We start from the raw sequence: 126,849 nt of genomic DNA on the forward strand, positions 1-126,849 counted from the left end.
GACGTAGTCCATGTTTCCTGTGCCCACTAAAACCTTGAACCAGCCCTACCCCCCACAACTTTTGCCAAATCACCCCCAATTTCCAGTGCCCAACTATTATTATAAAGTTAATTTAGATTGACAAGCTTCAGAAAACAAGAATGGATGTTTTTGGCATTAAAATGGGCACTGTAGGTGTTTTCCTGGCCTCCACTCACTGCCGGCTATGCTTCCCCATTGACTTGCATTGGGTTTCGTGTTTCGGTCGATCCCCGACTTTTAGCGATAATCGGCCGACTTCACTCGACTCGACTCTGGACTAAGTCGGGTTTCACAAAACCCGACTCGATCTTAAAAAAATGAAAGTCGCTCAACCCTAGCCTGCACTACTTAAAGAAATGGAAAATGGATTTTACGGTATGACGCAGTGACGCACCCTGAGCTGGATACAACCGGCTATGGCTGCACACAGACTACAGGGCGAGCTGCAGTCACACGGAGACCGTGCAGACAGCCGTACACGGCGCTGCAAGGCCCAAAAACACTCCTCTACGTTATCCTATGTAGTGTTTTTCCACAATTTAGCTGGATACAGGTGGGAAGACACTAATAGGAATTTTTTGAAAAAATGTGCAGCAGCCTGCACTACTTGAAAAAAAAAAAAAAGAAAATAGAACAGTATGAGGCAGTGAACCACCCTCCCTGAACTGAATACAACCAGCTATGGCCTATGGCTGCACACAGACTAGAGAGTGGGCTGCACACACACACACACAGAGACCTTGCAGATCGCTGTGAAAACAGTGCTGCAAGGCAAAAGCAAGGTGATTAGTAGGTGAACACAGCGGTTGCTAAATTAGCCTTGGAAAAGAACAATGAAGCAAATCGCTATCTCAACTGGCCCTCAGTCAGCACACAGCGTCCTGTCACTAACTGAATTCACAGCAGAGTGAGCGCAAAATGGCGCCAGCGACTTTTAAACTGCAGCATGACATCATTTCAGCAGCCAATCACAGCCTTGCCAGTAGTTACATGCCCACCATGCTGAACAGGATGTGCCCACACTCAGAATCATTCCTCATTGGCTAAATTCGTGCAGTTTGAATCCTGGGAACTTCCGATTCCGGTATCCGATATGCGGCAAGTATCGGATCTCGGTATCGGAATTCCGATACCGCAAGTATCGGCCGATACCCGATACTTGCGGTATCGGAATGCTCAACACTATACAGCAGCCATAATGCCCTTTTCCATGCCGGACCTACCGGGAGCGGCCTGGCTCCCGCGATACTCTGGAGAGTCACATACATTAACTGACTTTAAAGAAGGGATCTGCAGCCTGCTTGAGTTTTATCCCCTGACAGAGCCTCAGAAAGTTCATATGATAACAGGCCAACTCTATGGAGCGGCTCTGAGGGAAGTGAAGTCCTGGCCCACCGCGGATAAGAAAACTGCGCAGCAGATCTTTGCAAAGCTTAAGACCACCTTTGACACCTGCACCGCTACAGAAATTAAATTGACGTTCTATGGGTGTAAGCAGAGACCGCAGGATAGCTTTCGGGACTATGCCCTCAATCTCCAGGAGGCACTGTGGGCCATCAAACAGAATGACCCAAACAGCATGCAGGATGAGGATAAACTCCTGAAAGAGCGGTTCATCGAGGGGCTCCTGTGCAGTCACCAAAGGGCCCAACTGCACTTCCTGGCCATGCAGAATCCAGACCTGACTTTCGCGCAATTCAAAGATAAAGCCATCCAGGCACTACAGGAGCGACAGCCCAGCCGTGCAGTACTTCCCAGGCGTCAAGCTCTCACGTACCACCAGGAGGTGGTGCCAGATGCCCCAATTGTCGCCGAGGCCAATGCCCAGATCCTGAAGGACGATTCCCTTGCAGGACTACGCCTCCAGATGCAGGAGCTGACCAAGAGCGTTGCTGCCCTAGCCCGGACCGTACAGTCCCTACAGGAGGCCCCCAAGGAGAAGATCCAGCTGGCTTCCAGACCGGAGGATGTCCCTTGTATGCGACAGAGGAGGATTCCGCCAACCAGAGGCAGGGACGACGATCGCTTTCATCTGGACGGACGACCTATCTGCCACCACTGCCACCAGGTGGGCCACCTTGCAAGGTACTGTCATTTAAACGAGCAACCCCTGGGGCAGAGGGCCAACCTCCAGGAGTAGGACGATCAGGCCAGCAAAATTGGAGAGCCAAATACATTGGAGGGCGACCAGTTCTTCCTATCATGATCGATGGTATCCCCATGAATGCTTTGCTGGACACCAGTTCTCAGGTGACGACTATGCCTTACGTACTTTATAAACGTTATTGGGAGGACACCGACATTACTCGTGGCCCCGATGATGATTTCACCATAATAGCCAGTAATGGTCAGCCATTGCCACAAGTGGGGTATAAAGAGGTCACCATCAAAATGGGGCGGGTAAAATTAGAGGCCCAAGGGATTGTAATTGTTGATATTGACCGCCGTGAATGTAATCCCATGATGACCATTGGTACTAATGTCATAGAAAATTGTCTTGCGGAAGTTATTGTCTTGTTACAGCAGGTAGCAGAAACAGCTGGCTACAGTGAACAACGCGCCCTGCAAAAAGAAATCAGGGCTCTGATGCAGAGACAGCAGGTGGAGCTGACTGGTGGTGAAATTGGTCGTGTCACAGTGAGTGATTCAAACCCCATTGCGATACCCCCCAGGAGTGAAATGTTAATATGGTGTCGGGCAGCCATAGGCCTCAGGGGTAAAGGCTATCAGGCCCTGGTAGAACCTGTATATTCAGATAATAGGCCTACCCTCCTGACAGCCCGAGGGGTGGTTGACGTCCACAAGGGGAGGGTGCCAGTATGTGTTCTTAACTGTGGGGAGGAGGAAGTCTATCTAACCAAATATGCCACACTGCCAAACTGTTTACTGTTAATAATAGTGTGATACAGGCACCCGGACCCTTGGTCCCGTCCAATCAGGCGGAGAACAACGGTTCTGCAGGGCAACTGAAAGATTGGTGTTGGGAATTGCACGTGGGCACTGACTCTACCCCATCTCACCAGAAACAGGGGGCTCACAGGGGGGTTCATGAGTACGAGCGGGTATTTAGCAAGCACCCCCTAGATTTTGGGCAGGTAAAAGGGATTCAACATCATATCCCCACAGGAGATCATCGACCCATAAAAGAGAGATACCGTCCTGTACCCCCTGTAAGAAGAAAGATAGCACAATGAGGATGTGTGTTGATTACAGGCAGCTAATTCGCATTACACATAAGGATGCATACCCACTGCCCAGTATAGAGGAGTCCCTGGCTGCTTTAAAATCTGCTAACTACTTTTCTACCTTGGATCTCACCAGTGGGTACTGGCAGGTTCCAATGGCAGAGGCGGACAAGGAGAAGATGGCCTTCACGACGCCGATGGGTCTCTGCGAATTCAACTACATGCCCTTTGGATTGTGCAATGCCCCGGGAACGTTCCAGAGGATGATGGAGTGCTGTCTAGGGCACAAGAACTTCAAAACCATGTTGCTATACCTGGACGACGTCATCGTCTTCTCCAAGACTTATGAGGACCATCTGAAGCACCTGGCCGAGGTGTTCGAAGCCCTGTCCAACTTTGGTCTAAAGGTAAAACCATCCAAATGCCATCTGCTAAAACCCAAGGTGCAGTACCTGGGCCATGTAGTGAGTGCCGACGGTGTGGCCCCAGACCCCGACAAAGTCACGGTGATCAAGGACTGGCCAAAGCCCAGCAACCTCCATGAAGTCCGTCAGTTCCTCGGGTTGGTAGGCTATTACAGGAGGTTTATCAAGGACTTCACCAAGAAGGCAGCACCATTGCAAGACCTGTTGGTGGGCCAGTCCAAGAAAACCAAGGGTAAGAATACCCCATTTGATTGGAACGAGGGACTGGAAGGATCGTTCACTTGTTTGAAGTTGGCGCTGACGGGAGAAGAGGTACTGGCCTACCCTAAATATGACCAACCGTTTGTGCTGTATACGGATGCCAGCAACGTAGGACTGGGAGCCGTGTTGTCCCAGGTCCAGAAAGGCAAGGAGAGGGTAATCGCTTATGCCAGCAGGAAACTTCGCCCCACTGAAAGGAACCCTGACAACTACAGTTCCTTTAAGCTGGAATTCCTCGCCATCGTTTGGGCAGTGACGGAGAGGTTCAAGCACTACCTGGCCTCAGCAAAATTCACCGTCTTCACGGATAATAATCCACTGACGCATTTGGACACAGCAAAACTCGGGACCTTGGAACAGCGGTGGATGGCTTGGCTGTCCAATTATGACTTCACCATCAAGTACCGGGCAGGACGCAAGAAAGCGAACGCCGATGCCTTGTCCCGGATGCCCAACTTGCCAGAAGCGGGGGAGGACCCGGAGGCACTTGAAGAGGTAGAGCTGCCCGCTTTCCATCGCCCCAAAGCCACTCAGTGTTCCTATCATGTGAAGAACAGGCACGAGAACAAACAGGATGCCACGCTTAATCCCCTGCCCCACCACGGATGGGCAGAGACCCAGGATGGTGACCCCGTGGTCTTCTTTTCCCAGTCCGGGAGTACTGGATTTAACGGGGGGGAGTGCAGTGCCCCAGAGTCTGGTCGTTGCAGTAACGTTGCTCATCCACCAGGGGGAGTGATGGTATGTCTGATTGCTCTAAAAGAGTTCACCTTGCAGGTATCACAGACACACAGTACACTTCACACTCCGGCTGCCAGGGGGAGCAAAAGGTCCTATCTACTAGGCCACTCCTCACACTTGGGTAAAACTGGGGGTTGGATAGGAAGTTAGGGAGAAAGTAGCTGGAGAGAGTTCGAGAGAGGACCTGTCAGGGGTGGGATCCTGACAGCGGCCTAGGACAGACAGAACTTTACGGAGCCGTGCCTGTGCCTTATAGCGGCAGACTCCTAAGAAAGGACACAAAGCAAAGCATATTGCGGAGAAGTGAGAAACGAGATCACAGCACAAAGCAGATAGAACCAGAAGGAATCGTGCCTCAAGATCAGCAACATCCTTCTGAGGCACGTAGCCGGCGGCCGGAACGCTGAGGAGGTAATAAAATCTACGCATTACTTTGAACCAGGGCAGGGCAGTTAACTTTAGGTTAGCTGTCTCACCTTTACACCTAACGAAGACAATGGAGGCAATTGTGGGAGAGGGGCGTCTCTAGGGTCCCTATAAAATAACTCCAGGCCTACCCCGTCATACGGGTGCGTCCTATCCATATCATCTGGGGGACGGAGAGAGAGAAAGAACAGAAACACACACGACAGTTGTGAGGACTATTGTTGTGAACTCTGTTTCCGGGCTCCCTCCTCTGGTCGTGAGTGGTACTGTGTGAGTTCTCTCTTTGGGCTCCTCCTGGTGGCTCTTTTTGTTATTTTGCAGGTTTTTGGCAGGATCAGCTGTCTCGTCATCTGCTAGTTAGGTTTCCTATTTAATCCACCTGGTCCTTCATTCCTTGCCTGTTGTCATTGTATTCAGTGCTATTCTGATTGCTCCTGTCTACATCAGTTATCAGTCTCTCCAAGAGAAGCTAAGTTTGGTTTGCTTATTTTTGCTCATCTGTGTTCAAGATGTTTCCTAGTATATGATGAGTTTTGTCCAGCTTGCTAATATGTGATTTCCCTGCTTGCTGGTGCTCTGGGGTGCTGAGTTGCTCCCCCCACATCGTTAGTTGGTGTGGGGGTTCTCGCATTCTCTGCGTGGATATTTTTGCATAGGGTTTTTTACTGACCACACAGATCCCTTGCTATTTTCTGCTATCTAGCGTTAGCGGGCCTCATTTGCTTAACCTGTTTCATCTCTGCATTTGTCTTTTCCTCTTAACTCACCGTTATTATTTGTGGGGGGCTTCTATATCTCTGGGGTTATTTCTCTGAGGCAATTGAGGTCTTTACTTTCTCTTTAGGGGTAGTCAGTTTCTCAGGCCGTGAAGAGACGTCTAGGATTTCAGGAAACGTTCCACGGCTGCCTATAGTGTGTGCGGTTAGAATCAGGTTTGCGGTTAGTCCAGTTTCCACATCCCCAGAGCTCGTCCTATTATCTTCTACTTAGCTGGTTAGATTTGTGATCCTAAGCCACTAGGATCATAACAGTACAACAGGCCCAAAGTGTTAAATGCATCGCAAAAGTGGGATAAGAGAAATCCTGAGTTCAATTTTTTTTTTTCTGCTCTGCAGTGTGTCCTGCTTCTCTCCTCCCCTTAATCTCTGGGTGGCTTTGAGTTCTGCTGCAGACATGGATATTCAGAGTCTGACTTCTAGTGTGGATCATCTTGCTGCAAGGGTGCAAAGCATTCAGGATTTTGTTGTTCACAGTCCTATGTCTGAGCCAAAAGTACCTATTCCTGAGTTTTTTTCTGGAGATAGATCTAGGTTTCTGAATTTTAAGAATAATTGTAAATTATTTCTTTCTTTGAGACCTCGTTCCTCTGGTGATTCCGCTCAGCAAGTTAGAATTGTTATCTCTCTGTTACGCGGTGACCCTCAAGATTGGGCCTTCTCCCTGGCGCCAGGAGATCCTGCATTGCTGAATGTGGATGCGTTTTTTCTGGCGCTTAGATTGCTTTATGAGGAACCTAATCTGGAGAACCAGACAGAAAAGGCCTTGCTGGCTCTCTCTCAGGGTCAGGATGAAGCTGAGGTGTATTGTCAAAAATTTCGGAAATAGTCAGTGCTTACTCAATGGAATGAGTGTGCCCTGGCTGCAAATTTCAGAGAAGGTCTTTCTGAAGCCATTAAGAATGTTATGGTGGAGTTACCCACGCCTGCGAGTCTGAATGAGTCAATGGCTTTGGCCATTCAGATTGATCGGCGTTTGCGGGAGCGCAAACATGCGCACCATCTGGCGGTGTTTTCTGAACAGAAACCTGAGTCTATGCAATGTGATAGGATTCTGACCAGAATTGAACGGCAAAATCATAGACGTCAGAATGGGTTGTGCTTTTACTGTGGTGATTCAGCTCATGTTATCTCAGCATGCTCTAGGCGCACAAAAAACTTTGCTAGATCTGTCACCATTGGTACTGTACAGCCTAAATTCATTTTGTCTGTTACTTTGATTTGCTCTCTGTCATCCTACTCAGTTATGGCTTTTGTAGATTCAGGTGCCGCCCTGAATCTGATGGATTTGTCATTTGCCAAGCGCTGTGGTTTTATCCTTGAGCCATTACAGTTCCCTATTCCATTGAAGGGAATTGATGCTACACCATTGGCCAAGAATAAACCTCAATACTGGACTCAAGTGACCATGTGTATGACTCCTGCACATCAGGAGGTGATTCGCTTTCTTGTGTTATATAATTTGCATGACGTTGTCGTGTTGGGTCTGCCATGGTTGCAGGCTCATAATCCAGTCCTGGATTGGAAAGCTATGTCTGTGTTGAGTTGGGGTTGCCAGGGAATTCATGGCGATGCTACCTTGGTATCAATTGCTTCCTCTACTCCTTCTGAAGTCCCTGAGTTTTTGTCGGACTACCAGGATGTATTTGATGAGCCCAAATCCAGTGCCCTACCTCCTCATAGGGATTGTGATTGTGCTATAAATTTGATTCCTGGTAGTAAGTTCCCTAAGGGACGACTGTTTAATTTGTCTGTACCAGAGCATGCCGCTATGCGGAGCTATGTAAAGGAGTCTTTGGAGAAGGGACATATTCGCCCCTCCTCGTCCCCTCTTGGTGCGGGATTCTTTTTTGTGGCCAAGAAGGATGGTTCGTTGAGACCCTGTATAGATTATCGCCTTCTAAATAAAATCATGGTCAATTTCCAGTATCCCTTGCCATTGTTGTCTGATCTGTTTGCTCGGATTAGGGGGTCTAGTTGGTTCACCAAGATAGATCTTCGCGGTGCGTATAATCTTGTGCGTATAAAACAGGGCGATGAATGGAAAACAGCATTTCATACGCCCGAAGGCCATTTTGAGTAATGGTGATGCCTTTTGGACTTTCTAATGCCCCTTCTGTGTTTCAGTCCTTCATGCACGATATCTTCCGAGAATATCTGGATAAATTTATGATTGTGTATCTGGATGATATTTTGGTCTTTTCAGATGATTGGGAATCCCATGTGAAGCAGGTCAGGATGGTATTTCAGGTCCTGCGTGCCAATGCCTTGTTTGTGAAGGGTTCCAAATGTCTCTTCGGAGTCCAGAAAGTTTCCTTTTTGGGCTTTATTTTTTCTCCTTCTTCTATTGAGATGGACCCAGTCAAGGTCCAGGCTATTCATGATTGGAATCAACCTACATCGGTTAAGAGTCTTCAGAAGTTCTTGGGTTTTGCTAATTTTTACCGTCGCTTCATTGCTAATTTTTCTGGTGTGGTTAAACCTTTGACGGATTTGACCAAGAAGGGTTCTGATGTGACTAACTGGTCTCCTGCGGCCGTTGAGGCCTTTCAGGAGCTGAAGCGCCGGTTTTCTTCGGCTCCAGTTTTATGTCAGCCAGATGTCTCTCTTCCCTTCCAGGTCGAGGTTGATGCTTCTGAAATTGGAGCAGGGGCTGTTTTGTCACAGAGAAGCTCTGATTGCTCTGTGATGAAGCCATGTGCCTTCTTTTCAAGAAAATTTTCGCCGGCTGAACGAAATTATGATGTTGGTAATCGGGAGTTGTTGGCAATGAAGTGGGCATTTGAGGAGTGGCGACACTGGCTAGAGGGAGCTAAGCATCGTGTGGTGGTCTTGACTGATCATAAAAATTTGATTTATCTTGAGTCGGCCAAAAGGTTGAATCCTAGACAGGCTCGTTGGTGGTTGTTTTTCTCACGTTTCGATTTCGTGGTCTCGTACCTTTCTGGTTCGAAGAACGTGAAGGCTGATGCTCTTTCTAGGAGTTTTGTGCCTGACTCCCCTGGAGTTTCTGAGCCAGTTGGTATCCTCAAAGAGGGGGTAATTTTGTCTGCCATTTCCCCAGATTTGCGACGGGTGTTACAGGAATTTCAGGCGGATAGACCTGACCGTTGTCCATCAGAGAGACTGTTTGTCCCAGATAGATGGACCAGCAGAGTTATTTCCGAGGTCCATTCTTCAGTGTTGGCGGGTCATCCTGGGATTTTTGGTACCAGAGATTTGGTGGCTAGATCCTTCTGGTGGCCTTCCTTGTCGCGGGATGTGCGTTCCTTTGTGCAGTCCTGTGGGATTTGTGCTCGGGCTAAGCCTTGCTGTTCTCGTGCCAGTGGTTTGCTTTTGCCTTTGCCGGTTCCTAAGAGGCCTTGGACGCATATTTCCATGGATTTTACTTCGGATCTTCCGGTCTCTCAGAGAATGTCTGTCATCTGGGTGGTTTGTGATCGTTTTTCTAAAATGGTCCATTTGGTGCCCTTGCCTAAGTTGCCTTCTTCCTCCGATTTGGTTCCGTTATTTTTTCAGAATGTGGTTCGTCTGCACAGCATCCCTGAAAACATTGTGTCTGACAGAGGATCCCAGTTTGTGTCCTGATTTTGGTGGTCCTTTTGTGGTAAGATGGGCATTGATTTGTCTTTTTCGTCAGCCTTCCATCCTCAGATGAATGGCCAAACCGAGCGAACTAACCAGACCTTGGAAACTTATTTGAGATGTTTTGTTTCTGCTGACCAGGATGATTGGGTGACTTTTTTGCCATTGGCCGAGTTTGCCCTTAATAATCGGGCTAGTTCGGCTACTTTGGTTTCGCCTTTTTTTTGTAATTCTGGTTTTCATCCTCGTTTTTCCTCGGGTCAGGTTGAGTCTTCTGACTGTCCTGGGGTGGATTCTGTGGTGGATAGGTTGCAGCAGATTTGGAACCATGTGGTGGACAATTTGATGTTGTCACAAGAGAAGGCTCAGCGCTTTGCTAACCGTCGTCGCTGTGTGGGTCCCCGACTTCGTGTGGGGGATTTGGTGTGGTTGTCTTCTCGTTATGTTCCTATGAAGGTTTCTTCTCCTAAGTTTAAACCTCGTTTTATCGGTCCTTATAAAATTTTGGAAATCCTCAACCCTGTGTCATTTCGCTTGGACCTCCCGGCATCGTTTACCATCCATAATGTGTTCCATAGGTCTTTGTTGCGGAGGTATGTGGTGCCTGTGGTTCCTTCTGTTGAGCCTCCTGCTCCGGTGCTGGTTGAGGGAGAATTGGAATACGTGGTGGAGAAGATCTTGGATTCTCGTATTTCAAGACGGAGGCTTCAGTATTTGGTTAAGTGGAAGGGCTATGGTCAGGAGGATAATTCCTGGGTTGTCGCCTCTGATGTTCATGCGGCCGATTTGGTTCGTGCCTTCCATGTGGCTCACCCTGATCGCCCTGGGGGTTCTGGTGAGGGTTCGGTGACCCCTCCTCAAGGGGGGGGGGTACTGTTGTGAACTCTGTTTCCGGGCTCCCTCCTGTGGTCGTGAGTGGTACTGTGTGAGTTCTCTCTTTGGGCTCCTCCTGGTGGCTCTTTTTGTTATTTTGCAGGTTTCTGGCAGGATCAGCTGTCTCATCATCTGCTAGTTAGGTTTCCTATTTAATCCACCTGGTCGTTCATTCCTTGCCTGTTGTCTTTGTATTCAGTGCTATTCTGATTGCTCCTGTCTACATCCGTTATCAGTCTCTCCAAGAGAAGCTAAGTTTGGTTTGCTTATTTTTGCTCATCTGTGTTCAAGATGTTTCCTAGTATATGATGAGTTTTGTCCAGCTTGCTAATATGTGATTTCCCTGCTTGCTGGTGCTCTGGGGTGCTGAGTTGCTCCCCCCACATCGTTAGTTGGTGTGGGGGTTCTCACATTCTCTGCGTGGATATTTTTGCATAGGGTTTTTTACTGACCGCACAGATCCCTTGCTATTTTCTGCTATCTAGCGTTAGCGGGCCTCATTTGCTTAACCTGTTTCATCTCTGTGTTTGTCTTTTCCTCTTAACTCACCGTTATTATTTGTGGGGGGCTTCTATATTTCTGGGGTTATTTCTCTGAGGCAAGTGAGGTCTTTACTTTCTCTTTAGGGGTAGTCAGTTTCTCAGGCCGTGAAGAGACTTCTAGGATTTCAGGAAACATTCCACGGCTGCCTATAGTGTGTGCGGTTAGGATCAGGTTTGCGGTTAGTCCAGTTACCACATCCCCAGAGCTCGTCCTATTATCTTCTACTTAGCTGGTTAGATTTGTGATCCTAAGCCACTAGGATCATAACAGACTATCCCGTGGTGCTCAGCAGGGAAGTACTACAACACCCAGGCGCTAATAGGTAGGCGCTGATTTCCACCTGCCAAGGGAACTCTGGATGTGCCTTCGGACCGGCCGGTCTCAGCCAGCCCTGTTAACAGTGCTCTGGATTGCGGATGCCGAAGCCTTCAGTAAAGAGGTAAAGAGACTGCAACCCTGTGTCCTCGTTATTTGCTGCGACCTACACCACCACCTACACCTTTTATTGGGCGCCCCTTAGCAGGACCACGGACTGGGTCGGGCCTCCGTGACATCCTCAGAACCGATAGACCCGGTGCCGAGTACCCCGCTGTCCTGCGTTTGGGGGCCTCTCCATATCCAAGTAGGATGAACAGGTGTCAACAGACAGCGAGGAGTGGAGTGAGGATCATCGCAGAGAATATCGGACAACTATTTTGAGCACCACTTGTAGTCAGCATGGTAAGTCACGTGGCTTGTGTGCACCTCATATGAATGTGTTGAATGACAATTTGAGTGCGGTTGGTGGGGTCAGTGAGATAGCGGTGTCTGTTTCTAGTGATGATGGTGGAGTGAGAGCTACTCATGTGGCAGTCGAATTTGTGAGGAAGTTTAGGTGTTTTCTTGCCCTGGCAGCTGTTAGAATTGCTCCAGTGGCAGCTGTTAGTGTCATTGCTCCCGTGGCTTCCACGACCACCGCTGTGGATTTAGGGCTTCTGGATGATTTAGGTAGGGGAGAAGTATATGTATGCTTTGATGATCAGGAGATTAGGGATAAGATATGGAAGGACAAATATGTGGAGATTATTGCCACTTGAGATATTTAATCTGGATAGTAGAAGCCAGCTGAATGTAAGAAAGGTGAATAAGAAAGGAGGCGCTATTGCCTCATTCCTCTGACTTTCTATAATTGGTTGCAGGTCTTTACCATTCTGGCCAGTGTTATTGGAGAGCAGGCACCTGAAAACTGCTCAGTTGTGTTTTGTTACTTAGAATCGATAGTGGTACAGTATAGCTGTGAAATGATGAGCAGTTTCGACAGAGGAAGACGGTGAGGCCTAGTCTGCATTAGGGCCACAAAGATATTAGCCTTTGGATGCGTTTATTGGCTGCTGTCCTTTCTAGGGAGTTCTGGGGGTGTTGCAGGTACAGCGACATCCTCGGCAAAGTTTAATGAGAAGAAGTGTTGTCTTGGGTCATCCTGCAAGTTCAAGCATGAATGCTAGGGATGTGGCGGATCCCACAGTCATGACAAGTGTTTTAAGAAGACAAAGAGAAAATCAAGTGAGTGTTCAGCAAAAAGGGAGGGCTCCCGAGAGATTTGATAGGATGCTTCTGTTTCTAAGTAGATATCCTGATGGTGAGGAGGCAAAATTGTTGACTGAGGGTTTTTTGTGCTATGTGGCCGAACAATTTGCGGCCCATGTGCATGGGGAAATAGTTAGGGATAAATTGCAGAAGGAAGTGGTGCTTTGCAGAATGGCTGGACCTTTTGCTACTCCCCCATTGCCCATTGCCTGTTTTATCTTGTTCCAAAAAGGGAGCATAATAAGTTTAGATTGATATACCATTTGTCGTATCCTGCTGGGGAGTTAATGATGCCATAAGCCCAGAGTTAGTGTCGGTTTCGTACGTGCATTTTGACAAGGCTGTGAAGTGGGTTTGCTGGCTCGATAGGGGTTGTTGATGGCGATGACTGACATTGAGTCCATATTACAGCTACTTTCTATGCACCTGGAGAGTTGCCGTTTGTCAGGTTGTTTTTGGAATGGTAAATTTTATGTGTTCTTGCGCTTATTTTGAAAAGTTAAGCTCTTTTATGGAATGGGTGGTGAAGGAGGAGTCCAAATTACATTCTGTTTTACATTATTTGGACTACTTTTTATGAATTGAAACAACAGGGTCCCCAGTATGTTTGTCGCTGCTCCGGATGTTAGAGAGGATAGCTCAGCGTTTCGGTATCCCTTTGGCACCCGAAAGGACTGAAGGCTCTTCGATGATGTTGAAGTTTTTGGGCATTGAGATATACTCTGTGAGGATGGAATGATGTTTACCAGCTGATAAGCTCATGGATTTAAAGGGGAGCATGTAAGAGGCTTTACAAGCTAGCAAACTTTGCCTCCGTCAGTTACAATCTGTGTTAGGGAAGCTGAGTTTTGCCTGCAGAATTTTACAGTTTTTACACAAAGAATCGCGCAAGCCACAGTAGGCAATTTACACTCTTTGCATCTTGTGCCGTTGAATTCAGGGCATAAGGCAGATCTGAAGGTTTGGGCTGATTCCTTACATTCATATAATGATCAGTCTTTGTGATCGGAGCCAGGTGTGCCTAACGTAGATTTGGTTCTTTATACAGATGCATCTGGAGCAAGGGGTTTCTGGGTTTACTTCAGAAGCAAATGGTGTTGGGGAATGGCCAGATGCTTTGAGGCTTCGAATCTGATTAGGAATCTGGCTCTGTTAGAAATCTTGCCTATTGTTGTGTCTTTGGAATTTTGGGGCACAGATCTTAGAAATAAGAAAGTGCGGTTCGTGTGTGATAACTTGTGCTGGGTGTACTGAACTCCATAGAAACCCCCACATGTACTTATGCTGGCTAACAGATGTAAATCATTCAGCTGCGGCAAGAAAAACTAAAACTCCGAGCATTAAAAATACTCGGAGGACCCCTGAGCATGCTTTAGAAATCTCGAGTAACGAGTATATTCGCTCATCACTAATAATAATCTTTAATAATAATCTTTATTTTTATATAGCGCTAACATATTCCGCAGCGCTTTACAGTTTGCACACATTATCATTGCTCTCCCCGATGGGACTCACAATCTAAATTCCCTATCAGCATGTCTTTGGAATGTGGGAAGAAACCGGAGAACCAAGAGGAAACCCACGCAAATACAGGGAGAACATAGTAAGTCCTTGCAGATGTTGTCCTTCGTGGGATTTGAACCCAGGACTCCAGCGCTGCAGTGCTATCCACTGAGCCACTGTGCTGCCCATCTACAGCATATTGATGATATACAGATGGCATCCTTGTGCTTTATATGGACCCATGGGCTTGTATCGGCCCTTGTTATCCTTGCTGCTGGTAAAAAACGGACATGTCTTCATGTGGTTTGCGCAGACACATGTGCAGCGGCATAGATTATAATAGGCACATGTGGTATCCATGAAAAATAAACAAAAATGAATGCCACATGAACCTGAGACACGGACATGTGGAGGAGGGCCTAATACAGCATTTGCTTACCTTTTCAATTTCCTCAAAAAAGGCATCAATGAAGTCCCTCCTGCTTGCAGGATCCCAGGTGTCCCGGTGTTTCTGGATGATTGCTCGTAAAAAGTCTAGGTAAGTGCGTTGCATAGTGAAAAGTTTCTGATGCGGCCCAGGCACCTTCATCAGCCAGGGGAAGATTTGGTAAAGCTAAAGGGAAACATTTTATGAGGATCTTACCCTTCATGAGATCCACTTGCAAAAGATTCAATAGAGTGGAGAGTTTAGTGCTTGATTAATACAAAAGGACATTTTATACAACAATATATCAATACAAAGGGAAGGAACCACAGAACAAAGATTAAGAATAGTGGGACAAGGGATTAAGGTTAAAATACCTTAAATAGTGAGGGTAAAGTGTAGCACTACAATCAAACGAGGACAAAAAAATAGCGCCATATTACAGTAAATGACTACAATTATTACAAAGAATATTAAAAATAACCAATAACCAAATACCACAGGATTTTTTTATATCAAAAATTAGATATGAATTTTGCACATACAAATAATAATAATGAAAAAATTAAAATTTATTTTTATTTTTGGATTATTATTATTATTTTTATGTGGGTGGAGGGAGACAGTGCCAGAACCCGCAGCAGCACATTGAACACATTGTGAGATCCTAAGGAAATAGGTATTCATTTTTTTAATTATGACCTTATTTTGATACTATTTTTTAGGCAATCAGCCACTTGGCATCTATCTATATGATTGTCTAAGGGGTACTTCCGTCTGTCTATCTGTAACGGAAATCCCGCGTCGCTGATTGGTCGCGGCCGGCCGTGACCAATCGGCGACGCGCACAGTCCGGCCGCGAATTCGCCCTTCCCTACTTCCGTCCAGTCAGTGCCGCCATAGTGGTTTAGCAGTCCGTTAAACAGACTGCGTTACACCGCGGCATAACGCTGTGTAACGCAGTCTGTTAACGCTGCTACTAACCCTGTGTGACAAACTTTTTACTAGTGATGCTGCCTATGCAGCATCAATAGTAAAAAGATCTAATGTTAAATATAATTAAAAAAAATTAAAAATCATTATATTCTCACCTTCCGGCGCCTTTCCCACTCCTCGCGACGATCCGGTCCCAAGAATCCATTGCGTCAATGACCGGAGATGACGTATGGTCTTGCGAGATGACGACGTAGCGGTCTCACGACACCGCTACATCATCACGTGGTATTGCCGCAATGCATTCTTGGGACCGGAGCATCGGTAAATCCTGGTCTGGATCCGGGGGACGATGGAAGGTGAGCATATAACAATTTTTTATTTTAATTGTTTTTTTTAACAGGGAGATGGTGCCCACATTGCTATATACTACGTGGGATGTGTTGTATACTACGTGGGCTGTGTTATATACTGCATGGGCTGTGTTTTATACTGCGTGGCCTGTGTTATATACTATGCCTCTGTGCTATATACTATGTTGGTTGTGTTATATACTATGTGGCCTGTGTTATATACTACGTGGCTGTGTTATATACTGCATGGGCTGTGTTATATACTATGTCTCTGTGCTTTATACTGCTTGGGATGTGCTATATACTACGTGGTCTGTGTTATATACTACGTGGCTGTGTTATATACTGCATGGGCTGTGTTATATACTACGTCTCTGTGCTATATACTACGTGGGCTGTGCTATATACTATGTGGCCTGTGTTATATACTACGTGGGCTGCTATATACTATGTGGGCTGTGCTATATACTACGTGGGCTGTGCTATATACTGTGTGGCCTGTGTTATATACTACATGGGCTATGTTATATACTACATGGCTGTGCTATATACTACGTAGCTGGGCAATATACTACGTGGCTGTGCTATATACTATGTGGGCTGTGTTATATACTATGTGGGCTGTGTTATATACTACGTGGCTGTGTTATATACTGCATGGTCTGTTGTATACTACATCTCTGTGCTATATACTATGTGGGCTGTGCTATATACTACATGGCCTGTGTTATATACTATGTGGGCTGTGCTATATACTACGTGGCTGTGTTTATACTGTATGGGCTGTGTTATATACTACGTCTCTGTGCTATATACTGCGTGGGATGTGCTTTATACTACATGGTCTGTGTTATATACTACATGGGCTGTGTTATATACTGCATGGGCTGTGTTATATACTTTGTCGCCTGTGTTATATACTTCGTCTCTGTGCTATATACTACGTGGGCTGTGCTATAAACTATGTGGCTGTGTTATATACTGCGTGGCCTGTGTTATATACTATGTCTATGTGCTATATACTACATGGGCTGTGCTATATACTACATGGCCTGTGTTATGTACTACGTGGGCTGTTATATACTATGTGGGCTGTGCTATATACTACGTGGGCTGTGCTATATACACATCAGACTCTCGCCCACCATCGAAACCTTCAAAAAGAATCTGAAGACCCACCTCTTCCGACAAGCCTACAACCTGCAGTAACCACCAATCGACCAAACCGCTGCATGACCAGCTCTACCCTCACCTACTGTATTCTCACCCATCCCTTGTAGATTGTGAGCCTTCGCGGGCAGGGTCCTCTCTCCTACTGTACCAGTTATGACTTGTATTGTTCAAGATTATTGTACTTGTTATTATGTATACCCCTCCTCACTTGTAAAGCGCCATGGAATAAATGGCGCTATAACAATAAATAATAATAATAATAATAATATACTACGTAGCTGGGCAATATACTACGTGGCTGTGCTATATACTATGTGGGCTGTGTTATATACTACATGGGCTGTTACTGTATATACTATGTGGGCTGTGCTATATACTAAGTGGGCTGTGCTATATACTATGTGGCCTGTGTTATATACTACGTGGGCTGTGTTATATACTACTTGGCTGTGCTATATACTACGTAGCTGGGCAATATACTACGTGGCTGTGCTATATACTATGTGGGCTTGAGAAAGCAGCCCCAAGTAGCCGCGAAACGTGCGTCGGGACCCTCCATGTGACCCCCCTTGTTCCCACTCATCTGCTGGTAAGCATTGCACCTTTTGCTAGTTACTTCCGCACTTTATATGAAAGATAGACAGGTGTTACTTTATCCTTAGTCACTTTATGGATGCATGCTGACCTCCAGGTGTCCACTTTTGGATGCACTGCTCCCTCAGGGTTATGGTCTTTGGACCTTTATGTTATTTTTTTAGGGACTCATGTGCAATGTGAGGTGGTGATAGGTGGGGATGGGGTATATAGCAATCTGCATTGTTTATGGCTCTTTATGTACTGTTGAGATGTTTTATCTTTTCTACGAATTAATAAAGGTATATGACTATTTTTACCGGATGTAATCAGTTTGCTCCTTTTTCTCCTATTTTTGTCTGATGTTTATTGGAGCTGAGGTTGTTTGAACAGGGGTTGCAGACAATTTGTGTTGCTACCCCTGTTTCTCAAATATGTATATGGGATTTCTGTTGCTACTATGTGGGCTGTGTTATATACTACGTGGGCTGTGTTATATACTACGTGGGCAGTGTTATATACTGCGTGGGCTGTGCTATATACTACTATACATATTCTAGAATACCCTATGCGTTAGAATCGTGGCACCATCTAGTATGCTATAAAAGCCTACTCAAGTAGGAATGGTATTGTCCTTAATAGGGTCATGCTACATAAAAATTGTGCATAATTGGGTTGTCTTCTGGCATGTCTTCCTTGACACAAGAGGCATCTTAGTATTTCATTGTCAGAAAATATATATTTTTTGGTAAATTAGTGAGAATTTTAACATATACTAATAAAACTAATATTTTAAATCATTCTCTTTGTAAATGGCTATCTTTGAATGTTCTGGCATTTATCTGCCTTTAGACTATACTAATTGATTTTGTTAAGTACACGTATGATATCACAATAATTGGACTTTTTTTTTATGTCTTTAAATGTTGGACACTTCTAGTTGAAATCTAACAGGAAATAATTGTGAAGGTGACTAGAGATGAGCGAATTTGTTCGAAAAACAAATTTGACACGAATATGGCACATTCGGATTTGTGATCGGAAACACGAACAAAACTTTATAAAATCGGGAAAAATTGGTAACATTTGATAAAAAGTGCAGGAATATATTTGTGTTGCCACAAAAGTATTTTCAGCACTTTGGCTATGATAATGGTGTGTCATGATCATGGGGAATGTGTTTGATGAAGGTAGGTCATTTGCAGAGCTCAGAGACGTAGCGTGCTAGTAAACAGTACTTTTTTTTCTAACTTTCTGTGTGCATATTATGGCTAGCCAATCATGAAGCAGGAAACATCCACATTGTCTTGACACAATTGCTTGTGTCATTGGCTGCTGAAATCACATGTCCTTCTCCATATAAAGTTCGGACATCTTGTTTTATCAGCATTTTGACGCTAACAGTGCAGCGAGGCTGCTCCTGACGCTGGCACTACTAGCAGAAAGATTTTAGCTAGTTAGCTAGGGGGTTGTTTCTTAGTCAGATAGTTTAGCTAGGTAGTGTCCTATGTGGCTTACAGCAATTTTTTTTTTGGCCATTACTGCAGTCCACAGACAAAGCCAAGCACAAGTCATACAAATGTGTTGTGCACTGTTTCTATTGTACTCCATGCATGCATATACTGTTCTAAATCTTATTTTTTCACTAGCAAAATGTGAAACAGCATGCTATGTCCCACCTTGTCATTTAATGTTGTGGTGACATTGTTCTGTGATTTGAGCTGTTGTGCACGAAAAAATACTTTTGGGGGGAGGTTGCTAGCCTGATTCACCATGCTATATCTCACCTTGTTATTTAGTAGTGGTGAAATTCCACAATCTGCATAGCTCATGCACATTAAAAAAAATATAATTTTTTTCTGTTGCTGAATGTGATACAGCCCGCCGTATTCCCTGTTATAATTTTATGCCAGTGATATGAAGCTGTCGGCAGACCTGCATTTTTTTTTTCTGTTGCTGAATGTGATACTGCCCACTGTATCCCATGTTGTCAGTTTGAGGAGGTGATATGAAGCTATTTACAGACCTCACGCACAAAAAATTATAATCTTTCTTTTCTGTTCCTTAACCCCTTCCCGACCTGTGACACAGCGTATGCGTCATGAAAGTCGATGCCAATCCGACCTGTGACGCATATGCTGCGTCACAGAATGATCGCATTCCTGCAGGTCGGGTGAAAGGGTTAACTCAAATTTCACCAGACCTACAGGAACAGGGGGAGTGATACTTTAGCCCGGGGTGGTGGCTTTGCCCCCCATGGCTACGATCGCTCTGATTGGCTCTTGAAAGTGAAACAGCCAATCAGAGCAATTTGTAATATTTCACCAATGAAACTTGGTGAAATATTACAATCCAGCCATGGCCGATGCTGCGATATCATCGGCCATGGCTGGAGACCCCAATCTGCCCCCGCCATAGACTGACAGTGGTGACCTGCTGCCACTGTCAGTCTTTTCTCCCCTCCATTATGTCCTCCGCTGCAATCATCTCCCCTCCTCTCACTCCATCCTGTCCGGCGCCCCCCCCGCTGTCCGATCCCACCCCCCGTACCTCCAGAGTCCCGGGGTCCCTCCCGGTGTCCATCCGGCTGGCAGATTCGTTCATTCATTTTGCTCACTGTGATAGATCCTATCGCAGTGATTAAAATAAAAAATAGTAAATAAACCCCCCCTTTATCACCCCCATAGGTAGGGAACATAATAAAATAAAGAAAATATATTCATTTTTATTTTTCCACTAGGGTTAGGGTTAGAATTAAGGTTAGGGTTGCAATTAGGGTTAGGGTTACAAATAGGGTTAGGGTTAGGGTTGCAATTAGGGTTAGGGTTAGAATTAGGATTAGAGTTGCAATTAGGGTTAGGGTTAGAATTAGTTTTAGGGTTAGAATTAAGGTTAGAATTAGGGTTAGGGCTAGATTAGAATTAGGCTATGTGCACATTTGGCTGCGGATCCACAGCGGATTGGCCACTGCAGATTCGTACCAGTTTTCCATAACGTTTACAGTACCACGTAAACCTATGGAAAACCAAATCCGCTGTGCCCATGGTGTGGAAAATACCACACGGAAATGCTGTTAAACCTGTTCTTCTATAGGAATCACCAGGTGAAATCCGCACAAAAAACACTGGAAACCTGCGGTAAATCCGCAGGTAAAACGCAGTGCATTTTACCTGCGGATTTTTCAAAAACGCACACAAATCCACAACATGGGCACATAGCCTAAGGGTACGGTTGTAATTAGAGTTAGGGTTGGAATTAGGGTTGGGGTTGGAATTAGGGTTAAGATTAGGGTTAGGGGTGTGTTGGGGTTAGGGTTAGGCTTGTGGATAGGGTTATGGTTAGGGTTGGGATTAGGGTTAGACGCTTGGACCGGTGAGAGCCGGGGCCGTCGGTGCTCACCACACATCTAGATTAGTTCCTTGGGAAGTCTAGTTCACAAAATGGGGTCACTTGTGGGGAGCTCCAATGTTTAGGCACATCAGGGGCTCTCCAAACATGATATGGTGTCCACTAACGATTGGAGCCAATTTTCCTTTCAAAAAGTCAAATGGCACTCCTTCACTTCTGAGCCCTGCTGTGCGCCCAAACAGTGGTTTACCCCCAGATATGAGGTATCGGTGTACTCAGGAGAAATTGCCCAACAAATTTTAGGATCCATTTTATCATGTTGCCCATGTGAAAATGAAAAAATTGAGGCTAAAATAATTTTTTTGTAAAAAAAAATACTTTTTATTTTTACAGATCAATTTGTGAAGCACCTGGGGGTTTAAAGTGCTCACTACACATCTAGATAAGTTCCTTGGGGGGGTCTAGTTTCCAAAATGGGGTCACTTGTGGGGAAGCTCCAATGTTTAGGCACACAGGGGCTCTCCAAACGCGACATGGTGTCCGCTAAAGATTGGAGCCAATTTTTCATTCAAAAAATCAAATGGCGCTCCTTCCCTTTCGAGTCCTGTCGTGTGCCCAAACAGTGGTTCCCCCCACATATGGGGAATCAGCGTACTCAGGACAAATTGGACAGCAACTCTCGGGGTCCACTTTCTCCTTTTACCCTTGGGAAAATAACAAAATTGTTGCTAAAAGATCATTTTTGTGACTAAAAAGTTAAATGTTCATTTTTTCCTTCCATGTTGATTCTGCTGCTGTGAAACAGCTGAAGGGTTAATAAACTTCTTGAATGTGGTTTTGAGCACCTTGAGGGGTGCAGATTTTAGATTGGTTTCACTTTTGGGTATTTTTAGCCATACAGTCCCCTCAAACTGACTTCAAATGTGAGGTGCTCCCTAAAAAAAATGGTTTTGTAAATTGTGTTGTAAAAATGAGAAATCGCTGGTAAAATTTTAACCCATATAACTTCCTAGCAAAAAAAAAAATTGTTTCCAAAATTGTGCTGATGTAAAGTAGACATGTGGGAAATGTAAGTTATTAACTATATTGTGTCACATAACTCTCTGGTTTAACAGAATACAAATTCAAAATTTTACAATTTTCAAAATTTCCACCAAATTTCCTATTTTTTCACAAATAAACGCAAAAATTATCGACCTAAATTTACTACTAACATGAAGCCCAATATGTCACGAAAAAACAATGAATCACTAGGATCCGCTGAAGCATTCCTGAGTTATTACCTCATAAAGGGACACTTGTTAGAATTGCCAAAAATGGCCATGTCATTACGATCAAAATAGGCTGGGTCATGAAGGTGTTAATGTGATACAGCCCACGATATCCAACCTTGTCATTTACTGGCATTGAACTTGTTCTGTGTGCAGAGCTGTTGCACATTAATTTTATTTTTTCACAAACGTGATGCAGGAGCTGAGATCTAAGTTTGAAATTGTTTTGAGCCTATCTTCTAGATTATATATATCTTTGGCAAACAATTTCTCACGGCAATGGTTTATGCCTAGCTTGAGACACACATCTGTTTCACCTGTCTTCTGACAAGCATCAAACACTCTCTGGTAATTGGTGTTGAGTAAATGCGTAATTGTTGTAGGCTGGATCCTGGATCTCGTACTTCCCAGAGCCGCCCTTTTATTGATTCTGTTGTATGTTCCCATTCCTGCCATCGTCATGGCCCTATTCCTGATCAGTTCATCTAATGACACGTCAGCCATATTTCTCTGGCAAACCTGCACCTTACCAGCAGCAACGGTAGGAAATAGGGCATTCCAGCGCCACAGATAATATTCTAGATTATACAGAAGGGAAGATTTCATTTGATATTGTTTGTAGCATATAGGCAATGTTTTACCGGCCTCATCCACAGGCCCCAAAAAATGTTGTCAGTTACTAATGTCATACAGTAGGGAACATCTCACTTTGAATTTTTTGGATCATATCTTATTTGTTATACAAGCCTCATCCATAATGAAACAGTTCTTTCTTCTGTGAGTAATATGATTCATCACATCATATTTCACTTTCTCATTTTGTGCAGCTGAAATTCAGCTGTGTGCAGAGGTGGAGCAGAGTAAAAAAATCTAATTTTTAGCTGCTAATAGTGTGCTCCTATCACACTATCTGAGGAGCATGATTGGGAAAAAGTGAAGTCATGGTGGAAGGGGGATTAGGCTTGGTGTTCGAGGTTTATGTGGGGTAGGTGTTAATGTTTCTGAAAGCACTAGTGAACCAACAATGTGACATCCTATCCAAAGACAACTGACAACTTCTGTTACTGGATGTTGTAGTTTTAAGTGTGCTGCATTGTTCTTGCATAATTGCAGTCTATGATATCTTTAGTGGGGCTTCTGTGCCTGTTGTTGCTGCTGCTGGAGTTTTAACATTAATTTGTGGAAATGTGAACAGTCCTGCTTGGGTGTCAATCCACTGTGTTGGGTGTAGTAGAAGACCTGTCGGTCCCTATTAAACTATTTCTGCTGTGGTAAAATTGCACCTTTGTTGGTGTCTGCCACTAATTTTTGGAAATGTGAACACTCCTGGTTGGGTATCCATCTGCTAGGTTGGGTGTAGTGGAAGACCTGTCGGTTCTTAATATACTATTTCTACGATGGTGAAATTGATGCCACTTTGGTGTTGTCTGCCAGACTCCTGGTTGGGTCTCCTTCATGTGTCCGTCAGACCTCCACTTCCTTGGAGTCAACCACTACTATGTTAGATTTTTCTGACAATAGTAGTCTACAAAAATTTATATTTTTGCCACCTGAGCGTGGCTGAGCATGAAACCAGGTTGAGCTGTTGCATGTGGTATCAGGGCTCCCAGCACAGCAGGTCTACTCCAATCCCTCACCCAACTCGTCTTACTTTGTCTTTCAATTGAAAGCTGTAAATGCTGGCCCAGACCCCGATACCTCATGCATGGTTTATTGCTGCAGTGCCATGCTACAATTTCTACTGTGGGTGAATTGAGGCCACTTTCCTGTTGTCTGTCCCTCATTTGATATGCTTTGGCAGTCTTTGGGGCTATTTGAAGGTGTTGTGCATGCGTTTGTTTTTTCCTATAATTGACTGTTTTGGCGTTCGGCTGCGGTCTGCGAATATTCAACTAATAAATCGGCGAATATTGCAAAATTGGCGATCGCAATCCGAACTGAACATTGAACTATTCCCTCATCTCTAGTGAGAAGTTAATGAATACCCTATTCGACAAATATGAATAAATATTTACCCGAGTGATGGGTTTTGTTTCCAGTTCAAACATTTCTTTAAGAAGATAAATCATTCTCTGAAATGACGAATCGCTGTATTCAAATCGATTTCCAAACATAATTGAGCAGATGACATTGCTAACGGCATTAGTAATCACCATAAAGGGGTTAAAGGGATGCCCTGAAAACAAACAATCAAAAAAGGAACAGTTCTACATTTCATTTGTACATCATTTCTCTTTTTTAGTAAATTAATTGATACTAATAGCTAAAATAAAAGTTTGACATTTTAGGTACCTTCATTGTCCTGAAATGCAGAGCAGATGTAGCCAGCTTCTTCTCGTATACGCTCCTCCATAGATTTCTTTCCCATGCCAAAGTTTCTCAAAGTGTATAGGGCAAATCGTCTTTGCTCCTTCCAATGTTGACCGTAGCCAGTAAATGCAATCCCTGGGGAAGAACATCTATATATCAGATGATGCTGCTGAGCTCTCAAGAGGAGCACGGCACATGCCCCTTATTGCAGTACATGATAGGAATGTGCTGAATTTAAATTGATAAAATAATAATCAAAATCATATGTAGATACCATCATAAAATCCAAGTGTGGGGGTGAGGTGTGAGATTGGCGGGATATATGGTTCAGGCGCTGGATTCTTCATGTTAATAAGTGTTAAAGCTGTTTTGGGGTATTTGTTCCTCATCATTGCAGAGCAAGGGTTCAAGAAACAGACAGATGTTTCAAGGAGTTGCCGCTTATCAGTGAAAAACAGGAATTGCAGCAATACCCCAAAACAGCTGCTTGCAAATGAGTAAGTGCCTTGCCCAAAATACCTAATTATGTTAGATAATATAAAAGCTGTGGTGATCAAAAAGCGAACAAGACCATCGGGTGATATCCTTTTAGCTACAAAAGAAAGTAAAAGGAAGGTATTATTATAGTGCTTTGGAACAAAGCACTATACTGTTATTCCACCGTGGTAAACTTCTTATTATAGTGCTTTGGAACAAAGCACTATACTGTTATTCCACCGTGGAAAACTTCTTCTTCTTATTATTCTTATTATAGTGCTTTGGAACAAAGCACTATACTGTTATTCCACCGTGGTAAACTTCTTATTCTTATTATTATTATTCAGTCCGCACGTAATGCGGCCCGAACCGCTAAACTCACAGACTCCAGTGAGGTGTCATTTCGAAGCCAGCGTTCCTGAGAGGTGTGCTAAGTATTTTTCGTGTCGATCGGATTTGTAGTTTTGGCGCAATTTGCGTTTGAAAAAAGTGTCTCAATGCGTTTCAATAGGGAAATTTTCCAATACGTTTATAATGGGCCTGATTTCTGAGGCAATTTCTAAAAATAACTGCCACCTGGCTGATTACCTCATTGATATGCGCAGTGAGACCCAGTTACTATGCCAACGCCTATAAACTCTACCAGCCCACCAGGTCACAAGTTTTGTCAGATAATATCAGCTCTTAAAGTGACAGTACAGCACAATTACAAAGCACTATCTGTAGTCTTATCATTATTGCCCCGCTCACCAAATCGGACCCAGCCCACCAAATCGGACGAGAGTGCCCCCGCTTGCCAAATCGGACCCAGAGTGCCCCCGCCCGCCAAATCGGACCCAGAGTGGCGCCGCCCGTCAAGTCGGACCCAGAGTGGCGCCGCCCGCCAAATCGGACCCAGAGTGGCGCCGCCCGCCAAATCGGACCCAGAGTGGCGCCGCCCGCCAAATCGGACCCAGAGTGGCGCCGCCCGCCAAATCGGACCCAGAGTGGCGCCGCCCGCCAAATCGGACCCAGAGTGGCGCCGCCCGCCAAATCGGACAGAGTTGCGCCGCCCGCCAAATCGGACCCAGAGAGGCGCCGCCCGCCAAATCGGACCCAGAGTGGCGCCGCCCGCAAAATCGGACCCAGAGTGGCGCCGCCCGCCAAATCGGACCCAGAGTGACCCGGGCCGCCAAATCGGACCCAGAGTGACCCGGGCCGCCAAATCGGACCCAGAGTGGCGCCGCCCGCCAAATCGGACCCAGAGTGGCGCCGCCCACCAAATCGGACCCAGAGTGGCGCCGCCCGCCAAATCGGACCCAGAGTGGCGCCGCCCGCCAAATCGGACCCAGAGTGGCGCCGCCCGCCAAATCGGACCCAGAGTGGCGCCGCCCACCAAATCGGACCCAGAGTGACCCGGGCCGCCAAATCGGACCCAGAGTGGCGCCGCCCGCCAAATCGGACCCAGAGTGGCGCCGCCCGCCAAATCGGACCCAGAGTGGCGCCGCCCGCCAAATCGGACCCAGAGTGGCGCCGCCCGCCAAATCGGACCCAGAGTGACCCGGCCCGCCAAATCGGACCCAGAGTGACCCGGCCCGCCAAATCGGACCCAGAGTAACCCGGCCCGCCAAATCGGACCCAGAGTGACCCGGCCCGCCAAATCGGACCCAGAGTGACCCGGCCCGCCAAATCGGACCCAGAGTGACCCGGCCCGCCAAATCGGACCCAGAGTGACCCGGCCCGCCAAATCGGACCCAGAGTGACCCGGCCCACCAAATCGGACCCAGAGTGGCGCCGCCCACCAAGTCGGACCCAGAGTGGCGCCGCCCGCCAAGTTGGACCCAGAGTGGCGCCGCCCGCCAAGTCGGACCCAGAGTGGCGCCGCACGCCAAGTCGGACCCAGAGTGCCGCCGCCCGCCAAGTCGGACCCAGAGTGGCGCCGCCCGTCAAATCGGACCCAGAGTGGCGCCGCCCGTCAAATCGGACCCAGAGTGACCCGGGCCACCAAATCGGACCCAGAGTGACCCGGGCCACCAAATCGGACCCAGAGTGACCCGGGCCATCAAATCGGACCCAGAGTGACCCGGGCCACCAAATCGGACACAGAGTGACCCGGGCCACCAAATCGGACCCAGAGTGACCCGGGCCACCAAATCGGACCCAGAGTGACCCGGGCCACCAAATCGGACCCAGAGTGACCCGGGCCACCAAATCGGACCCAGAGTGACCCGGGCCACCAAATCGGACCCAGAGTGACCCGGGCCACCAAATCGGACCCAGAGTGACCCGGGCCACCAAATCGGACCCAGAGTGACCCGGGCCACCAAATCGGACCCAGAGTGACCCGGGCCACCAAATCGGACCCAGAGTGACCCGGGCCACCAAATCGGACCCAGAGTGACCCGGGCCACCAAATCGGACCCAGAGTGACCCGGGCCACCAAATCGGACCCAGAGTGACCCGGGCCACCAAATCGGCCCCAGAGTGACCCGGGCCACCAAATCGGGCCCAGAGTGACCCGGGCCACCAAATTGGGCCCAGAGTGACCCGGGTTGACCAAATCGGGCCCAGAGTGACCCGGGCCACCAATTCGGGCCCAGAGTGACCCGGGCCACCAAATCGGACCGAGAGTGACCCGGGCCACCAAATGGGACCCAGAGTGACCCGGGCCACCAAATGGGACCCAGAGTGACCCGGGCCACCAAATGGGACCCAGAGTGACCCGGCCCACCAAATGGGACCCAGAGTGACCCGGCCCACCAAATGGGACCCAGAGTGACCCGGCCCACCAAATCGGACCCAGAGTGACCCGGCCCACCAAATCGGACCCAGAGTGACCCGGCCCACCAAATCGGACCCAGAGTGACCCGGCCCACCAAGCCTCAACCCTGAGGGGCTACAACTACCAAACCAGCGCCTGAGGGGCACCCAAGTGTGAAAGTCTTGCAGGGGCAGCCCGGGCACCATTCCAAAGCACTATCTGTAGTTCCTTCAGGAAATACCCATCTAGTTCTTATTATTATTATTCAGTCCGCACGTAATGCGGCCCGAACCGCTTCACTCACAGACTCCAGTGAGGTGTCATTTCGAAGCCAGCGTCCGCAAGAGGTGTGCTAAGTATTTTTCGTGTCGATCGGATTTGTAGTTTTGGCGCAATTTGCGTTTGAAAATGTTTTTTCCCCTCATTGTAATGCTTTTCAATAGGGAAATTTTCACATAGGTTATAATGGCCGGGTTTCTGAGGCAATTTGAAATGTACCTGCCACCTGGCTGATTAGCTCATTGATATGCTCAGTCAGGCCCAGTTACTATGCCAACGCCTGCGAACTGTACATGACCCTAGCAGGACAGTTTTGGCAGATAATATCAGCTCTTAAAGTGATAGCACAGCACAATTTCAAAGCACTATCTATAGTCTTATTATAATTATTGCCCCGCTCACCAAATCGGACCCAGCCCGCCAAATCGGACCCAGAGTGGCGCCGCCCGCCAAATCGGACCCAGAGTGGCGCCGCCCGCCAAATCGGACCCAGAGTGGCGCCGCCCGCCAAATCGGACCCAGAGTGGCGCCGCCCGCCAAATCGGACCCAGAGTGGCGCCGCCCGCCAAATCGGACCCAGAGTGGCGCCGCCCGCCAATTCGGACCCAGAGTGGCGCCGCCCGCCAAATCGGACCCAGAGTGGCGCCGCCCGCCAAATCGGACCCAGAGTGGCGCCGCCCGCCAAATCGGACCCAGAGTGGCGCCGCCCGCCAAATCGGACCCAGAGTGGCGCCGCCCGCCAAATCGGACCCAGAGTGGCGCCGCCCGCCAAATCGGACCCAGAGTGGCGCCGCCCGCCAAATCAGACCCAGAGTGACCCGGGCCACCAACTCGGACCCAGAGTGACGCCGCCCGCCAAATCGGACTCAGAGTGACCCGGGCCACCAACTCGGACCCAGAGTGACCCGGGCCACCAAATCGGACCCAGAGTGACCCGGGCCACCAACTCGGACCCAGAGTGACCCGGCCCACCAAATCGGACCCAGAGTGACCCGGCCCACCAAATCGGACCCAGAGTGACCCGGCCCACCAAATCGAACCCAGAGTGACCCGGCCCACCAAATCGGACCCAGAGTGACCCGGGCCACCAAATCGGACCCAGAGTGACCCGGGCCACCAAATCGGACCCAGAGTGACCCGGGCCACCAAATCGGACCCAGAGTGACCCGGGCCACCAAATCGGACCCAGAGTGACCCGGCCCACCAAATCGGACCCAGAGTGACCCGGCCCACCAAATCGGACCCAGAGTGACCCGGCCCACCAAATCGGACCCAGAGTGACCCGGCCCACCAAATCGGACCCAGAGTGACCCGGCCCACCAAATCGGACCCAGAGTGACCCGGCCCACCAAATCGGACCCAGAGTGACCCGGCCCACCAAATCGGACCCAGAGTGACCCGGCCCACCAAATCGGACCCAGAGTGACCCGGCCCACCAAATCGGACCCAGAGTGGCCTCAACCCTGAGGGGCTACAACTACCAAACCAGCGCCTGAGGGGCACCCAAGTGTGAAAGTCTTGCAGGGGCAGCCCGGGCACCATTCCAAAGCACTATCTGTAGTTCCTTCAGGAAATACCCATCTAGTTCTTATTATTATTATTCAGTCCGCACGTAATGCGGCCCGAACCGCTAAACTCACAGACTCCAGTGAGGTGTCATTTCGAAGCCAGCGTTCCTGAGAGGTGTGCTAAGTATTTTTCGTGTTGATTGGATTTGTAGTTTTGGCGCAATTTGCGTTTGAAAAAAGTGTCTCAATGCATTTCAATAGGGAAATTTTCCAATACGTTTATAATGGGCCTGATTTCTGAGGCAATTTCTAAAAATAACTGCCACCTGGCTGATTACCTCATTGATATGCGCAGTGAGACCCAGTTACTATGCCAACGCCTATAAACTCTAGCAGCCCACCAGGTCACAAGTTTTGTCAGATAATATCAGCTCTTAAAGTGACAGTACAGCACAATTACAAAGCACTATCTGTAGTCTTATCATTATTGCCCCGCTCACCAAATCGGACCCAGCCCACCAAATCGGACGAGAGTGCCCCCGCTTGCCAAATCGGACCCAGAGTGCCCCCGCCCGCCAAATCGGACCCAGAGTGGCGCCGCCCGTCAAGTCGGACCCAGAGTGGCGCCGCCCGCCAAATCGGACCCAGAGTGGCGCCGCCCGCCAAATCGGACCCAGAGTGGCGCCGCCCGCCAAATCGGACCCAGAGTGGCGCCGCCCGCCAAATCGGACCCAGAGTGGCGCCGCCCGCCAAATCGGACCCAGAGTGGCGCCGCCCGCCAAATCGGACAGAGTTGCGCCGCCCGCCAAATCGGACCCAGAGAGGCGCCGCCCGCCAAATCGGACCCAGAGTGGCGCCGCCCGCAAAATCGGACCCAGAGTGGCGCCGCCCGCCAAATCGGACCCAGAGTGACCCGGGCCGCCAAATCGGACCCAGAGTGACCCGGGCCGCCAAATCGGACCCAGAGTGGCGCCGCCCGCCAAATCGGACCCAGAGTGGCGCCGCCCACCAAATCGGACCCAGAGTGGCGCCGGCCGCCAAATCGGACCCAGAGTGGCGCCGCCCGCCAAATCGGACCCAGAGTGGCGCCGCCCGCCAAATCGGACCCAGAGTGGCGCCGCCCACCAAATCGGACCCAGAGTGACCCGGGCCGCCAAATCGGACCCAGAGTGGCGCCGCCCGCCAAATCGGACCCAGAGTGGCGCCGCCCGCCAAATCGGACCCAGAGTGGCGCCGCCCGCCAAATCGGACCCAGAGTGGCGCCGCCCGCCAAATCGGACCCAGAGTGGCGCCGCCCGCCAAATCGGACCCAGAGTGACCCGGCCCGCCAAATCGGACCCAGAGTGACCCGGCCCGCCAAATCGGACCCAGAGTGACCCGGCCCGCCAAATCGGACCCAGAGTGACCCGGCCCGCCAAATCGGACCCAGAGTGACCCGGCCCGCCAAATCGGACCCAGAGTGACCCGGCCCACCAAATCGGACCCAGAGTGGCGCCGCCCGCCAAGTCGGACCCAGAGTGGCGCCGCGCGCCAAGTCGGACCCAGAGTGGCGCCGCCCGCCAAGTCGGACCCAGAGTGGCGCCGCCCGTCAAATCGGACCCAGAGTGGCGCCGCCCGTCAAATCGGACCCAGAGTGACCCGGGCCACCAAATCGGACCCAGAGTGACCCGGGCCACCAAATCGGACCCAGAGTGACCCGGGCCACCAAATCGGACCCAGAGTGACCCGGGCCATCAAATCGGACCCAGAGTGACCCGGGCCACCAAATCGGACACAGAGTGACCCGGGCCACCAAATCGGACCCAGAGTGACCCGGGCCACCAAATCGGACCCAGAGTGACCCGGGCCACCAAATCGGACCCAGAGTGACCCGGGCCACCAAATCGGACCCAGAGTGACCCGGGCCACCAAATCGGACCCAGAGTGACCCGGGCCACCAAATCGGACCCAGAGTGACCCGGCCCACCAAATCGGACCCAGAGTGACCCGGGCCACCAAATCGGACCCAGAGTGACCCGGGCCACCAAATCGGACCCAGAGTGACACGGGCCACCAAATCGGACCCAGAGTGACCTGGGCCACCAAATCGGCCCCAGAGTGACCCGGGCCACCAAATCGGGCCCAGATTGACCCGGGCCACCAAATCGGGCCCAGAGTGACCCGGGTTGACCAAATCGGGCCCAGAGTGACCCGGGCCACCAAATCGGGCCCAGAGTGACCCGGGCCACCAAATCGGACCAAGAGTGACCCGGGCCACCAAATGGGACCCAGAGTGACCCGGGCCACCAAATGGGACCCAGAGTGACCCGGGCCACCAAATGGGACCCAGAGTGACCCGGCCCACCAAATCGGACCCAGAGTGACCCGGCCCACCAAATCGGACCCAGAGTGACCCGGGCCACCAAATCGGACCCAGAGTGACCCGGGCCACCAAATCGGACCCAGAGTTGTTGTGAATTTACCTTTTGGCTCCCTCTAGTGGCTACTAGTGTTTTTACTCTGGGTATGTCTATCATTCCTTGTATGCTCACCTGGGTCGTTAGGTCAGGGGTGTTGCTATATAAGCTCCCTGGACCTTCAGTTCAATGCCTGGCAACGTTGATATCAGAGCTAATCTGTAGTGCTCTTGTCTACTGATCCTGGTTCCTGCTTGATTAAGCTAAGTCTGCTTTCTTGCTTTTTGCTATTGTTTTTGTTTGCATTTTTGTCCAGCTTGTACATAATCTGTATCCTATCCTTGCTGGAAGCTCTAGGGAGGCTGGAGTTCTCCCCCCGGGCCGTTAGACGGTTCGGGGGTTCTTGAATCTCCAGTGTGGATTTTTGTTAGGGTTTTTGTTGACCATATAAGTTATCTTACTACATTCTGCTATTAGTGAGTGGGCCTCTCTTTGCTAAACCTAGTTCATCTCTGTGTTTGTCATTTCCTCTTACCTCACCGTTATTATTTGTGGGGGGCTTGTATCCAACTTTTGGGGTCTATTCTCTGGAGGCAAGAGAGGTCTTTGTTTTCCTCTTCTAGGGGTAGTTAGTCCTCCGGCTGGCGCGAGACATCTAGCGACCAACGTAGGCATGTTCCCCGGCTACTTCTAGTGTTGGCGTTAGGAGTAGATATATGGTCAACCCAGTTACCACTGCCCTATGAGCTGGATTTTTGTACTTCGCAGACTTGCTGATATCTCTGAGACCCTCGCCATTGGGGTCATAACACAGAGTGACCCGGCGCACCAAATCGGACCCAGAGTGACCCGGCGCACCAAATCGGACCCAGAGTGACCCGGCCCACCAAATCGGACCCAGAGTGACCCGGCCCACCAAATCGGACCCAGAGTGACCCGGCCCACCAAATCGGACCCAGAGTGACCCGGCCCACCAAATCGGACCCAGAATGGCCTCAACCCTGAGGGGCTACAACTACCAAACCAGCGCCTGAGGGGCACCCAAGTGTGAAAGTCTTGCAGGGGCAGCTCGGGCACCATTCCAAAGCACTATCTGTAGTTCCTTCAGGAAATACCCATCTAGTTATTCTTATTATTATTCAGTCCGCACGTAATGCGGCCCGAACCGCTTCACTCACAGACTCCAGTGAGGTGTCATTTCGAAGCCAGCGTCCCCAAGAGGTGTGCTAAGTATTTTTCGTGTCGATCGGATTTGTAGTTTTGGCGCAATTTGCGTTTGAAAATGTTTTTTCCCCTCATTGTAATGCATTTCAATAGGGAAATTTTCCCATAGGTTATAATGGCCGGGTTTCTGAGGCAATTTGAAATGTACCTGCCACCTGCCACCTGGCTGATTAGCTCATTGATATGCGCAGTCAGGCCCAGTTACTATGCCAACGCCTGCGAACTGTACATGACCACACCAGCACAGTTTTGCCAGATAATATCAGCTCTTAAAGTGACAGCACAGCACAATTTCAAAGCACTATCTGTAGTCTTATTATTATTACAGTACACAGCGCAGAGCCCCGCAGTATACAGCGCAGAGCCCCGCAGTATACAGCGCAGAGCCGCGCAGTATACAGCGCAGAGCCCCGCAGTATACAGTGCCCACCAAATCGGCCCCTGAGGGGCCCCACCCACCAAATCGGACCCAGAGTGGCTACAACTACCAAACCAGCGCCTGAGGGGCACCCAAGTGTGAAAGTCTTGCTGCGGCAACCCGGGCACCATTCCAAAGCACTATCTGTAGTTCCTTCAGGAAATACCCATCTATTTCTCTCTGTTATCAGCCATTCCACGTACTGCTGTCAGTCTATTTCTCTCTGTTATCAGCCATTCCCCTGTCCTGCTGTCAGTCTATTCTCTCTGTTATCAGCCATTCCCCGTCCTGCTGTCAGTCTATTCTCTCTGTTATCAGCCATTCCCCTGTCCTGCTGTCAGTCTATTCTCTCTGTTATCAGCCATTCCCCGTCTTGCTGTCAGTCTATTTCTCTCTGTTATCAGCCATTCCCTGTACTGCTGTCAGTCTATTTCTCTCTGTTATCAGCCATTCCCCTGTCCTGCTGTCTGTCTATTCTCTCTGTTATCAGCCATTCCCCGTCCTGCTGTCAGTCTATTCTCTCTGTTATCAGCCATTCCCCTGTCCTGCTGTCAGTCTATTCTCTCTGTTATCAGCCATTCCCCGTCCTGCTGTCAGTCTATTTCTCTCTGTTATCAGCCATTCCCCGTACTGCTGTCAGTCTATTTTTCTCTGTTATCAGCCATTCCCCTGTCCTGCTGTCAGTCTATTCTTTCTGTTATCAGCCATTCCCCGTCCTGCTGTCAGTCTATTTCTCTCTGTTATCAGCAATTCCCCTGTCCTGCTGTCAGTCTTTTCTCTCTGTTATCAGCCATTCCCTTGTCCTGCTGTCAGTCTATTCTCTGTTATCAGCCATTCCCTTATCCTGCTGTCAGTCAGAGTGACCCGGCCCACCAAATCGGACCCAGAGTGGCGCCGCCCGCCAAGTCGGACCCAGAGTGGCGCCGCCCGCCAAATCGGACCCAGAGTGGCGCCGCCCGCCAAATCAGACCCAGAGTGGCGCCGCCCGCCAAATCGGACCCAGAGTGGCGCCGCCCGCCAAATCGGACCCAGAGTGGCGCTGCCCGCCAAATCGGACCCAGAGTGGCGCCGCCCGCCAAATCGGACCCAGAGTGGCGCCGCCCGCCAAATCGGACCCAGAGTGGCGCCGCCCGCCAAATCGGACCCAAAGTGGCGCCGCCTGCCAAATCGGACCCAGAGTGGCGCCGCCCGCCAAATCGGACCCAGAGTGGCGCCGCCCGCCAAATCGGACCCAGAGTGGCGCCGCCCGCCAATCGGACCCAGAGTGACCCGGCCCACCAAATCGGACCCAGAGTGACCCGGCCCACCAAATCGGACCCAGAGTGACCCGGCCCACCAAATCGGACCCAGAGTGACCCGGCCCACCAAATCGGACCCAGAGTGACCCGGCCCACCAAATCGGACCCAGAGTGACCCGGCCCACCAAATCGGACCCAGAGTGACCCGGCCCACCAAATCGGACCCAGAGTGACCCGGCCCACCAAATCGGACCCAGAGTGACCCGGGCCACCAAATCGGACCCAGAGTGACTCGGGCCACCGACTCGGGCCACCAAATCGGACCCAGAGTGACCCGGGCCACCAAATCGGACCCAGAGTGACCCGGCCCACCAAATCGGACCCAGTGACCCAGCCCACCAAATCGGACCCAGAGTGACCCGGGCCACCAAATCGGACCCAGAGTGACCCGGGCCACCAAATCGGACCCAGAGTGACCCGGCCCACCAAATCGGACCCAGAGTGACCCGGCCCACCAAATCGGACCCAGAGTGGCCTCAACCCTGAGGGGCTACAACTACCAAACCAGCGCCTGAGGGGCACCCAAGTGTGAAAGTCTTGCAGGGGCAGCCCGGGCACCATTCCAAAGCACTATCTGTAGTTCCTTCAGGAAATACCCATCTAGTTTAATACTTATTGTACTGGCATGCATATTCCGTATTTACCTGTTCATGTGTTGCATTTAACTCCTTTCTGATATCAGACGTAATGATCCGTCCATGTGACCTGGGCCTATTTGACTATGGACGGATCATTACATATGTTTAATGCGACATTGCGACTGAAGTCGCGGTGATCGCATTAAAATTCAGGCACCATCTTACCTCTGGGTACATGGTGCCGTCATTCTGGGGGGTGATGCCACTCTCCGGCAACCACGATCACTGTGATTGGCTGTTCTGAACAGCCAATCACAGCATTTCTCAGTGTTTCAGCCAATAAGATTGCCTGAAACACTGATGTCCCAGCCTAGGTTAGGTGCTCCAGGAGCACTGATCCTAGTCTGGTGCCTGGCAATACCAGGCATCACCAGAACCAACTCTGATTGGCACGATCGCCGATTACATCGATCGTGCCAATCTCAGGGCACAGCCGTGGTGACCTGCTTAGGATAAGAGCTGTAAGAGCACCGATCCTAGACCGGTACCTAGCAACACCAGGCATGACCCTGATGATTGGTGCGATCGACCATCACGTCGATCGCGACAATCACAGAGCACAGCCGCTGTGTGACTGTGCTCTGACCTGGCTGTGCCCTGGATGTCGTATATATAGAGAAAAACACGTGTGCACAACTGCTGATGGTGCAAAAGGTAGGTTCCCACACCTTGTAGTATATAAAGAAAAACCTTGCACTCAACTTAAATGCTCTTGGTGAATTTAATGTAGTACAACAAAACGTTTCGGTCCAACAATACCGGACCTTCATCAGTTACGTACTGTGAGGGACATAGAAGAGACAATGGTGTCTCTAGGCACACTGGACATAGTGTCCTGTTATAGGAATGCTGAGCCCGGGAAAATCCCACTGGTATTAGTGAAGGAGAAACGTGCCAGAATGCAGACGCAGAGGATTTCTGGGATTATTCGGCTGTAACTGGTGCCTCCACCCAGCATTTTTGGCTGACTTTAGAGACCCAACGCTGCAGGGATTGTCTGCCAGGCCATGAAATGCCACAGCCATCTTTGCTGTGGTCGTGCAGTGATTGGCTGGGCCACACAACATCATCACAAGTATAAGAGACCTGGCGCTGCCCTGCTCGCCGGATTCAGCGAGAGTAGGGAGAGCTGCTGCCAAAATAGGGTCAAAATCGTGTTATTAATAGTTAGTGTAGGTCTGCAACTGGTAATTCCACAACTCCTGAGAAACCAACAGTCCCTTTTAGGGCTAATTCGTGGGTCCTGAGAGTGCAGCGCTAGGTAGGCAGGGCACAGCATATCCACATCAGTGCAAGGCCTGCAGGCACTGTATGTGCGTACATAGCTCCCACTGCATCCCTCCCAAAGCTCCATAACTGTCTGCTGCTGCTGCTTATTTTCTATATACCTAGTTGCAGTTTTCTTTTTTTTTCTTTTTTCCAAAAATTCACCCCCCAAAAAAGTGTACAGTCTGTTATGTCAGACTGAGTCCTGGTGCATCTGTTTAAAAATCATAGTTTGTCAGGCATACGTAGCATAGTTGTGTGTGCTAGCCTTGTTCTACAAATTTTATTTCTTTTTTCATAAATAAAGCCAAAAAAAAAAAAATTAATACAGTCTGTTATGTCAGGCTGAGTCCTTGTGTATCTTTATTTTTTTTAAAAAATCATATTTCCTCAGCAGCATAGTTCTGTGTGGTAGCCTTGTGCCACTCTTTTTTTGGGGGGGTTTTAAATTTACCAAAAAACAAAAAAGGCCTCATATATCGTCGTGCTCCAAGTTTGGGCATTTTAGGCCAGTTTTCCACTGTTTTTGCTGTCTGTTAGGGTATGACTCCACGGTACGGATGGGCGGCGGTATCGCCGCAGCGGCGAAGCCGCTCGTCGCTAAGCCCCGCCCCCTTTCTGGGACGCGATCATGCCGGATGTGTTAACTCTTCACATCCGGGATGATCGCTCTGTCCCATAGGGCCCTGTGATATGCCTTGCGGGGACGCTGCATCCCCGCAAGGTGTACGGGCATGCTGCGATCTGAAAAGACGCGCAGCATGTCCGTAGTCGCAGGGCCGCCGCGTGCGGGTTTCCACGCATAGTGGAGACGGGATTTCATCAAATCCCCTCCACTATGCTGGAACATCTGGACGCTGCTTGTTTGACGCTGCAGCGCTGCGCAGCGTCAAACAAGCAGCGTTTCCTGAACGTGGAAACATACCCTAACTCTACTTATATCAGGCACTATTTTAAAGTCCCCAAAAAATACAGGCCCATATTTGGCAGTGTTGTATTTCTGTGCAGGCCTCATATATCTGCGTGCTCCAAGTTTTGGCATTGTAGGCCGGTTTTCCACTGTTTTTGCTGTCTGTTACTCTATTTATATACAGCACTATTTTGAATTAAAAAAAATACAGGCCACATATTTGGCAGTGTGGTATTTCCGTGACAGGCCTCATATTTCTGTGTGCTCCAAGTTTGGGCATTGTGGGCCGATTTTCCACTGATTTTGCTCTCTGTTACTCTACTTATATACAGCACTATTTGGCATTTAAAAAAAAAAAGGCCACATATTTGGCAGTGTGGTACTACCGTGACAGGCCTCATATACAGTATCTGCGTACTCCAAGTTTGGGCATTTAGGCCGTGTCCCACTGTTTTTGCTGTCTGTTACTCTACTTATATACAGCACTATTTTGCATTAAAAAATACCGGCCACATTTTTGGCAGTGTGGCATTTCTGACAGACCTCATATATCAGTGTGCTCTAAGTTTGGGCATTGTAGGCCGGTTTTCCACTGTTTTTGCTGTCTGTTACTCTACTTAAATACAGCACTATTTTGCATTTAAAAAAATTCTACAAAACCCCAAACAAAATTTAATACAGTCTGTTATGTCAGGCTGAGGCCTGGTGTTTGTGTTTGAAAAATCATAGCTTTGCAGGCATACTGATCAGATATAATTTTATCTCCAAATAAATACATTTTAGTTGAGCTTTAGAAATAGTGCAGTAGTCCACTTAAAATAAGCAAGGCAAAGGGCAAGGGACGGAGAAGTGGACGTGATGCTGATGGTGCATTCAGAGGATGAGACCGTGGCCAAGGTGAAAGTGGGCCACAACAAAGACCCACATCTTCTCGCTTGACCTTCCTGTCCCAGTTTCTAGGGGACGGCAGCACAACACTATTGAAGCCAGAGCAGTGTGAAACGGTTGTTGGTTGGACAGCGGATAATGCTTCCAGTCACTTAGCCAACACCACCACCACCATGTCTTCCACACGGTCAAGTCTGAGTAGCTGTGAGTGTGGCCTGGATATTACTCACCCTGATCCTCATACCTCCCACCATGCCAAGTGCCCTGAGCCAACTGATCACACACTTGGACACTCTGAAGAGGTGTTCAGTTTTCCATTTCAGGATTCCAGACTCTCGGCCTGTCAACTTGAAAAGGGTCCAGATGAGATCGCATGTAGCGATGCCCAAAGCTTTGACCAGCCATGGTCACATGAAAGCGATGGTGGGAAAGTGTTACAAGAGGTGGACGATGATGAGACACAATTGCCAGAAAGTCAGGAGGAGGAGCAGGGTGGGGATGTGGAAGACAAGGTGGTGGATGACATAGTGACTGATCCAACCTGGCAGGAGGACATGCAGAGCGAGGGCAGCAGCACACATGGGGAAGGAGGCAGGAAGAAGCAGTGTGGTGGCCACAGACAGAAGGTGTGCATCCGTTCCCCGCAACACCAACATGAGGGAAGTTGCATTCCAACTGTTAGATCTTCCGGAGTCTGGTTATTTTTTTAAAGACTCTGCCAATAACCCCAAACAGGCCATTTGCAGTTCTTGCCATGCCCGCATCAGCAGGAGTAGCAAAACAACCAGCCTGACCACTACCAGCATGATCAGGCACATGGCAGCAAAGCACCCGACTTTGTGGGCCAAACCACAGGCTCCAGGAAGACCGTCTGCAGGTGACACCACTGCTTCTTCCACTGTTTTGCATGGAAGGCGAAGCCAATCCCCAACCTAACGTGCATGTGAAGATGCCTCTAGCCCTGCACCTGTTGTTGCCCACAGTCAAGCAGCACCATCATCAAGCCCGTCCCAGCACAGCCTTCAGTTGTCTATACCCCAGTCTTTGGAATACAAGCGGAAATACCCAGCCAACACCCCACAGGCCACAGTCCTAAATTCTAACATTTCCCTTCTGCTTGCGCTAGAAATGTTACCTTTTAGGCTTGTTGAGATGGAAGCTTTCCGCAACCTGATGGTGGCGGCTGTCCCAAGGTACTCGGTCCCCAGTCGCCACTAGGGTTGAGCGAAACGGGTCGATCATTTTCAAAAGTCGCCGACTTTTGGCTAAGTCGGCGTCTCATGAAACCCGATCCGACCCCTGTGCTTGTCGGCCATGCGGTACGCGACTTTCGCGCCAAAGTCGCGTTTCAATGACGCGAAAAGCGCCATTTCTCAGCCAATGAAGGTGAACGCAGAGTGTGGGCAGCGTGATGACATAGGTCCTGGTCCCCACCATCTTAGAGAAGGGCATTGCAGTGATTGGCTTGCTGTCTGCGGCGTCACAGGGGCTATAAAGGGGCGTTCCCGCCGACCGCCATCTTACTGCTGCTGATCTGAGCTTAGGGACAGGTTGCTGCCGCTTCGTCAGAAGCAGGGAGAGCGTTAGGCAGGGTCCACTAACCACCAAACCGCTTGTGCTGCAGCGATTTCCACTGTCCAACACCACCTTCGGTGTGCAGGGACTGTGGAAGCTATTTTTTTTTTTTTTCCCCTCAGCGCTGTAGCTCATTGGGCTGCCCTAGAAGGCTCCGTGATAGCTGTATTGCTGTGTGTACGCCACTGTGGAAACCAACTGCTTTTTTCAAAGCACATATCCTCTTGTTCCTTCCTTTCTGCACAGCTATCTTTTTTGTTTGTCCACACTTTTTATTTAATTTGTGCATCAGTCCACTCCTATTGCTGCCTGCCATACCTGGCTTACATTACTGCAGGGAGATAGTAATTGTAGGACAGTTTTTTTTTTTTTTTTGTTTTTTTTTTGTGGGAGATTAAGATTGGCATTTCTGCTACAGTGCCATCCCTGTGTGTGCCATCTCTCACTGAGTGGGCCATAGAAAGCCTATTTATTTTTTCCGTGATTTGTGTTCTAAAATCTACCTCAACACAAAAACACTACATCAATCAGTGGGAGAAAAATATTGGCCTCAGTCAGGGCTTGTGTGCCACTGCTGTGTGTGCTATCTCTCATTCAGTGGGCTATAGCAAGCCTATTTTTTTTTTTTTTTTTTTTTTTTAATATTATTTGGTTTCTAAAGTCTCCCTGAAAAAAAAAAAAAACCTAAAAAAACAGTGGGAGAGTAATATTGCCCTTTCAGCTTGTGTGCCAGTCTTGACTCCTGGGTGTGCCACCTCTCTCCCTCTCATTCAGTGGGCCATAGAAAGCCTATTTATTTTATTTTTTTAATATTATTTGGTTTCTAATTCTCCCTGAAAAAAAAAAAAAAAAACCTAAAAAAACAGTGGGAGAATAATATTGCCCTTTCAGCTTGTGTGCCAGTCTTGACTCCTGGGTGTGCCACCTCTCTCCCTCTCATTCAGTGGGCCATAGAAAGCCTATTTATTTTTTTTTTTAAATATTATTGGGTTTCTAAAGTCTCCCTGAAAAAACAAAAAATACATAAAAAAACAGTGGGAGAGTAATATTGCCCTTTCAGCTTGTGTGCCAGTCTTGACTCCTGGGTGTGCCACCTCTCTCCCTTTCATTCAGTGGGCCATAGAAAGCCTATTTATTTTTTCCGTGATTTGTGTTCTAAATTCTACCTCAACACAAAAACACTACATCAATCAGTGGGAGAAAAATATTGGCCTCAGTCAGGGCTTGTGTGCCACTGCTGTGTGTGCTATCTCTCATTCAGTGGGCTATAGCAAGCCTATTTTTTTTTTTTTTTTAATATTATTTGGTTTCTAAAGTCTCCCTGAAAAAAAAAAAAAACCTAAAAAAACAGTGGGAGAGTAATATTGCCCTTTCAGCTTGTGTGCCAGTCTTGACTCCTGGGTGTGCCACCTCTCTCCCTCTCATTCAGTGGGCCATAGAAAGCCTATTTATTTTTTTTTTTTAATATTATTTGGTTTCTAATTCTCCCTGAAAAAAAAAAAAAAACCTAAAAAAACAGTGGGAGAATAATATTGCCCTTTCAGCTTGTGTGCCAGTCTTGACTCCTGGGTGTGCCACCTCTCTCCCTCTCATTCAGTGGGCCATAGAAAGCCTATTAATTTTTTTTTTTTAATATTATTGGGTTTCTAAAGTCTCCCTGAAAAAACAAAAAATACATAAAAAAACAGTGGGAGAGTAATATTGCCCTTTCAGCTTGTGTGCCAGTCTTGACTCCTGGGTGTGCCACCTCTCTCCCTCTCATTCAGTGGGCCATAGAAAGCCTATTTATTTTTTTTTTTAATATTATTTGGTTTCTAATTCTCCCTGAAAAAAAAAAAAAAACCTAAAAAAACAGTGGGAGAATAATATTGCCCTTTCAGCTTGTGTGCCAGTCTTGACTCCTGGGTGTGCCACCTCTCTCCCTCTCATTCAGTGGGCCATAGAAAGCCTATTTATTTTTTTTTTTAATATTATTTGGTTTCTAATTCTCCCTGAAAAAAAAAAAAAAACCTAAAAAAACAGTGGGAGAATAATATTGCCCTTTCAGCTTGTGTGCCAGTCTTGACTCCTGGGTGTGCCACCTCTCTCCCTTTCATTCAGTGGGCCATAGAAAGCCTATTTATTTTTTCCGTGATTTGTGTTCTAAATTCTACCTCAACACAAAAACACTACATCAATCAGTGGGAGAAAAATATTGGCCTCAGTCAGGGCTTGTGTGCCACTGCTGTGTGTGCTATCTCTCATTCAGTGGGCTATAGCAAGCCTATTTTTTTTTTTTTTTTTAATATTATTTGGTTTCTAAAGTCTCCCTGAAAAAAAAAAAAAACCTAAAAAAACAGTGGGAGAGTAATATTGCCCTTTCAGCTTGTGTGCCAGTCTTGACTCCTGGGTGTGCCACCTCTCTCCCTCTCATTCAGTGGGCCATAGAAAGCCTATTTATTTTTTTTTTTTAATATTATTTGGTTTCTAATTCTCCCTGAAAAAAAAAAAAAACCTAAAAAAACAGTGGGAGAATAATATTGCCCTTTCAGCTTGTGTGCCAGTCTTGACTCCTGGGTGTGCCACCTCTCTCCCTCTCATTCAGTGGGCCATAGAAAGCCTATTAATTTTTTTTTTTTAATATTATTGGGTTTCTAAAGTCTCCCTGAAAAAACAAAAAATACATAAAAAAACAGTGGGAGAGTAATATTGCCCTTTCAGCTTGTGTGCCAGTCTTGACTCCTGGGTGTGCCACCTCTCTCCCTTTCATTCAGTGGGCCATAGAAAGCCTATTTATTTTTTCCGTGATTTGTGTTCTAAATTCTACCTCAACACAAAAACACTACATCAATCAGTGGGAGAAAAATATTGGCCTCAGTCAGGGCTTGTGTGCCACTGCTGTGTGTCCTATCTCTCATTCAGTGGGCTATAGCAAGCCTATTTTTTTTTTTTTATTTTTTTTTTAATATTATTTGGTTTCTAAAGTCTCCCTGAAAAAAAAAAAAAAACCTAAAAAAACAGTGGGAGAGTAATATTGCCCTTTCAGCTTGTGTGCCAGTCTTGACTCCTGGGTGTGCCACCTCTCTCCCTCTCATTCATTGGGCCATAGAAAGCCTATTTTTTTTTTTTTTTTAATATTATTTGGTTTCTAATTCTCCCTGAAAAAAAAAAAAAAAACCTAAAAAAACAGTGGGAGAATAATATTGCCCTTTCAGCTTGTGTGCCAGTCTTGACTCCTGGGTGTGCCACCTCTCTCCCTTTCATTCAGTGGGCCATAGAAAGCCTATTTATTTTTTCCGTGATTTGTGTTCTAAATTCTACCTCAACACAAAAACACTACATCAATCAGTGGGAGAAAAATATTGGCCTCAGTCAGGGCTTGTGTGCCACTGCTGTGTGTGCTATCTCTCATTCAGTGGGCTATAGCAAGCCTATTTTTTTTTTTTTTTTTTTAATATTATTTGGTTTCTAAAGTCTCCCTGAAAAAAAAAAAAAACCTAAAAAAACAGTGGGAGAGTAATATTGCCCTTTCAGCTTGTGTGCCAGTCTTGACTCCTGGGTGTGCCACCTCTCTCCCTCTCATTCAGTGGGCCATAGAAAGCCTTTTTTTTTTTTGGTTTTTTTAATATTATTTGGTTTCTAAAGTCTCCCTGAAAAAAACAAAAAAAACATAAAAAACAGTGGGAGAGTAATATTGCCCTTTCAGCTTGTGCGCCAGTCTTGACTCCTGGTTGTGCCACCTCTCTCTCTCTAATTGTGGGCCATAGAAAGCCTTTTTTTTTTTTTTTTTTAAATATTATTTGGTTTCTAAAGTCTCCCTGAGAAAAAAAAATAAATAAATTAGGTGGGAGATTAATATTGACATTAGTGCTTGAGTGACAGTCCTGCGTGTGTGTCATCTCTGTGATTTTGTGCCACAGAAAACAGAGTGTGTAACATTGTGCCTGATTTTCCTTGTGGTCTCACCAACCTGTTAAGGGATATTGAAATCATACTGAAGTTATAGCTCACCGTGTAAGTTGTTTGACAGCAACAAATAAAGTTACTTTGGTTAAGATTTTAAAACAATGAGGAAGTCTGGTGCAAGAGGTCGTCGTGGGCGTTCATTGTCAGCTGGTAATGATGGTAGTGGTAGTGGAGCATCAGGTGGTCGTGGGGATAAAAATATTCCACCTAAGTCTGGAGCTGTGGAGCCAGTTTCGTCGTCAGGCTACACAAGGCCTCGAACGCTCTCTTTTCTGGGAGTAGGAAAACCGCTTTTAAAGGCGGAGCAGCAACAGCAAGTTTTGGCTTACATTGCAGACTCAGCCTCTAGCTCTTTTGCCTCCTCTTCCGAAACTGGTAAATGTAAAAGCAGCGCGTCGCTTGTGGATGTTCACGGTCAGGGACAAGTCGCTTCCTTGTCCTCCTCAGCAAAAACTACAACAAGAGAGAAGGATGAAGCAGGCGACACAACGGGTCACTCCATGGAGCTCTTTACACATACCGTCCCTGGCTTAGAAAGTGAAACATTTAACAGGCCATGCCCATTACAAGTATATTCTGACATGGAGTGCACTGATGCACAGCCACAGCCAGAGTACTATGCTGCTCCTTTGACTCAGACCACCACATTGCCCTCTCAGGGTACAGATCCACAATCAGACCCTGATGAGACTATGTTGCCCCGCCACGAACGCTATACCACCGACCGACACAGTGACACAGACGAAGTTGCACACGAGCTCGAAGAGGAGGTAATAGATGACCCAGTTATTGACCCCGATTGGCAGCCATTGGGGGAACAGGGTGCAGGCGGCAGTAGTTCAGAAGCGGAGGTGGAGGAGGGGCCGCAGCAGGCATCAACATCGCAACAGGTTCCATCTGCCGGGCCCGTATCTGGACCAAAACGCGTGTCAAAGCCAAAACCTGTTGGAGCACAGCGTTGCCATCCGGTTAAAGCTCAGTCTGCAATCCCTGAAAAGGGATCCGAGTCTAGGAAGAGTGCAGTCTGGCATTTTTTTAAACAACATCCAACTGATCAGCGCAAAGTCATCTGTCAAAAATGTTCAACTAGCTTAAGCAGAGGTCAGAATCTGAAAAGTCTAAATACTAGTTGCATGCATAGACACTTAACCACCATGCATTTTCAAGCCTGGACTAACTACCAAACGTCCCTCAAGGTTGTAGCACCCTCGGCCAATGAAGCTAGTCAGCAACGCAACATCCCTTCCGTCACTGTAAGGCCACCATTTTCCGCACCACCGGCAGTATCTGTGCAGGTTTCTTTGCCAGCCAAAAGCAGTCAGGGTCAGGGAATCACCAGTTTTGTAGGAGGAAATATTGCATCTAGGGCACCGGCGGAAACAATACCGTCTCCAACCGTCTCTCAGTCTGCCATGTACACCGGCACACCCGAAAGTTCCACGATCTACAGCTCTCCAGTCCAGCTCACCCTACATGAGACTCTGGTTAGAAAAAGGAAGTACTTATCCTCGCATCCGCGTACACAGGGTTTTAACGCCCACATAGCTAGACTAATCTCGTTAGAGATGATGCCCTACCGGTTAGTTGAAAGCGAAGCTTTCAAAGCCCTGATGGAGTACGCTGAACCACGATACGAGCTACCCAGTCGACACTTTTTTTCCAGAAAAGCCATCCCAGCCCTGCACCAGCATGTTAAACAGCGCATCGTCCATGCACTCAGGCAATCTGTGAGTACAAAGGTGCACCTGACTACAGATGCATGGACCAGTAGGCATGGCCAGGGACGTTATGTGTCCATCACGGCACACTGGGTGAATGTGGTGGATGCAGGGTCCACAGGCGACATCAATTTAGGGACAGTTGTGCCTAGCCCACGGTCTAGGAAACAGTTGGCTGTAGGCGTTCGCACCCCCTCCTCCTCCTCCTCGTCCTCCTGCAGAAGCTACAGCTCTTCCACAGAACGCAGTCGGCCAACCACTCCATCGGCAGATGACACTGTTGCACACCAGTTGTCCCATTATGGGCCAGCTACTGCCAAGCGTCAGCAGGCTGTATTGGCTATGAAGTGTTTGGGCGACAACAGACACACCGCGGAAGTTCTGTCCGAGTTCTTGCAACAAGAAACGCAGTCGTGGCTGGGCACAGTAGATCTTGAGGCAGGCAAGGTAGTGAGTGATAACGGAAGGAATTTCATGGCTGCCATCTCCCTTTCCCAACTGAAACACATTCCTTGCCTGGCTCACACCTTAAACCTGGTGGTGCAGTGCTTATTGAAAACTTATCCTGGGTTCTCCGACCTGCTCCTCAAAGTGCGTGCACTTTGCTCACATATCCGACGTTCGCCTGTACACGCCAGCCGTATGCAGACCTATCAGCGGTCTTTGAACCTTCCCCAGCATCGCCTAATCATAGACGTTGCAACAAGGTGGAACTCAACACTGCACATGCTTCAGAGACTGTGCGAACAGAGGCGTGCTGTTATTTATTTGTGGGAGGATACACGGGCAGGCAGTAGGATGGCAGACATGGAGTTGTCAGGTGTGCAGTGGTCGAAGATACAAGACATGTGTCAAGTCCTTCAGTGTTTTGAGGAATGCACACGGCTGGTTAGTGCAGACAACGCCGTAATAAGCATGAGCATCCCCCTAATGCGTCTGCTGATGCAAAGTTTGACGCACATAAAGGAGCAGGCGTCTGCACCAGAGGAAGAGGGAAGCCTTGATGACAGTCAGCCATTGTCTGGTCAGGGCAGTGTACAGGACGAGGTAGCGGGCGAAGAGGAGGTGGAGGATGAGGAGGATGATGGGGATGAGTATATTTTTAATGCGGAAACTTTCACGGGGGCACAGGAAATTGGTTGCGTGTCACGGCCGGGTTCTGGTTTTTTGAGGGACACAAGTGACGTAGATTTGCCTGCAACTGCCCCTCAACCAATCACAACCGGAGATTTGACAAGTGGAACTTTGGCCCACATGGCGGATTATGCCTTACGTATCCTACAAAGGGACACACGCATTACGAAAATGATGAACGATGACGATTACTGGTTGGCCTGCCTCCTTGATCCACGCTATAAAGGCAAATTGCAAAATATTATGCCACATGAGAACTTGGAACTAATATTAGCAACCAAACAATCAACTCTTGTTGACCGTTTGCTTCAGGCATTCCCAGCACACAGCGCACGTGATCGTTCTCACACGAGCTCCAGGGGGCAGCAGACTAGGAGTGTTAGGGGTGCACACATCAGAAGTGGCGTTGGACAGAGGGGTTTTCTGACCAGGTTGTGGAGTGATTTTGCTATGACCGCAGACAGGACAGGTACTGCTGCATCAATTGAAAGTGACAGGAGACAACATTTGTCCAGTATGGTTACTAACTATTTTTCATCCCTTATCGATGTTCTCCCTCAACCGTCATTCCCATTTGATTACTGGGCCTCCAAATTAGACACCTGGCCAGAATTGGCAGAATATGCATTGCAGGAGCTTGCTTGCCCGGCAGCAAGTGTCCTATCAGAAAGAGTATTCAGTGCTGCAGGTTCAATATTAACCGAAAAAAGGACTCGTCTGGCTACCCAAAATGTTGACGATCTAACATTCATTAAAATGAACCACAACTGGATTTCGAAATCTTTTGCCCCACCTTGCCCGGCCGACACCTAGCTTTCCTATGAAAAGCTCTTGCCTGTGAATTACTTTTCTAATGTCTAATTTGCTGCAGCTGATTGTACAGCATACGACATGTTTACACCTCCCTAAATGGCAAAACTCCCCACACGGGGCCGTGGTATCGCGACTTGGCGCAAGCACCCGTGAGACTGCTGTTTGTCTGAAGAGGTGGGTGTGCTCGCTTTTGGTTGACGGCATTGCTACTGGGTCCCTCATAGTACAATGTAGTGTCTCTGGCGGTGGTGGTGCGCACCCAACGTCAGACACACCGTTGTAACATGAGGGGCCCTGGGGCGGTCCCGCCGGCCTCAAGAGAGTTCCCCCCTACCCCAGCTCAAAATGTGCTCTACCACGTGCAAAATTATGTCGCACAGCTCCACCAATCTTTAGTCTATTCGCTGACATCATTCAATGTCTGGCACTGACAATACAAATTTGTAGACATCTATGATGCAACTTAAAGTAGTCTGTGTCTGTGTCCTATATTGGCACCATTAAATAGTTACTGCCAAATTACTATGTCAGAAACTCAGTAGATGAGCCCACCCCTGTACCTAAGTATGCCACCTTTTTTTTTTGTTTTGGTTGTTTTGCGAGACATTAACATCTATTTATATTTTGGGAGTACTGGGACAGACACTCCTTGCACTACTCCTCCACTCACCACCAAGCTGCCTGTGTATCCATGTAACCGCTGTAAAACTGCCATGAGCCTATTGTTTGTTATTTTAGGCCTTTGATAGCCTGTCTGCGGTCCCTACTTTAAATACTCCTCCACTGACCACCAAGCTGCCTGCCCGTGTATCCATGTAACCGCTGTGAAACTGCCATGAGCCTATTGTTTGTTATGTTAGGCCTTTGATAGCCTGTCTGCGGTCCCTACTTTAAATACTCCTCCACTGACCAGACCACTGCTGCCCGTGTACCCCTGGAACCAATTATAAAGTGCCTACAGCCAGCCCATTTTCTTATGTTAGGCCTTTGAAGCCTGTCTGCGGTCCCTACTTTAAATACTCCTCCACTCACCACCACCAAGCTGCCTGCCCGTGTATCCATGTAACCGCTGTGAAACTGCCATGAGCCTATTGTTTGTTATTTTAGGCCTTTGATAGCCTGTCTGCGGTCCCTACTTTAAATACTCCTCCACTCACCACCAAGCTGCCTGTGTATCCATGTAACCGCTGTAAAACTGCCATGAGCCTATTGTTTGTTATTTTAGGCCTTTGATAGCCTGTCTGCGGTCCCTACTTTAAATACTCCTCCACTGACCACCAAGCTGCCTGCCCGTGTATCCATGTAACCGCTGTGAAACTGCCATGAGCCTATTGTTTGTTATGTTAGGCCTTTGATAGCCTGTCTGCGGTCCCTACTTTAAATACTCCTCCACTGACCAGACCACTGCTGCCCGTGTACCCCTGGAACCAATTATAAAGTGCCTACAGCCAGCCCATTTTCTTATGTTAGGCCTTTGAAGCCTGTCTGCGGTCCCTACTTTAAATACTCCTCCACTGACCAGACCACTGCTGCCCGTGTACCCCTGGAACCAATTATAAAGTGCCTACAGCCAGCCCATTTTCTTATGTTAGGCCTTTGAAGCCTGTCTGCGGTCCCTACTTTAAATACTCCTCCACTGACCAGACCACTGCTGCCCGTGTACCCCTGGAACCAATTATAAAGTGCCTACAGCCAGCCCATTTTCTTATGTTAGGCCTTTGAAGCCTGTCTGCGGTCCCTACTTTAAATACTCCTCCACTCACCACCACCAAGCTGCCTGCCCGTGTATCCATGTAACCGCTGTGAAACTGCCATGAGCCTATTGTTTGTTATGTTAGGCCTTTGATAGCCTGTCTGCGGTCCCTACTTTAAATACTCCTCCACTGACCAGACCACTGCTGCCCGTGTACCCCTGGAACCAATTATAAAGTGCCTACAGCCAGCCCATTTTCTTATGTTAGGCCTTTGAAGCCTGTCTGCGGTCCCTACTTTAAATACTCCTCCACTCACCACCACCAAGCTGCCTGCCCGTGTATCCATGTAACCGCTGTGAAACTGCCATGAGCCTATTGTTTGTTATTTTAGGCCTTTGATAGCCTGTCTGCGGCCCCTACTTGCAATACTCCTCCACTGACCACAATGCTGCCTGGAGTGCCTGCCTGTGTATCCATGTAACCGATGTAAAACTGCCATGACTGCCTACTGTTTGTTATTTTAGGCCTTTGATAGCCTGTCTGCAGCCCCTACTTGCAATACTCCTCCACTGACCACACCAATGCTGCCCGTGTACCCCTGGAACCTATTTAAAAGTTCATAGAGCCTAGTTATATATTTTATTTACTATTAATAAGGCCATGATGGACTACGCTGTACCACGCTACAAGCTAACCAGTCGACACTTCTTTTGCGAGAAAAGCCATCCCAACCCTCCACCAGCATGTAGAAGACCGCATTGTCCATGCACTCTGGCAATCTGTGAGTACAAAGGTGCACCTGACAACAGACGCATGGACCTGTAGGCATGGCAACGGAAGATTACGTGTCCATTACGGCGCAATGGGTTAATGTGGTGGATGCATGGTCCACAGGGGACAGCCTACTAAGTCTGTCTGCAGTCCCTAATTCAAATTGTCCTCCACTGTCTAAATCGGAACTTCCACCTTCTGGCTTTCGGCCTATAGTATCAGAAATTAAACTGCATTTGGCCTTCAACTTTGGTTAGGGCCTACTAACGGCTTCTGCCCCTCCCTGGTGTTGCCCTCAACTAAATAAAGCTGAGCTTCAACCTTCTGCTCCAAATTACCATTTTGAAAAATGCAATAGGCTTTTCAGGCCTACTAAAGGTGTCTGTCTGTGTGCCCCTGCCTGGTGTTGTCCTCAACTAAATAAAGCTGAGCTTCAACCTTCCGGCTCTCATTATGTGGTTTTAAAAAAAGAAATGGTGGTTAGGGCCTACTAACGGCTTCTGCCCCTCCCTGGTGTTGCCCTCAACTAAATAAAGCTGAGCTTCAACCTTCTGCTCCAAATTACCATTTTGAAAAATGCAATAGGCTTTTCAGGCCTACTAAAGGTGTCTGTCTGTGTGCCCCTCCCTGGTGTTGTCCTCAACTAAATAAAGCTGAGCTTCAACCTTCCGGCTCTCATTAAGTGGTTTTAAAAAAAAAATGGTGGTTAGGGCCTACTAACGGCTTCTGCCCCTCCCTGGTGTTGTCCTCAACTAAATAAAGCTGAGCTTCAACCTTCCGGCTCTCATTATGTGGTTTTAAAAAAAAAAATGGTGGTTAGGGCCTACTAACGGCTTCTGCCCCTCCCTGGTGTTGTCCTCAACTAAATAAAGCTGAGCTTCAACCTTCCGGCTCTCATTATGTGGTTTTTAAAAAAAAAATGGTGGTTAGGGCCTACTAACGGCTTCTGCCCCTCCCTGGTGTTGTCCTCAACTAAATAAAGCTGAGCTTCAACCTTCCGGCTCTCATTATGTGGTTTTAAAAAAAAAAATGGTGGTTAGGGCCTACTAACGGCTTCTGCCCCTCCCTGGTGTTGTCCTCAACTAAATAAAGCTGAGCTTCAACCTTCCGGCTCTCATTAAGTGGTTTTAAAAAAAAAATGGTGGTTAGGGCCTACTAACGGCTTCTGCCCCTCCCTGGTGTTGTCCTCAACTAAATAAAGCTGAGCTTCAACCTTCCGGCTCTCATTATGTGGTTTTAAAAAAAAAAATGGTGGTTAGGGCCTACTAACGGCTTCTGCCCCTCCCTGGTGTTGTCCTCAACTAAATAAAGCTGAGCTTCAACCTTCCGGCTCTCATTATGTGGTTTTTAAAAAAAAAATGGTGGTTAGGGCCTACTAACGGCTTCTGCCCCTCCCTGGTGTTGCCCTCAACTAAATAAAGCTGAGCTTCAACCTTCTGCTCCAAATTACCATTTTGAAAAATGCAATAGGCTTTTCAGGCCTACAAAAGGTGTCTGTCTGTGTGCCCCTCCCTGGTGTTGTCCTCAACTAAATAAAGCTGAGCTTCAACCTTCCGGCTCTCATTATGTGGTTTTAAAAAAAAAAATGGTGGTTAGGGCCTACTAACGGCTTCTGCCCCTCCCTGGTGTTGTCCTCAACTAAATAAAGCTGAGCTTCAACCTTCCGGCTCTCATTATGTGGTTTTAAAAAAAAAAATGGTGGTTAGGGCCTACTAACGGCTTCTGCCCCTCCCTGGTGTTGTCCTCAACTAAATAAAGCTGAGCTTCAACCTTCCGGCTCTCATTATGTGGTTTTAAAAAAAAAAATGGTGGTTAGGGCCTACTAACGGCTTCTGCCCCTCCCTGGTGTTGTCCTCAACTAAATAAAGCTGAGCTTCAACCTTCCGGCTCTCATTAAGTGGTTTTAAAAAAAAAAAAATGGTGGTTAGGGCCTACTAACGGCTTCTGCCCCTCCCTGGTGTTGTCCTCAACTAAATAAAGCTGAGCTTCAACCTTCCGGCTCTCATTAAGTGGTTTTAAAAAAAAAATGGTGGTTAGGGCCTACTAACGGCTTCTGCCCCTCCCTGGTGTTGTCCTCAACTAAATAAAGCTGAGCTTCAACCTTCCGGCTCTCATTATGTGGTTTTAAAAAAAAAAATGGTGGTTAGGGCCTACTAACGGCTTCTGCCCCTCCCTGGTGTTGTCCTCAACTAAATAAAGCTGAGCTTCAACCTTCCGGCTCTCATTATGTGGTTTTAAAAAAAAAAATGGTGGTTAGGGCCTACTAACGGCTTCTGCCCCTCCCTGGTGTTGCCCTCAACTAAATAAAGCTGAGCTTCAACCTTCTGCTCCAAATTACCATTTTAAAAAATGCAATAGGCTTTTCCGGCCTACTAAAGGTGTCTGCCCCTCCCTGGTGTTGTCCTCAACTGAACAAAGCTGAGCTTCCACATTCTGGCTTTCGCCCTATACTATCAGATATTAAACTGCATTTGGCCTACTAGTGTGGTTAGGCCCTTGAAACAGTGTCTGCTGCTCTTGGGTTTGCTACTCCACTGAACAAAGCAATGCCGCCTGTTTAGTCCTGTTACCAATTTTGAACTGCATGTAGCCTACTTTATTCTTTGGCCCTATATCTGTTTCCTCCTCATCCTGCCCATTGCCCAGCCACTGCTAAATGAGTCTGCTGGTACATTGACCTAGACCACTACATTCCCCTTGTACTCTACACAGCCAGAATCTGTCCCTGCTGAAAGTAAGGTTCCCCTTCCCGCATGTTATACCACCTTACACAGGGACAAAGAGGAAGGTGCAGATGAAAGTGCAGGTTCCTTCATCAGGTGGGGGGGCATACTCGTTGGCGACGTCACTGGCACAGGGCCCCTCAGAGTACGCAAAAGTGTCGCTGCTGGTGGGAGGCGCCCCCGCCATGCAAACACACCGCCGTACTTTGAGGGGCCCTGTGCCAGTGGCAATGCGAACGAGTGGGCCCCCCCCTGCTTGCTCAGGATCACAGCACTTGCAACTTTTAAATACTTACCTTTCCCTGCAACACCGCCGTGACGTAGTCCGCATTTCCTGGGCCCACGAAAAACTTGAGCCAGCCCTACTCCCCCCACAACTTTCCCCCAATTCCCTATGCCCAACTATTATTATACAGTTAATTAAGATTGGCAAGCTTCAGAAACAAGAATGGATGTTTTTGGCATTAAAATGGGCACTGTAGGTGTTTTCCTGGCCTCCACTCACTGCCGACTATGCTTCCCCATTGACTTGCATTGGGTTTCGTGTTTCGGTCGATCCCCGACTTTTAGCGATAATCGGCCGACTGCACTCGACTCGACTCTGGACAAAATCGGGTTTCCCAAAACCCTACTCGATCTTAAAAAAATGAAAGTCGCTCAACCCTAGTCGCCACTATTTCTCTCGGTGTGCCGTACCGGCATTACACCAGCATGTGTCCCACAACATTACCTGTGCTCTCAACAATACTGTTACAGGGAAAGTCCATCTAACCAAAGACACGTGGAAAAGTGCTTGTGGTCAGGGATGGTACATCTAACTGACGGCACACTGGGTTAACATAGTGGAAGCCCGGACTCAGTCGAACCTTGGGATGAAACACATCCTCCCCATGCCGAGGATTGCTCGCCGAGGATCCCTCTACCTGCCAGCACTTGCCTGCACTTTTCGGGTGATGTATTCCTATTATTTATTTAAATTGAATATATTATGTCCTTTCTGTATTTAGCATGTTTTTAGGCTTTATTATGAGCTGGGACGGCACTGACCTGTATGAGATCTAATCTAATATATATATATGTAAAGTTTCACATGCTTTTGGATACATTTACTGCCCGCTGTTATCTGCATATATGGTATATATTATATTTAAAAATATGGCATGTATGGTTCCCAGTGCCCTTTTTATACCTTGTTTGGTGACTACCTGTTGTTGTCACCGCTTCTTTGCCTTCCACAATAAAGCATTTTTTACAGAAAGACCATAGGTTATTGTTTGGATTTTTCCTCCCCCTCCTCTCATAGGTGACAAACCGCACAATGCAGAAGAGTTGTTGACAGCGCTGAAAGAGCAGTCAGATATTTGGATGACACCACTGAACCTACAGCCAGGCATGGTCATGTGTGACAATGACCGGAACCTGGTGGCGGCTCTGAGGCAAGGTGAGCTCACACATGTACCTTGCTTGGCCCATGTGCTTAACCTCGTGGTTCAACGTTTTCTGAAAAGCTACACGGAGCTGCCAGATCTGCTAGTGAGAGTACGCCGTCTGTCTGCCCATTTAAGAAAGTCAGCTACAGCTTCAGCCACCCTTGCCGTGCTTCAGCAGAGTTTGGAGCTTACAGCTCACTGATTGGTGTGTGATGTCCCCACTCACTGGAACTCTATGCTGCATATGTTGGAAAGGATTTGTGAGCAGAAGATGGAAGTTGTTGACTACCAACATCCACAAAGCCATCGATATTCAGTTCAGACTCCACACATAAGACCTCAGGAGTGGACATGGATGTCAGACATATGTACCATCCTCCAAAACGTAAAGGACTGCACCAAGACGGTGAGTGGCGATGACGCCATAATTAGCGTCACCATCCCGCTTCTCAGCATTCTGAAAACCTCTCTGCTCACAATTAAAGAGGATGCATTGCAGGCAGAGCACAAGGACATGGAGCAAGGAACCATACAGGGGGATTACAATCAGCCCAGTCTCATGTCTTCTCAACGTGGATTGGTAGTCAATGAGGAGGAGGAGGAAGAACAGGAGCTATTTTCATGCGCTATAGATGGTACTACAAACACATCTGTCATACCCTCTGTTCAGCAGGGATGGCCTGAGGACAGGGAGGAGAAGGAGGAGGGTGAGGAGGAGGAGAACAGCATGGTCAGTCGTCCTGTTGGTGAGGACACGGAAGTCTTGCCTGTTAGCCGTCTGGCACAAATGGCTGACTTTATGTTGCGCTGCGTTTCACGTGACCCTCGCATTATTAAAATTTTGGGTGACACTCATTACTGGTAAGTTACACTTCTAGACCCATGCTACAAGGAGAACTTTCACTCTCTTCTGCCAGAGGCAGAGAGGTGTACTAAAATGTTGCAGTACCAGAGGGCCCTTGTAGCGGAATTACTTAGAAAATTTCCATGTGAGAATGCTGGCAACAGACGTCAGATTTTGTTGTACAACCAAGGAGTCCAATTGAGAGAGACAGAAGTACAATCCAGCTTAGGCAGGGGAAGAATGGCAAAGATCTTGGACACTTTTTTCAGACCCTCCCATCGTGACGGCACAGAGGTAAGGGGTGCTGTCACAAGAAGTGCAATGCTTGGGAAGATGCTGAGTGAGTACCTTGCAGATTGTGCAAATGTCCTCCGGGATTCATCTGTGCCTTTTAATTATTGAGTATCCAAGCTGGACACATGACATGAACTGGCTCTCTATATCTTGGAGGTCCTAGCCTGCCCTGCTGCTAGCGTTCTGTCAGAGTGGGTTTTTAGTACTTCTGTACACCACCAAGTGAAAAAAGTGAAACATAACCTCAAATACATTCTCTGTTTTGGGGAGGTGTATTCTCATTCACCTCTTAACAACCACACATGGGTATACGCTTCCAGATTTGGTCTGTTTGTTGTTATCCTTCTCCTTATCCTCATCCTCATCATCCACAACCATTAGAGCACCAGAATGAATGGTTTCCATGATGCCAAAGTCACAATTTTTATTTTTTGCAAGGGTGTAACTATTATGCCCGTAGCTAATTGTAAACCAAAACAAATGTTACTTACACAGGGGGAAATGTCATAAAAAAGATATGTATTTCTATTATTCCCATGTATTCTTATATTTTCCATTTTCCCAATCTCTGGACAGTCCTCTAATGAGGTAGTGTATACCTCTATAATAGAAAATTATTTCAAGACTTTTATATTATAATTTTATTTATAGCCCTGTTTCTGAGCAGTTGCTAGGGACAAACGTATCTCGTTGGACACATTCAGGCTTCAAATCTATGAACCTGTGTTCGCCCCTCCCTTTTTTTATTTACTTTCATCGGTGGATTCACATTTTTTATTTATCTGTTTTATTTCATTATGATTTAGCTTTACGTCTCCTCATTCTCCACCACTAGACCACCAGGATTATCGGCTTCTGTGCCGCTACAGGCAATCAATTTTTTGGCAAGGGTGTCTAGGATACCCATAGTATGTTTTTAATAAATGTATCTGTTAGGACTGGCGGAACGCACCAAATAATAATTAGAGAGGATTTAAGGTGCGTTCGCAGTCCGGGGTCCACCGGGCAGAAAGGACACCTGCTGCTCGATAATGGCGGACTATTTGGCGGTATGATGAGAATAAACACACTGGTTAACTTCACCAGGTATGAAGGAAGCGAACCCTGTTGTGTCACAGGGCCGCGATACCGCACAGAGGGCGCAAGCAAAGAGTCTCAGAACTTTGTCCCAAGACTCATGGAAAGAGTTCCTCTATACCTCATGCGCTCGACACCCCTACTGTGGTGTCAGGGATAGAGCTGAGCTAATAACTTACCGCACAAAAGTGCGGACCCCACTAGCCACCCTAACTAGGGCCAGGAAAGCGCACTATTTACGCACGGTGCCGCACTGGCGGTCACTGCTAAAAGACGCAGTATTGTGTGCTAGATGTGCAGGATAGCACTGTCAGGCGCTAGGTAGCTACCACCATTCGCAAGCAGGCAACAACTCTAGGGATGGGAATGATTAGAAGCTTTCATCCATCGACAGGCATACATGCACACACAATATCAAGTTTACACTAGCGCATGGCCGAATAGGACCTGAGCATGTGACCCCCGACCTCCAATGGGAGGTCGTTCCGTGGGCATGCTCAGTATGGGAAAAGCAGGAATTCCAGGTCCCTGAAACGCCTGCTCGCTGCTGATCAGTGCTGGCTACTAAGGCAGAGTCTGGACAGGCAGCAGTAACCAAGAGCACAGAATCAGCTTGAGCCAGATGCTGGGATCTACGTCTCTGCTGAGCAGGTCCCACTGCGGCTGGAAGAGTATGGGAGACTGCAGTGGACATGTTTTTTTTCCCTTAGGGAAATGTTTGTCAGCCCATAGGCACTTAGTGTATGGGCATTACAACTGTAGGAGAAATGCAACTTTAAATTGGGACTATGCTTTAATGAGGCCTTCCTCCACCTCTCATCATTGATCACCAAGGTTCATGTGTTCCGCACTGCTACAGACAGTCATTTTTTTGGCAAGGGTGTCTATGATGCCCATAGTATGTTTTTAATAAAAGTATCAACCTTTGTCAGCCTATACACTTAGTGTATGGGCATTACAAGTGTAGGAGACACAATCCTTTACATTGGGCCTAGGTTTTAATGAGGCCTTCAGCAATGTCTCCTCATTCTCCACCACTAGATGACCAGGGTTCACGTGTTCTGTGCTGCTACAGACAGTCAATTTTTTGGAAAGGGTGTCTAGTAGAGTTGAGCGACTTTAACTTTTTTAGGGTCGAGTCGGGTTTTGCGAAACCCGACTTTCTCAAAAGTCGGGTTGGGTGAAATCGGCCGATTATTGCGAAAAGTCGGGGGCTGACTGAAACACGAAACCCAATGCAAGTCAATGGGGAATCAAAGTCGGCAGTGAGTGGAGGACAGGAAAACACCTATGGTGCCCATTTTAATGCCAAAAACATCAATTCTTGTTACTTAAGCTTGTCAATCTTAATTTACCTTATAATAATAGTTAGGCATTGAAAATTAGGGTCATTTGGCTAAAGGTGTGGGGGGGTAGGGCTGGTTCAAGTTTTTTGTGGGCCCAGGAAACGGCGGTGGAGCAGGGAGAGGTAAGTATTTCAACTTTGCAAGTGCTGTGATCCTGAGCAAGCAGGGGGGCCCACTTGTTCACATTGGCACTGGCACAGGGCCCCTCAAAGTACAGCTTGTTTGACGGCGGTGGCGCCTCCCACCGGCAGATACACTTTTGCGTACTATGAGGGGCTCTGTGCCAGTGACGTCGCCAACTAGTATGCCCCCACCTGATGAAGAAACCTGCACTTTCATCTGCACCTTCCTCTTTGTCCCCGTGTAAGGTGGTATAGTATGCGGGAAGGGGAACCTGACTTGACTTTCAACAGGGTCAGATTCTGGCTGTGTAGAGTGCAAGGGGAATGTCGTGGTCTGGGTCAATGTACCAGCAGACTCATCTAGCAGTGGTTGGGCAATGGGCAAGATGAGGAGGAAAAACAGAGATAGAGGCCCAAATAATAAAGTAGGCTAAATGCAGTTCAAAATTAGTAACAGGACTAAACAGGTGGCATTGCTTTGTTCAGTGGAGGAAAACTGTAATGAGTGGCAGACACAGTTAGTAGGCCCAAGTAATAAACTGGGCCAAATGCAGTTCAAAATTGGTAACAGGAGTAAACAGGCGGCACTGCTTTGTTTAGTGGAGGAGAACAACAAGCAGCGGCAGACACCGTTAGTAGGCCAAACCAAACAAGTAGGCCAAATGCAGCTTAATATTCGAAACAGGATAAAAATTGAGGCTCAGCTTTGTTCAGTGGAGGAGAAAAGCAAGGAGCGGCAGACACCGTTGGTAGGCCCAACCAAACAAGTAGGCCAAATGCAGTTTAATAGTTTAATATTCGAAACAGGATGAAAATTGCGGCTCAGCTTTGTTCAGTGGAGGAGAAAAGCAAGGAGCGGCAGACACCGTTAGTAAGCCCAACCAAACAAGTAGGCCAAGTGCAGTTTAATATTCGAAACAGGATGAAAATTGCGGCTCAGGTTTGTTCAGTGGAGGAGAAAAGCAAGGAGCGGCAGACACCGTTAGTAGGCCCAACCAAACAAGTAGTCCAAATGCAGTTTAATATTCGAAACAGGATGAAAATTGCGGCTCAGCTTTGTTCAGTGGAGGAGAAAAGCAAGGAGCGGCAGACACCGTTATTAGGCCCAACCAAACAAGTAGGCCAAATGCAGTTTAATATTCGACACAGGATGAAAATTGCGGCTCAGCTTTGTTCAGTGGAGGAGAAAAGAAAGGAGCGGCAGGCACCCTTAGTAAGCCCAACCAAACAAGTAGGCCAAGTGCAGTTTAATATTCGAAACAGGATGAAAATTGCGGCTCAGCTTTGTTCGGTGGAGGAGAAAAGCAAGGAGCGGCAGACACCGTTAGTAGGCCCAACCAAACAAGTAGTCCAAATGCAGTTTAATATTCGAAACAGGATGAAAATTGCGGCTCAGCTTTGTTCAGTGGAGGAGAAAAGCAAGGAGCGGCAGACACCGTTATTAGGCCCAACCAAACAAGTAGGCCAAATGCAGTTTAATATTCGACACAGGATGAAAATTGCGGCTCAGCTTTGTTCAGTGGAGGAGAAAAGAAAGGAGCGGCAGGCACCCTTAGTAAGCCCAACCAAACAAGTAGGCCAAGTGCAGTTTAATATTCGAAACAGGATGAAAATTGCGGCTCAGCTTTGTTCGGTGGAGGAGAAAAGCAAGGAGCGGCAGACACCATTAGTAGGCTCAACCAAACAAGTAGGCCAAATGCAGTTTAATATTCGAAACAGGATGAAAATTGGGTCTCAGCTTTGTTCAGTGGAGGAGAAAAGCAAGGAGAGGCAGACACCGTTAGTAGGCCCAACCAAACAAGTAGGCCAAATGCAGTTTAATATTCGAAACAGGATGAAAATTGCGGCTCAGCTTTGTTCAGTGGGGGAGAAAAGCAAGGAGAGGCAGACACCGTTAGTAGGCCCAACCAAACAAGTAGGCCAAATGCAGTTTAATATTCGAAACAGGATGAAACTGGCGGCTCAGCTTTGTTCAGCAGAGGACAATTGTAAGGAGTGGCGCAGACAGACTTAGTAGGCCTAAAATAAAAAAGTAGGCTCAATGCAGTTCAAAATTGGTTACAGGAGTACACCGGCGGCATAGCTTTGTTCAGCGGAGGACAATTGTAAGGAGTGGCGCAGACACAGTTTGTAGGCCCACATTAAAAAAGTAGGCTCCAAGCAGTTCAAAAATGGTAACAGGAGTAAACAGGCGGCATAGCTTTGTTCAGTGGAGGACAGCTGTATTGAGTGGCGCAGACAGACACATGTAGTAGGCCAAAAATAAAAAAGTAGGCTAAATGCAGTTCAAAACTGGTAACTGGAGTACACAGGCAGCATAGCTTTGTTCAGTGGAGGACAGCTGTATTGAGTGGCGCAGACAGACACAGGTAGTAGGCCTAAAATAAAAAAGTAGGCTAAATGCAGTTCAAAATTGGTAACTGGAGTAAACTGGCGGCATTGCTTTGTTCAGTGTCGGAAAATTGTAATGAGTAGCAGACAAAGTTAGTAGGCCCAAATAATAAAGTGGGCTAAATGTCTGCCAAAAAATTGTTCATAAGTAAAATGGTGGCATAGCTAGGTACAGGGGTGGGCTCCTCTGCTGAGTAGCAGACAGTGGTAGTAGGCGCAAAGTATTAACTGGTCTAAATGGAGGCTAGAGCCCCTGTATATTTTAACTATCATCTATCATTTCAAGAAATTTGTATTGGCAGTGCCATTGAAGGATTTAACAGCACAGACTACACAGTGGTGGAGCAGGGAAAGGTAAGTATTGCAAGTGGTTTGAGCAGGAAGGGACACTCTCTCGTGGGCGGCGGTACTGGCACAAGGCCCCTCATATTACGACGGTGTGTCTGATGTTGGTTGTGCACCACCACCATCAGAGACACTTCTTTGTACAATGAGGGACCCTGTGCCAGTGCCATCGCCCAAGAGTGGGCACACCCACCTGTCCAGGCAAACGGCACTCGCACGGGTGCTTGCACCAAGTGGTGACCACGGCCCTGTGGGGGGAGTCAGCCCATTTAGGGAGGTATAAAAATGGCCTATGGTGGACATTCAGCAAATGGAGGAATTGGAGCAGTCAGTAAGAGGAGGCCAGAAGCAAGACATTTTTCAGGCAAGCTACGTGTCAGCAGGGGAAGGTGGGGCAAAATAATTTGAAATCCATGATTGGTTCATTTTGATGAAGGTTAGATCGTCAACATTTTGGGTAGCCAGACGAGTCCTTTTTTCGGTCAGTATTGAACCAGCAGCACTGAAGACTCTTCCTGATAGCACACTAGCAGCAGGGCAAGCGAGCTCCTGTAATGCATATTCGGCCAATTCAGGCCAGGTGTCTATTTTAGATGCCCAGTAATCAAAGGGGAATGACCTGTGAGGGAGAACATCGATAAGGGAGAAAAATAGTTTGTAACCATACTGGACAAATGCAGTCTCCTGTCGCTTTGAATTGATGCAGCAGTACCTGTCGTGTCTGCGGTCATTGTGAAATCACTCCACAACCTGGTCATAAAACCCCTCTGTCCAACTCCACTTTTGATTTGTGCACCTCTAACACCTCTGCCATGTTGCCCCCTACAGCTCGTGTGAGAACCATCACCGCCGCTGTGTGCTGGGAATGCCTGAACCAAATGGTCTACAAGAGTTGCTTGTTTGTTAGCCAATATTTGCTCAAGGTTCTCATGTGGCATGATATTTTGTAATTTTCCTTTATATCGTGGATCCAGGAGGCAGGCCAACCAGTAATCGTCATCGGTCATCATTTTGATAATGCGGGTGTCCCTTTTTAGGATACGCAAGGCATATTCAGCCATGTGGGCCAATGTTCCAGGTGTCAATTCACTGCTTGTGCTGGGTTGAGGAGCACTGTCTTGCAAATCAACATCACTTGTCTCCCGCAAAAAACCTGTACCTGACCTTGCAACGCCACCAGTTTCTATCGCCCCCTGAGAAGCTTCCTCCTCCCATAAATATTCATCCCCATCATCCTCCTCCTCCTCATCTTCATCCATCACCTCGTCCAGGAGAGTTCCCTGAGCAGACAATGGCTGACTGTCATCAAGGCTTCCTTCCTCCTCAGCTGCAGACGCCTGCTCCTTAATGTGCGTCAAACTTTGCATCAGCAGACGCATTAGTGGGATGCTCATGCTTATGATGGCGTCGTCTGCACTTACCAGCCGTGTGCATTCCTCAAAACACTGAAGGACTTGACAGAGGTCCTGTAGCTTCGACCACTGCACACCTGACAACTCCATGTCTGCCATCCAACTGCCTGCCCGTGTATGTGTATCCTCCCACAAATACATTACAGCACACCTCTGTTCGCAAAGCCTCTGAAGCATGTGCAGTGTGGAGTTCCACCTTATTGCAACGTCGATTATTAGGCAGTGCTGGGGAAGATTCAGCGATCGCTGATGGTTCAGCATACGGCTGGAGTGTACGAGTGACCGGCGGATGTGCGAGCAAAGTCTTCGCACCTTCAGGAGCAGGGCTGGTAACCCCGGATAATTTTTCAGGAAGCACTGCACCACCAGGTTCAAGGTGTGAGCCAGGCAAGGTATGTGTTTCAGTTCTGAAAGGGCTATAGCGGCCATAAAATTCCTTCCGTTATCACTGACTACCTTGCCTGCCTCAAGATGTACACTGCACAGCCATGACTGAGTTTCTTGCTGCAAGAACTCGGCCAGAACTTCTGCGGTGTGTCTGTTGTTGCCCAAACACTTCATTTCCAGCACAGCCTGCTGACGCTTACCACTAGCTGTTCCATAAAGGGACACCTCATGTGCAACACTGGCAGCTGCGGATGGAGTAGTCGTGCGACTGCACTCTGTGGACGAGCTTTCGCTTCTGCTGGAGGAGGAGGAGGAGGAGGATGGAGGAGGGGTGGCGAATGCCTACAGCCAACTGTTTCCTAGACCGTGGGCTAGGCAGAACTGTCCTACTATGGCTGTCCCCTGTGGACCCTGCATCCACCACATTAACCCAGTGTGCCGTGATGGACACGTAACGTCCCTGGCCATGCCTACTGGTCCATGCATCTGTTGTGAGGTGCACCTTTCTACTGACTGATTGCCTCAGTGCATGGACAATGCGGTCTTTGACATGCTGGTGGAGGGCTGGGATGGCTTTTCTCGCAAAGAAGTATTGACTGGGTAGGTCATAGCGTGGTACTGCGTAGGCCATCAGGGCTTTGAAAGCTTCACTTTCAACCAACTGGTAGGGCATCATCTCTAAAGAGATTAGTCTAGCAATGTGGGCGTTCAAACCCTGTGTACGCGCATGAGAGGATGAGTAGTTTCTTTTCCTAACGAGAGTCTCTTGTAGGGTGAGCTGCACTGGAGAGGTGCATATGGTGGAACTAGCGGTGGTGGTGGTGGTGGACATGGCGGATTGAGAGAGGGTTGGTGAGGCTATTCTTGATGTTGACCTACATACAGTGTTTCCTACCAAAAACCTTGTGATTCTCTGACTGCTATGGCCTTGCGAAGATACCTCCACATTTGCTGCTTGTTGTGTCCTAACTGGTGGGCTTACAGTGAGGGAAGCAATGTAGCGTTGCTGACTACCTTCATTCTGAGCAGGTGCACCAACGGTACGGGACGTTTGGTAGTTAGTCCAGGCTTGCAAGTGCATGCTGGTTAAATGTCTATGCATGCACGTTGTATTTAAATTTAGGGGATTCTTCCCTCTGCTAAAGGTCTTTGAGCATTTCTTACAGATAACTTTGCACTGATCATTCGGATCTTGGTTAAGAAATTGCCACACACCACTCTTCCTACTATGCAATACCTTTTCAGGCATTGCATGCTGTGCTACTTTCACTGGATGGCCACGCTGTCCTAAAACAGTTTTTTTGGTTGACAAACATTTTTGGCCTGAGACGGGCCTGCCAGATGAAAGCTGTTGTGATGTTGATGGCTGCTGCGGATCATCCTCCTCCGCTTCTGAGCTACTGTCAGCAGCACCCTCTTCCCCCAATGGCTGCCAATCTGGGTCAACAACTGGGTCATCTATCACCTCCTCTTCAATGTCATGTGCACCTTTCTCTGTGTCACCGTGTAAGGTCCTATAGTGTTCGGGATGGGGCACCATAGTCTCATCAGGGTCAGTTTCTGGCTCAGTACACTGCGAGGGCATTGTAGTGATCTGAGTCAATGGAACAGCAAAATAATCTAGCTGTGGCTGTGCATCAGTGCAATCCATGTCCGATTCATCTTGTAAGGGGCTGTTAACAATTTCCCTTTCTAACCCAGGCACAGTATGTGTAAAGAACTCCATGGAGTAACCTGTAGTGTCGCCTGACGCATCCTTCACTTTTGGTTTGGGTGAAGGACACAAGGAAGCGACTTGTTCCTGACCGGGAGCATCCACTGACGACTCGCTGCTTTTATACTTGGAACTTTCTGAAGACGAGGCGAAAGAGCTAGAGGCTGAGTCAGCAAGGAAAGCCAAAACTTTTTCCTGCTGCTCCGACTTTAAAAGCGGTTTTCCTACTCCCAGAAAAGGGAGCCTTCGAGGCCTTGTGTAGCCAGACGATGACGCTGGCTCAACAACTCGAGCCTTAGGTGCTATTTTGCTTTTCCCACTACCACCAGATGCTCTACCACCACCACCACCACCATCATTACCAGCTGCCAACGACCGCCCATGGCCTCTTCCACCAGACTTCCTCATTTTTGGAAAAATGTAACCAAAATAACAACCGTTATATGGTACTGTAAAACAAGGTAGGTGTATCTAAACTTGTTGAGAATTTAAATCTCCCTTTTTTGGGGGGGCGACTGCAGCAAAAATCAGGCCCAGTGTATTACACTACACAATGTAAGTGGCAGAACGTGGCTGGCAGATATACGACAAACAGAACTGACGTAGACACACTTAGTGGCAATTTAAATCTCCCTTTTTTGGGGGTGAGACTGCACCCAAACTCAGGCCCAGTGTATTACACTACACAATGTAAGTGGCAGAACGCGACTGGCAGATATACGACAAACAGAACTGACATAGATCCACTTAGTGGCAATTTAAATCTCCCTTTTTTGGGGGTGAGACTGCACCCAAACTCAGGCCCAGTGTATTACACTACACAATGTAAGTGGCAGAATGTGGCTGGCAGATATACAACAAACAGAAGTGACATAGATCCACTTAGTGGCAATTTAAATCTCCCTTTTTTTTGGGGGTGAGACTGCACCCAAACTCAGGCCCAGTGTATTACACTACACAATGTAAGTGGCAGAACGTGGCTGGCAGATATACGACAAACAGAACTGACATAGATCCACTTAGTGGCAATTTAAATCTCCCTTTTTTGGGGGTGAGACTGCACCCAAACTCAGGCCCAGTGTATTACACTACACAATGTAAGTGGCAGAACGTGGCTGGCAGATATACGACAAACAGAACTGAGGTAGATCCACTTAGTGGCAATTTAAATCTCCCTTTTTTGGGGGAGAGACTGCACCCAAACTCAGGCCCAGTGTATTTTACAACGCAATGTGAGTGGCAGAAAGTGGCTGGCTGATATACGACAAACTAACAGAACTGAGGTATATCCACTTTGTGAGAATTTCAATCTCACTTTTTTTGGGGGGACACAGAACCCAAACTCAGGCGCAGTGTTTTTTACAATGCAATGTGAGTGGCAGCAAGTGGCTGGCTGATACACCACAAACTAAGAGGACTGAGGTATATCCACTTTGTGAGAATTTCAATCTCACTTTTTTTTGGGGGGACACAGAACCCAAACTCAGGCCCAGTGTATTTTACAACGCAATGTGAGTGGCAGCAAGTGGCTGGCTGATACACCACAAACTAAGAGGACTGAGGTATATCCACTTTGTGAGAATTTCAATCTCACTTTTTTTTTGGACACAGAACCCAAACTCAGGCCCAGTGTATTTTACAACGCAATGTGAGGGGCAGCAAGTGGCTGGCTGATACACCACAAACTAAGAGGACTGAGGTATATCCACTTTGTGAGAATTTCAATCTCACTTTTTTTTGGGGGGGACACTGAACCCAAACTCAGGCGCAGTGTATTTTACAACACAATGTGAGTGGCAGCAGGTGGCTGGCTGATACACCACAAACTAAGAGGACTGAGGTATATCCACTTTGTGAGAATTTCAATCTCACTTTTTTTGGGGGGGACACAGAATCCAAACTCAGGCACAGTGTATTTTACAATGCAATGTGAGTGGCAGCAAGTGGCTGGCTGATACACCACAAACTAAGAGGACTGAGGTTTATCCACTTTGTGAGAATTTCAATCTCACTTTTTTTTTTTGGACACAGAGCCCAAACTCAGGGCCAGTGTATTTTACAACGCAATATAAGTGGCAGAACGTGGCTGGCTGATATACGACAAACTAACAGAACTGACGTATATCCACTTTGTGAGAATTTGAATCTCCCTTTTTTGTGGGGGAGACAGCACCACAACTCAGGCCCAGTGTATAACACAACACAATGTACGTGGCAGCAAGTGGCTGGAAGATATCTGAAAAAATCCAAGGACTGTAGTACAATTTCTATCTCCCTACAATGATCTCAGGACAAGTATGGCAGCAACAAAAAGGACTGCTGCACACAAAAGTGTTGACAAATACACAAGATAACTGCAGAAAGGAGCAACAGGATTTTTGCTTTTAAAAAAGCAGTTGGTTTGCACAGCAGCGGTACAAACAGCAATGCAGCTATCAGGGAGCCTGGCAGCCTAATAAGCTAAAGAGCTGATGCACAAAGATATAGCCTCCACTGTCCCTGCAAAACAAAGGTGGTGTTGGACAGTGGAAATCGCTACAGCACAAGCGGTTTGGGGGTTAATCTTCCCTCCCTAACTATATCCCTGCTTCTGACGAAGCTGCAGCAACCTCTCCCTATGCTGAGATCGGCAGAAGTAAGATGGCGGTCGGCGTGCACGCCCCTTTATAGCCCCTGTGACGCCGCAGAAAGCAAGCCAATCACTGTCATGCCCTTCTCTAATATGGTGGGGACCGATACCTATGTCATCACGCTGCCCACACTCTGCGTCCTCCTTCATTGGCTGAAAAATGGCGTTGAAAGCGTCATACGAAATGCGACTTTGGTGAGAAGATCGACGGCCGCATGGCCGATCCCACACTGGGATCAGGTCGGGTTTTACGAAACCCGACTTTGCTGAAAGTCGGCGATTTTCGAATTTGTCCGATCTGTTTCGCTCAACCCTAGTGTCTAGTATGCCCATAGTATGTTTTTAATAAATGTATCCCCCTTGGGGAAATGTTTGTCAGCCCCTAGGCACTTATTGTATGGGCATTACAAGTGTAGGAAAAACGCTACTTTAAATTGGGCCTAGATTTTAATGAGGCCTTCCTCCACCTCTCATCATTTCCCACCACTAGATCACCAGGGTTCAAGTGTTCTGCGCTGCTACAGACAGTCACATTTTTGGCAAGGGTGTCTATGATGCCCATAGTATGTTTTTAATAAATGTTTCCCCCTTGGGGAAATGTTTGTCAGCCTATACACTTAGTGTATGGGCATTACAAGTGTAGGAGACATAATCCTTTACATTGGGCCTAGGTTTTAATGAGGCCTTCAGCAATGTCTCCTCATTCTCCACCACTAGATCACCAGGGTTCACGTGTTCTGTGCTGCTCCACACAGTCAATTTTTTGGAAAGGGTGTCTATGATCCACATTTTAAAAAATTTACCCCCCATGAGCAAAAGCTTGTCAGGCCAGGCATTACATTACAAGTCTCAGAGACCCACACCCCTACATTGGGCCTACTTCTTAACATCTCCTGCAATGTCTCTTCTTTACCTGCCACTAGATGAAAAGGGTGAACGTGCTCTGTACTGTTATAGGCCAGTGAATTTTGGGCAAGGGGGCTGTGATGGCACTATTTTATTTAGTAAAAAACGACCCTCATTGGCCAATTGTTTGTCAGCTCATGCACTCCGTTACAAGTCACAGAGACTCACACCCTTACATTGGGCCTACTTCTTAACTGTGTTTCCTGCAATGTCTCTTCCTTATCTCCGATGACATGACCTGGGTGAACATGTTCTGTACTTTTATAGGCCACAGAATTTTGAGCAAGGGGGGCTGTGATGGCAATAGTATATTTTTTAAAAAAGGTACCCCATTGGTGAAACCACATCCTTGTTGGCAAAGACTTCATAACATTTGTGTACCTTAAAGAGCTCACTTGAAAAGCTCCTTTTTGTGTTGCTTGGTTGCTCACATTGGACACAATACACTTCATATAAATTTGATAAAGCAATGCTGTTAGTTTGGCTCAGTAGTTCATTACCAATATTTCTTTGTCCACTATATTAATTTTTCTCCTTGAGAGCCATAACTTGGGCTGCATCAAATGTACAAATGGTGATTTGGAATCCAGATTAAAATACTGTATACCGAATTCATTCAGACAATTACATAGCTGCATTTCTTGTAAAACATTTACAGATGTGACAGACAATGCTCATAGTGACACAATCTTGAGAAATGTTTGTTTATTCACTTCACAAACAGTTCTAAGCCTCTATATGTTTGCTATTTGTCATTGTAAAACATTAAGGTTTACTGAAACTATGCCTGTAGTGGCTTGATCTAAATCCTTGTGGCTTTTATATTCTAGGGGTTGTGGCCCTTCGTCTGGTGACTACATGATATCTCAGTTTCATACAACCTGGAAAACTGGCCACTTGAAGGGCTGGGTGAAACTGAAGTTACTACATAGTGTAAATCACTATATAAGATCAGAGAAGAATGACTAAGACAAATGCCAAAACTGGGGTACCTGTACATGTATAGTGTGCTCATACCTGCATAATTGGGGATGCCCATGCAGTGTAGGTAATCTCCCCTCTGTCTTGGTGTTGCTTCTCTGATATTCAAGACGGATGATGTTTAAAAGCCTCTTGGTGATGATCTAAGTATACTGTATGTAGTTAATCTTCACATATAAGTAATCAATATATGTATTTAATCCTTATATGTACTTATTAACCTTTGCATGTTAACATATACAAAAGTGTACGCACTCACACTAGTCAATCATACTATTCCTTGACTTTTGTAGTTTGCAATAAAATTGCGTTGGATTGCAAGTATTAGCCTTATTTAAAGCCATATCTGAACCTTAGTGTTAAAAACATGGCCAATAAAATTGCTAAATTCTCCTGTAAATAATTCTGCAAAGAGGGAACCATCATACCATTAAAAAATACGAGTGAATTTTCATGGACCCATCTAGTATGTGAGTTCCAAGGTGTAATGGGGTGCATATGACTATGCAGCAGGGTTGGCCTTGCTGCCAATGTGTAAAACAAAGGAGTACAGGAGTACAAAATGAATTATGTGCAGAGTATTTTCCTGTGGCCATCCAGTACCTGGGTTCAAAGGCTTATTGGGGTGCATATGACTTGGTAGCAGGGCAAGCCTTGCTGTTATTACATAAGAAAACAGTATGGCAGGACCAACTGAATAATGTGAAGTGTATTTTATTGTGGCCATCCAGTACCTGGGTTCAAAGGCCTATTGGGGTGCATATGACTTGGTAGCAGGGCAGGCCTTTGTTGTTAATACTTAATAAAACAGATGGTCCTGCTCTTTTTACTGGATGCCTGCATTTGTCCTGTCCTCACAAACTTTGTCCATGTAAAGTTTTCTTAAATAAAGGACTAAGGTTTTTATGACACGATAAACGGAGTGTTGCTGCTTTTTTCCTTATTTTTGGATTGCTCCAGTGTGTGCTCTTGTTCACTGGCCCATCATCCTTTAGAAAGATCCCATGGACCAGGAATCATCCCATTGAACGCCCTCAACCCTTTCCCATGGGCAGAATACTCAGAGAACGCAGGCTGAGGGTAAAACAGTGTGACAATACTTTATTGAACTACCAACAGACAATAACATATAAATCAGTCCCAGCAAATACACAAAGTGGTGCAAATTACAGAGTCTCACCCTTCTGCTGGCTTGCAAGGATTAAAGCAACTGTGATTTCAGGGCTTCCAGAGCTGACTAACCCCATATGTGGCACCCCGCTTTTGGTGGCACCCACAGAGAGAAGGTAACCACAAGCTTAGGAAGCTGACAGTCCATTGAGGTACTTGGCCAGGTGACCTGATTGTTCCAATCTGACTTATCTGAACATCTCCATGGGCCCATGATGGTCAATGGATCACATCTGCATTCCTCCCGTTGGGGCTGTGGTCTTTTAAGCTGGTATTCTGTAGAATCTCAAATCTGTATTCCTCCAGTTGGAGCCATGGTTCCCTGGCTGCTGTTCTATAGGAGTTTTCCTACAGGAGGATAGAGGTTAGTAAGGAGCAAGCACTAAAATGCTCAGATGCTCGTTGCTCGAAATGAGCAATGCATAATACTTGTTTCGAGTAAAAGGGAGTCAATGGCAAAGTCAAGCTTTTTTCCGGCAGACACTATAAAAGATCTTGGAGGGAGTGAAATTGTTGAAACGGATGGAAAACGTGCTAAATTGAAGGAGAACAGCATGGGGAAGACCCCTGGAAGCATCATTGACTCCCAGATTACTGGAGAGAACAATGGTGTCACACTTTTACTCCACTTTAACGAGTGACAATGAAACATTCCAAACAATAAGAAATTGCATTTCGCAGGGAAACAAAATATTAAGAAACATTTTTTCCTGTATAATGACTTGTATATAAGGCAACATTTTTTTAAAAATATAACATTTGCGTTAACCAAACTTGTTTTTTTAATTAAAAGTCTTAGGTACGTATTTACCAGTAACGGGATTTTTCGGAGCTCAAGACAACACCACGAGAGCGGGTATATGCCCTTCCAGGACAGGAAACCTACAGATATAAAAGGGTGACACTTCTCCCACACATCAGTTGGATTACAAAGCACTAGAAATTATTATTGATTATGTACAAGTGAAAGAGTTGGTCATCCTCACGTGAAGGGAGAGAATATAAGGGTGCTGTTTTACTTTATTTGATCCCCCATGACCGCACCATGAGAGAATTACAGAGAGGTAAGAATTTAAGGAGCGACCGCAGCCTAAAGCACCCTTCTTGCAAATGTTAGACCGGTAGAGGTACCCATATCAAGCCTATAATGATTATTAAAAGTGGAAGTAGAAGACCATGAAGCTTAGCCTTACATATCTGCTCAACCAAAACTTCCGATCTTTCTGCCCAGTGTGCTCCACGACCCATCTGGTGAGCCCTCTAACCTTCTGGCACTGCCTTACCACTTGATGTATAAGCTAATGAAATGGCCTCCCTGATCCACCTCAAGGACAGGAAACCAACTGATGTGTGGGAGAAGTGCCACCCTTTTATGTCTGCAGGTTTCTGTGGTGCCCCTGCGGTCCAGCTGCCACAATAGTATTGCCTCCCTAACCAGTGGTGGTATCATGTTTGGAGGTAAATGGCGCTCCCTACACTAAGTAAACCATGCATTCACACACAGGCCTGACCCCTGATCAGAAGGGGGGAGCGCAAGCCCCTAGTTTGTAGGGTGACTGTCCCTTCTGGTTGGGGGGAGGAGTAAGTGCAAACTGTAGTGTGAGGAAGGGAAGAGAGAGCACATGGCGTTTCCAGGGGTTGGAGCTATGGAAAGCTCACCCTAGGATTACAAAGAGAGCAGGGCACCAGAGCCCTAGGCTACCAGTGATTGCAAATCCTGGGAGCAGAATCTGGAGATTGGGGTACTGCAGGTCCTCTGGTCACCCCTGCAGCACTAGAAGCAACACATTACAGAGCGTTAAGAGCTGAGACTGAGAGGACAGCTTCCAAAAAGGGCTTGCAATGTATGCTGGCTGGAGCTGCTACAGAATAGACAAGCATGGAGTACAGAGCAGCTCATAAGCTGCTGAATCTCCAAAGAGACAGACACAGAAAGGAAGGCTCATTCTACCCACTTAGTGGACTCCAGCTGCTTCCAGACTGGCCGGAGCCTGAACCTAATGACCAGTACCCCTGGATTTAACCTGCAACCATCATCAGAAAAAGTAAAGACTGAATTCTTTCACCTCCTTGCTCCTGCTGAGGTGAGTGATCCATCTTGCTGCATTACCATCTATCCCCTGGTGACACCACTTGCAACTCTGGCCATCCCTGGCCAGACACCTCCGCTGGCGTCATGATAAAACCATGAACTATTATCACCTGTAAATATTCCCCTTTCATTTGTCCGGTCAGGGCCACGGAGCTGGGCGATCGCCACTGTGACATCGCTGATAGACTGCCTGCTTGGCTACAGAGTACCCCCGGTCCACCCGAGCACGGCATTTCCTGTTCTTGAAGGGCAGATCCCCTCTCTCATGATGCTGTCATGGGGGGATTGCATAAAAATAGGAAATTTCAGTTTCATTTATATGGAAAACAAGAGCTCCCAAAAATAAGAGACTCAGATGCACCCTGTATTAGACATAAAGGAGGGCCTCATACACATTCTTTTCCAATTATCATGTATAGGTACTTCTAAACTCATAAAGGCTATGCACTTTTGAGAGTTATATTCCAAGGAAATGTACTCCAGACCATGGGATAGTCTATGGGTGATCAGTATAATAACGATAAAATTTTGAATACGTTTTTTGAGGGTTACAAGTATATACCAAAGGAATATTCCCAAGAACACATAATACTGTATGGCTGAGAAATGTAAACCAGCAATTTTTTTAAACTTTTTAGTGCTATATATTAGAGATGAGTGAATACTGTATTTCAATGTTTGGTTGGGATTACAATCGCCGAATTTGCAATATTTGTCAATGTATTGGTCGAATATTCGTCGAACATAGCCAAATGCCATTGGAGTCAATGGAAGGCAAAAACAAAGCATACACAATACCTTAAAACAAGCCCAAAACACATCAAATTAGCGGCAGACGTGAGAAAAATAGCCTCAATTCACCCACAGTACAAATTTTAGAATCGCACAGCAGCAATCAGCCAATAACGAGGTATCGGGTCTGGGCCTGCATTTACAGCTTTGAATTGAACTTCAAGTTAAAACAAGGTGAGTGAGGCATCAGTATAGGCCTACTGTTATGAGAGCCCTGATATCACATGCAACAGCTCAACCTGCTTTTATGCCTAGCTACACTCAGTTGGCACAAATATCAGTTTCATAGACTACTATTGTCAGAAAAATGTAAGGACAGTAACATGGGTAGTTGACCCAAAGGAAGTAGAGGCCTGCCGGTAGCAGAGGCCTACTGTTACAGGCAACACACACGAAGGAGACTCAACCAAGAGCCTACACACTTCCAAAATGTGTTGGCAGACACCAACAAAGGAACATCAATTTCATCACAATAGAAATAATATAATAGGGACTGACACCTCTTCCACTACACCCAACCCAGCAGATGTAGACCCAACCAAGAGTGTCCACATTTCAAAAAATGAGGCAGACACCACCAAAGTGGAATCAATTTCATGAAAGCAGAAATAATATAATAGGGACTGATACATCTTCCACTACAGGAGATGGAGACCAACCATGACTGTTCACATTTCCACAAATTTGTGTCAATATCTGCAGCAGAAGGCACAGAAGCCACACTAAAGATATCACAGAGTGCAGTTACGTGACATTAATGCAGCTGTAAGGAGGTGGCGGAGACCCTCATTTGCTCCCCTCTCCTACACACAGAACTCATGCGATCCTTTTTGTATGTTGAATATGTCATGTCTCATGTGTAGTGATTTCTACGTCTGCTGTGTATTATGGTTTACTATGTAAAGTTCCTTGTAACTCTATGTATTGTAATATGATGTCTGTGTCCATGTTTTAGTTAGGGACAGAAAAGGTTAATGAAAGGGAGTTTGGCTAACAGCCCCAAAAGGAGCAGGAAGTTCCTGCTTCTCAGTCAGTGCCTAGGCAGGCAAGCCCAGGGCAGGTGCTCAGCAGCCTCTGGAGCCGAAGACTCCCCTGGAGGGGAGAGTGTGTTGCCCCAGACCTCCGGGCAGTGGGAGCCAGGACTGCGTAAGTTCCCCGCCAAGAACTATAAGCATCCAGATACCGGCTTTTGAACTGCTGCTATTGCTGCCACTGATGCTGAGGTAGACCTTGCTAGGGAAAGGGCAGGAAGTTATATCTTGCTCATTGAATCTTCATTAAAATGTTTTCCCTGATAAAATCCGTGCCACAGTGTTTCCCTGGACCCTCTTCACCAGTGACTGTGATGGAAAGGTAATTGCCTGGGGACCATATCTGTCTGGTCTATGTGCAAAGGGCAGTTTGTGGACTGTTACTTTAAATGGACTCGTTCATGGCTACCACCCTGTGCCACCTTCTCACACAGCATACTAAAAAATAGGATATCGCCTAGTCTATACAGTCTGCGATTGGGGAGCAAAAGTCATTGGAGATCCATGACTTGTTCATCTTGATGAAAGTTGGCAAGTCTACAGTTTCAGGGGACAGCCAGCTGCGCTTATCCGTCAGGACAACACCAGCAGCGCTGAAGACACTTTCTGAGAGAATGCTGGCTGCTAGGCATGATAAAACCTCCAAGGTGTGAGAGGTGAGCTCAGGCCACTCATCCATTTTTGAAGAACAAAATGTGAAAGGGTCCAAACCCACCCTGATGTTATTGATATTCAGTTCTAGATACTCCTGAACCAGCCTCTCAATTCGTTTACCACGTGTAAAACTTGGACTCTGTTGTGCTGGTGTACGAGCTGGTCTAAAAATAGTGTGAAAGGGCTCACAGAAATTGCTTCTTCCACTTACTTCCTACACTTACTGCTGATAATGTTTTGGCATTGACAAATTGGCATGTCGGAGGTTGGAAGTCTAGAGCTGTGATGCACGCTGTGTTCTTCGCTGCTGTCTGGAGGAAAACCTCTCTTTAGGTTGTGTAAAAGCATGTTTCGATACTCCAGCATTTGCGGGGCCCTTTCCAGGGCGTGAAGTGCGGCGCGCCCCCACACCGCCGCAGGGCCGAGGGGTACCCGGAGCCGGGCCTCTAGTTCTCAGTCTCGGGGTTGTCACGGTGGCTAGACCCGGTCCGTGGCCCTGTCCGTCAGTGGGGGACGTCCGGTGTAATAGGTGGTAGTAATGGTAGCGATGGAGCGGTGCGGTTGTGGGGTGTAAGTCGCGGTAAATAACGAGGACACCAGGTTGCAGTCTCTTTACCTCTTTACTGGAGATCTCTGAGTCCTCAGTCCAGAACACGGTTCACCAGGCTACGCAAGTCCGGCCGGTCCAATGGCACCTCCAGAGTTCTCCTCTCAGGTGGAAATCTGTGCCTTCCTTCTAGCGCTATGTGTTGTAGTCCTTCCCTGCTGTGCTCACGGAAAGTAACCCCACAACGGTTGTGTCTGTTTCTTAAGTTCCCTCACAACTCGATTTGATGTTCCTCTGTAATCCACCCCTTCCCTGTATTCAGGTTGGAATGGCACCCGTTTGTCAGGTAGGCCTGGAGTTCTTCCGGGACCCTAGAGTCGCCCCTCTCCCGCAATTGCCCCCCAAGACTTCATAGGTGATATGTGGTAGACAGCCCGCCTGAGACCGACTGTCCTGCCGCTGTTTGGAGTATGGCTTGAAGCTGTATTCTAATCCACTCCCTCGGCGTTCCGGCCACCGGTATTGCGCCTCAGCAGGGTGCTGCCTCTTTCAACAAAACCCCTGCTGGTATTCTCCTTCTGCTTGATCTCGTTTCTCACTCAGCACAATCTATCTCGCTTCTAGTCCTTTCTTGAGTCCTGCCGCTTCCAGGAGCCTGCGCGGACCCGTTACGTTCTTTCAATGCCAAGCCTCTGCCAGGATCCCACCCCTGGCAGAGACCCTACAGTCTCTCCCTTCACAACACCCCCTGCCACAGGGTGTTGCTCCGTTCAATCCCGTCAGCGTTCTGTCTAACTTCCTGCCTGACCCCCAGTTTACCCACTATGGTGGGGAGTGGCCTAATGAATAGCACCCTTAGCTCCCCCCGGAGGCCCAGCTGTGAAACATATTGGTGTCTGTGATACCTGATTGGAGGAACTCCTTCGGTGCCATCGAACGTACCATGGCTCCCCTTAGCGGCGAAGCCACAGCACTGCAACGACCAGGACTCTGGGGCGCTGCACTCCCCCCTGGTTAAACACAGTACTCCGGGACTGGGAAGAAAAACAACAATACAGATTAGTAAACAGACATACAATTTTGTTGAGTGCAAAACAATAAGTATACTTGAACAGGCTTCCCTTTATGGGAGGTGAGGACACTTTTAACGTTACAAACATGGTCAACATTATAAATTACAGGCTATGCATAACTCCTGTTACCCAACCGGGTATTCTACTTAGTGCAAATTCTGGAACAATAAATTAACATTGCCTTTAAGAAACATACACTCTTAGTTTACCAAAGGCCTTCCTATAATCACATTACAGGGTAAGGTAACTTCACATTCTCCTACTTTGAACCTGCAGGACCGCCTGTCCCTATGGCACCAGACCTACTGCCTCTCCTTTCTTTTACAGGACCGCCCCGTTCAGCCAGGGCCTACTGCCTTTCACTACTATACATAGTATAGACATAACATTCCTTTCGTTTAAAGAACTCTGAGCCAGCTCTACTCGGCTCCTTTAAGGACTCACTCTCTAACCCCTACGGGTTCGCTTTCTGTCCTTAGCAACAAAGTAACTTTCTATGGGGACGCAGGGTTTACCTTCTATCCTCACCTTCATCATTACTTCTTTACTTTCAACTATGCAGATCTCTACTTCTACCCCTGCGGGCTCTCTGCATCTTTTCCTTTCACAAAACATTATTTTCAGATTTCACAATTCAAACAATTTAAACACATATAACTTTTCATGTAAAACAGTTACATTTCTTTTCAAAGCATCATCATGGCATTACTGTTCTGCAACAGTATCTTTCTCGAGTTCAATTCTTCACATCCCCTTTAAGAGGGGACCAAGTCTTTCTGAGGTAGCTCGTCTTCTCAGCCTACCAGTCCATGCAAAGGTTCCAGCATTGATATCTTCGCAAAGTGTCTTTTAGCTAAAACCAGTAGGAAAGGTATCTTCGCAAAGTGTCTTTTAACTAAAACCAGTAGGAGGCACCCTTAAGAAGGTGCAACTATTTACAAGGAAGTTCGAATCATGCACAGTCCATGATTTCTGCAGTTTTTTATAACATTGTGGAACACAAAGCAAAAATGAAAGTGAAAGCAAAATAAAAAGCAATAGGGATCCCGGGTAAACAAAGGGATCCCTTTAAGAGTTAACCCAGGACGGGTTTTAGCAGCAAAACAGCAAGGAAATAAACAGTTAACTATTTACAGTTTCAGGTTTCCGAGGCTTAGTTGGACGGCTTCCAGGGCTGCACCTGGCACTTAACCCTTCCTGGCCTGGGAAAAGTGAGGTCCAGGGCTACACCCAGTGCTGGACACACGCCGTTAATCCGTCTTTCATGTATGGTTAAATCATGCGCAGCGATGGAGGTCTGCGCAGCTTGAGTAGGGGCATTTGCTGCAGCAGAGGTAGCGGCTGCTGCAAAATCAGTCACTGGAATGGAGTCAGCAGCTGTGGCACTAGCAGTCGCTGGAGTGGTGTCGGTCGTCAGGGCAGGGTCGTCCTTCATACCTGCTTCAGATGCGGTCCCTCCGGTGCCGGTCTGCTCCGTCTCCACTGCGGCCTGTAGCGCTGGTTGCAGGGCCTTGTGCTGCGACGCTGTCATCTCTGTTTGCAGTACCTCACTTTCCGGCAGGGCCTTGCTTTCTGGCTTCGGAGCGCTGGAACTTCTTTCCTGCTCCGGACCAGATGAGGCTGCCGACAGATGTCCGGTAAGGCTCCTGATGATGGCCTTCTTCCACCCGGCCTCGGTGCTCAGCTGCGTCCGCCGGGGTCGGTTGCCGAGCTCGTCCACTCCGGCCTGCAGGAATTCAGCGTCAGCGGTGGAGGCCTGGTTGCGGTGCCCCTCCGGGTAGCTGGGGGAGTCCTCGGCTCCGACCCCACGCTCCGGCTCCGGGTGGCTCGCCATGGCGTCCTCCATGTCTCTCGCTCCTTCTTCCTGGTCCTTTTCCCGCTCTCTTCTTCGTGAGCGGTTTCGTTTTCTCTGCCTCCGCCCCCCATTAAGAATTAAGAGGCGGATCTCTGCTGCTGACGGACACGTCCTCACCGTGCAGAAATATTTAGACTGGGCGGCCATTGCTGTTCGCGCTCTCCAACTTGTCTACGCCCACTTCACGCCCCTCTTCTCTTCCTGCGCTCTCCTCAGCGCTGCAATGGCGGCGGATTTTGGCGGCAACTGGCGCAGCACAGTCTTTTCAATAAAGTACAGTTCAAGCACAGTAAATCACAGTCTCTAGGCACACATGACCTGATTCTTCAGGCTTAAGTAGATCCTGTTCGTGACGCCAAGTCTGCGGCGCGCCCCCACACCGCCGCAGGGCCGAGGGGTACCCGGAGCCGGGCCTCTAGTTCTCAGTCTCGGGGTTGTCACGGTGGCTAGACCCGGTCCGTGGCCCTGTCCGTCAGTGGGGGACGTCCGGTGTAATAGGTGGTAGTAATGGTAGCGATGGAGCGGTGCGGTTGTGGGGTGTAAGTCGCGGTAAATAACGAGGACACCAGGTTGCAGTCTCTTTACCTCTTTACTGGAGATCTCTGAGTCCTCAGTCCAGAACACGGTTCACCAGGCTACGCAAGTCCGGCCGGTCCAATGGCACCTCCAGAGTTCTCCTCTCAGGTGGAAATCTGTGCCTTCCTTCTAGCGCTATGTGTTGTAGTCCTTCCCTGCTGTGCTCACGGAAAGTAACCCCACAACGGTTGTGTCTGTTTCTTAAGTTCCCTCACAACTCGGTTTGATGTTCCTCTGTAATCCACCCCTTCCCTGTATTCAGGTTGGAATGGCACCCGTTTGTCAGGTAGGCCTGGAGTTCTTCCGGGACCCTAGAGTCGCCCCTCTCCCGCAATTGCCCCCCAAGACTTCATAGGTGATATGTGGTAGACAGCCCGCCTGAGACCGACTGTCCTGCCGCTGTTTGGAGTATGGCTTGAAGCTGTATTCTAATCCACTCCCTCGGCGTTCCGGCCACCGGTATTGCGCCTCAGCAGGGTGCTGCCTCTTTCAACAAAACCCCTGCTGGTATTCTCCTTCTGCTTGATCTCGTTTCTCACTCAGCACAATCTATCTCGCTTCTAGTCCTTTCTTGAGTCCCGCCGCTTCCAGGAGCCTGCGCGGACCCGTTACGTTCTTTCAATGCCAAGCCTCTGCCAGGATCCCACCCCTGGCAGAGACCCTACAGTCTCTCCCTTCACAACACCCCCTGCCACAGGGTGTTGCTCCGTTCAATCCCGTCAGCGTTCTGTCTAACTTCCTGCCTGACCCCCAGTTTACCCACTATGGTGGGGAGTGGCCTAATGAATAGCACCCTTAGCTCCCCCCGGAGGCCCAGCTGTGAAACATATTGGTGTCTGTGATACCTGATTGGAGGAACTCCTTCGGTGCCATCGAACGTACCATGGCTCCCCTTAGCGGCGAAGCCACAGCACTGCAACAACCAGGACTCTGGGGCGCTGCAGAAGCATCTGGCAAAATTTTGTCTAATAATGTGGATCTATCAGAGTGGCAACCAAGTAGACAGCACTATTTCGAATCATAACTACGGTATATGGGGATCATGTTGCAGATTGTGCAGCAAGAAGGTACTCATACGTTGGACTCTTCCATGAGGTCCAAGCCCATGCTGTGTTGGTGGCTGGGTAACTCTAATGCTCGTTTCCTCCATCCCCTCACTCCAACCATGAACAATAGGGAGGATTATCCTCTACATCTGACAGTTGCTCGAACATGACGTCTTCCTCTTCCATTTGTTCATTGGATCTTGTAACTTCACTAATAGTTTGTCTGTTAGCACCAACCCCCCTCGATCACAGTAATCCACCCTCCCTTGGCACGCGCCTGTGTGTCTCAAAGTTCCAGACTGTTGTCAATGTTATCCCTTCTGCATCCTCCTCTGCTTCCTCTGGAACCACCACCTCCTCCCTCAGGCTATTCAAAGTCTGCTCCAGCATATAGATGACCGGAATAGTGATGCTGGTGAGGACCAAAAAATGTTTCAATGATTTTTGTGTGTGTTGTATAACACAAAAAAGGACCTCAAAGCACTTAGTGGATCAAAAGAATTAAAAGAATTTCAGTCCCCACAAAAAAAACTGCAGCTAAATATTTGCCACAGGAACAGGGCTAATTCCTGTCTACAGACTGAATTCTGTTATTCTCCCTGCTCCTGTGACTCTCTCCCTTCCTAGGCTAAAATGCAGATTGTATGTGCTACAAGCGATTAGCCCTTAAAAGGGCTGTTAGTATGATGGCACAGCTTCAGCACCAGTATCAACACTGCAGGCCTCTGATTCGTTATACTGTGCACACAAGCCTAGATAAGCACTCTCTCTCGCTAATAAGAAATGTTACATAGCTGTGCAATTTTGTCAGTGTGCCAAGCCAGATGACACCTGTCTTTTAATAATCCCTGATTTTGCCAGAAGACCAGTCAAACACAGTAATACCACAACAAAGATGGCTACGGCATTACAGTGACTCACTGGCAATCCTGTATGCCTAGAGGCTGTGTAACAGGCAGGAATTATGCGGGGCAGGGAATTTGAGTTTTACATCGAGCACCGCCCATTGCTTGCCAAGTAACGAACACATCCAAGCACCGTTATACTCAAGAGATAACTGAAAAGCAGTATGCATGTTCCATCATCCCTTATAGAGTTCCCTTTTCATACCAACATCTTTCCTTCAGGCCATTATCCACATGTCAGAGGGAAGCTGGGATGAGGTCAACTCTCATTGATCGAGTATTCAATAAATCTGCATAGTTTGTCCTTAAATGATTGCAGGTTAACAAGCTGCATGGACTGACACAAAGGTAATCAACATATTAGCAAACATCGATTGCTCAATGACCTTGCGTCTCGGTCCTTCAAGAATTGTGGCACAATAAATTGCAACAAATATCATTTCATGAGTCAATGTTCAGGCCCATATGAACAATGGCTTAGGTCTTGACCTACCGGAAAACATGTCTGGCATAATTAAGAATAAATGCTGTGTCGTCACAGTCTTTGGCTCATCCTTGGCATGGTCAAGTACTCCATGCACAGTTCTGCCCTCTCAATTACAAACCTCCGCTTCTCTCCTTATGGTGATTGACAGCACTCACTTTGGCGCTTTGCCTAAAGGATCAATCTCACGAGCATGCAACTTGGACGAGTGCAATCCGGCTTAATAAAAAAGAAAAAAAGGGATTGCAAAGGGGTCAATGTTATTCAATGGGGCAGTGCAGATATGTGGGGGTCTTTCTTCACATCGATATTGTTTGGATGTGAGAAAAAAAAACGTATTGTACAGATGACAAGTGCAAAAAAGAACATCCCAGTTTTCTGGATGAATATCTGTCTGAAATTTTTATATGCTTGTGTGACCCATACTTACATTTAGTTCTGAGTTGTGCACACAACGACACTGCAGAAACTGAGAGCACACAGTGTCAATTTGTCTAGGTGCCTTCTCATTATCCTTTCCTGTCTGCAGTGGCCACTAGGGCAGGTAATGCTGAAGGAGAGGGATGAGAGTGCACACACACACATACACAAACACATACACACGAACACACACAATGTGTGCACGCTTGGCCCTTGCAGTGTAAGAGCAGGCACATTCAGAATTTGCCAATTTTTCATTTTTTTGGAAACTACCTGCAGGTTTTGCTATGTATTTTCCTTGAATCTGACTATGGATTGTATCATCTGCACCAAATATTCAGTGATATATAGGGCAGCACTTAGTGTCTACAGAATAAATAGGTTGTTTTGAACTGGATTTTTGTCAGTTTGAACTGAGTAAATAAATTTTGTAAATTTCCTTGAAAAAATGAAAAATTACTGCTACATTTTTAAACCTCCTAAATTGCTAACAAAATAAAAGAACATTTTATAAATGGTGCTGATGAAAAGCAGACATGAGGGAAATGTTATTTATTAATGTTTTGCTGTGGTATGGCTATCTGGATTAAAGGGATGATCATTCAAAGTTTGAAAATTGCTAATTTGTTTACATTTTTCTCAAATTTCTGATATTTTTTATAACTACACACAAAACATAACAACCTAAATTTATCATTATCATAAAGTATAATGTGTCACGAGAAAACAATATCAAATTCACTGGGATTTATCGAAGCGTTCCAGAGTTATTACCACATAAAATGACACTGGTCAGATTTCAAAAATTTGGCTCCATCACTAAGGGGCTAAAGTTACGACGCCTTGTTACAAAAAGTTTCCTATATGCAAATTTTCCCTTCAGTAAACAGGGAGTACACCACAGAACTTTTTTGTGGACGTTTGCTTTTTCTCCTCTATAACACTGGCTAATCAAAACATGGCCAAGTTATAAAGGGGAAAAAGCAAACACCCACAAAGGTCATAGCTGCAGCCTGGCTCAGTATGTTCTCCTGAGATGAGATTTGTCTCATGTGAATATTAACACTTACATACAGGAGTATATAATAAGTTAACACCTACCTTTGTTAAATCCAAGATGGTCAAATATTGGTATGAAGGGTCTGTCAGCGGTGTCCTCTGATTTAGTTACTAGTCCTTCTTTGACAGCATCATATCCATTTAATACTACAGCGTTCTCAAAGAAAATCTGAATGCTGAAAACATTTCCATACTGCTTCCCCAACTGAGAAATGAAGAAGAAAATACTTTTACAGATTGCATTTCTATGATGACAGCACATAAAAAAAATGTTTTCTAAAAATTACAAAAACAAATAAGGAAAAGCACTGAATGCCACAAATGGCACCATCTGCAAGGGAGAATCCGAAAAGTTTGCAGTGTATGAGTTGTGAAAATCCAGAAGCCCGCAGTCACCTATCAATATACCTAATTTGGACGTGTCCATGTGTCTGTGCACAATGAGTCATCCACAGCTCAACTGACAGCTAAACAGTAACTTACTTATCTATAGTTACTACCTGTAGCGCTAACTGCTTGGTGGTAACCATGGATACCTAAGGAGAGGAGCTCTCCCTGGTGGCGAGATAAGGCATAAGCCTTTTTTAAACGTTAGCCTGTGAGGCAACACTGTGAGGCAACATTGTGAGGCAACACTCAGGCAACACAGAGGCAACAGTGTGAGGCAACATTGCAAAGATGGATCACATTGAGCGTGCTGCTGCACGTAGAGAAGTGAATCGCATACGGATGCGTAACCTACATCTTAATGAAACAGAAGGCAAACAAAATTGTCAAAGAACTGCTGATGCAGCCCGACAGTGAGTGGCCAGAGCAAGAGAAACTAATGATGTAACTGAATCACGTAGAGCATCTAATGCTGCACGACAATGAGCAACACGCAATGCACAAAAGGATACACATATTTCACAAAAAAGAGAACAAGATAGAATACGTGTCCAAAATGCAAGAGCCACTCGATGACAGCAAGTTACATTTGCCGCTAGAGGACTTCTCAATCAAATTGATGAGACACATTGTAACAACCCTGCCAGCATCACTGCATGGCCTTCCATCCCCCATCTGCTTGATACATCAACTCACACACCCCAGGCCATGCTCTGAGTTCTGTCTGCTGCTGGCTCCATGCCATGTGCTTCATGGCCACTCGCTCTGTGTACACTTCCTGTCTGTGTGCATAGGGGGTTGGCGCTGGCAAATCAGGATTCTTATTGACTCTGTGTGCATCGCCCTATGATGTCACAGGCCAATTGCCTAGAGGCTTCTGATACTTAAACTGTCCTCACCCATTGGAGGACACCTGAGCAAACTATTTCCCTCATTTAGTATTTGCTACTGAGCTGCCAGGTCGTGTTCTGTTTCCTGTCTCTGAGGCCTGCAATACACAGGCCTATCTTTGTCCAGTTCTAGTATCTGTGTTTGTTCATGTCTGAACTCTGGTCTATGTCCGCTCCTGTCTGAACTCTGGTCTATGTCCATTCCTGTTCCTTTCTAGTTTGTTTGCAATTCCCACTCTGCTGTGTGTACCTCTGTTTTATCTCTCTGCTCTGTTTGCCACTACCAGTGGCTCTGCCCCTCTCTGCTCTGTTCGCCACTACCCATGGCTCTGTGCTTATCTGCTTTGCTCGCCACTGTGGCTCTATGCTTCTCTGCTTTGCTCGCCACTACCTGTGGTTCTCTGCCCTCTGGCTCTTGGCTTTGCCTCCTGTTGTTCTGGCTCTTGGCATTGCCTCCTGCGGTTCTGCTCTTGGGTCAGCCTCTAGCGTCTCCTCTCTTGGCTCTGCCTCCAGCATCTCTGCTCTTGGCTCTGCCTACAGCATCTCTGCTATTGGCTCCGCCTCCAGCATCTCCGCTCTTGGCTCTGCCTCCAGCTTCTCCGCTCTTGGCTCCTTCTCCACTCTGGGTTCCGCCTCCAGCGGCTCCATCCTTAGCTCTGCCTTCCTCTTCTCTGCTCTTAGCTTTGCCTTCTCCTTCTCTGCCCTTAGCTCCGCCTTCCTCTTCTCTGCTCTTAGCTTCATTTTCTCCTTCTCTGCTCTTACCGCGTTTCTGTTTCTGGCTCCGCCTCCTGCGTTTCTATTCTTGGCTCCACCTCTTGCTCTTAACCCCGCCTCCTGGGGTTCTGTTTTGCATCCGCTCTTGCGGTCTTGTTCCATCTCCGTTAAGCAACTTGCTGCACAGATCTCTACCTGTTTCTTATATTCACCAGTCCGAACATGTCCCTACCTGTTCCCATATACCCTCCAGTCTGAACAAGTTCTAACCTGTTTCCTTACACTCGTCTGTATACCAGTTCCTACCAGAGTGTCAGCCCTGTCTGTCTGACCTGCCAGAGTGCCAGCCGTGCCCGCCTGTCTGCCAGTATGCCAACCGTGCCCACCTGTCTCCCAGTGTCCCAGCCGTACCCACATTTCTGCCAGAGTGCCAGCCGTGCCTGCCTGCCTGTGTCTCCGTCCAGCCTGTCTGCCCATCAGGGCCTCTGCCATACACATCTGTCACCCGGTGTCACAGCCATGCCTGCCTGTGTCCTGTCCCCCCCGGTGGGATCAGCATCAACAGCCAGACACCACCCTGGAGTGGCACCTGGTAGCTACCTGCTGCACAAGTCTGACCCCACCATCAGAGGCTCCAGCGAACACCTAGGAAGCTACTTAGTTACGCCCCTTCCAGGGTAGTCTGGTCAGTGGTCCAGTGGGTCGACACCCCCTGACGCCCATGCCAACCAGTCTGGGCATGAGGGTTACAGATTGCTCAGGCCATGGTCCCCACTGAGTCCCATGAGCCATCCCTCACGAAGCGAGATGAACTTTCTTCTTGCCTGTATTAGCCTCTGACAGAAATGTATACCCGATCTGAAATCCTGACTACACCTACACCGTCGAATCATAGTCTCTGATGAGATGTATTATCAGCATGCTTATGAATAACTCCTTCTGAAGCCTCTGCCAAGATTCTATGGGGATCCAGAGGAGTGCATGGAGTTCCTGGAGTAATGCTTGATGTATATCGAAGAGAAAGCTTCCGTTTTTACCTCCGACCGGGCCAAGGTAGGATTCCTGATGTCCTACCTAGCAGGAGATGCATTGATACGTGGTATCGCTGCGGTTGTAAGGAACATCCAGATGGTCTCTGCCCTGTGAATCTAAAACTCCCAAACGCTGGGTCAGCAGGAGAGGCTGCCCTTGACGAGAGTACTTCCTCTCCATCTAAATCAAAGACTGTGTCTCTGTTTTCAGAGAGCTTTGGTGTGGTAAAGTCACCAGCCATTCGGAGTCTGTGTGTGATCTCCGTCATACAGCTCCATAACCTGGTGAGGGCATTGTCTGAAGTTGGTCAAGCCCTTCTCAAGAGCAGTCAAGTCATTCAAGGATAACTACAGCTCCAGGTTGGAGTCTTATACTCAAAGAAGTTTGTCTTCCGTATGCTGTCTGTTATGCCCATGGGTCATTCTGAGACAAGGACACTACCACCCACTCTGGTCAAGAGTTCCAGCAAAGTTCTCCGTTTGAATTTAACCAGTCGCGAGAGGTGTCTGGTTCCCATGAGTCAAAGACAGTCAACTGTGTTGTCTTCTTCTTCTGCTGGTCTGCTAGTCATCGAGTCAAGGTGTGCTGATGTCGACAAAGATGGAGAAGAGGTGACTATCTCTCCACATGTCTCCAGTGACTATACTTGTAACCTGATCATGGAAACATCCCCGCCTCTTGGACGTTTTCTTCTGGATAACTGGCAGAAGATGGTTCCTATGTGGGTACCTTCATGGTCCATGTGGCTGGTTGGTGAAGATTGTGAAACAGAAGTTTTTTCCTCTCAGTTTTTTTCTGATCCGGTGGAGTTGTTGTTCTCCACACTCAACTCCAATGATTTTTCCTGTGTTCAGTACTCTAGAGCATCTCTGCTACCTGAAAGTTTGTCTCTGGATATCGGACAGAAGATGTATCCTGTGAGAGTTCCCTCAGCTTCCGTGTCGCCGGCTGGTGAAGATATCAAGTCAGTAGCATCCAAGTCTCTGCTTCTTATCTACCCGGAGGAAATGGCCCAGCCCATTGTGGAAGCTTACCCCGTTGGGCACAAAGAGACCTTGCTATCTGAGATTTCTGATGACCAGTCTGCTTTGTTCTACCCTAAAGATGTCATGATGACTTGGACTGTGAGTGGACCCTTTCTTCTTCCACAGATCATTCTGGCGGGTTTGAAGAAGAGGGGGCGTAAAGGAGGGGGTACTGTAACAACCCTGCCGGCATCACTGTGTGGCCTTCCATCCCCCATCACATTGATACATCTACTCAAACACCCCAGGCCATGCTGTGAGTTCTGTCTGCTGCCGGCTCCATGCCATGTGCTTCATGGCTGCTCGCTCTGTGTACACTTCCTGTCTGTGTGCATAGGGGGGCGGCACTGACAAATCCGGATTCTTATTGACTCTGTGTGCATCGCACTATGGTGTCACAGGCCATTTGCCTAGAGGCCTCTGATACTTAAACTGTCCTCACCCATTGGAGGACACCTTAGCAAACTATTTCCCTAAGTTAGTATTTGCTACTGAGCTGCCAGGTCGTGTTCTGTTTCCTGTCTCTGAGGGCTGCAATACGCAGGCCTATCTTTGTCCAGTTCTAGTATCTGTGTATGTTCCTGTCTGAACTCTGGTCCATGTCCGCTCCTGTCTGAACTCTGGTCTATGTCTGTTTCTGTTCCTTTCTTGTTTGTTTGCCATTCCCACTCTGCTGTGTGTACCTCTGTTTTATCTCTCTGCTCTGTTTGCCACTACCAGCGGCTCTGCCCCTCTCTCTTCTGTTTGCCACTACCCGTGGCTCTGTGCTTATCTGCTTTGCTTGCCACTGGGGCTCTGTGCTTCTCTGCTTTGCTCGCCACTACCTGTGGTTCTCTGCCTTCTGGCTCTTGGCTTTGCCTCCTGCGGTTCTGCTCTTGGGTCAGCCTCTAGCGTCTCCGCTCTTGGCTCCGCCTCCAGCATCTCTGCTCTTGGCTCTGCCTACAGCATCTCTGCTCTTGGCTCCGCCTCCAGCATCTCTGCTCTTGGCTCCACCTCCATCTTCTCTGCTCTTGGCTCCTTCTCCACTCTGGATTCTGCCTCCAGCGACTCCATCCTTAGCTCCCCGCCTTCTTCTTCTCTGCTCTTAGCTCTGCCTTCTCCTTTCCTGCCCCTAGTTCTGCCTTCCTCTTCTCTGCTCTTAGCTTCATCTTCTCCTTCTCTGCTCTTACCAGCGTTTATGTTTCTGGCTCCGCCTCCTGCATTTCTTTTCTTGGCTCCACCTCTTGCTCTTAACCCCGCCTCCTGGGGTTCTTTTTTGCATCCACTCTTGCTTTCTTGATCCATCTCCGTTCAGCAACTTGCTGCACAGGTCTCTACCTGTTTCTTATATTCACCAGTTCGAACAGGTCCCTACCTGTTCCCATATACCCTCCAGTCTGAACAGGTTTTTACCTGTTTCCTTACACTCGTCTGTATACCATTTCCTACCAGAGTGTCAGCCCTGTCCGTCTGACCTGCCAGAGTGCCAGCTGTGTGTGCCAGCCATGCCTGCCTGTCTGCCAGTATGCCAGCCATGCTCACCTGACTGCCAGAGTGCCAGCCATGTCCGCCTGCCTGTGTCTCCGTCAAGCCTGATTGCCCATCAGGGCCTCTGCCGTACCCGACTGTCACCCGGTGTCACAGCCATGCCTGCCTGCCTGTGTCCTGTCCCCCGGTGGGATCAGCATCAACAGCCAGACTCTACCCTGGAGTGGCACCTGGTAGCTACCTGCCGCACAAGTCTGACCTCACCATCAGAGGATCCAGTGAACACCTAGGAAGCTACTTAGTTATGCCCCTTGCAGGGTAGTCTGGTCAGTGGTCCAGTGGGGCCACACCCCCGGACACCCACGCCAACCAGTCTGGGCGCAAGCGTTACACACATATTGAAGAGCCAAATGCTGGTGAACTGACATTTCGATGTCAGTTCTGCCAGTCTAAAATTTTCAAAGATGAAATGGCACAGGACAAAGCATTCCCTTCCTGCTGCAAGAGAGGGTGCATCCCATTACATCCCATTCATATGGATGATCAATTAGTCAAGTTGATGAAAGGAGAGCATCAGCACTCCAATAACTTTATAGCTAATATAAGGCAATACAATAGCTCACTTGCTTTGGTATCAATGGGAGCACAAGTAGCGCCACCTCCTGGGCATGGTCCATACTGTTTTTGAATACATGGACAAATTTACCACAGAACTGCCCCATTGCATCCCGCTGTGGGTAGTACTCCCAAGTTTGCCAAGATTTATATCTTGGACAGTCAAGAAGCATTAAGTACAAGAAGTAAAGCAAATAAAAAGTGCCTCCCAGCACTGCTATCATCTCTTGGAGAGAAAATGAAGGCAATTAACCCACTCGCAAGCGCCTTCAGAATGATAATGGAATTTGAAATAGAGGAAGAGAGGATTGCTGAATTAGAAAATCGCGATCCAATCCAAATAACAATGTCAATTATAAATGACTACAATGATGACCAGAGGCGCTACAATGCACCAAGGTGCAATGAAGTAGCTATAATTTATCAAAATGCAATGGGTGAACCCACATTTAATAGGGACATCAGAGTTCACCTCAAAAGTGAAAACCAAACTGTTCAAATCAGCTTTCTTCACAGAAAGTGTGATGCAATGACATGCCCACTTCCATTCCCATATGGAGACAGTGGATGGACAATAAATTTGACAACTCCAATTGCCCTAAGTGTGCAACATCAAGGAATTGGTGACATTCATCTACCATCCATACCAGTGGATCAAGATCGACAAGAAAAAATCACCCTGTTGCAGTACTATGCATACAGGCTTGCCATTTGTGAAGAGTTCAATCGCCTTTTAAATGCTGGGAAGTGGACGCAACAATTTATTGTTGACAGTTACGTCAAAATTGAATCCGACAGGATCAAATATATAAAACAAAATCAAAAGACATTACGCGTCGACAGTTATGCCGGCGTTATGGATCACATCCATAATGCTGCGTTACATCAAGGGCTAAAAGCTGGGACACCAGTAATTTTACCGTCCACTTTCATTGGAAGCCCAAGAGCTATGCAGCAAAATTACCAAGACGCCATGACAATTGTCTGAAAATTCAGAAAGCCAGATCGTTTTGTTACGATGACCTGTAACCCAAAGTGGAAAGAAATAACTGAAAATTTAGAACCATGGCAACCATGGTAGATCAAGGAACACAAAGATTTATCAACTTCGTCATTTAGTGAAAATCAGTGGGGGTAGGATAAATGATGCATAAGTCTGAAAGAGCCCAACTCTTTCTTAGTCACAACTCACAACGGTGAAATGCGAAAATCCGGAAATGGGGGACAATCGAAAGGATCCGCTATTCTGTCTGATTCTAGTTACTTGCATATTTTGTCTCTCGCTACATCAGAAAATGTCAATAAAGGTAAATTATTCACCAGCTTGCAACCATTGGCATTAAAAGAGATATATAAAACCCCATGGAAAAACCTTGGTATAACAAGTCCCTACTCTCCAGATACGGGTACCTGTTTAGCAATGGTGAAATTTTTTCCAAAATCACTGGGGTCGGGGCTTTTGAGACTAAATTCCTTGCTAGTGTTCTGTTGTATTCTTTGAGATTGTTTTTTAAAACATTTAGACATAGGGTGAGACACCCCCGCAGAACGAGCACTCATTGCAAAACTTGCAATTATGGAGCCATTTGCAAGACGTTTCATTAAATGCAAAGCAAATGCCCGTCTTATTAATTTTGTTAAGTGGTTGCTTGTTAAAAGAGTGCCTCTGCAACAGCATCATGTTGATCCATAGACCTACAGCACGTCCTTGACACCCCATGTAATGTTTGAATGATCCACCAATTTCTGTCTAAAAGCTTTGTCGTAACTGAGCTGCAAAAATTACGATAATCTTCAAAAATTATGTCAATATGTTGAAAAAGCCCGCTGCATAAATTAGGGAATTTCTCACCGAGGACAGTAGAGTAAATGGAAAATGCTTGGAGCCAGTGATTAAAAGATTTAAGAGCTCCACGCTTTCTATTATCTTAAGAGAAAAGACAGAGGGCACCACTGTAGATAATTCTGGGATCACCTATAGCAAGTAATATAGTGCAAAAAACAAGACGAAGACAAGCTACATAGATAGGGATCACCAGACATGATAAAATAAAAAATCTTTTATTAAGTAAAAACTACACAAAAACAATGAATAAAAAACAAGTAAAAAGTCAAAAACATGACACGAGGCATGATCAACCACAATTAGGATGACCAACCCTGTCACAGGCAAATAGATGAATAGTGCTATCTTTGTAAATCATATACAGGACCCAGGTAAATTAGACCAAACAAGTGATATATAACCCCCTCACAATAAATACAGTATGCTCTATGGATCCCCTGTAGCGCAATGAAATAATCAAACTATTAATAAGGCTATAACAACTGCTATAAGATGAAGGTTAAATACCAAAAAAGCAGCCATAAACTATGATGAAAACAAGATGTAATATGAAAAGCGCTGCTGGAAAGAGCAGGGATCCAAAGAGCAAGAAATACCTACATCAAGCAAGTAATGATGCCAATGGTGTGTATTGATAAGAGAGCATAATAACCTGGGTCAGCAATAAGTCCATGCATCTGACAGGGCAGAAAATGCAGTTATTATGGTCTCTTATTAATTCACACCATTGGCATCATTATTTGCTTGATGTAAGTATTCTTTGTGACGCGCCCACAGGGCAGTGGGGTACTCGGTACAAGGTCTGGTCGGAAAGGGTGATGTCACGGTGGCTGCGACCTGGTCCGTGGCCTGGGCATCAACGTTAAAGGGGTTAATGTTCAAAATTTTTGTGATGCCACCTGTGGAGTTCGGTCAATAGGGGGACTGGCGCTGCATTAAAGGGGTCCCCTGGGGGATGTTGCGGCAGCCCAGATGTTACACTTCCCACCGGTGAAGCGGGGTCCTATGGTGTGTGGCGTAGATGGTGTAGCCGGTGAATAAATGGAGGAGACAAGTGATAATTCTTTACCTGGTTTACTTGTGAGTGACAGGACACAGTCCAGGGTACCAGGCACGGGTGATGGTGGACCAGCCGGCTCAGAGGCAAGTGAGAGTTCTCTTTTCCCAGTAGAGGTCCATGAGCCTTTCCTACTAGCGCCTTTCTAAGTGAAGTCCTTGCTGCTTTAAGCTTCCTACAAGGTCCTCCAGTTTCCCCCTGTCCTGAGACAGGTACATGCACGATGGGCAGCTTGAGCCTTTTTACAGGGACTCTCAGATGCCCCGGACTCCTCCAGTGCTGCTGTGTCTCAGGCGTTGGGCGGGCAGGTGACGTATAATGTAGTGCCCTCCGGTTCTGCTCCTTGTCCTAGAGTCCACGAAAGCCTGGATCTCCCAGTTCCCAGAATACTGCGCTTTAGCTTCGAGGGTGCCCTGCCACAGTTCCCCTCTGAGCTCTGCTTCTCTCCTGTGCTCCTTCCCTTCCGGCTGCTCCACATGCAACCCAACAGGTTTCTCCTTACCAGAGGCTGCAGCTCCCTCGTGGCTGCCAGGCCTCTCACGTCTGCTCCAGACATCCTTCTCCTTCTTTGTCTCCATCCAACTGATCTAACTCCTCCTCCAGGTCAGGAAACATAAAGCATAGGGAAGCTCCCCTGAATCCGGGTCTTGAGCTCCCCCTACTGGCCTGGATTCAGAATGTGTTGCATGTGTGTGCCTTACCTGGTGAAGAGAACTCCTTTGCCTTTGAGCATGACATCACCTTCCCCAAAGGAAAAGCAACATCACTGCAGCAACCGGTAACCTGGGGTGCTGCACTTGCACTTTGGATCCCTGCTCTGTCCAGCAGCGCTTTTCATATTACCGTATATACTCGAGTATAAGCCGAAGCACCTAATTTTGCTACGAAAAACTGGGTAAACTTTTTGGCTCAAGTATAAGCCGGGTATGCATTGTCCCCTCATCCCTGTCCTGGCATGCATGGCTCCCCCTGTTAGGGGTCAAGTTCCCGCCTCTGCACAGGGGGAATCTCAGGCCATCTCCGCTGCGGTCTCCCATTCTTCTCCTGCCGCAGTGGAGCCTGCTCAGCGGAGACGTCGGTCCCAGCTTCTCGCTCAGTCTGACTCTGTACAGAGAGTTACTGCTGCTTTTCCTGCTTCTGCCATTGGAGTCAGTGCTGGGCAGCGGCAAGCAGATGCTTCTGGGACTAAGTCCTGCTTTTCTCATTCTGAGCATGCCCAGAGTAAGATCTGTCAGTGGAGATCGAGGGTCACATGATCAGACGCTGTAGCTAAGGCCATTGGTCCTTCAGGAAGGTCCTGTAGATGCTCACGCTCTGTGGCAGCCTCTCATTGGTCCTTCTAGGAAGGTCCTGTACGTGCTGCAACTATTTAAGGCTCACATGGCCGCACGGCCATGCGCTAGTATTGTTCTATGTTGTACTTTGCGCCAGTGTGGTCACGTATGATTGTGTTCAGGGACCCGGCTGAAATAAGCCCCTAGAATGCTGGCACCTCCGGCGAGGAGTTTGTGTGTTTGAGTATTCAGGGACCTGGCTGAAATAGGCCCTAGCATGCTGGCACCTCCGGCGAGGAGTTTTGTGTGCATGCATGACCACTGACTGCTCTCGTTTGGGTAGTTAGCCTGTGCCACTGTGAAGGTTAACAGGGCGCAGTGCTTTTAGTTCACGGCTACTCTGTGAAGTAACAGGGGTAGCTTATACCGCCATTTAGTTCCGCCATTTGCTAGCAGCAGGTTCTCCTGCACGGTGGACCCCGGGCTGCGAACGCATGTATAATAATAAAGTCTCTATATCCATTTGGTGCATTCCGCTAGCCTTAACATAATACTAGCGCCAGGGTCTGGCTAATAAATGGCGGACATTCAGCAATCTTTGCGGTATATCCAGCAGCTGGAGGGTAGGTTGGCGGCTCTCGAGAGCTCAACCTCAGCTGTGGATTTTACCGCAGTTGCTGTACAGGTTGCTAGCATGGCTGCAGCAACCTTGTCCACTGCCACCCCTGTTCCGACATTATCTTGCCTTCCGCTGCCAGAGAAATTTTCTGGAGACAGCAAGTCCTGTAGGGGATTAGTGAGTCAGTGCTCTATTCACCTCGAGCTCTTAGCTGCATGTTTTCCCACAGAGCGAGCTAAGGTGGGATTTATTGTGTCCCTTTTGTCGGACAGGGCATTGGAGTGGGCTACACCGCTGTGGGAGCGTGGCGATCATGTGGTGCAGAGTGCTCCGCTGTTCCTGAGCACTCTGAAACAGGTCTTTTTAGGACCTCGAGTCACCCATGACACGGCGCTCCAACTGCTGGCATTATCTCAGGGTGAGTCCTTAGTCAGCCAATTTGCCGTTCACTTCCGTACTTTAGCTTCTGAGCTGGAGTGGTCAGATAAAGCCCTTATGCCCATATTTTGGAGGGGGCTGGCTGGTCACGTTAAGGACGCTCTGGCCACTAGGGAGATTCCTGCCACACTGGAGGAGTTAATATCTGTCTCTACTCGTATTGACCTCCGTTTTAACGAGCGGAGGTTAGAGTGAGCCCAGTGTAGGTAGAGGTTTCAGCTGGCTCCCACCTTTGCCAAACCTCTGGAATCTCCGGTCCTGGTTCCTGTGTCACATGAGGGATCTAAGTCCCGGACCGCTTGTGCACACAAGGTCTGTCATGTTTGCCAGCAGTCAGGACATCTTGCCACCAGATGTCCCCAGCGGTCGAGGAAACGTCAGCGTCTAGTGGTAGTAGGTGGAGGTACACTAGACACCGCGACGTTTGCCTCCAAATTGTCCTTTAAGGGGACAATAATTATAGGCTCATCCTCCCACTCGGTAGAGCTCTGCATGGATTCTGGGGTGGAGGGCAATTTTATGTCTTCAGCCTTTGCCCAACATCACGCAATACCCCTGGTTATGCTAGCTCAACCAGTAACGGTACGAGTGGTGAATGGGTCGACACTGCCCTCACAGATAACACACCAGACCATCCCTCTTACTCTGTCCATGTCGCCATCCCATCAGGAGATTATATCTCTGCTCGTCATTCCTGAAGGAATTGATGAGGTCCTGTTGGGGATACCATGGCTACGGTACCACTCTCCTCATATCGAGTGGTCCTCAGGCAGAATTTTGGGTTGGGGTGAATTTTGTGGGGGTAGGTGTCAGAGGGAGTGCGTTCAGGTTGCTACAACAGAGGTACCCGCAGATCTATCCTCTCTCCCCAAGCAATATTGGTCTTATGGAGACGTGTTCTCCAAAAAGGCGGCAGAGACTATTCCGACCCATCGCCCCTATGACTGTCCTATTGATCTCTTGCCTGGTGCTGAGCCTCCTTGGGGTCGAGTCTATCCGTTATCTCTCCCGGAGATGGAGGCAATGTCTCAGTACATTCAAGAGAATCTGACAAGAGGGTTCATCAGGAAGTCAGTGTCACCTGCTGGGGCTGGGTTCTTCTTCGTGCAGAAGAGTGGGGAACTGCGTCCATGCATAGACTACAGGGGTCTTAACGCCATCACCATTAAAAATAAGTATCCTTTGCCCTTGATATCTGAGCTCTTCGATAGGCTTCGGGGAGCAAGGGTGTTTACTAAACTAGATCTGCGGGGTGCTTACAACCTGATTCGCATCCGTGAGGGGGACGAATGGAAGACGGCTTTTAACACCAGGGATGGGCACTATGAATATCTTGTGATGCCCTTCAGGCTCTGTAATGCCACAGCCATTTTCCAAGACTTTGTGAACGACATCTTCCAGGATATGCTCACCACCTCGGTTGTAGTCTATCTGGATGATATTCTCATCTACTCTCCAGATATTGACTCCCACCGGAGAGATGTTTGCAAAGTCTTCGACCTCCTATGGGCAAACTCCCTCTATGCCAAGTTGGAGAAGTGTATGTTCGAGCAGGAGTCCTTACCTTTCCTAGGCTATATCATCTCTGCCCAGGGATTGGCTATGGATCCTGCCAAACTACAGGCTGTGATGGACTGGCAGGAACCCCATTCTCTTAAAGCGGTGCAGCGCTTTATGGGGTTCATTAATTATTATCGCCAGTTCATTCCGCACTTCTCAACTTTGGTAGCTCCCTTGGTTGCCCTCACCAAGAAGGGGGCAAATCCCAAATTGTGGTCTGAGGAGGTCTCCAAGGCCTTTAACTCCATAAAGTCACACTTCGCTAGCGCTCCCAACCTACATTGCCCTGACGTAGATAAGCCATTTATCATGGAGGTGGATGCCTCATCTGTGCTGGAGCAGTCCTCTTCCAAAAGGATGCTCAAGGTCGGAAGCATCCTTGCTTCTTCTTTTCTAAGACCTTCTCACCAGCAGAGCGGAATTATTCCATCAGGGACAGGGAGTTGCTAGCCATGAAGTTGGCCTTCTCGGAGTGGAGACATCTCTTGGAGGGAGCTCGTTTTCCATTCCAAGTCTTCACAGATCATAAAAATTTGGTGTACCTGCAGACAGCCCAGCGGTTAAATTCTCGCCAGCCCAGATGGTCCTTGTTCTTCTCTTGCTTTCATTTCACCCTCCATTTTCTTTCTGGGGAGAAGAACATTCGTGCCGACGCTCTCTCTCGCTCTGTTGTGTCATCTGTGGAGGAGAAAGAGGAGCCTCGGCTTATTGTCCCCACTGAGAGCCTGAGAATCGTGGCCCCGGTTTCGCTAGAGCCTGTGCCTCCGGGCAAGACTTTTGTACCGTCCATTTTGCTGATCTGAGTTACTGGCGAGGACATACTGGTGGCCGCATATGGCTCATGATGTCGCAGACTATGTTCGGGCGTGTGTCTCTTGCGCCAAGAACAAGTCCCCTCGGCAATGGCCAGCTGGGTTGCTTTATCCTCTGCCGGTGGTGGACAGGCCCTGGGAGATGGTCGGGAAGGACTTTGTGGTGGGCTTACCCAAGTCTCGTAACTGCACCATTATCTGGGTGATCACCGACCATTTTTCCAAAATGGTTCATTTGGTGCCTCTTCCATGGCTACCGTCTGCACGGGCTCTGGCAGCCTTGTTCATCAAGCATATCTTTCGTTTACACGGTATGCCAGACAAGATTGTCAGTGACCGGGGTCCCCAGTTTGCATCTCGATTCTGGAGGGAGATTTGTCGTCTACTCAGTATTGAGTTAAATCTCTCCTCGGCTTATCATCCCGAGGCGAATGGGTTGGTTGAGAGGGCCAACCAGACTCTGGTCACTTATTTGCGACATTTTGTTTCTGCCAGGCAGGATGAGTGGGCATCCTTGTTACCGTGGGCTGAGTTTGCCCTTAATAATGCTGTAGCCGACTCCACCGGTCAGACTCCTTTCCTCCTTAATTACGGCCAACATCCGCAGGTTCCTGTGCCTATGCCCGTGTCCTCTGCTGATTCCAGGGTGGCAGACTGGGCAGTGGAGGCACGAGATATTTGGGACCGCACTCAGGATGCTTTCCAGGCCTCCAAGGAGAGAATGAGGTCCTCCGCCGATGCACATCGGCGCCCTGCCCCGACCTTTGCTCCTGGCGACTTAGTGTGGCTCTCCGCCCGTAACATCAGGCTGCGTGTTGAGTCCACTAAGTTTGCACCTCGCTACTTAGGTCCCTTCAAGGTCCTCGAACAGGTTAACCCTGTGGTCTACCGTTTAGCCCTTCCCCCAAGCCTAGGTATCACCGACACCTTTCATGTGTCCCTCCTTAAGCCCGTATACATGTCCCGGTTTTCTGAGTCATCTGCCGGGACATCGGGTTCGTCTACGGACGATTACGAGGTGAACGCTATTTTGGGGTGCAAGGTGGTTCGTGGCAAAAAATTTTATTTGGTGGACTGGAAGGGCTATGGCCCTGAGGATAGGTCCTGGGAGCCTGCTGAACACATTCGGGCTCCGCAGCTCATTGCTGCCTTCGAATGTAGCGAGGCCCAAGGAGGGGGGGGGGTAATGTTAGGGGTTGAGTTCCCGCTTCTGCACAGGGGGAATCTCGCGCCATCTCCGCTGTGGTCTCCCATTCTTATCCTGCCGCAGTGGAGCCTGCTCAGCGGAGACGTCGGTCCCAGTGACTCGCTCAGTCTGACTCTGTACAGAGAGTTCTTGCTGCTTTTCCTGCTTCTGCCATTGGAGTCAGTGCTGGGCAGCAGCGAGCATATGCTTCTGTGACTAAGTCCTGCTTTTCTCATTCTGAGCATGCCCAGAGTAAGATCTGTCAGTGGAGATCAAGAGTCACATGATCAGACACTGCAGCTAAGGCCATTGGTCCTTCAGGAAGGTCCTGTAGATGCTCACGCTCTGTGGCAGCCTCTTATTGGTCCTTCTAGGAAGGTCCTGTACGTGCTGAAACTATTTAAGGCTCACATGGCCGCACGGCCATGCGCTAGTATTGTTCTATGTTGTACTTTGCGCCAGTGTGGTCACGTATGATTGTGTTCAGGGACCCGGCTGAAATAAGCCCCTAGAATGCTGACACCTCCGGCGAGGAGTTTGTGTGTTTGAGTATTCAGGGACCTGGCTGAAATAGGCCCTAGCATGCTGGCACCTCCAGCGAGGAGTTTTGTGTGCATGCATGACCACTGACTGCTCTCATTTGGGTAGTTAGCCTGTGCCACTGTGAAGGTTAACAGGGCGCAGTGCTTTTAGTTCACGGCTACTCTGTGAAGTAACAGGGGTAGCTCATACCGCCATTTAGTTCTGCCATTTGCTAGTCTCCTGCACGGTGGACCCCGGGCTGCGAACGCATATATAATAATAAAGTCTTTATATCCATTTGGTGCGTTCCGCTAGCTCTAACACCCCCGTCCCTATCCTTGTATGCATGGCTCCTTATCCCCTATCCTTGTTTGCATGGCTCCCCAATCGCTGTCCTGGTTGGTATTCATGGCTCTCCGGTCCCTGTCGTTGTATGCATGGCTCCCCAGTTCCAGTCATTGTATGCATGGTTCCCCATTCCCTGTCATTGTATGCATGGCTGCCCAGTCCCTGTCATTGTATGCATGGCTCCCCGGTCCCTGTCATTGTATGCATGGCTCCCAGATGCCTGTCGTATCCATGGCTCCCCGGTACCTGTTCTTTTATGCATAGCTCTCCTATCTTTGTATGCATATTTCATATTAAAAAAGAACAAACATCCTACTCACCTTCCTGTGTGCCCAGATGCATCTTGTTCCGGCGCCAGCAGCTCTCCCTGCCGAGCGATCACGTGGCCCCGCTCATTAAGGTAATGAATATTTACTCCATTAGTCTATTTACTTGGAAGGAAATGCTGTTGGTGCCGGAACCAACAAGATGCAGCAACTCCATGAGGGCGCACAGGAAGGTGAGTATGATGTCTTCTGGAAGCTGGCAGCTGCTGGTGTCACTGTGAGTGCTATAAGAGAAATTAACATTGATTTCTTTTTAGCAGTGAGCACAGTGACAGCCGCAGCCACCGGCTCCTGCCTCCTATGACCCGCTGCTCCCGGCTCCCCCTTCCCCGCCGGCCCTCTTGAACAATTGACTCGTATATAAGCCTGGGGGGCATTTTCAGCACAAAAAATGTGACGAAAATCTCAGCTTATACACGAGTATATACAGTACATCTTGTTTTCATCATGCTTCATGGCTGCTTTTTTGGTATTTGTTTTCATCATGCTTTATGGCTACTTTTTAGGTATTTAACCAAAGGAGCACGCTGAAGATGCAGGCGGTGAGGACAATACCCTGGGTCTCTGAATCCTCCGGGCTCCCCTGCTTCTCTACGACGTCGGCGAGGCTTCACCCTCAGACTGGTGGGGGAAACATGGTTGAGGAAGAGGCGATATGGCTTTTGCCTGCTGCTGAGGTAAGTTTCATAGTTAGGCAGCTTCTCAGCCATTCAGCTTCATCTTCTTCCCTGGCCCTTCTAACCAATTGCTATAACAGGCTTTCCATCTTCAATCGTCTTTCTTCTGATAGTGTGAATGGCATAACTGGCCAAAAAACAAGGCTTTTATACATAAAATCTTCCTGTTTTTTTATGAAGCAGCCAATCAAAAACCATAAAAAGTGCGCCAAAAGCAACTGGCTAGAACTGGAATTAACCTGCTAGTGACTTGAAGTAATGACCTTTTGACCTTGGCATGAAAGCCATAAATCCAATAAAACACATACACCATAACAATCCCAAAATGACAAACTGTTTACATAGGGTCTGTGTTCCCATGAGACCCCCCTACATTTATTTTCAGAGGGGCTACCATTAGATGTGGAAAATCTTCCAGTAAAAAATGCATGCTCATTTTTAGTGCATTTCTGTGTAGGAAACACATCAAAAGCGCATGTAATCCGCACCTAAGTATATCAATACAGTTTTGATAAAGGCAAATATTAGGAGTATCAAAAACAAAGCAGCTTTATTTAAAATAAATGCATTTTATTATGAGTTACATTATACTATAAAGGCTTCCTATGGGAATGCATTATATTAAGGGCTTCATTATACTATGGAGGCTGCCTATGGAGGTGCATTATATTAGATGCTGCATTATGCTATAGAGTCTGCCTATGAGGGTGCATTATATTTAGGGCTGCATTATACTATAGAGGCTGCCTATGGGATTGCTTTATATTAGGGCCTGCATTATGCTATTAAGTCTGCCTATGGGGGTGCATTATGGGGAGTGCATTATACTATAGAGTCTGCCTATGAGGGTACATTATACTATAGAGTCTGCCTATGGGGGGGTACATTATGCTATAGAGTCTGCCTATGGGGGCTGCATTAAACTATATGGAGGCCTATGGGGAGTGCATTATACTATATTTAGGACTATATTGAGGATTGTCTGGTGCATTATACTATATGGAGTCTATATAGGGGGCCATCATACAGTGTGGAGATCACAGTGTTAGAGCTATCAAACAGTTTGGGGGATACTAAGGGGTCAGTATGCATACAGTTAGGTGACATTAGAGTGTGTGTATAAGAGAGTATCATACTGTGTATAGGGGAGCTGTACAGGGAGGAGACTCGGGACATTATTAAATGTAACATGGGCACTTATTGTTATAGGGGAACTCAGATTACTGTAACTGTCAAAGGGCCACACAGGGCATTATTACTTTCTAGGGGACAATATGTGGGCACTGTTTTCTAGGGAACTTGCACCTGGCATTACTATGTTCTAGAGGGTTGTTTTAGAATTTAGAGGGCACAGAAAACCACAGAGCAGGTGTAGTAATAAAGTCACATATGGCAGCAGCGGCTCAGCATTGGGATACCAGTAGGATGAGGAGTTTGTGCAGGTTGGAATAGATGGGGACAGTGCTGAAAATGTGAGAAGTCAGATGTATCTTTGTTGTAATCTCTGCAGCCGATTCGTGGTTGGAAGAAGTTGTCATGTTGGTGGGGGTCAAATGGAAAAGACGGGAAAAGTGAACAATTCCGTGAGAAAGAACATCAGCTGTAAGTCACCATCTGGAACTGTGCTTTGATCTCTTATATGTTCTGTAGGCCTGGTATTTACCACTGACCATATGGCGGTAATATCAATATTGGTCTTTATATAGAAATTATTTTCAGCAACAGCGCGGTCATCAGCTGAGGTTCTCCTCCACTATTAGTGTGCGACACCAAGTTGTAATCAAGGTTACCTGGTTAGGGGCCACTCAGAACTTTCGCCTCCCGAACAAAAACCCTAGCTATGCCTCTGAACCTAATTTAAATGCTGTAGAAATTCTGCAGCGTCAAAAACCCACCAAAAACTCAGTGTGGGAATATAGCACAAGTTCAGTATTTGGTCAGTATTTTACCTCAGTATTTGTAAGCCAAAACCAGGAGTGAGTGATAAATACAGAAGTGACGACGTGTTTCTATTATACTTTTCCTCTGATTGTTCCTCTCCTGGTTTTGGCTTACAAACACCAAGGTAGAAAACGCTCCACCAAATAGTGAACATGTGCACGTGGCCTTAAAGTCTATGGGAATTTGTGAGACACACATGAAAACTAATTGTACTTCAGAGTTCCATCCGATTAGAACTGATACATTAAGAATCAATGAATTAAAAAAAATCTACCTGCTTCTGTAGAAATAAAATCAACAGAAGACACTAAGATAAAACTAGGATAACACAGGAGTAAAAAAAGGTCTATTGTAACAATCAAGAAGATGCGTGAATTAAGGCTTATGCCAATTCTCTTCATGTTTTTAGTAGTTCATCCCTCCCTTGCTCACATGCAGACATACGTATTCCAATAGTTTTACCTGGGATAAACTTTCAGGTAAGTTTTTGAAGTCCAGATGGAAGGCGTTCCCCACCAAGGGGAGAGGGAAAGGTCCTGGGGGGTAATTCCATCTTTTTCTGTTATTCACCCAGTGAATTAGTAGACAAACTATAGCAATAGCAAGGCCTATACAAGTAGCATTCCCAACAGGCAGCAAGGATAATGGGAGAGGCAGAAGCTCCATGTCCAAGGGTGGTCTCAGTTCTGGTGCTAGCTCTTCCTTACAGAACAAAATAGTAATTAAGATAATACTGCAGGAACTACACAGAGGCCGAGATCTCACTACTTGGTATGTTAGCCCTTTGTCTGCCTCTGTATGTCTCCGAGCATTTTATCTATGATGAAACCTCATGATCCAAAGTTCAGTGTCCTCAGATACACCTAGGGGAACTTATCAATGCAATGTGAAGATCTGCCAAACCTGCACTCATGTAGAGACCAAAGTCATGATGCCGATTTCCAACACACAGCAGGACTATAAGATTCCCAGGACATTCACATGTTCTTCTTCCAATGTGGTGTACTTAATTCTGTTCACTATACAGTATGTCCTATTGGGGGTCTCTATGTGAGTGAAACAGGACAGAAACTGAGAGCAATGATGAGGTCTCATCACCACACAATTGCAGATAAAAAAAAAAAACATTTACCAGTGGCCAAACATTTCTGTAGTCCAGGACACAAGATAAACAGTATGAAAGTTGTCATATTAAAAGGCAATTTTAAATCACAAAAACATCGCAGGGTTTGGGAAAACAAACTTATTAAAGTTTTTGATTCCATCCACAAAGGACTAAATCTGTAAGAAGGATTTATGACTCACTACAGAATCTGAAGAATCTGCTTCCAAGAAGTTGGATATTACTTACTTGGATATTGGAACTATAAAACTTTCTCACTACTAATCTAATGCAATTAAGGATTCAATCTCTGAGCTCAGTTTGTTTGTTTAATCAAAGGTTCATTTATTATACCATGCCACTTTTTCTTTTCTCTTTTTTTTTTCCGCTGTTCGTATATGCATATATTTGTGTTTCTTCAGAAACTTTGTTATACCGTGCCCAAGGACGGGAACTAAGAAGTTCCGAAACCTTGTTTCTAAATCATTTATTTTATTTTTGTTAGTCATTAAAAGGTAGCATAAATACAAGATTATCTTGCTTTTCACACTGACAGCATTTTATCTACAGTATGATGTATATATGTAGAGGGGTGGTGCTGTTATGGACAGTAGGAACACACTGCCACTTTAAGAAACAGCACCCCCTTGTCTGATGTGATGGGATGTTCCACTTCCCCCTGCAATAGACTTTGTAAAATGAACTGCCCTGTGCTAGGGGGAGGAGTGGAGCCTTGGGAGTGTGTGAGCAGATCAGAAGCTGCTGCAGAGAATGTCAGTGCTAAGCTTGAACCTGTAAAGAGGTCCCACAGCCTGGCATGGAGCAGACTCGTGAAATTGGACAGATTCTTCGGGTGTAGCAAAGGTGGCTGTTGAGAAGCCACGAAGATACCGGGAAAGGGATTTACAGTTTCCAGGAGCACCTCCAGGGCCCAGAAGCAAAGAGAAGACCACAATTCACTGAGCTGGCAGAGAGCTGTGCGCACCACCATACTAGACTGTTGGGGGCCCCTCGGGACTGGATCTAAGTCCCCAACATCACCATGAGTTTGTTCCTGTTTTGTGGACACGTCAGGGCCTAGTATAGGCTTCAATAGACAGAACACGGCAGCCGTGTGGCCTGCTTAGTAGAGGCCAGGGAGGCTATATGTAGAGTAGCATCATTCTTTGTTTACTGTTTGCATTTGCTTGTGTGACGTATGTTGATTCTGTAATAGTTGGAGCACCGTGCTATTTGACGGCCCAGCTAAAGAATACAACTCTTGTTAATTATCTTTTGCCATTGCATACCCCTGTTTGCACCTTCCTCATCCAATGCCTTCCAATAAATTTACCCTTTGTTGTTTGCACCTCATCTTGTGTGCGGTAGTCTCCCTGCACCGTGGTAGTCCCCCGGCCATCGCTTCATATACACCACTATGCCTGGTTCTTCCTTACTGGCCGTGCATCCAGTCCAGCCCTCTCAATCTGGATCACAACTCTCAGCTGCAGTAACTCTCTGGGTAAGGCTGGAATCATACATAGCGTATAAAAAATCGGTCTGTTTTTCACGGCCGAGAATTGCACAAATGTGTTCCCGAACAGTGATCCGTATGTCATCCGTGTGCAATCTGTATGTCATCCGTATGGCGAGATTTTCTCACCGGCTTGCAAAATGGATATAAAATGGATCAATGGCCTCAACTATTCATGAAAACATATATACAGTCTATATATATGTCGTCTATATATATGTCAGTGAGACACATATATATCTTTATATTTCATACAGAGCTAGATGGCAGAATAGCCGATAATTCAATTGTCGGGTTCTGTAAAATCATTACCGAACCCGACAGGATAGGAGACATGGTTTACATACAGTAAACCATTACATATCCGTTAGATATTTATATGTCCCTCACTAATAATGTTAGTAGTGTGTGTGTGTGTAAAATTTTTGAGCTATAGGTGTTAAATTAAATGATTAATTCACTGAAAAATCTGGCATGGGCTCACACGCAATTTTCTCCGCCAGAGAGGGAAAGCCAGTGACTGAGGGCAGATATTAAGAGCCTAGAGAGGGACCATGGTTATTGCCCCCCCAGCTAAAAACATCTGCCCCCAGCAACCCCAGAAAAGGTGCATCTGTAAGATGCGCCTATTCCGGCACTTAGCCATTCTCTTCCCATTGCCCTGTAGCGGTGGTATATGGGGTAATAAGGGGTGAACGTCACCTTGCTATTGTAAGGTGACATTAAGCCAGGTTAATAATAGAGAGGTGTCAATAAGACACCTCTCCATTATTAATCCAATAGTATGAATGGGTTAAAAAATACACACACATTAAGAATAAAGTCTTTCAATTAAATAATTAAACACACAGGTTTGCCATCTTTATTACACTCTCAATCCAAGCAAAGCTCTCGATCTTCTGTAAAAAATCCAAAATAAAAAAGCAACAATATCCCATACCTGTCTGCTGTACAGTCAAGTCCCACGCTGCAAGCCATTTCAAGGGGTTAAATAGTTTACAACCAGGAGCGGTGCTAATGCTACCGCCCCGATTGTAAACCATGGAGGAATGAATGAAAAGCTGCCTGTGCAGCCTCCCTGCCTGACTGGATATGAACTCATTAGCTTGGGAAAGTGTTCAGAATACTGATGTGTTAATAAAACCTAAAGCACATGTTGTTAACCCCTTCATGACCGTAAAATGCTTAACTTTTGCGCTTTTATTCTTCACCTTCCTTCTTCCAAGACCCATAACTTGTTTTCATTTGTTCATCATTATAGCCATATAGTGGTTTGTTTTTAAGAGATAAGTTGTAGTTGACAGCATTCACTTTACCATGTAATGTAGTGAAAGACCAAAAAAAAAGAATCCTGATGTGGTAAAACTGTGAATAAAAAAAACTGTAGTTCCTCCTTTGTTTTTTGGATTGTTATTTTTTACAGTATTTATTATGTGATAAAAATGACCTGGCAATATCACTCTTCTGGCCAGTACTAGTATGCTGATACCAAAGTAAGGGTATGTGCACATGACTACTTTGTTTCACCAGGATTTTCCACAGAAATATGATTCAGGAAAGCGCTTGTGGTCTTTTTCCTGGATCTCCTTCGCTGATGGCTTTGTCGTCCTTACCTGTTGCAGCTTTGCTGCCAATATCTTTTCTCCGTATCTTACACTATCGAGCATGTTAATTCTTATAACCGTTCCAGGATTTCGAAAAACTGAAGTGGTTAGAAAAAGTAACAAATGACCAGGGGCGTCCATTGAAATCATGGGCCTCCATAGCAGAAGGCATAACTGGGACCCCCCCCCCACAAAAAAAGGACTAAAAATGTAATATTCGGTGGGTTCACTTTAGAGCATATTCCGCAACTTTGCAGCCCTTATGAAGTGATTTTGCAGCTATTGAAGCCCCTCAATGTTCCCACACAACTAAGATACCCTTTTTGTGCCCCTTAATGCATGACATCTGAAATATACATTTTTACATAACCTGGGCCCTTGTGCACATCATATGGAGGAACTCAAATAAATAACTTTCACAAGTTTATTTCAAAATTACAAAGTAAGATATGAAAAATGAACGAAAGTAATTTTGCAGAAAATAGCAAAAAAAAGGATTATGCGGGTTATGCATTCCAGCATGATGCCAACAAATGTGCCACCCAAATTCAGTAAGATACCCCACACAGTGAATTCATCCACAATACCCTACAAATGCATAGTATGATGACCCTATAGTACCGCCTGCAAAGTAAAAGACCCCCACAGTGACCCCAACAGAGTATGTGACCCTCATAGCCACACACAGTATGATGGCCCTCACACAGCACTATACACAATATAGTGGCCCCACACAGCCCTCCTTACAGTATAGTGGCCCTCCTTACAGTATAAAAGCACCCAAATAACCCTCCACACAGTATAATGACCTCAAAACATCATGATGGCCCCCACATAGCCTTCCAGACAGTATTATGGTCCCCCAAAATAGCCCATCAAACAGTAAGATAGCTCACACATAATATTCCAAACAATATAATGCCTTCCCTAATAGTATGATGGCCTCACACATAGCATGATGGGCCCCACATAGCCCTCCAAATGGACCCCATATAGCCCTCCAAATATTATGATGGCACCCCTCAGAGTCCTCCAAGCAGTGTGACTTCCCCCACAAAGTCCTTCAAATAGCATGATGGCCCCACACACAGCCCTCCAAATAGTATGATGGCCCCCCAAGAAGCCCTCCAAATAGTATGATGGCTAGGATGTGTATTCAGTTGAAGGTCAGGCAGGGGGACAATGTAAGTCGTTTTTACATTGCACTTTATTCATTTTTTTGTGGCCCTTCATCAGCTGGGTTCAAGGAGGAATCTGACTGAAAAAGATGTTGTGGGCGCCTACACTCTTAAGGTATTGTTTTATTTTATATGTTCTTGTATTTCAACCTTTATTATTCTTTTCGGTGTTTAACATATGGTTAAAACTATTTTATATTTTGAAAGATCAAACTTTTACAGATGTGGCGACAATAATTTTTTTATTGTTTTTTTTTAAATGGAGAACAAAGGAGGGATTAAAACATTTATTCACATTTTTGTATTTACCGGTATATTTTTAAAACATTGTTTTACTTTTTTAACTTTTTTATTTCCCCTTTGGCCTCATTCACACATCTGTGATTTTTCCTGTACATAAAACCAAGGGCTATTGTACATCAGTGTTATGGATCTGAGTTTCTTTAATGTTTGGTCAGTGTATTAGTTTTACCATCAGTGTTTCATCAGTGATTCTCATGTATGGATAAATACATAAATTACAATGGGATGGCCAGACAGGCTTCCCTATAATCCCCTGCTTCGATCACATTACATGGTCTAGAGACGCCAATCAGGAGAGTCCCACTTAAAGCTGTATAAAAGAATGTATAATGAGAATAGGCCAAGCAGCACCATTTTATGCTTTTAAACGGTAGGGACAAGCAAGAAAAAGGCCCAAACTGGATTGTGTTCTCCTACTGCAATTTCAAACTAGAAGATCAGTCTAATATCATGTGTCCTAATTTGGTTCGTTGAGGGAAAACAAGCAGGTGGAAAGGTGTATACAAATTGGCACCACCATGGATCTTCGAGCACCTGTACTTGGTTTGAACATTCTGTGCTGACAGAGTCCCTTAAATGACACGTCATTAGCACACAACAGATGGGGCTAAGGAAGATATTAGACCAGACAAACTTTATCCTAGGAAGACATAGGCCCAAAGGAAATGGAGAACCCAAATCTACTTCCGAGCTGTGTTGCTGGCTCTCTAAGCCATGGTGGTAAGGGCACTGGCAGTAGCTCTCTGAGCAGTGGCAAATCTTGACATGGGAATCAGGTGAGGGGAAGGAGCTAATGTCATTTCCCAGAGGCAACTGTCAACCGGATCCGTGATGAGGATTATGATTCTGTGGTTAGCAAGAGATGGGAACCAGAAATGGGTGCCAAGGAGGTGATGTCATCAGAGAGAGAAGGTATTGGCCTTGACGAAACACATCTCAGGCGACATGCAACTAAAAGATCCTTTGGAGCAGGTGATGTTGTGTTGCTTGTTTTTGGTGTGTGAGGCTCAACTGTGCCTAAAAGTTGTTTTGGCGGATGTAGGGGTAGTGATTCATATGTGCATCTTGTGTGTGGGAATTATTTTCCACATTGCCATGGGAAGAATCTATTGTAATATGCAAGCTGAGGTGTTGGAAAATAAGCCGGGGACATCCTGGCACACATGGACTAGGAAATACATCACTCCATCAGTACATGAAATTATATCACCTACTCATATCCTATAGGGAAAGATAATGATCATCATGATCAGCAAGGATACATAGTTACATTGGTTGAAAAAAGACTTAGGTCCATCAAGTTCATCCTTTCTCCACTAATTGTACATTTCGTCACTAATTTAACTATAACCCACAATGTTGTTTGTATCAAGGACATTGTCCAGCCTTTGTAAAAAGCTGTTATAGTGTCGGCCATTACTACCTCTTGTGGTCGGGCATTCCACAGTCTGACTGCTCTAAATGTAAAGAACCCCTTCCTATTCAGCTGCCAGAATCGCCTTTCTTCCACCCGTAATTAGTTCCCCCTGGCCCTTAGTATGGTCTTTGGAAGAAATACGTCATGTGCCAGTGTTTTGTATTGAACACACATATACAGGTGCTTCTCACAAAATTAGAATATCATCAAACTATTAATTTATTTCAGTTCTTTAACCCCTTTACCCCCAAGGGTGGTTTGCACGTTAATGACCAGGCCAATTTTTACAATTCTGACCACTGTCCTTTTATGAGGTTATAACTCTGGAATTCTTCAATGGATCCCAGTGATTCTGACAATGTTTTCTCGTGACATATTGTACTTTATGATAGTGGTAAAATTTATTTGATATTACCTGCGTTTATTTGTGAAAAAATGAAAATTTGGCGAAAATTTGGAAAATTTCGCAATTTTCCAACTTTGAATTATTATGCAATTAAATCACAGAGATATGTCACACAAACTACTTAATAATTAACATTTCACACATGTCTACTTTACATCAGCACAATTTTGGAACCAAAATTTTTTTTCGTTAGGGAGTTATAAGGGTTAAAAGTTGACCAGCAATTTCTCATTTTTACAACACCAATTTTTTTTAGGGACCACATCTCATTTGAAGTCACTTTGAAGGGTCTATGTGATAGAAAATAACCAAGTGTGACACCATTCTAAAAACTGCACCCCTCAAGGTGCTCAAAACCACATTCAAGAAGTTTATTAACCCTTCAGGTGTTTCACAGGAATTTTTGGAATGTTTAAATAAAAATGAACATTTAACTTTTTTTCACAAAAAATTTACTTCAGCTCCAATTTGTTTTATTTTACCAAGAGTAACAGGAGAATATGGACCCCAAAAGTTGTTGTACAATTTGTCCTGAGTACGCCGATACCCCATAAGTGGAGGTAAACCACTGTTTGGGCGCATGGGAGAGCTCGGAAGGGAAGGAGCGCTGTTTGACTTTTCACTGCAAAATTGACAGGAATTGAGATGGGACGCCATGTTGCGTTTGGAGAGCCCCTGATGTGCCTAAACATTGAAACCCCCCACAAGTGACACCATTTTGGAAAGTAGACTCCCTAAGGAACTCATCTAGATGTGTTGTGAGAACTTTGAACCCCCAAATGTTTCACTACAGTTTATAACGCAGAGCAGTGAAAATAAAAAAACTTTTTTTTCCACAAAAATTATTTTTTAGCCCCCAGTTTTGTATTTTCCCAAGAGTAACAGGAGAAATTGAACCCCAAAGGTTGTTGTCCACTGTCCTGAGTACGCTGATACCTCATATGTTGGGGTAAACCGCTGTTTGGGCGCACGGGAGAGCTCGGAAGGGAAGGAGCACTGTTTTACTTTTTCAACGCAGAATTGGCTGGAATTGAGATCGGACGCCATGTCGCGTTTGGAGAGCCCCTGATGTGCCTAAACAGTGGAAACCCCCCAATTATAACTGAAACCCTAATCCAAACACATCCCTAACCCTAATCCCAACGGTAACCCTATCCACACCCCTAACCCTGACACATCCCTAACCCTAATCCCAACCCTATTCCCAACCGTAAATGTAATCCAAACCCTCCCTAACTTCAGCCCCAACCCTAACCCTAACTTTAGCCCCAACCCTAACTGTAGCCTTAACCCTAACCCCAACCCTAACCCTAGCCCTAACCCTCACCCTAGCCCTAAACCTAGCCCTAACCCTTGCCCTAACCCTAACCCTTGCCCTAACCCTAGCCCTAACCCTAAACCTAGACCTAACCCTAACCCTTGCCTGAACCCTAACCTTAGCCCTAACCATAGCCCTAACCCTAACCCTAGCCCTAACCATAACCCTAACCCTAACCCTAATGGGAAATTGGAAATAAATACATTTTTTTAATTTTTTAATTTTCCGCTAACTAAGGGGGTGATGAAGGGGGTTTGATTTACATTTATAGCGAGTTTTTTAGCGGATTTTTATGATTGGCAGCCACACACTGAAAGACGCTTTTTATTGCAAAAAATATTTTTTGCGTTACCACATTTTGAGAGCTATAATTTTTTCATATTTTGGTCCACAGAGTCATGTGAGGTTTTGTTTTTTGCGGAACGAGTTGATGTTTTTATTGGTAACATTTTCAGGCACGTGACATTTTTTGATCGATTGTTATTCTGATTTTTGTGAGGCAGAATGACGAAAAAACAGCTATTCATGAATTTCTTTTGGGGGAGGCGTTTATACCGTTCTGCGTTTGGTAAAATGGATAAAGCAGTTTTATTCTTCGGGTCAGTATATATCATTTTTCTATGTTTTGTCGCTTTCATACGATCAAAACTATTTTATAGAAAAATTAATTATTTTTGCATCGCTTTATTCTGAGGACTATAACTTTTTTATTTTTTCTTTGATGAGGCTCTATGGTGGCTCGTTTTTTGCGGGACAAGATGACATTTTCAGCTGTACAATGGTTTTTAATATCCATCTTTTTGATCGCGTTATTCCACTTTTTGATTGGCGGTATGATAATAAAGCGTTGTTTTTTGCCTTGGTTTTTTTTTTTTACGGTGTTCACTGAAGGGGTTAACTAGTGGGACAGTTTTATAGGTCGGGTCGTTACGGACGTGGCGATACTTAACATATATACTTTTATTGTTTTTTTTTATTTAGATAAAGAAATGTATTTATAGGAACAATATATATATATTTTTTTAATTTTGGGGGGATTTTTTTATTTTTTAAACACATGTGAATATTTTTTTTTTTACACTATAACATTGCCCCGGGGGGGGGGGGCATCATGTTATAGTGTAAGATCACTGATCTGACACTTTGCTGTGCACTGTGTCAGATTGGCGATCTGACGTGCACAGCTCCTGGAGGCTTCCCGGCGCCTGCACTGAGCAGGCGCTGTGAAGCCACCTCCCTGCAGGAACCGGATGCCGCGGCCATTTTGGATCCGGGCCTGCTGCAGCGAGGAGGAGGTAAGAGACCCTCGGAGCACAGCGATCACAGGGAGCCCCCTCCCTGCGCGATGCTTCCCTATACTGCCGGCACACTGCGTGTTATGGTTTCCAATGGCAAGGAAACATCAGAAGCATAGAATAAACGGACAAGCTCTCGGGTGATGGAAACTAGAGCTGACCGCGATGCTAAACCTACACACCACACTAGAAGTAGCCAGGGGGCATTCCTGCGTTGTCTCTAGATGCCGCGCGCCAGCCGGAGAACTAACTACCCCTGGTAGAAGAAAACACAGTCCTGGCTTGCCTCCAGAGAATGTCCCCACAGGAGATAGCAGCCCCCCACATATAATAACGGTGAGAGCAGATGAAAAGACACACGTAGTATGAAAGCAGATTTAGCACAGAGAGGCCCGCTAACTAAATAGCAGAAAGATACAACAGAGGACTTCGCGGTCAGCTGCAAAACCCTTCAAAACACCATCCTGAAATTACCTTAACTCATGTGACAACTCATGCCACTGGAGTGGTAATTTCAGCCCAACAAGAGCTTCCAGCTGCAGAGATTCACATAAGTGCAAACTGGACAAAACATACAAAAATAGACTTAAGGACTAAAGTGTCCAACTTAGCTGAGCAGAAAACTGGGAGCAGGAACATGCAACAGAATCACTCTGGATACATTGATGGCCAGCATTAGAATGACTGAGGAGCAAGGTTAAATAGGATACTCCCACATCCTGATAGGAACAGGTGAACTGAGAAGGCAAAGCTTGCAGGACACCAGTACCACAAGAGACCACCGGGGGAGCCCACGAACCGAATCACAACAGTACCCCCCCCTTAAGGAGGGGGCACCGAACCCTCACAAGAACCACCAGGGCGATCTGGATGAGCCCTATGAAAGGCACGGACCAAATCAGAAGCATGAACATCAGAAGCTGTAACCCAAGAATTATCCTCTTGACCGTAGCCCTTCTATTTCACCAGATATTGAAGTCTCCGTCTGGAAACACGGGAGTCCAAGATTTTCTCCACCACGTACTCCAGTTCACCCTCAACCAGCACAGGAGCAGGAGGCTCAACAGAAGGCACAAGTGGTACCTCATACCTCCGCAATAATGACCGATGGAAGACATTATGGATAGCAAAGGATGCTGGGAGGTCCAAACGAAAAGACACAGGGTTAAGAATTTCCAAAATCTTATAAGGACCGATGAACCGAGGCTTAAACTTAGGAGAAGAGACCCTCATAGGGACAAAACGGGAGGACAACCACACCAAGTCCCCAACACGAAGACGAGGACCAACACGACGATGGCGATTAGCAAAACGTTGAGTCTTCTCCTGGGACAACTCCAAATTGTGCACCACCTGCCCCCAAATACGATGCAACCTATCCACCATGGTATCCACTCCAGGACAATCCGAAGACTCCACCTGACCAGATGAAAAACGAGGATGGAACCCTGAATTGCAAAAGAAAGGGGAGACCAAAGTGGCAGAACTGGCCCGATTATTAAGGGCAAACTCAGCCAACGGCAAAAAGGAGACCCAGTCATCCTGATCGGCAGACACGAAACACCTCAAATAAGTCTCCAAGGTCTGATTAGTACGTTCCGTCTGGCCATTTGTCTGGGGATGAAATGCAGACGAAAAAGACAAATCAATGCCCATCCTGGCACAAAACGCCCGCCAAAATCTGGACACAAACTGGGATCCCCTGTCGGAAATGATATTCTCCGGAATACCATGCAGCCGAACCACATTCTGAAAAAACAGGGGCACCAACTCAGATGAGGAAGGCAGCTTGGGCAAGGGCACCAAATGAACCATCTTAGAAAAGCGGTCACACACCACCCAAATGATGGACATCTTCTGAGAAACAGGGAGATCAGAAATAAAATCCATAGAGATGTGTGTCCAAGGCCTCTTAGGAACAGGCAAGGGCAACAACAACCCACTAGCCCGAGAACAACAAGGCTTGGCCCGAGCACAAACATCGCAAGACTGCACAAAAGTACGCACGTCCCGAGACAGGGAAGGCCACCAGAAGGACCTAGCCACCAAATCTCTGGTACCAAAAATTCCCGGATGACCTGCCAACGCAGAAGAATGAACCTCCGAGATGACTCTATTGGTCCACTCATCCGGCACAAACAATCTACCAGGCGGACAACGATCAGGCCGATCCACCTGAAACTCTTGTAAAGCACGTCGCAGGTCTGGGAAGACAGCAGACAATATCACCCCATCCTTAAGTATACCCGTAGGTTTAGAATCACCAGGGGAATCAGGTTCAAAACTCCTAGAAAGGGCATCCGCCTTCACATTCTTAGTACCTGGCAGATACGAAACCACAAAATTAAACCGGGAGAAAAACAACGACCAGCACGCCTGTCTAGGATTCAGACGTCTGGCCGACTCAAGATAAATCAAATTTTTGTGATCAGTCAAGACCACCACCTGATGTTTAGCACCCTCAAGCCAATGACGCCACTCCTCGAATGCCCACTTCATCGCCAAAAGCTCCCGATTACCGACGTCATAATTTCGCTCGGCGGGCAAACATTTTCGAGAAAAGAACGCACAAGGTCTCATCACTGAACAATCTGAACTTTTCTGCGACAAAACCGCCCCCTCTCCGATCTCGGAAGCATCAACTTCCACCTGAAAAGGAAGAGAAACATCAGGCTGGCACAACACCGGAGCAGAAGAAAAACGGCGCTTAAGCTCCCGAAAGGCCTCCACAGCAGCAGGAGACCAATCTGCAACATCAGCACCCTTTTTAGTCAAATCAGTCAAAGGCCTGACAACGCTAGAAAAACCAGTTATGAATCGACGATAAAAGTTAGCAAAGCCCAAAAATTTCTGAAGGCCCTTAAGAGAAGTCGGTTGCGTCCAGTCACAAATAGCCCGAACCTTCACAGGATCCATCTCAATAGAAGAGGGGGAAAAAATGTACCCCAAAAAAGAAATCTTCTGAACCCCAAAAACACACTTTGAACCTTTAACAAACAGAGAATTGGTCCGCAAAACCTGAAAAACCCTCCTAACTTGTTGAACATGAGATTCCCAGTCATCCGAAAAAATCAAGATATCGTCCAAATACACAATCATAAATTTATCCAGATATTCACGGAAAATATTGTGCATAAAAGACTGAAAGACCGAAGGGGCATTTGACAGACCAAAAGGCATCACCAAATACTCAAAATGGCCCTCGGGCGTATTAAATGCGGTTTTCCACTCATCCCCCTGCTTAATTCGCACCAAATTATACGCACCGCGAAGATCAATCTTAGAGAACCACTTCGCCCCCTCAATGCGAGCAAATAAATCTGTCAGCAATGGCAAAGGATACTGATACTTGACTGTGATCTTATTCAAGAGTCTATAATCAATACAAGGTCTCAAAGAACCATCGCTTTTAGCTACGAAAAAGAACCCCGCTCCAAGAGGAGACGAAGAAGGACGAATATGTCCCTTTTCCAAGGACTCCCTAATATACTCTCGCATGGCAGCATGTTCAGGTACAGACAGATTGAATAGACGACCCTTAGGAAATTTACTGCCAGGGATCAAATCTATGGCGCAATCGCAATCTCTGTGAGGAGGAAGAGAATTAAGAGTAGATTCCTCAAAAACCTCACGATAATCAGACAAAAACTCAGGAATTTCAGAGGGAATAGATGAAGCAATGGAGACCAAAGATGTGTCCCCATGATTTCCCTGACATCCCCAGCTTAGTACAGACATTGTTTTCCAGTCAAGGACTGGGTTATGAGTTTGCAACCATGGCAATCCCAGCACCAACACATCATGTAGATTATACAGTACAAGGAAGCGAATCACCTCTTGATGGTCTGGAGTCATACGCATAGTCACTTGTGTCCAGTATTGTGGTTTATTACTAGCCAATGGTGTAGAATCAATACCCTTTAAAGGTATAGGAACTTCCAGAGGCTCTAGATCAAACCCACAGCGCCTGGCAAAGGACCAATCCATAAGACTCAAAGCGGCGCCAGAATCCACATACGCATCCGAAACAATAGAAGATAACGAACAAATTAGAGTTACAGACAAAATAAACTTGGACTGCAAAGTGCCAATAGCAGAGGATTTATCAACTTTCTTTGTTCGTTTAGAGCATGCTGATATAACATGAGTAGAATTTCCACAATAGAAGCACAAATGATTTTTGCGCCTATAAATCTGTCGTTCGCTTCTGGACAGAAAGCTATCACATTGCATACTCTGTGGTGCCTCTTCAGAAGACACCGCCAACTGGTGCACAGGTTTGCGTTCCCGTAAACGCCGATCAATCTGAATTGCCATTGTCATGGACTCATTCAGACCAGTAGGCGCAGGAAACCCCACCATGACGTCTTTTACAGCATCAGAGAGACCTTCTCTGAAAATTGCCGCCAGAGCGCACTCATTCCACTGAGTAAGCACAGACCATTTTCGAAACCTTTGGCAATATATTTCGGCTTCATCTTGCCCCTGAGAGAGGGCTATTAGGGCTTTCTCAGCCTGAATCTCCAAATTTGGTTCCTCATAAAGCAACCCCAAAGCCAGAAAAAACGCATCCACATTGAGCAACGCAGGATCCCCTGGTGCCAATGAAAATGCCCAATTTTGGGGGTCACCCCGCAGTAAAGAAACAACAATTTTCACTTGCTGGGCAGGATCTCCAGCAGAACGAGATCTCAGCGAAAGAAACAATTTACAATTGTATTTAAAATTTAGAAAACAAGATCGATCTCCAGAAAAAAACTCCGGTATAGGAATTTTAGGTTCAGACCGAGGAGCATGTAACAAAAAATCTTGTATATTCTGAACTTTAGAGGCAAGATTATTCAAATTGGTAGCCAGACTCTGGGGATCCATATTTCAACAGATAAAGTCTGAGCCATTCAGGGGTTAAGAGGAGAGGAAAACAGGAGACTGCAATTAGAGCTGGAGTGCAACTTCAGAGGAAGGAAAAAAAAAAAAAAAAAAAAGGTTTCACACAGTTCCTTTTCTCTCCTGCTTCAGCCTATAGATTAAACATTTTGGCTGGCCATACTGTTATGGTTTCCAATGGCAAGGAAACATCAGAAGCATAGAATAAACGGACAAGCTCTCGGGTGATGGAAACTAGAGCTGACCGCGATTCTAAACCTACACACCACACTAGAAGTAGCCAGGGGGCATTCCTGCGTTGTCTCTAGATGCCGCGCGCCAGCCGGAGAACTGACTACCCCTGGTAGAAGAAAACACAGTCCTGGCTTGCCTCCAGAGAATGTCCCCACAGGAGATAGCAGCCCCCCACATATAATAACAGTGAGAGCAGATGAAAAGACACACGTAGTATGAAAGCAGATTTAGCACAGAGAGGCCCGCTAACTAAATAGCAGAAAGATACAACAGAGGACTTTGCGGTCAGCTGCAAAACCCTTCAAAACACCATCCTGAAATTACCTTAACTCATGTGACAACTCATGCCACTGGAGTGGTAATTTCAGCCCAACAAGAGCTTCCAGCTGCAGAGATTCACATAAGTGCAAACTGGACAAAACATACAAAAATAGACTTAAGGACTAAAGTGTTCAACTTAGCTGAGCAGAAAACTGGGAGCAGGAACATGCAACAGAATCACTCTGGATACATTGATGGCCAGCATTAGAATGACTGAGGAGCAAGGTTAAATAGGATACTCCCACATCCTGATAGGAACAGGTGAACTGAGAAGGCAAAGCTTGCAGGACACCAGTACCACAAGAGACCACCGGGGGAGCCCACGAACCGAATCACAACAACTGCGATCATGTTGGATCGCAGTGTGCCGGGGGTTAATGTGCCGAGGGCGGTCCGTGACCACTCCTGTCACATAGTGCCGGATGTCAGCTGCAATAGTCAGCTGACACCCGGCCGTGATCGGCCGCGCTCCCCCCGAGAGCGCGGCCGATCACATATGACGTACTATCCCTGTATTTATACATGTAAATGAGATCCCCTCTGAGGCTAAGCTAACCAAACCCTGCTTTTCATCATATGAGAGGCCTCCATTCCTTGTAATAATCTAGTTGCCCATCTTTAAACTGATTCTAAGGGCCCCGTCACACTTAGCGACGCTGCAGCGATACAGACAACGATGCTGATCGCTGCAGCGTCGCTGTTTAGTCGCTGTGTGGTCACTGGGGAGCTGTCACACAGACCGCTCTCCAGCGACCAACGATGCCGAGGTCCCCGGGTAACCAGGGTAAACATCGGATTGCTAAGCGCAGGGCCGCGCTTAGTAACCCGATGTTTACCCTGGTTACCAGTGTAAAATGTAAAATAACAAACCCTACATACTCACCTTCGCGTCCCCCGACGTCCGCTTCCTACACTGACTGAGTGCCGGCCCTAACAGCAGAGCGGTGATGTCACCGCTGTGCTGTGCTTTCACTTTACGGCCGGCAGTCAGTCAGTGCGGGAAGCAGATGGCAAGGGACCTGATGGACACCGGAATGTGAGTATGTAGTGTTTGGGGTTTTTTACATTTACGATGGTAACCAGGGTAAACATCGGGTTACTAAGCGCGGCCCTGCGCTTAGTAACCCGATGTTTACCCTGGTTACCAGTGAAGACATCGCTGAATCCGTGTCACACACACCGATTCAGCGATGTCAGCGGGACCTCAACGACCAAAAAAAGGTCCAGGCCATTCCGACACGACCAGCGATCTCACAGCAGGGGCCTGGTCGCTGCTACGTGTCAAACATAGCGAATTCGCTACTGAGGTCGCTGTTGGTCACAAAACTTATGACTCAGCAGCGATCTCGCTAGCGACCTCGCTTAGTGTGACGGGGGCTTAACTTTCGAATATCCTTTTTAAAATGTGGAGCCCAAAACTGGATCCGATATTCTAGATATGGCCTCACTTGTGATTTATAAAGTGGTAATAATACGTTGGGATGGCAGGATTTTACAATCAAAAGGAGTTTCAATGGAGGCGAAATTCTCCCCCTCTGTAGCCAACCTTGTTATGTCGTGGTGGGAGGAAAATTACATTTTTAATGTTGATAACCCATTCCACACACACATACAATGGTACTTGAGATTTATAGGTGATTTATTGCTAATTTGGAAAGGTGATTCTTGTTCCATTGATGGTTTCATTTTTTATATCAACAATAATCCCTTTAATTTGCAATTCACATTTACTTGGAACAATGAACATATTAATTTTCTTGATTTAACTTTATCTGGAGTACGGCAACAAATTATTAAAACGCACAATTTTCGCAAACCCACCGCGGGTAACACAATTTTTACATGCCAGCAGTTTCCATCCTAATCATACCATCAAAGCCATTCCTGTAGGGGAGGCAATCAGGGCTAGAAGAAATTGCAATGAAGAATTCACTTTTAACAAAGAAAAAATCATCATACGGGAAAGCCTTAGGAACAGAAAATATCCTAAATGGGCCACAGATAGAGCTTTTAATCTGGCAGGTAAAAAATCAAGAACAGCACTTATAAATAGTACTTTAATTCAAACTAGTGACAATACCGCAAATTCAGTCCAATCTAATAAAACCTATAATAATCAACCGATACTCTTACTCACCTACAGTACTCATTTTAAATCAATATCCAATATTGTTCGGCGTAATTTAAACATTCTACGGGACGATCCATTAGAAGATGTAATTTTAAATGACGGTATTAAAATTGTATCAAGAAAAGCACCTACCTTTGGTGCTACACTTGCTCCAAGTTTTTTATCATCAAATACTCTTAATAATCCTTATAATTGGTTGTCTACTAAAGGTTTTTTTAGATGTGGTTCATTTCCATGTAAAGCTTGTTCTTATGTTAAAAAACCCCATCATTCTCTTGTGCCAAAAAACAAAAAAAAATTTTGATTAAAAACGATCTCAACTGCAATTCAGATTACGTAATCTACATTCTAGAATGCATAGATTGCAGTTTATTTTACGTTGGGTCCACAATTCGGAAATTAAAAGAGAGATTTCGTGAGCACTTAAATGACATTGTACAACCCACTACCAGACACATCTCTAATGCTTCCAACCATTTTATAACAGTTCTTAATAGACGCACCTTATCATTAAAAATCTATGCGATTGAACAGATTTATAAAAATAGTCGTGGTGGGAACAGAGAACGAATATTACGTAACAGGAAAGCCTTTTGGATCCTAAACCTTAATTCCAGGGCCCCTTTGGGATTAAACCTCAGAAGAGAAATCATGTTATATTATTAATAGTGCATTATTGTTTAATTTTCTGTATTCTTGCTTCTTTTTTTCTCCATGTGTTTGTACAATTTTTTACGCATTTGTTTTTTTCTGATGTTGTTGTTAATATTTGTTTTGGATTGTTTTGCAGTTTTTTGTCTAAGTTTTTAATTTCACTTGCTTGGGTGTGTTAATTATTTTAGCACCTGTGGAGTTTTCACAAAAGGAAACGTGACCCGCCTTTCTTTGTACTGAGGACTAAGAACTTAACTGTTCGAAAAGCGTTCAGTCATGACTGCCGTGTGATTTCTTCTCCGGTTCATTGCCTGCCTTTGCTATTTTGATCATGGAATAAAGACATTGGTTTTACATTTACATCCTGGAGCTGGATATTTTGCTTTTTTGGGTGTTTAATCTACGTTATAGCGGAGACGTTTCTTCCCTGCTCGCATGGTACTACCACAGTGTTTGGACTTTTAGGTGTGAGCTGAAAACTTTTTTTTTTTTCTTTTTGATGGCGGGATTTTACCTGTCCTACTTCCTCTCCTCATGGTCATATTTCTGGTAACCAGCCTTCACCCGCAAGTAGTGCTCTGTCATTGTCATCAGCCCTATCATCATTGTCACCTACTTTTTTCTGTACACTACCTCCTCTATCTCCATTGCAGCTTCAGTTCTTCTTTTGTGTACTTGAACCCAAAAACATGCGCTTAGTCATCCAATTACATGGAAATTGTACTCATATGTCCGAGTTCACAATAATTTGCTGCCAAACCACCTAGCTTAAACTACCTTTGTGAAAGTATTTCAAGTGCTCAACCTGAATGGATGATACCTAACCATTGTTAATGATTGTACTAAATGCCAACTCTTCCAGTTTTGGGCACAAAATGCTAAATTTTTTCAGCAACAAAATTTGTTGTATTCTGCGCACCAATCTTTCTATAAAACTTACATTTTTTCTCATTTTTGGTGAAATTAAATTTGATTGTACCTGTATCTGAGGAAACGTTTCCTGGTAGCACTCTGCACATGATTGGTCTCCTCCTGTACAGGGCAGGACATAGAGAGCAATCATGTTTTAAATAAAAATACAAAACTTCTTGGAATTCCATAAGAGCAATTTTCTTTCACAAAATTATAAATTGATTTCAAAATTGCCTCTTGGCTCCCTGCTTGGCAAGGGGGGTGTGCTTCAGAAGATTGACAGTTCAGACAAGCAGCATGGTAGCACAGCTGGTAGATGTGTACTGAGTATCTTGAACGCCAAAGTGTTTCACGGACGTTTATAACATTGAGCCATGAAAATAAAAAAAAATGAAATTTTTCCAACAAAAATGTTCTTTAGATTTAGTACTTTTACAAGGATAACAGGAGAAAATGGACCCCAAATTTGTTCACTAATTTTTCCTGCGTTCATCGATACTCCATATATGGTCGAAAACTACATTTGAGGCACAGTGCAAAGCTCAGAAGGGAAAGAGCGCCATATTTCAGTGCAGATTTTGCTGCGCTGGTTTGAGGGTGCAAAGTCACATTGGCAGAGCCCCTGAGGTGTCAGAACAGCAGAACCCCCCCCCCCCCCGTAAGTGACCCCATTTTACAAACTACACCTCTCAATTAATTCATCTAAGGGTGCAGTAATTATATTGACACAACAGGTGTGTCACAGAATTTTATACCACTGGGATTGTGTGTTAGCCACAAATTTTAAATTTTCATACTGGGAAATGGGTAAAAATGGCACCAAAATTTGTCCCATAATTCCATCAGTACTGCTCAGCCATATGGAGAGACTTGGGAGGGACGGAGCGCTTTTTGCCTCCTGGAGCACAGATTTTCCTAGAATAGTTTGCTGGCTCCATATACAACGCCTCTAAGTGCTAGAAAACCAGAATCCCCCCTCAAGTGACGCCATTTTGGAAATTATACCCCTTTGGGAATTTATCTACACGTGTATTGATGACTGACTCCATGGGTACCATTGCAAACTGCCATTGTAGTGACCAGTATGTTGATATGACCTGTATGTTATGCCCAGCCTGTGCTTCTAGAGACATGCACCTGGAATGCCCGCCAGGGCCATGGGGTACTTGGTACTGGGTCCGATACTTAAAGGGATGTGTTATGGCAGCAGTTACCCAGTCCATGGCCCTGGGCATCCATGTTAAGGGAAAAGTCTTTAAAGGGGTTTGTAAAATATTAAATGTTCATGATGCCACCCGTGGTATTCGGTCAGGGATGACCGATGCTGCTAAAAGAGGTCCTCTGGGGTGATGCTATGGCAGCAATGATGGTATGGCTTCCCACAGGTGAAACTGGGTTCCCAGGGTAGCTGGGTCCCCAGGGTTCCCAGTGTAGTAGGGACAGGTGGTAGGTGGTATAGAAAGAAACGGAGGACACAGAGTTGCAGTCTCTTTACCTCTTTACTGTAGAGTTCAGGCACCCACAGTCCAGGCTACGGGATCACAGGTACAGGTATGGTCTGGCTGGCTTGGAAGTGAATCTGGAATCCCCCATATCAGATGGGGATGGAAGCCTTCCACTATGTGCTGTGTTGTAGTCCCTTGCTGCATTAGGCCTCATACAAGGTCCTCAGATTCTCTCTGTCCCCCAGGTTGGTAGGACACTACCCGCACGACAGGTAATTCGAGCCTTTTTACAGGCTCTCTCAGATGACTCTGGGCTCCATCCACTACTGTGTCCGCGGGCGTAAATGGTGAACAGGTGACTTGGAATCTAGCCGTCTGCCGGTTTCTGCAGAGACATAAAGTACTGCATAACCTCGGCCTTCTGGCTACCAATATCAGCGTTCAGCATGGAGGAAGCTCAGTCGCAGTTTCTTTCTCCAGCTCTTCATTCTCCTTCATTCCACTTCCCCTCTCAGTCTCTTTACAGACTGCTCTTCTTTCCTTTTTGTTCTTCCCAGGAGTTTCAGCACTTCATGTGGCTGCACGGCCCCAGAACTCCTTCCTCACTCTCCTCTCATGAACTAACTCCTCCTCCAGACCAGAATATATCTATATCTAGGGAAGCTACCCTGAAACTGGGTCCAGAGCTCCCCCTTCTGGCCTGGAGTCAGAACAGTGTTGTATGTGCTGAATACCTGATAAAGGGATCCTTCCTCACTTCCAAGCATGACATCACTCTCCCCATGAGGAAAGCAATGCCACTGTAACAACCGGTTACCTGGGGTGTTACACACCCATAAAATTAGAAGTGCTCTCATCTCTTCAGAAATGCCAAACATGTAGGTGGTATACATGGTTGAGACTCACTGGGGCTCAGAAGGGAGAGGGGCATTTGGATTTGGGAGCGCAGAATTTGCTGGATTACTTTTGGTGGGTGACGAGCCATAACAGATGACGGACCTGAATGGGGACTTGCTGTTATTGTGGATGGAGTTGAAGCTTTTGTTAGGAACATTTTACATAATATTTAGGATCACATTTATCCGACACTCTACGCTGACCACTTACATTGGAGTTTCCATTTAAATCTTCGAGTGATGCGATTCAGTTGAAACCTCTGAGGGATCTATCCACTATAATGAGGCAGCAGAGTTTCTCTGGACTCCATCTGACCTCGTTCAGCGCTGTCCATTTCAGAAGTGCACAAAACTGTTGTCAATCGTGCTTTTATACTTGCCTAAAAAGACCGACACTGCCGGATCATGGGTCCTATGCCTTCCACAGTGCCTCATTATAGGTTATCTTCTGCCAAGGGTTCTGTCTGAACCACGTATTTCAGAGATTTACATGGAAGCGCTCAGCGTAGAGTGCAGGACAAATGTGAGCGGAGCCTTTCTGCGATCTTTTGGAGACAGAGTGAAAAAATCAACAGCAGTTGAAGAATTGGTTTTATTCATTTTTTACGCCATTCCTTGAGCAGCATAAGTGATTAAACGACTTTATTCAGGTCAGTGTGATTATATCAGGGTTTTACATTTGCCTGCTGCCACACTCTAAAAGATGCTTTTTATTGCGAAAACTCGCTTTTGCACTCCCATATTTAGCCAGCTATAATTTTTCCATATTTTGGCTGACAGTCATTTGCGAGATTGTTTTTTCCAGGACGAGTTGACGATTTTATTGGTACCATTCACAGACACATAACATTTTTTTGATCGCTTTCTATTCCGATTTTTGGGAGGTAAAATGAACAAAAATCAGTAATTCAGGACTTTTTTTTTAATACCATTCCACTCATGGTAAAATTGATAAGACAGCTTCATTCTTCAGGTCAGTTTGATTACAGCAATACCCCATTTATATAATTTTATGTTTTAGCCCTTTTGCACAAACCATTTTATAGAAAAAATATTTTTTTTTTGCATCGCTTTAGTCGTAGAGTTATAACTCTTTTATTTTTCTGCTGACGGAGCTTTATAATGGCTTGTTTTTTCCTCCGGGACAAGATGATGTTTTCAGTACTACCATTTGTATTTTTACATTAGTCTTTTTTATCATGTTTTATTTTACTTTCTGTTTGGTGGTATGAAAAAGCATTGTTTTTTGCCTCTTTTTTTTTCTTTTACCGTGTTCACTAAAAAGGTTAACTAGTGGGACAGTTTTAGGCTATGTGTACACGTTGCAGATTTTTTGTGGATCCACAGTGTTTTTTCCCCACAGAATTGCACCAAATCCACAAAGGAGTGCTCAAGCAATGTTAATCAGTGGGAATCCAGAATTGGTGTGCACATGTTGTGGAAAATTCTGCACTGACTTGCAGTGTTTTATTTTCTGCATCATGTCAATTCTTTTTGCAGATCTACAGCGTTTCTGCACCCATTGACTTACATTGAGTCATTCATATCCGCAGTCAAACCACAAGTGTAAAAAGGTCTGCGGATTTGCGTGCCAAAAACGCTGCGGAAAGGAAGGAGGAAGAGTGTGTGGGTGGAGGATCTGTGTGTGGGCGGAGAATATGTGCATGTCTGTCTGCGTCTTTCTGCAGGTGTCTGTGTGTGCGGGTGTCTGTGGGTGTGTGCGGCTGTCTGTGGGTGTGTGGCTGTCTGTGTGTGGGTGTCTGTGTGTGGGTGTCTGTTTGCGAATGTCTGTTTGCGAATGTCTGTGTGCGGATGTCTGTGTGCAGATGTCTGTGTGTGTGTCTGTCTGTGGCTGTGTCTGTCTGTGGGTGTAGCCAGGCACCGTCTGAAGGAACTACTACTCCCATCCGGCTAAGTCTACTGTCACATATAACAGTGACAGCATGAGCCGATGATGGGACAGTAGTCCCATCCTCCAGCGACTATGTGCAATTGTAAAACAATAAAAAAAACATTCATACTCACCAAACACCTAATCCCCAACACCCACGTGCAACAAAAATAAAATAAACCAACATATACTCCGTTTCCGCCACAGTCCATTTAATACCTAGTGTCCCACGACGATCTCACGTGTAGAACAGTCACATCTGGAGATGTGACAGCTCTACCCAGCTGCCGGAAATACACTGACAGGAGGTGATTACTTCCGCAGTGTATCAGTGCGTCACCATGAGAGTTCACCAGAGTTCATTAGCTGATCAGCTCCGGTTCTCACTTGCGGCACCACTGCATGAGAAAATTCTCAAGCAGCAGTGCCGCAAGTGAGAGCATGAACGCAGGTGAACTCTCAGTGATACACTGACAGGAGATAATCACTTTGAGTAGAGTGGTCACATCTCCCGATGTGACTATGCTACACGTAAGATCGTCGTGGGACACTCCGTAAATGGACTATGTCAGACAGGGAGTATTTATGTTGGTTTATTATTTTATTTTTGTTGCAGGAGATCAAGGGATTTGGGGATTAGGCGATGCAGTAAGTATGGTTAATTAATTAATATTCAATAAAGGAGTCTATGTGATTATTTCAATTAAAGGACTTTAATCTGGCTGTGTCTTTATTTAACATATAACTATAGGATTAGTAATGGATAGGTGTCTTATAGACACTTCTCCATTACTAAGCCATGGGTTTGATGTCACATCAAAATACAAAGGTGACATCAACCCCACAAATATTACCCCACTTGCCACCACTACAGGACAAGTGGGAAGAGCGAGGGTAAGTGGCAGAATTGGTGCATCTGTAAGATGTGCCATTTCTGGGGCGACTGAGAGCTGATGTTTTTAGCCTGGGGGGGTGCCAATATACATGGCCCCTTCCCAGGATATTATAATCAGACCGCAGCTGTCTGCCTAGCCTTTGCTGGTTCAATTTTATTGTAGGACCCCATGTTTTTTCTAGGGTCCCCCTGTAAACTAGACAGTAAAGGCTAAGCAAACAGCTGTGAGCTGATATTAATAGCCTGGGAACCTTTGTGGCTATTGGCTCCTTTCTAGAATATTAACATCAGTCCTCAGCCGTCGGCTTTCCCTCTGCTGGTTATTAAAATTACACTGGAGCCCATGCAATTTTTTTAACTTTTTTTTTTTTTAATAAACAGATATTGCATTTCATGCAGATTTCTGAGAGTATGTTCCCACAGTCAGTAAACTCTGCGGGTTGGACGCTGCGTACATCCACAGCGTCCAACCCACAGCGGCCAGATGTTACAGCATAGTGGATGAGATTTCAAAAACTCCCATGTCCACTATACATGCACAGGCACCCGCTGCTTCCCTGCAGAAACGGACATGTGACGCGTCTTTCCAAACCTCAGCATGTCAATTTATCTTGCGAAGATGCTCAGTCTCCGCAAGATAAATATCACCCGTCCAATATAAAGGGTGCCGTGATTCCGCACGGCTCAGTGAACACCTGTGTTCAAAAGGCAGCAGCACTTTGGACACAGCGGACATGTGATGCGTCCAATGCGCTGATGATGTGGGGACGTAGCCTAATAACAGTTGCTGTTTTGTTACAGCATATGTAGGTTAATTATGTTAATGCTCCTACATAGGATGGTGACTGTGTGTGTGTGTCTTTACTTTATATTAATGATGGTTTAAGGTTGAACAAGGAAATTACATCACATTTTTTTAATATAATATACCTTTATTCAGCTTACAAATCCACATGAAAATACGCATCAAATCCACGAGGAATTTCAACTGTGTTTTCTGCCAAGAGAGACAGAATCAGCGAATTATACACAAGCAAATCTGCAACGTGCGCACATAGCCTTATAGAGCGGATCATTCCGGATGTGGTGATATCAAATAAGTGTGCTTTTTTGTTTATTTTTTTGTTACATAAATAAATATATTTATTGGATTAATATTTTTTCTTTTTTTGTTCTTTATTTGGAGATTTTTTGTACACTTTTTAGCAATTATTTTTTGCCTTTTTACATTGTCTCACTATGGAACTTCATGCTTATACTGACAGATGTCTGATACTCTGCAATGCTTCTGCCCTACAGAGCATCAGAGCAGCATCTGACAGACAGGGAAGGAGGCATGTTAGTATCTGCTCTTAGCAGGCACTGACAAGCCACCTTCCCTGCAGGACCCCGAAAGACCCCGCGGCCATGGGGCACCATGGAGA

The 126,849-nt window shown here is 46.6% G+C and overlaps 1 protein-coding gene across 1 annotated transcript; it reads right to left on the bottom strand.

The window, feature by feature from the left end:
- Positions 1-12,196: 12,196 nt before the first annotated feature.
- On the bottom strand, positions 12,197-101,807 carry LOC143783316 (cytochrome P450 2J6-like). The gene is made up of 6 exons (XM_077271721.1): positions 101,486-101,807; positions 82,330-82,492; positions 24,273-24,425; positions 23,996-24,156; positions 14,345-14,518; positions 12,197-12,295 (listed from the first exon to the last, which is right to left on the bottom strand). Exons 1-6 carry the CDS (start codon positions 101,687-101,689, stop codon positions 12,197-12,199), a joined length of 954 nt encoding a protein of 317 aa, XP_077127836.1. The 5' UTR covers positions 101,690-101,807.
- Between the last annotated feature and the right edge of the window lie 25,042 nt (positions 101,808-126,849).

Source organism: Ranitomeya variabilis, chromosome 6 (assembly GCF_051348905.1).
Source record: "Ranitomeya variabilis isolate aRanVar5 chromosome 6, aRanVar5.hap1, whole genome shotgun sequence".
Classification (NCBI taxonomy): domain Eukaryota; kingdom Metazoa; phylum Chordata; class Amphibia; order Anura; family Dendrobatidae; genus Ranitomeya; species Ranitomeya variabilis.

Coding starts and splice junctions, on each gene's coding strand:
- LOC143783316 (XM_077271721.1), bottom strand. CDS start 101,689: ATGGAGCTTCTGCCTCTCCCATTATCCTTGCTGCCTGTTGGGAATGCT. Junction 14,519..23,995: donor AAACAAAACCCATCACTCGG/GTAAATATTTAT, acceptor GTTTCCCTTTAG/CTTTACCAAATCTTCCCCTG. Junction 12,296..14,344: donor TTTTTGAGGAAATTGAAAAG/GTAAGCAAATGC, acceptor TTGAACTTGCAG/GATGACCCAAGACAACACTT.